The 110,936-nt window shown below is 33.7% G+C and overlaps 8 protein-coding genes, 1 long non-coding RNA gene and 2 pseudogenes across 12 annotated transcripts in view; 10 read left to right on the forward strand and 1 right to left on the reverse strand.

The window, feature by feature from the left end:
• LOC124912227 overlaps positions 1-3,347 on the forward strand; it is a 4,582-nt gene extending 1,235 nt beyond the window's left edge. The window contains exon 5 of the long non-coding RNA XR_007096646.1: positions 3,226-3,347. This is a non-coding gene — a long non-coding RNA (uncharacterized LOC124912227). The remainder of the gene's footprint in view (positions 1-3,225) is intronic.
• A 7,944-nt stretch (positions 3,348-11,291) lies between these two features.
• LOC124913034 (beta-D-glucosyl crocetin beta-1,6-glucosyltransferase-like) lies at positions 11,292-12,719 on the forward strand. The gene has a single exon (XM_047453659.1). It carries the CDS (start codon positions 11,295-11,297, stop codon positions 12,717-12,719), a length of 1,425 nt encoding a protein of 474 aa, XP_047309615.1. The 5' UTR covers positions 11,292-11,294.
• A 446-nt stretch (positions 12,720-13,165) lies between these two features.
• Positions 13,166-16,045, forward strand: LOC124913035 (60S ribosomal protein L35a-3-like). The gene is made up of 5 exons (XM_047453660.1): positions 13,166-13,171; positions 14,373-14,503; positions 14,581-14,809; positions 14,899-14,941; positions 15,873-16,045. Exons 1-4 carry the CDS (start codon positions 13,166-13,168, stop codon positions 14,938-14,940), a joined length of 408 nt encoding a protein of 135 aa, XP_047309616.1. The 3' UTR covers position 14,941; positions 15,873-16,045.
• Positions 16,046-22,494: 6,449 nt separating this feature from the next.
• Positions 22,495-31,355, forward strand: LOC124912582 (acetyl-coenzyme A carboxylase carboxyl transferase subunit alpha, chloroplastic-like). The gene is made up of 11 exons (XM_047453223.1): positions 22,495-23,167; positions 23,252-23,326; positions 24,011-24,118; positions 24,208-24,368; positions 24,480-24,594; positions 24,670-24,824; positions 28,341-28,392; positions 28,471-28,539; positions 29,126-29,203; positions 29,286-30,369; positions 30,961-31,355. The coding sequence occupies exons 1-10, from the start codon at positions 22,826-22,828 to the stop codon at positions 30,366-30,368; spliced, it is 2,238 nt and encodes a 745-aa protein (XP_047309179.1). The 5' UTR covers positions 22,495-22,825; the 3' UTR covers position 30,369; positions 30,961-31,355.
• Positions 31,356-32,217: 862 nt separating this feature from the next.
• On the reverse strand, positions 32,218-32,952 carry LOC124912568. The gene has a single exon (XM_047453207.1). The coding sequence runs from the start codon at positions 32,692-32,694 to the stop codon at positions 32,356-32,358; it is 339 nt and encodes a 112-aa protein (XP_047309163.1). The 5' UTR covers positions 32,695-32,952; the 3' UTR covers positions 32,218-32,355.
• Positions 32,953-40,026: 7,074 nt separating this feature from the next.
• On the forward strand, positions 40,027-43,816 carry LOC124911476 (pentatricopeptide repeat-containing protein At3g09060). Its single transcript, XM_047451964.1, has 3 exons — positions 40,027-42,246; positions 42,332-42,391; positions 43,486-43,816. The coding sequence occupies exon 1, from the start codon at positions 40,032-40,034 to the stop codon at positions 42,132-42,134; it is 2,103 nt and encodes a 700-aa protein (XP_047307920.1). The 5' UTR covers positions 40,027-40,031; the 3' UTR covers positions 42,135-42,246; positions 42,332-42,391; positions 43,486-43,816.
• LOC124911477 (laccase-4-like) lies at positions 43,528-47,470 on the forward strand. 3 transcript variants are annotated; one of them, XM_047451967.1, is made up of 5 exons: positions 43,528-43,646; positions 44,944-45,095; positions 45,226-45,599; positions 46,132-47,058; positions 47,147-47,470. In XM_047451967.1, the coding sequence occupies exons 1-5, from the start codon at positions 43,644-43,646 to the stop codon at positions 47,275-47,277; spliced, it is 1,587 nt and encodes a 528-aa protein (XP_047307923.1). In that variant the 5' UTR covers positions 43,528-43,643; the 3' UTR covers positions 47,278-47,470. The 3 variants fall into 3 exon arrangements, with proteins under 3 accessions (XP_047307923.1, XP_047307921.1, XP_047307922.1); XM_047451965.1 differs by lacking the exon at positions 43,528-43,646 and adding an exon at positions 44,690-44,821; XM_047451966.1 differs by lacking the exon at positions 43,528-43,646 and adding an exon at positions 44,690-44,821 and having other exon boundaries at positions 46,135-47,058.
• Positions 47,471-57,998: 10,528 nt separating this feature from the next.
• LOC124912477 (laccase-4-like) lies at positions 57,999-60,506 on the forward strand. Of its 2 annotated transcripts, XM_047453103.1 has the most exons (4): positions 57,999-58,153; positions 58,260-58,633; positions 59,294-60,217; positions 60,303-60,506. In XM_047453103.1, the coding sequence occupies exons 1-4, from the start codon at positions 58,008-58,010 to the stop codon at positions 60,431-60,433; spliced, it is 1,575 nt and encodes a 524-aa protein (XP_047309059.1). In that variant the 5' UTR covers positions 57,999-58,007; the 3' UTR covers positions 60,434-60,506. The 2 variants fall into 2 exon arrangements, with proteins under 2 accessions (XP_047309059.1, XP_047309060.1); XM_047453104.1 differs by lacking the exon at positions 60,303-60,506 and having other exon boundaries at positions 59,291-60,225.
• A 12,577-nt stretch (positions 60,507-73,083) lies between these two features.
• LOC124912478 lies at positions 73,084-75,633 on the forward strand (annotated as a pseudogene).
• Positions 75,634-88,651: 13,018 nt separating this feature from the next.
• LOC124911865 lies at positions 88,652-91,221 on the forward strand (annotated as a pseudogene).
• A 13,203-nt stretch (positions 91,222-104,424) lies between these two features.
• Positions 104,425-106,625, forward strand: LOC124911570 (laccase-4-like). The gene is made up of 3 exons (XM_047452073.1): positions 104,425-104,572; positions 104,692-105,065; positions 105,691-106,625. Exons 1-3 carry the CDS (start codon positions 104,427-104,429, stop codon positions 106,623-106,625), a joined length of 1,455 nt encoding a protein of 484 aa, XP_047308029.1. The 5' UTR covers positions 104,425-104,426.
• Positions 106,626-110,936: the final 4,311 nt, after the last annotated feature.

The raw sequence follows: 110,936 nt of genomic DNA on the forward strand, positions 1-110,936 counted from the left end.
TTCAACCTCTTCCTTGAAACATTCCCCACACGGTCCCTCGTATCTGTGCACAAGTCCCTTGAGCACAGATTACATAGACTTGCATTCTGGAATATCATGGAAGTACACCTCGTGGCTCGATGTTTGCACCCCATAAAATGGGACGTGACATACTCCCCCACCTAAGTCGTGGCCGTCCTCGGCACGACCCTAGACCGGTGCATGGTGATCTTCTTTCTGGCGTCCCCTGAGCGCTCTTCCTCCCCCTTTGCACGTCACGACATTGGGTGCACTTATGGTCGCCAGACATAACCGATATAAGATGTTTCCCACACATCTCTCGATTTAACACAGTCTCTTGAATCTGCGCACAAGCCCCTTGAGCACATACCGCATAGACTTCAACAGTTGCGGGGGAAACTTCCCTCTTTCCATCGTCCCCTTCCTTAACTGCACACCCTCTTAGATTTGCCCTTCTCTTCATATTCTTGGTGTCTCCCTCTGAATATGCCTGAGCACGATCTGCTTCTTTTCCCACAGACTTGGTGCGAGTGAAGGCAGACTGACTTTGGCCCACGTTGCCTGTGGCCAAACCTTGTGGTTCTAATGGTTGTGCGTTGTCTTTGGCCTTGAGCCCCTCGAAGGCTTCGACACACGCTATCTGGACTTCCTCGGGTACTTCCTCTTTTCCCTTGGACCCGTCCCCATCATCCATCTTGGCAAAAGTGGCAAATGTCTCTTTACCACGTTTGCGACCTCGAACGAATCGCATCGCTGAGAACCTGCTTATTCCCTCTGATTCTCTCCTTGTTGGAATCACGCTAGTCTTCCCGTGATCCAAAATGATTAAATAATCGGAATAAGGCATTATGCAAGCGCGTACCTGATCGCACCATTCTAGTCCCAACACTACGTCGTAGTCTTCCATTGGGACCAAGGTAAATGAGACTGTCCCATTCCAGCCTCCGATCCTGGTGTGCACTCTCCTAGCCTCCCCATTTACCGGCGTGGCTACATCGAAGGACTTCACCGTCCCTCTTGTTGGTCTGATCCGCAGACCCAACGCATTGGCTACTCCTTCTCGCATGAAGTTGTGCGTAGCCCCTGTGTCTACTAGTGCCTTGATGCGTTTTTCCCCGATCCAAACTTCCACAAACAAAGAGCCCCTCCTTGTCCTCTTGTCCGGCTTCGCAACACTAGTCTTCACAGCATTGAGCAGTCTTAAGGATCCTATTTGAGTCTCTTCTTCCTCATCAGATGACTCAGTTCCTTTAACTGCTGCAACCTTTTCCCCCTTAAACGGGCACATAAACTTTATGTGATTATGAGCACCACAAATATAACAGGTTATTGGCTTACCCGAGTCATCGGCTTGCCTCCCTGAGTTTTTATGTGCATGCCCCTTCTTAGATGGGCGGTCTCCCCCACCTTTCTCCTGGTCTTGTGGGCGGTCTCCCCCACCTTCTTCCTCATCATACCTGATGAACTTTGGCCTGTCCACAGACACTTTGAGCTCTATCAGTCTTTCTGCAACCGTTATTGCCTCGGAAACGTCCCGCACCTTGGCCCTTTGCAGCTCCAACTGTGCCCAAGTCTTTAGGCCGTTAACAAACGCGAACAGTGCCTCCTGTTCCGTTAGACTGGGTAACTCGAGCATCAACTCCTGGAATTCCTTCACATACTCCTTAATGGTCCCTTTGTGCACAAGTTGACTCAACCTTTTCCTAGCTTCGTACTCGGCATTCTCTGGGAAGAATTGGCGTTTGAACTCGGTCTTGAAGTCTTCCCATGTTTCCATCCTCAAGGTCCCTCGTTCAATATCTCCTTCTCGCCTCCTCCACCACAGCAATGCCATCTCTTGTAGGAAGAAAGGTGTTGTCTCCAACTTGTCACGATCATCAAGTATGCTTGATGCTCGAAAGTACCTCTCCATGTTCCAAAGGAAGTCATCCACTTCCCTTGCACTCCTCGATCCTTTGAATGGAGTTGGCTTAGGAACATCCATCCGTTGAGGTGCCGCACCTCTATGTTCCCCTCCATTCCTCGCAATCCGTCTTTCCATCGATTCTAGCCTCTCCAAGATCTCCCTCTTGAGAGTCTCAACCATTGCATGGACTTCTCCCCGGATTGGATCAAACACCTTCTGGCAGATGTCCTTAACCTCCCCTCGAACCAATCCTAGCACTTCGTCACGAATGCTACGATTCGAACCGTTAATGATCCCCATTAACTCATTCTCCAACTTTTCAGCACTCTCGTCCAACATCGTCACCTTCTCGGCCACCGCGCTAAACACTTCGAGAGCTTCTTGGTGATCGCTCATGCCTTCTTCAAGCCGGGTCACCCGCGCTTCCATGGCAGCACCTCTCTCGACGGACTTATCCCTCTTGGATCCCTTGTCCTTATGTTGGCCGGTCGGAACCTTAGTGACGGTAGTTCGTGAATCCATTTCTTGCAGCTTGAATGCGGAAATTCAACCTTGCTCTGATACCACTTGTCACGGGCTAAAATTCGACCCGTGCGGCACTAAGCTAAATCGACCCTGATTCTAGCTTAGAAAGCCTTTCTAAACACAATGCAAGAAGAACTCAAACGCAAGAAAGAACTTAGAGAGAGAAAACTCTTGAGAATAAGAATATATTGAAAGAATGTTTGATAATTACAATGAAATACCTTCAGAGTATTTATAGGACTTACATGTGTTAAATTAGGAATTACGTCTAATTACAATTTAATTACACTAATTTAGGATATTCCTTCCATAGCAAGAATATCCCTACCTAATTTAGAATATCTTTAATAATCTCTTCCTTAATTGGAATATATATTCTAATCCCTTTCTTGATTAGAATATATCTTCCAATTCCTTCCTTAATTAGATTATCTTCCAATCTCTTCCTTGATTAGAAGATTTGCTGGGCCCACGTAGGCAACTGGGCCTCCCCTTGGGCTAACAAGATTAGCGCACTATCAGGCCAAGACTCTAATGGGCCTCGACATCCCCTGGATTGGGTCGTGACTCTAATGGGCCGTGACATACTCCCCCACCTTAGTCGTGGCCGTCCTCGGTTCGACCTTGGCATGATACTCTTCAACCTCTTCCTTGAAACATTCCCCACACGGTCCCTCGTATCTGTGCACAAGTCCCTTGAGCACAGATTACATAGACTTGCATTCTGGAATATCATGGAAGTACACCTCGTGGCTCGATGTTTGCACCCCATAAAAATGGGACGTGACACTTAGGAGTAGTAGTATGTAGTAAACTTTTGGAATTTTGAGTTTCTTTCTATTATGGATTTGCCAAGCTTCTATTGATTATGTTCTTCTAGTTTCATTTTTTTGGTCAAATGACATAAATTTTGTTGGGTGTTGACTTAAAAGACTGTTGGATAACATTTAAAGATGTAATTTTAAAACATAAATAAATAGGGGGGCTAATTGAGCTAGAAATTAAAACTCATGGGTTACTAACTATTATTATGAGTTAAAAACATTTATCGTTCATGATCATATATAAATAAATAAAAAAGGTATTCATTGAATGCAGTCAATTCCTAAAAAAAAAAATACCTATTCATTAATCCAATTAACTTTTTTTCTCTCTAAGAGTGAAAAGTCATTTTTCTTAATCCATCTAATAACCTGCTTAACATGAGAGATCAATGCATTATTTCTCTTTACACGACCTTGATGGGAGTTGTATTGTAATATATTCGATTTGGTATACTATTTAGTCAAATCGAATTTGTTGTCTCGAGTTTTTATAATTTGAAAAATATTTCCGCTTTTGGTGGGTCGTATGGCTGCACAAATCCATCAATTGTTTTTTTAATTATTTTTGGAGTTATGTTCTCATTTTAACAACAAAGAATATTAAGTTGTCAAATATTAAAAAAAAAAAATTAATATAAAGCTATTGGAACTGATTTTCATTTGAAGTCTTTTATATCATCTTGTAAATTGTTAGTTATCAATTGTTTAAATTTTTTTTTAGCGTTCCTTACTAACCCACGAACAAGGACAAATTTACTACCACTCAGAATATTTGATAGACATTCTTCAAATACGCTTGATTGGTTTGTTTGATTTTCTCTAATTCACTACTTATCTTTATAAAATTATTCAAACGAGTCCGAATTTAGAGTCACCCTCAATAAATTTTAAGACGGTTAGATCTTTATTCGAAGTTTAATTTTTTAAAACTTTATCATACTACTTAATACATACATTCTCGTTTATTTATTTTGATTCTGTATATGTTATTTTGTATTATTTAAAAAAAAAATTATATGTAACACTTTATTTTAATCCATGAGAATTAATTTTTTATATTATATATATATATATATATATATTTGTATGAAGCTCAAAAAAAAACTCTTAGAATTGAAATAGCTAAAAATGAAAGCTAAAATAAGCATAAAATTAGAACTCAATGTGAATCCATTAAAAAAATGTAACACTTTTTACCGTTTTAACTCATATACGGCTATTTCTTTTCTACTCACAACTAAAATAAATTAATATAATCATAATGTCTTACCATATCTTAATATTAGTATGAAAATATTATTAACTCTAATATATATTATTATATAAGTTAACAAAACCATATTCATTTATAAAATAAGATAGAAAAAAACACACCAAAGGAATAAAAGGTTACACTTATATATATTAAGATAAATGAAAAAAAACATAGTATAGACTAGAATATAATTATCTTCCATTTTATTATTAATACTTTAAAATTATATCCCATTACAAAATGAAATTTATATATAACACGAAATTTTTATTCTCAACATTATTCATTCAATTAGATTTTGGGGGTATGAATCGCTGACCTTGGCAAGTACATGATCCATGACCTATACAAAATGGCTGAAATCCTTGGCACATAACACGACAATCTTCATTACTACCGCAAGTCCCGCAATTACAAACACCTTGAATGCATTTCGGCACCCAATGTTGACACCAATCAAAGCAATCACTAACAACTTTGCAAGAATGAAAACTTAATGGAAGTTTCTCTACAAGAAAATTATTATGAAATGTAATTCATTTACAAAAAAATATTCAAATAAACTATGCAAAGATAGAGGAATACCATAACCATAAGTAGAGATGATGAAAGACATAGCCAAGATGGTGATCAATAGTACTCCTCTTCTATCCATGTGTATTAGTTGAAATGTTTCTAAGGTTGTAATAATATTTTAAGCAAATTACTCATTTACCAATATTTATAAAGGTTCTTTTTAATTAATTAATTTGATTTGATATTATCAATATCTTTTACATTTAATTGCATTTAATAGACTTCATTTATTAAAAGCAACTGCATCAATTACTCTAAATCTGAATATCTAAAATACATTAAAACAACATAATCCTACTTTAGCATCTCAAATTTTAACGGGTCAATACATCATCTACTCTAAATTTTACAATTCTATCCTACAAAATTATAAAATATTCATTCTCTACAAAATCTATTATTATAATAAGAGAGAAATAAGAGAGATAAAGAATGATAGAGAAGAGAGAGGAGAGAGAAAGAATTATTAAAAAATTATAGAATTTGTATTTGGTATGCTAAATTTAAACTAGAAGAGTCAAAATTTTAGAATTTTCTATTTTAGAATTAATGTTTAGATTAACTGATGTATGATGTATGGTCTTTTTTAAAGATATTTTTGTTAAAAAAATCTAATATAGCATAGATGGTTGTGTTTAGAGTAACCGATGCACTTGCTCTAATAATCTTAATATTGCATAGTTTAAGCCATTTTTAGAAAGTTATATTTTTTTACCACTTATCATCACATAATGGTACTTAATTTGGATATATGTTAAATTAAGAAATTGAAATAAAATATATTTTTAGGTAAGAAAATAATTAGATTACAATTTTGACATAATATTTCTTTTTTAGTTTACTTTTATAAAAATAATACCAAAAAGCATTATATATATAATATTTGTATTTGTCACAATAAATCATAATATATTTAAAAAATTGTCAAAGTTAAAATTAATAGTTTTTTAATTATAAATCAAATTATAATGTAAGTTTTAATATAAATATTATTTTTCATCATGATTAAATCATGTATAAATGATTAATATTCACAATATTAGACTGTCCTGACCCAAATGAGTTTTTGATAGGGACATAGACTTAGGCTCATAATATAATAAAATAAAATCATAATTGTTTGATATTGGATTTACTGGACCCAATTATATGATTATAAATATATAGTCTTAATTAAAGTTTTATTTACTGTATTCACATACATAATATTTGTTATTATTTTTCTCTCTCTAAGTTGTAATCTTCTACTTTAATTATAGTGAAATTTTCTTTATCTGTCCATGATTTTCCCGTCTTGAGTTTCCACGTAAATCTTGGATTATTTATCGTACTTTCTTGATTGATACTTCATCTATTCTTTATCTTGATTTGTCTTATACTCATATCCTGTTTTTTAACAATTGGTTTCAGAGTCTTAAACTTTTTTTATTCTAAAACTATATTTATTTTCGAAGATGTCAAATATGAAGTACGGTATTCCGTTATTGGATCACAATACCAGATTTTTATGGAAGATAACGATGCGAGATTTGCTCACTCAGATTAATTTGGACGAAACTCTATTAAGGTTTAATAAGATGCCCAGTTCGTGGACAGTAGAAGAGAAAAGGAGGAAGAATCGCAAGACTATGTCTCATATATATCTACATCTACATCTACATCTACATCTATCAAACAATATTCTACAAGATGTTCTGAAGGAGACGAGTACTAATGGGTTATGGCTAAAGTTAGAAAAACTATGTTGCACAACGAATGATAAAAAATACAAATTAAAATAAATTCGTTAAAAAATAAATAGAAATAACTTAATCATAAAATATGAACAAAATGTATCTTAAGTATCAAGTTATCAACTTTATTTAAAAAATATTTTTGTACAGACATTAAGAATAGTTGTACGGGGAGCATGGCTTCGTCTGAATGGTTCAGAAACAACAAACATGATGCTGATATGTCTAGAAGGTATTCTATACTTCGATTCAATACCACAAATATAACAATTTAGTTTAATCATTTATCTCAAAAGTTTACTTTATACCTAATTTAAAGTAACAAACGCATGCATCATACATAACATGCAATACTTTTAGTTACTATATAGACACCACAATTGACCACATAACTCAAAAATATAGTACACGCTAGGGCTGCAAATGAGTCAAGCTACTCGTGAGTTGCTCGGTCAAAATTTGACTTGAGCTTGACTTTGACAAAGCTCAAGCCGACTCGTTTAATATTTAAGCTCGAGCTCATATAATTCTTACACGATAACTTCTCGAGCTTTTACGAACTTGATAATATATACTATATATTTTTTTCATTCTCTATGTCTTTGTTCAACCACTTTATGTCAAGCCCATTATTATATCATATTGCCCCAAAATTAAAAAATAGAAACTTTAATTACCCAATCTATCATCGTTATAATATAATATATTATAGAATATATGTACTAAATATGTTATATTTTAGCAATAATATCATATATATATTTTTCGTGTTCTTTCTTTTACACAATTTCTTTCACTTATTTACAATTATTTGTTTTTTTCCACAATTTTTATCACTTATTTACAAACACTTTTTTCTCTTCTGTCGCTTCATTTTTATATTATTTAATTCGAGAATTAGTAAACTCAAGTTACTTAACTATTTCTTTCGTTGAATAAATATAGAAATATGATATTTTCGTTTTGAAAATAAATTTTAGTTTAAGTTAAAGCTCAAGCTTGAAAATTTAATTTTAGTTCAAATTTTTCGAGTCGAGTCGAGTCGAGCTCAAACTCAAATTTATAAACTTATTTGAGTTTGAATCGAGCTAATAAATACTTAATCGAGTCGAACTCGAGCTCAAGCTGGTGTGAGCTCAGCTCGACTCATTTGCAATCCTAATTCTGGACATGTAACGATGATGTAAACATTCTTCAAACTTCAAACTTCAAACTTCAAACTTGGCTACGCCAAAAATCATAATTTTTCAAAAAAAATATCATCATCTCGCATTGCTTTAGAATAATGTATTATATAATTTACAATCAAGTGTACTTTCACAAAGTCTTAATCCCCAAAATTAAATTGCATCATGGATATCAAATTTGAGTTTCTACGCATCCTCATATGTATTTCTAAAACAATATCATTATTGAATATATTCTTCAATTTCAACACTTATTCACAAGGTTTTAAAATACGCGGTCGGACCGCCGGTCCAACCGATCCGACCGTGAAACGGGTGATTAACCGTACCGGTTGTTGGCTTCAATACGTGAACCTTACGAACCGGTCAAAATCCGGTTGAACCAGACGGTTTGAACGGAAAAATGATCCCGAAATTTCCGGTTAGAAAGGTTTTCTCTCTCCAAACACCAAAATTTTAATATGATCTCCTCTTATCAGATCTGTTCAAGATTGATCTCCTTCCTCTGTGTCCACCTTCGTTGATTAGATCTGTTCAGCTCAAATAAAAAGCATGGAGAATGAGCATTCCTTTTACCTTCGTCGGAAGAAGATAAGATGATACTTTGAGAAGATGATATTTCTTAGAGGAGAGAGAAGACAATACTTTTGGAGAAATGATAATGGGAGAGAGAAAATAAATTTAATGTTAAAAATTAATTATAGTTAGGTTAAAAATTAATCATAGTTAAATTAAAAATAAAAGTATATGATTTTGTTTATTTATTACTTTTAAATAATCTTTTTTATTTATTTATTTATTGGTTTCATCTTATAAAAATTAAATCGGTCCAACCAGCGGTTGAACCGATCGGACCGAAGTTCGCCTAAAAAACCGAGTTGATGAACGGAACGGTTTTCAAAACCTTGTTTATTCATATCATGGATTATGAGCTCATATCATATTTTTTTTTATTTTTTATTTTTTTAGAATTTTAACTAAAACTCACATTCTCATCATATTTTAAATTAATATAATAAATATTTAATAACTCTTACTAATATTTAAAAACTATATTTATGATAATATATATTTTTAAATGATCCATTATATTAAAAATTATAATAATAATAATTAAATATACCGATCAAAATTGACAATAAAATATATAATAATATAAAGAACGTTTAAAAAAGACTCGTACTCTCTCTCTCAATTCAAAGTAAAAACACATTGCCCTGTTCTTTTCTTTTTGGGTTGATTTTTGTTTTTCATTTGTCTAATATGTGCTCTCTCACGGGGAGATAGAAATGATTGTTTTATTATTATTATTTTAATCATTTCAATTTCTATGTGAGGGGCATAAGTCACTAGATGATATTGAGAGTAATCGAGATGATATATTGAGACAGTGGCGGAATCAAATCGGGGCCAGCATGGGTTTAAGCACTGACTCCTAAATTAGTAAGATAGAAAGAACATGATAAGTTTATATAGCATCAGTAGTTTTAGTATAGTGGTAATTAATTATATATACATGTCATCTGAGTAATCCAAGTTCGAGCCCCGACAAAGTCAGGGCGGATAGGCCTAATGAAATGACCCAACAAGACTGATAGTGCCTGCTTGAAAACTATTATTTTACCAATAAATTTTAGGTTTTTTCTTTCAAATTTGTACTTGATATAATTTTTTTAATCTAACATTATATATATTAATTGCAGAAACGAAGCGTTACCAGTATAGAAAACAGAAAAAAATTAAAATATGCACATCGATCTGGTAGCAAAACATTCACACAACTACAACGAGAAATTGTAAAAACTATTTTTTAACTTTGTTTTAAAATTGAACTTTCAATCTTAGAAGTGCAAGAAGGATCAGCTCCAAGTTATGAAGAATTCTTTTTGACTACTAGGACCAAATATGATAAATTTGTTGATCCGCACGTATTAGAGAAAATGATAAGTATAAAATATGTTTACTGTACATTTTATTTATTATTGCCATTGACATATTATTGACATATTTTGCTGTAAGATAAGCTAAGACATATGCGAGTTGAATGTCTCGACATTTCTAATGTCGATTTAGTTGAAGGAGTTTTGGCCCTCAAGACAAGGGAAAATTATTGGGATGAGATCAGTTTTACCTTCCCAAGTTCGAGGGTCAACACAGTCCAAAAAACAACTTCTCTGGGACAATTTGACAATGCAAAGAAGACTCGATGATATGGAAGAGAGGATGAGGGAGGAGAGGGCCGAGATGGAAAACATGTTGAGGGTTGATATGGGAAAAAAGGATGAGGGAGGAGAGGGCCGAAATGATGTGTCTTATGGCACAGTTTATGTGTGGCGGTGGTTTGTCAATCAATCATGCCTTGTTTGCGAAATTTACTAATGTCGATCAATATCGGGTCAAGGTTCATCAACGACAATTCCACCCGTGCAGCCCCAACAACAAGACGACGATGATTCTGGGAAAGAAGACGCAGATTAAATAAGAACATTTGTTATATATAATTAGAATTCAAATTTGGGTGTAGTACTACTTATTATTTTGTGTTTGTTTAAGAACATTTGTTATGATTTTTAATATGGTTTAATTTTGGTTCAATTTCATTTAGGGGTTTATGGTTTAATTTTGGTTCTATTTTAGGTTTTATAATATTATTAAAATATAATTTTTTTTATTACATCGGTGTTACCGATTGGATATTAAACCAATCGGTGTTACCCTGTTCGCTTTATAACGATTGGTTATTAAACCAATCGGTGTTATCGTGTTCGCCTTATACCGATTGGTTATTAAACCAATCAGTGTTACTCGATGTGTCTATACCGATTGGTTAGATACCAATCAGTGTTTCTCGATGTGCCTATATTAAGAGAGGTTCTAGCGATCAGTGACGATCAGATTACATCTAATCGGTATTACCATACACCGATTGGTAATCAAGGTATTACTGATCGGTTTAACGATTGATTATTTTTTTAGTTTTTTTTATGACGAAGAACAATTCTGAAGAAGAAAAAAGAATGCGTTCAATAGTAGTTCTGAATTGATAGACTTTAAATAAATGCAACTTTGTTACGTACTCTTAGTTTATAGTGAAATTCTTGCCAAATGAAATGAAACTCAAAGTGCCCTAGCCAATCGATAACTTTTCGGTTTTTCACAACTTTTCCGTAATAATAAATCTGACACTTCGGTCTAACTTTATAAATAAAATTGAGATTCTTCTTTTCTCATTAACAAATTCAATTCATCTCTGAATCTGATTAAAGAAAAAAGTGAGATCCAGATCAGATGGAGATGGAGACGAAGAAGCCACGTTTGAATGTTTTAATGTTTCCATGGCTGGCATATGGTCACATCTCTCCTTACTTAGAACTTGCCAAAAGACTTGCCGACAGAAACTTCAAAATCAATCTATGTTCAACACCCATCAATCTGAGCTTTATCAGGAAAAGGGTCACGGAGAAACACACTCAATCGATCAAACTCATCGAATTCCATCTCCCATCTCAACCTGACCTTCCTCCCAATTTCCACACCACAAATGGCCTCCCACTTCACCTCAACTCAGTTCTCAAAAGAGCCATGGACATGGCCGGCCCATCTTTCACCCAATCATTACAACCCTCAAACCAGATATACTTCATTTACGACTACCACCAGCCATGGGCCTCCGTTGCCGCTTCTTCACTCGGAATACCCGCCGTTCAGTTCTTCCCTGTGTGCGCTTCCATCATCTGTTATCTTCGCCATAAAATTCTGAAACAGGACTTTGACTTCCCTTATCCCGCCATGAATCTTCGGGGAACTTACTGGAACCTGAAATTTCAAGAAATGATGAAAGGGTTCACAAATACTCAAGGAGGCCAAAGTACTGCAAGTCATTCTTCATTGACTAAAACCTGTGACATTATATTCGTCAAGACTTTTGGAGAAATGGAAGGGAAATACATCGAATATGGATCCAAACTACTTGGCAAAAGGATAGTCCCCACAGGTCCTCTCCTTCAAGAACAGGCAAACACTGCTGCTGATGATAATGATGATGATAGCTGGATCATGGAGTGGCTTAACAATAAAGATACATCATCAACCATTCTTGTGTCGATTGGATCAGAGTCCTTTCTATCGAAGGAGGAAACAGAGGAAATAGCAAAAGGGTTGGAGTTAAGCATGATGAATTTCATTTGGGTAGTTAGATTTCCTTCTGAGGAGAAGATTTCAATTGAAGAACCATTCCCCAATGGCTTCCTTAAGAGGGTAGGAGATAGAGGACTTGTAATTGAGAAATGGGCACCACAAGCTAGAATCTTGGGGCACCCAAATGTTGGAGGATTTGTAAGCCATTGTGGGTGGGGTTCTATAATAGAGGCTATGTCATTTGGAATCCCAATTGTGGCTATACCAATGAACTATGAACAACCGGTGACTGCAAGGCTAGTGGAGGAGATTGGTGTGGGTTTGGAAGTAAATAGAGATGATAATGGAGGGCTTAATGGGGTAGAGATTGCAGATTTGATAAGGCAATTGATAGTAGGTGAAAAGGGGAAGCAAATGAGGGATAAAGCAAGAGAAATGAGAGAAAATATCAAAAGTAAAGGGGAAGAAGAGATTGATGGTGTTGTTGAAGAATTGTACAAGCAATTCACAAGAAGAATATTGAATTCTCAAAGCTTAATTAACCCTATCTTATGTAATATAAGATTTGTGTTCTAATTTTTTTTATGATTTAAGACAGAAGTAGAAAGAAGTAAAGGAGTAACATTTCAAAGGGTTGAAATCAAAGGTAAGAAGGTAAGGTAAGGTTTTATGTTTAATATCATTTGATTTACTGTTTGGTATTTCTTTTTTGTTTGGTGTGGTTTGCATGTCATGGTGTTTGAATGGTTTGTGAATGATTATTTTGTGTTAAACAATCGTGTGACTGGAATTTATTGTTTGGACAATTTTAGGGTTTTGGGGAGATTTTGATTCAAAGGTTTGAACATGTTTTTTTTTTTTTTTTTTTGTCTTTGATGTCAAACTCATATAAGTGAAAAGTTTACTCAATTTCAATTGTGAGGAAGCCCATGTTACAAAATAATTATATTTATTAAAAAAAATTAGAACTTGTAACTTAAAAGAAAGTAGAGATTTTAATACCTATGATTAAAAAAAAGAAAATGAAGGTAGGAAGGTCAAAGTGACTACCTTTTGATGTGATCTTGTATATATACTTCTCTGTATTAAAATGTCAAATAAAAAAATAGTAAAATAGTAAGTTTACAACAAAATAGAGAACTAAAATAAAAATAAGAAGGAAAACATTACAAAGGGAAGTAAAGGAAAACATAGTTTTCTTTAATGCATGTTTAAGGCATAAAATGGGTTTCTTAACAATTTTAATTCCGTGCAATTCTCTTTTTTACTAAAATAAAAAATAAAAAAATAGGATTATGGATAAAAAGTTATGAAAGATGCATGAATCATGATCCAACAAAATAAACTAAGGAGAGTCTTGCATACATCATTTTGTTATGTTGGCAATGATCAAAATACCAAAATAACCCACATTTTAGGCATATTCATAAACCTTTTTTTTTTCTTGGCACCTTGTTATAACACCTTTATTAATTTATATCGTTAATAATATTATAATTTAGCCCTTCTAAATTAGAACCAAAAGATCCCGAGGAACCGAACGAAAAACCGTATGCCATCAGGACGAACCGAAAATGAGCGCGCACAAGTATATTTAATAACGCATATTTATAATCGCTCTCTTTTATAAATTTAAAGTGAAAATAGGTTAAAATGTTAAAATATAAACTTATTTTAAAAGTATAAAAAAAAGAGTTAAATGCACCCCTAAAAAAAATCACCAAATATATTATTTTTTTAAATTTAATAAAATTAATGCTATATATAGTTATATTATTTTATTTTTCTATGAGTAAAACAAATTATCTTTTTTTATATTGATTATAATTCATTTGATTATTTTTAAAATATTATTTTCAAACATTATATATATAATCAGTATCTCTTATTTATATACATTTAATATAATTGAATATATTAATTAATATTTCTATATATAAAGTTGTATTAATTTTTATTTTTTTTATTTTCATTGTCCCAAAAGTATTTTTTTAATGGGTTGTGTGGGCCTCTATTTATTATAAATTATGGATCAAGTTATATAGCCCATATTTGGATGTACTAGGCCCAAACAGTTTCCACAGACGAGACCTTTATAGAGTAAACCCTACTTCAATTTGCACACTGATCACTTTTCTAGGGTTTCGGCCGAATCATTCTCTCCTCAGTCGCCGTCCGTCGCAGCAATACAATCGCAATGGTGAAAGGGCGTCAAGGAGAGAGCATTAGGTTTATACTTCTCCCTCTCAATTGAATTTGTTACTTCGATTTCTGCAACGAGTTTATCAAAATAATGTTATTAATCCTTTGTTCCATTGCTGCAGGCTTTACGTTCGAGGAACGATTCTCGGATACAAAAGGTATGTCTGTATATTATACTTTATATCTTTCTGTGAAATTGGAATTAGTTGTAGATTTAATTGTAGTTTCACTTTAGGTCGAAGTCGAATCAGTATCCCAGCACTTCGTTGATTCAGATTGAGGGAGTGAACACGAAGGAAGAGGTGACTTGGTACCAGGGAAAGAGAATGGCTTATATATATAAGGCGAAGGTGAAAAAGAATGGATCTCATTATCGTTGTATTTGGGGAAAAGTTAGCAGGCCTCATGGAAACAGTGGTGTTGTACGAGCTAAGTTCAAATCCAACCTTCCTCCCAAATCAATGGTAAATCGCACGAACAACCTCTTCTATGTAAAAAAATCATCTTTTTTTTCAATTATGATCTTATTTTCCTATTTCCTATTTCAATGTAGGGAGACAGAGTTAGGGTTTTCATGTACCCGAGTAATATCTAAGGTGCGTAAATGATAGTATTACAGCTCATTTTTGCTGAAATTTCACATAGTCTTTATGTTTCATTGATGAAAATTCAAAACTTTATTGATGGTTTATAGTTGGTTTTCAGTGCAAGTTTATGATGCATGAATGTATTGTTTATGCTTAGTTTTTTCTGTGTCAAGAATATGAAGAAATGAATTGATGATGAGTTCTTTCTGCTCTTATAGTACCAACATAAAACATTATTGTATGTTCATTCTTATTTCAATTATTTTTTAAATTTAAGAAGTTATCAACCTTCCAAAATCATGACCCTCATTTCAACCTCAAACTTGAAGCATTGTCTTTTAGGCAAAAAATCTTTCCCTTGATGGGTTATTCATATTACCAATTATATTTGTGATATTCACTCCTTTTAAATATTTCTTCCAGACTTAAGAAAATTTTCTTGTTCTTTTGCTTGTTAGCCAGAAGTTTATGTGTAAAAGGAGGTCTATATAGAATACTATATATAACCATTTTTTTTCTTTTAAAGATAAGTTGTGATTGTTTTCTCAAATCAATTAAAGTTTGTCTATTTCTTTTGGGATATATATTGTTTTTGTGTTTGGTTAAGCATGTTTGATTGAGTTAGATTTAAATTGCATTTTTTACTTAGATTATGATTCCAAATCTTATGAGGGAAGTCCAATTGATAAGAGTCTTAGTCAATTTTCGAACACTTTAAGTTTAAAGAAAAAATTGTTATTATCTCGTTTGAAATTGACTGGTAGAGTTGAAATTGACTATGGATCATATTTGTGAGTACTAAAACATCCCTATCTAAGAATTAGAGCCATTTTGTTTAATCATCCTTTCTGTGCATTCTTGTTAATTCTTCATTTATGAATCCATAACTATTACGAGTTTATTCAAATTATTTGTTAACAGAATTGTATTCTTGTTTCAGGTTTCTGCTTTAGGAGTTTGAATTGGTGCAAAATTAGTTTAGATTCGAGCATTCGGGTTGGTTCAACATATCGAGTGTTGATTTTGTTTCTCCACACTTTCTTGTTATATCAGATGCAAATTGAAATGTTTGATTTTATAATGGTTTAAATTTTTTGACATTTAGATCTTTAATACTTGCCTTGGCATCTCATATCAGAAGCTCTAAAAATCTTTTGTTAACTTCAATTTAAAGTTATGTAAAAGACTTTATTTATATTTAACATTTCTCTATTAAGTTAGATTATACAAATTTACTTTTAAAAGCATATTCACCCTTTATTTAAAAATAATAAAATTATGTTTGGCAAAAAAAAGGTTTAACAAAATAGTTTTGTAGAGTAACTAAGATTTGATATATTTTAAAATATTTCTCAATAAATGAAAATTAATTACATTTTGTAGATTTTTTTGTTAAAATAACTCATTTTTTGACAACCATTTTTAAAGATTGTGTTTGTATTTTCTGAAAATTCATTATATTTTGTTTAATAAAATAGATTAGTTGTATTGAATAGAGGAATTCATTTTGACATGAGTACATCATAATTTTTTTTTCTCTATAAATATAAGTTATTTATATTTTAACATATTTTTATGTGATGTGATATGTTGTATCTACGTTTTGATTTAATTAGAAAAAATTATGAATCTACATAAACAAATCCCACGACCAACTCATTACAATACGACGATTAAAGTATTTTGTGCTGAATTTTTGAAGAATTATTTCTCCACCAAGAAGCAACTATAGAACTTAGTGCGTTGGCCCAAAATTGCACTGGTATCTCAACCATGAAAGGAAGATGGTTGGCCCAAAATTGCACTGGTATCTCAACCATGAAAGGAAGATGGTCATAGCGAGTCCTGAGTGGTTAGATTGTTCTAATTAAAAATCAAATGAATCAAATCAGTGATAGTAAGGAAGAGGGTTTTCAAGGACTCACTATGATCATCTTACTTTCATGGTCCCATGAGATACAAGTGCTATTTTGGGCCTAACACACAAAGTTTTATAGCTGCTTTTTGTTGGAGAAATGGTTCTTCAATTGGGCCTTCAGGTGTGAATCTGAAATTCTTCCCAAAAAGTTTTAATCATTATATTGTAACGAGTGATCGTGGGTTTTTTCGTCTTTCCCTTTCCCTTTTCTGTTTTGTTACAATTCCAAGAAGAACGTTGACCGTTCTTGATGTACATTCTCGACGAGCGACATCATGATACCGAAACCCAACTGACCTATACGACATTTCTATCACCCTAATAACACCAAAATTTAAGTACATTTTGCTTGATTGAGCCGATTTAGTATCCTAAAAAAGGCATAAATCCCATCTTTTGTTTGGAATTAAGGCTTTCAAATGCAAGTCATGATTGATCCAACTAGAATCCAGTTTTTGATCTTATCCATCCACTATTCTATTTGACAAATCAAATTGTGATGTCACATTTTTTTTTTATCAAAACAGAAATCTTAAAGTCGATTTCCAGTGGCTCAATCGATTTTCAGATCCAGAGACAAAGAGAATCGGCGGAAAGTCGTAGGAAGCGTGAATCTGTTGAATCTTACCATTTCTTAACTGTGTGCATCCTGATTTGCGATATAGCGCGGAAACAAGCTTGGAGACGATCGATCTGAAGTTGAAGAAAGCGTCTTTAGAGAGAGAGAGGAGCGGGATAAATGGCTAAAGGAGCGAGCCTAATACTTTTTATCCAGTGACACGCTCCGAAATTTTTAACAATTGCGAACTTAAATGTCACTAAACCCGTTCTACCCAAATAAACTTAGCCATGTTTCATACTTTCGGACATGCCTTATATCTAATTTGTTTTCACTAAACCCGTCAAAAAAATATGAATTGGTCTCCAGCGCATTTAAAATTATGCGCTGGTCACTAACTCATTTACTCCCCTTTTTAGGATCATTTAGTCAAATTTTCTTTATAAATCACACTTCATTATTAAAATTTTAATTGAGCTCTATTTATATCTTATTTTTTTAACGAGAAATGATAAAGCCAACGAATGGCTAGCGAAAGCAAGGCCACGAATCCTACGTGGCCTTGCCAGCTAGGAGAGAGAAAAAAAAAAAAAAAAAAAAAAAAAAAAATTAAAACGTTTCTGCTCCTCTTTCTTCTTTCTTCTTCCCTCTCTTTCTTCTTTTAATTTATCACATCCGGCATCCCGACTTATCTGGCGATTTATCACTCCGGCATCCCGACTTCTCTGGCGATTTATCACTCCGGCATCCCGACTTCTACTTTCTTCTTTCGCTCGCTCGAAAATGGTAAGACACTTCTCATTCTTTAATATTTCAGTTTCAGATTCGTCCGCCTTCGTGTTCATTTCGAAATATTTTCTTTTCAGGCTGGTGTTTCAGGTAAATCTCCATGCAAGGCCCCAAGATCTCCAAGGACAAGGTAAATAAGACATCTTCTATTTTAGAATCGTAGGGTTAGCGTTTTGCGGTTAGGGTCAGGGTTTTGCAGTTAGGGTTAGGGTTTCAGAGTTTAGGGTTAGGGTATTGCTGCATTATGGTTCTCGAAACAAAGTTTTCTTTACCCGAAAGTCTGATTTAATTGTGTATGGTTGTATTATGGTTAGCCAAAACTAAATTTTTTGGGTATTTGCTGAATTTAGGGACCCGAAATAGGCTGTTATGGGTCCCGAAAGTGGGATAACTTCATGTTTGGCTGAATTTAGGGTCCCGAAAGTGTGATTTCGGGACCCGAAATAGGCTGTTATGGGTCCCGAAATTGGGATAACTTCATGTTTGGCTGAATTTAGGGTCCCGAAAGTCTGGTTTCGGGACCCGAAATAGGCTGTTTCTGGACCTGAAAGTTGGATTACTTAAAGTTTGGCTGAATTTAGGGTCCCGAAAGTGTGTTTCGGGACCCGAAATGGATGGTTTCGGGACCCGAAAGTAGGATTACTTAATGTTTGGCTGAATTTAGGGTCCCGAAAGTGTGTTTCGGGACCCGAAATGGATGGTTTCGGGACCCGAAAGTAGGATTAATTAATGTTTGGCTGAATTTAGGGTCCCGAAAGTGTGTTTCGGGACCCGAAACGGATGGTTTCGGGACCCGAAAGTAGGATTAATTAATGTTTGGCTGAATTTAGGGTCCCGAAAGTGTGTTTCGGGACCCGAAACGGATGGTTTCGGGACCCGAAAGGTGGTTTCGGGACCCGAAACGGGTGGTTTCGGGACCCGAAACGGGTGGTTTCGGGACCCGAAAGGTGGTTTCGGGACCCGAAAGGTGGTTTCGGGACCCGAAACGGGTGGTTTCGGGACCCGAAACGGGTGGTTTAGGGACCCGAATTGCTTCATTTAAGTGATTATTTGCTTCATGGCTTTTAAATGTTTATCATTTGTTGTTGTAGGGCAAATAAACGTAAAAGTATTGTCCAAGAATCAGCTCCCAATCCAGCTCCCAAAGCAGCTTCCAAACCAGTTCCCAAATCCCCTAGAGCAACAGCTCCCAATGCAGCTCCCAAATCAGTTCCAAAATCCCCTAGAGCAACAGCTCCCAAAGCAGCCCCCCACAACTTATTTTTAACTAGGACATCGTCTAGTGGCCTTTTCAATCTTCTTCAAATGCTGTCTAAGGAACAAAAAGATGCTGTGAAGTCAATAGGCTTTGGCGCTCTACTTTCATTATCGCTTTCAAAATGCCCCGGGGAAATCTCTCGTTATCTAGTCAGAAAGTTTGACTGCAATAAATGTTCATTCACCCTAGAGAATGGCGAGGAAGTGAAAATCGAAGAAGAGGATGTTCATATGGTATTGGGTCTCCCCAGAGGGGAGCTGGATATTTTAGAATATCAGAATAACGAGATTGATGACAAGTTGAGGGCATTTAGGACTCGATGGGGTAACCCCGATAATGGCGCTCCTTTAGCGACTGCTATGCCGATCAAAATCATTGAGAACAAAGCTGCTGACAACAATTTCAAGATAGACTTCGTATTATATGTTGTCAGTTGCTTTCTCTGGTGTGATCACCTAGGTAACCTATCCAGGTATATCTCATTTGTATTATTTTCAATTGCCTGACAACAAATTTGTATTGTTAAATAATCCTCAAATATGTTTTTTTCATTTGCAGGTATAGAATTCTGAAATCTATTTCAGATGTTGACAATATCAAGAAGTTCAATTGGTGCAAATTTGTACTTGAAGGATTAGTTCAATCATGCGCAAAAGTGAAGCAGAATGAAAAACGACATTTCCAAGGACCACATACGTTCTTTATCGTAAGTTATCACTCATTCATTTTCATGTTTTCAAAAATATTTAGTTTTAACATATGTATGTTTTCAGCTATGCTACGTGTATAGGGTGAGCAACCCTGTACTGGGAGGAGTTACTGAGCGACGATTTCCTATACTGTCATGTTGGAATGACACAACGTTGAAGTTTAGGCTGGATACAGAGTTGGATAATGGAGGATTCGGACGTGGAAGCGTTCTGGGACGCATTCCACTACCCGGGATGTGGGATGAGAGCGACGACGAGGATAATGATTTCAGAGAGAACGACGAGGAGGAGAACGAGGAGGGTGATATTGATGGGGTGTCTCAGACCCCAAAGGAGGCGGCGGCAGCAGCAACAGAACCTAGGAATAGGTCACCTCCTCTGAACACAGCTCCGGATGAGGTCGGAATTACATTTACAGAGAATTTGGTGTGCGTTACGAAATGTACAGTGATGCTTGAAAAAGCGATGAGAAAAATGGAATGTTTAAGTTCAGGCTGGGATGCAACACCATTGTATGACAACGCCATGCACATCATTTACAGAGCAATGGACAAGAATAAACTTTTCAGGGATGCCATGCATAAATACTTCAAGGATGAAGCACCTTCTGAAACACAATGTGACAAAGATGACGAGGAGGTGGGTCTTGATGAGGCCGGTGACAAGGAGCCTGCTCAAAATGACGGTGGTCTTGATGAGGCCGCTGACAAGGAGGTGGGTCTTGATGAGGCCGGTGACAAGGAGCCTGCTGCTCAAAATGTTGAGGGGAATCACACAGATGACGATGGAAAAGAGGTGCCTCCAAGAAAAAGAAGGAAAAATCCCGTGCGACAAATGAAAGTTCCAGCAAACCTTAAATCTCCATATATGACGCAGGACAAGCCAAAGAACTTCGAGTCTGCTTTACAATCTGTCTTCGTTATTGGTCTAGGCTGATGAAACTTATTTTTTGCCTTCGATTCTTTCATAAAACTCTTGGCACAACCAACGCTGAAATATTTCCTCTTACCACCTACATTTTTGCTCCCTAATTTGGTAATGCCGAATCCCGTTAAGTGGGCATATGATGTGTAGAATTCAAGAAGTTGTTCTTCGGAGGAAAATGTCATTCCAACACTAGGAATGTGACTGCAAAAATTATGTGAAACCGTAAGAAAAAGTCCATAAAACACCCATTTCGGGTCCCGAAACAACTCGTTTCGGGTCCCGAAACCACCTTTCGGGTCCCGAAACCACCTTTCGGGTCCCGAAACCACCAGTTTCGGGTCCCGAAACCACCCGTTTAGGGTCCCGAAACCACCCGTTTAGGGTCCCGAAACCACCCGTTTCGGGTCCCGAAACCACCTTTCGGGTCCCGAAACCACCATGTCGTCCCGAAACGACCTATTTCGGGTCCCGAAACAAAACAATGTTTGTCCCGAAATGGTTGATTTTGACCCTTTCTTGTCCCGAAACGACTCATTTCGGGTCCCGAAACACAAAATTTTTTTACCCAAAACACAGCATTTTCTTACAAGACACCACACATTTCGGGACAAGGAAGGACCCTTTCTTGTCCCGAAACCAACCATTTCGGGACAAGGAAGGACCCTTTCTTGTCCCGAAACCACTAGATCTGTTCAGGGTACCTTTGGGGTTCAACGGGGGTGGATCTGTTCAGGTTAAGTTCTTCATCTACTGGGTTGTGCAAGTTTGGTGCTTCTGTATCCTGAAAATTCAAACCGTTTAAATCCCATATATACATCTGTAAAATGTAAAACCCTAGATCTGTAAAATCTAAACCCTAGATCTATAAAATCTAAACTCTGGATCTATTAAAAAAATAATAAAGATCCTTAAAAAGGATACCATTGAGAAGTAAATGCAGCCGTGGAAAAGAAATAAATGCAGCCGGAGAAGAGAAATAAATGCTGCCGGAGCTGGAGAAGAGAAATAAATGAAGTTTTTCAGAGAGAGAAAGAAATGCAGAAATATGAAACCCTATTGGGTGAAAGAGGAGCAGAAACGTTTTAATTTTTTTTTTTTTTTTTTTTTCTTTCTCTCTCCTAGCTGGCAAGGCCACGTAGGATTCGTGGCCTTGCTTTCGCTAGCCATTCGTTGGCTTTATCATTCCTCTTTTTTAACATTTCAATCATTAAAACATTAAACATACTCACTAAAATTTTAAATATAAAAATTATTAAATTAAATAAATAAATTTAAAATTTATATATTTTATTATTTTATTATTTCAAAAACCCAACAAAACTCCCACATAACATCAAACAAACTCAAAACTTAGAATTTAAATGAATGAGGATTTTGTGATTGAATCAAAATTGTATTTAATTCTACAAATATGAACCCTAAAACCATTTCTCCTGTCATCTTCACCTGATGAAGATGAAGCTTGCTGACTCATTCCGATTACCACACCTCTCTCTCTATCTCTCTCACTTTCGCTCTCTAACATTCATTGCATAGAATTATCTCGTCCTTCGCCTCGATTGCTCCTCGAATTACCAGGTTTTCTTGTCTGCTTTCCTAATTCATGCATTCTTATTTTCCTGAAATGTCGGAAGGCTTGTCCTTTACTACTTCAGGTGGAGAGTATCCGTAGATAGCTTATTCGTTAGTTCACTTTAGAATTGAAATCTGTTTATGACACAGGAGAGGATAAATGGCTTCATTGTCTCATTCTCTGGTCACGTCTCGTGGGAATTTGGTATCGGGAGGTTCAGTTTCGGATCTTATTAGAAGTTCAAGTAATGGGTTATCTGGTGTTCCTTTGAAATCCCTTGGGAGGACACGTTTTGGAATAAAGACAAAGGATTTGAGAGTTTTTTCAAAGTTGGGGAAGGTGAAGAAACATGACTATCCATGGCCAGATAATGCTGATCCTAATGTGAAAGGAGGGGTCCTTAGTCATCTTTCTCATTTTAAGCTTTTGAAAGAGAAACAGAAGCCTGTTACTCTAGACTTTGAAAAACCATTGATGGATTTACGGAAGAAGATAATTGATGTGAGATGATGTCTTATATATGACTCAGTATATGTGTAACTTTTCAGAATCCTATGTTCTTAATTGTTCTTTTCTATTTCTCAGGTGCAAAAGATGGCAAATGAAACTGATTTAGATTTCAGTGATCAGATTATCTTACTTGAGACCAAATACCAGCAGGTTTCAATCCTCTTTTGTTATTGCTCAATATGACATAGACTGTGAATATGTTTGTTCTTTTGATAAAGTTGAGATTTAAGATGGTCCTAGCATATAAGGTTATTATTGATTGTTTTATTATTGGAGAAAGAATGCATTGGTTTTCCAAAAGAATCTTAGAAGGGCAAAATGCAGGATTTCAACATGTTGGAAGATATCTATGTCACATTCATAGAAATGGTCCTGGGGGGCAAACTCATGTTCATTAAGCCCTACCATAATTTATGATTTCATTTGTTATCTGTCCTAATATCCAACTTGTAATCCAGCTTAAAAGCCAACTACTTTTTTTATACCAAGTGAAAGCGAAATTGGATTGGAAAATTTCTTGTAGATATTTGTGGATCAAAATCCATCAAAAAGTTCATTTTCCAAATGAACTTTAATTTGATTTAGCCACACTTCTTTTACCAAACGAAAGATAATATGTTTACGAAAATAAATTAGCGAAACATAAATCCTACTTTCTAATAAGCTCAATTGTGATCTTTATTTTCCTATTTCTAAATTGTCAGTAATTGCATTACATGGAAATAATTTCTGTATGCTATATTCCATCTATAATGGTATTTTTTTTGGGTTATTTATCTCATGCCATCAGTTCCTGTTGAAGTCAGGTTATGAAGTTGATATTCTCAATTTCAGGCTCTCAAGGATCTGTATACACATCTAACACCAATACAACGAGTCAATATTGCCCGGCATCCAAACAGACCAACTTTTCTTGACCACGTGTTAAATATTACTGAAAGGGTACCGTTCTTGCAGTTTTCTGATGGATTTTTTTTATAACATACATGGTTTATTTAAAGCCTGTTCATTTTCATATTTCGCTTATCCAGTTTGTGGAACTTCATGGAGATCGTTCTGGTTATGATGATCCTGCCATTGTCACTGGTCTTGGGACCATCAATGATAAAAACTACATGTTCATAGGTCATCAAAAAGGTAGAAATACAAAGGAGAACATTCAACGCAATTTTGGAATGCCTACTCCTCAAGGGTATGTACCTTAATGTTGATAATTGGAAGTCGCATCCGCTACAATTCTCTTTATACAAACTTTAACATTTAAAAGAAGTTACAATATTATCTGTTGCCTTTATACATTCAGTTATCGGAAGGCATTGCGCATGATGTACTATGCGGATCACCACGGTTTCCCCATAGTCACATTTATCGACACTCCAGGTGCATATGCAGACCTTAAATCAGAAGAACTAGGCCAAGTATGTAATTACCATTCTCTACACTAAATTCTCCCAATGATAGTTTAATAGAACAAATGCTCTTTTTGGATGCAGGGTGAAGCCATAGCTCATAATTTGAGGACCATGTTTGGTCTAAAGGTACCAATTATTTCCATAGTAATCGGAGAAGGTGGCTCTGGCGGGGCTCTGGCAATTGGATGTTCTAATATAATGTTGATGCTGGAAAATTCAGTTTTTTATGTTGCCAGGTTAGTTGAAGTGTGTACCTTCCACTAGCTACAATTTTACTCTCAAAATTTGCAACAATTTGGTCTCTCCCATTTAGACATGATAATAGTTGCTCTTTATACAACTGCTATAATATCCAAAATACAAGTATCCTTCTAACAAATAGATATTTGTAGCAAAGGATGGGATTTTTGTTTTTTTGTGAATAGGAAGATACTTCTTATTAATAATGATTTTTTTAATAAATTTTTTATTGATTTGTTTAACATGCTCAGTTCTTATTTTTAAGAACAAAAATATACAATATAAATTTCATCAGTCGAATACAAAAGTATCAAAACTACATGTGCTGTGGACAACATCTGATCAAGATCCAATCCCATTCTTTACACAACGTCTAGTTGGTGAAACTGTTCGGATTCTGCTTTCACACTCTATTATGAATCAACACATTTTGAGTAGATTTTTTTTCATACTTCATTGTCTCGCCTTGTCTTGACGAATTGTCTAGAATTTCATTCATGCTATATCTCGTAGATCATTTCCCCAAAAGTGCATTTGTGGATCTTCGAGTAAAGGTTCTTCTTTTTTGTCTTCTTGATTACCCAATCCTTTAGGCCATGCCAATCTCTTGAAATTCTCTTGTTGTCCACACATTTATTGAGTTTCCTTCAGATATAAGTGTATGAGCAATCACATAATAGATGCTTCAGTGTCTCCTCACATCCTAAAAAATATGCAATGAACGTTTTCAACAATCATGAATCTTCGTAGTTTGTCCTTCGTCATGAGTCTTTTATGGAATACCAACCAAAGAGTGAATCGATGCATAGGAGCCACTTTTATGAAATTATAGTGAATCCATTTAACCTGCAACTGAGTCCTTAGATAACGCCTAAATTTGCTTCATGATTAAGATCGTGTTCCATTCTTCACAGTCTGTAATTCCAAGGCCACCTTCTTAATTGAGGACACAAATTGTGTCCCACAGTGGCCACCTAAATATTCTTCCCTCCCAAGGCCACCTTCTTGTTTGGGAGACAAGTTGTGAATATTCTTGCCTCCTTTTCGCTCATGCACCAAATTAATTTTCTCATCATTTATTCAAGTTCTTCATGACTTTCTTAACAGTGATTTTGAGGCATTATGAATGAATATTCTCTTGAGAAGAGGCTTATATGGAGGTTTACATGTTCCCAGTGTACTCTTGCTAGGGACGGATCTAGGTAGGGGTTGTACTAGTTGTTTAGTGGATTTTAAGATAAATTGCATATAAGTTTCTGGGTTTGACTCTCCCCAAGTGCGTGTTTTTTTACATTAAGATCAAGTCCACGCTAACTCTAATTTCTGACTCTATTCCTACTCTTGCCTCATATGTCAACTTTTAGGGGTTGTTATATTACTAAATTTAAATGATCAGATACTTATTTGAATTAAGTTCATTTGATAGCTATTATTTAAAAATCACTAAATTTATGGATTCAGCTCAAAGGTAAGGTATTGGGATAAATAATAAATTTAGTAATGTGGTTGGAGAGCTTTTTCAAATTTAGGACCCTCCTAATATTTTGTCAAAAAACTTTTTTTTCCCCTTATTTAATTATATTTAGAACTCACATTAACATCCGTTATTTATTTAACGTTAATTTGTTTTTTTTTTTCTTTCTTTATTATATTTCTAACCTAATTGATTTATTTCTTTCTTTTCTTCCTTCCATTGGCGTCCGCGCGCAATCTCAAACCAACAGGGTGACCGTTCGTTCTACTTCATCGATGGTTATTCTTCACCCTCTGTTTTCTTCATCGGCTGTTTTCTCCGTCCACTGTTTTCTTCATTGATTCTTCTTCGTCAACTGTTCTTCTTCGTCAACTGTTCTTCTTACAGGTATGGGTCATACTTAAGCATCTAGGAATATAAACGGCTAGGGAGGCCCATATTTGCATTTATAATCAGTTCTAATCAAATATAGGTTTAAACTTTAAGTTATGGTTTAAGTTCAGGTATGAGTCATCCTTGTCGCAAATATAAGTTTTCCATTTTTTAGGAATACGAGCTGATTCAAAGTTAGTGCATCAAATCCTCACAAACTTGAATGAATCCTCACAAACCATAACATAGAATCAGCTCCTTTCTAACCATAACTATAGGTTAGTTTGAATCAACAATATTCCTAAAAAATGGAAACCCTATATTTGCGATAAGGATGGCCCATACCTGAATTTAAACCATAACTTAAAGTTTAAACCTATACATGATGAAAACTGACTATAAATGCAAATATGGACCTCCCTAGCCGTTTATTTTCCTAGATGCTTAAGTATGACCCATACCTGTAAGAAGAACAATGGACGAATAAAGAACCGTCAATGAAGAAAACAGTGGACGAAGAAGAAGAACCGTCGATGAAGAGGAACGATCGGTTTGTTGCCCTGTGAGTTTGAGATCGCGCGCAGATGCCAATGGAAGAAAGAAATAAAGCAATTAGGTTAGAAATATAATAAAGAAAGAAAAAAAAACAAATTAACGTTAAATAAATAACTGACCGTCAGTTATTTATTTAACGTTAATTTGTTTTTTAAATATAATTAAATAAGGTTAGAAGAGTTTTTTAAATGACAAAATATTAGGAGAGTCCTAAATTTGACAAAGCTCTCCAACCACAATACTAAATTTATCATTTATCCCTACAAAATATGGTTTAATTCGGTAAGTTTTAATTTACTTAACTCGGTAATCTAACAACAACCAATAGACAACCTTAACCCTGAAAATTAATCAACTTAACATTAAAGTATTTTTTAATATTTTCCAGACATTAGTTTCAGCCTTTCAGGTTTTATAAAACCAACTTATATTAAGTACTTGAAATTTATTTATATATTGAGCCTATTTGGAAACTTCTTGCGCTCTTGTTATCTAATGAAAGTTGACCTTTTTAAAAATAAATATCGAGCCTATTTGGAAACTAGTATTTTTTTTCACAATATTTGTTGATCCAATTAGAAATGCGAAAGTTGAAATTGAAAGTGATGTTTCTTTGTTTGGTATAAGATTTTTGTATAGATAATGATCTAGATTATAGTGTGATTTGTCTTACTTCATTTGGTATACAAATGATTTTCAAAACGATGATCCAAACTATAATTTAATTCTTTTGCTTCATTTGATATTGGGATTTATTTTTCTAGATCATGATCCGAACTATATGATCAAATTAATTTTTGAAACATCATCCATATTATTTTATACATAATTGTGATTTTTGGCAAACAATCAAACATATCAAACATAACAGATGTATATTTTTTCGGACCACGAATTACATACAAAACAAATTGTATAACAAAACATCTCATTTTCATATAGTATATTTAGTATTTATTTTTCACATATTCAGTATTCAACCTTCAATACATAATTTCCAGTTCATCAAACGTACCCTAATTTTTTTCTTTTGAGAATGCCTACAGAAAACATTTACTGGTCCTTTAGATGATATGCTTATTTCTGGCTCATCTATTTTACTGTGGTGCAGCCCTGAAGCTTGTGCAGCTATTCTGTGGAAGAGTGCCAAAGCTGCTCCAAAGGTTTGCATCATCGATTGTTCTTAAGCATGCCGATGAAGAGATTAGTATCTTATGAAACTTGTGATTTCCTTCATGTAGGCTGCTGAGAAACTAAGGATAACTGCTGGAGAGCTGCTCAAGCTACAAATTGCAGACGGAATCATCCCTGTTAGTTCTTCACTCGCATGGCCAAATTCGTACATTTTCTTTTCTTTAATTCATTTTATTGCTTGCTTACATGATTTTTTTTAATATTTATCTAGCAATGGTTTTGTTATCTCATATGGTCAATTTTGTACTACTTGCTTGTGATTTGACTAGAATATTGATAGCTCACATTTTCCTTTTTGTTCTTTATCAGTAGTACATTCTGCTTTATTCAAAACAATATGGAACAATTGTTTTATTTTAGGATAGAAGTTCACGCTTCCTGAACTTGTATCAAATGCTTGTTTTGCTTCCTCAACTTGTGTCGGGCTTGTTTTGTTCTATGTACATTTTAAAAGGCATAATTTATTTCTCGTTGACATTGGTTAACTTTGTTAAGCTCTTAAATTATCTGTACACAATTTTTGCAGCTTCTAAATCTCAATTATTCTCTATAAAATGCATACGAAGACATCAACTGAGTTAACAAGGAAATGACAAACAAAAGTAGTTTGAGCAATTTGAAGTTTTATTGCAATTTCAGGAACTTCTTTCCTTCTAAATTGCTTTTGCGATCCTAGTGAAACAAATAAATTTTATTTTTCAGGAGCCACTTGGGGGTGCTCATGCCGATCCACACTGGACATCACAACAAATAAAAACCGCAATTCTTGATTCAATGGAGGTTAGTAACAATATTTGATCTTTGTATGAAATGAATCATATTTTTTTAGTAAAGGTTACAAATGTTTATACTTGGTGTAAAGGAGCTGAATAAGATGGATACAGAAAAGCTGCTTGAGCATCGAATGCTGAAGTTCCGCAAACTTGGTGGATTCCAAGAAGGAATCCCAGTGGATCCAATCAAGAAAGTCAACATGAAAAAGAAAGAAGAACCCATTATTAAACCCGGAATGAGTCCCGAGGAGTTAGAAGGCGAAGTTAAAGAGTTAAAGCAGAAAATCCTAAAAGCCAAGGAATCATCTAGCGAGCATCCTGAATCTGGTCTGAACGAAATGATAAAGAAACTGAAGATAGAAGTCGATTATGAATTATCCGAAGCGATGAAAGCCTTAGGATTGACTGACAGGTCGGTTGCACTTCAACAAGATTTCGAAAAATCGAGAAATTCAAAAGATCATGCCACAATTCTTGCTCTGAACGAACAAATCGAGAACCTAAAGAATGAATTCAAGCAGAATCTGCATACAGCTCCAAATTACAAAAGCTTGAAGTATAAGATTGATATGTTATCAGAATTATCTCGAGCCAAAGATCTATCTGAGAAGAATGGAAAAATCGGCTCATTGAAACAAGAAATTAATAAGAAATTCGAAGAAATCCTAGACCGACCAGATTTAAAGGGAAAGATAGAGTCCATAAGAAAGGAAATTGAAGGATCCGAAGTAGAATCAGCGACTGATTTAGATCAGGATCTGAAGGATAATATATTGAAGCTAAAAGAAGAGATCGAGATGGAATTTTCCAACATTCTAAAACAATTGGATTTGCACATTGAACCGCCTACATTATCCGCGATCAAGAACAAGGCAGATGAACTTAACCAACAAACAATGGAGGTTATAGAGGATATGATCAATTCATCTGATTTAAAAGACCAGATTGAGCAGTTGAAGGTAGAGAGGGCAAAAGCGGGACAAAATCCAAGTTTGGAAACAAAGAATAAGATCGAGGGCCTTGAACAAAATATAAGACAGGCCCTTGTAGATGCTATGGATTCTTCTGTCTTGAAAAAGAAATACGAGAGGCTGATGTCCGAATTTTCTGAGGCTGTGAATTCTTCTGAAACAAGTCAGGTCAATTTTGAAACAAACAGTAGCTTTTCTTAAGGTAAGTCTTCAAACATTTCCTTTCAACTATATATTTACTCAAATTAAATTAGTTCTTTTGTAATCCTTTTTGTTTATTATACATGGAAAAATTGCTCTTATTGAAAAAGTTTATGTGTAAATATGCCACAAAGTTCTTATTGTTTGATATATATATAAGATTAACTGTTTTTTGGAACAAATCTTGATTGATAAAAAAGTTTTTAGTATATTTTATAATGACAAAGAATGAATTAATTGGTGTTTTTTAGTTGATAATTTGAAGGTAGAAGTGATTGATGATTTAGTTGGCCTTGTTTGATTTGGAGTTATTTTTATGACTAGGTGAAATTTTCAAATAATCCTATTTGATTTACATTATGAAAAACCTGGTTGTTTGAGTAAAATGATGTTAAAGGTATAAATATATATGAAGAAGTTATTTTGGTTGTGATTTGAATTATGTGATTGCTGAGTAGATTGTGAATTGGACAATCCACATCAAACAAGGCCTTGGATTCCAATGCTAAAGTTTTAAAAACTCTATAATCAGACTTGTAAATGTTCTTTATTTGACATGCGGCTGTTTATTCATCTCTTTTGTTTTTTTAAGGTGCTTGGGGAAAGAAATCTTGAAGAGTAATGAAATTCCCAAACCATCACCCTTCATTTCAAAAGATCTCCAAATTCCTTTTGGGATATAGAGGGCGATTCACGATTTTCTCACCATTTAGGATACAATTGATTTAGCTCGGTTATTGATTAAATGAAAAGATATGTCGTTTCTCATGAGTTAGGTTCATACATTAGATCTAAATTCATGGTTGTGTTGTCCCCAAACCCCTTCCTTTTTAGATAGTTATGTCTGTTGATTAAAGACTTTGTATAAAATACAATGCCTAAGGAACACTTTTTTTAAGACTTTGTATAAAATAGAATGCCTAAGGAAAACATATATTTTTTAGTAAATTGCTTAATAATGTTTATATGGAAACACTTTTTGTATCTGATATTGATCTGGATAAGAAATTGTTAATAAATTTATGAAAAAAGTTTTTATTTTTAAATGTGGTCCCATTTGAGTTTGATTTATGCTATAAGAAAAAATTCAATAAACTGTGATGCTGTTTCCAATGAAAATAATATGTCAAATGGAGTTAGTGTATTTGTATTGATTAGAGTTCAAACTTAGGAATAACAAATTGAGAAGGAAAGACAATAGGTATTCATAAATCCAATATTTGTGGCTATCCGAGATGGGAAAAGAAGAAGGTTTCCGGTTGGGAATGAGGAGTGTGCAAAATCTAGGTCGGAAGTCGATAGCACAAGTCCATTTAGAGACCATATATGAAATTTGCCTCTAGCCCAAGTCAATTTAGAGACAATAATGAAATTTAACTTTAAGGAATTGGTTACCGTACGAGCACACAAGGCCATTGTATTTACCTTTCGTGATCAACGACACCTCCTTCCAGAGAGGCTTAGTCGACACGACCCTTCCTTCGTAGTCAAATCTGATGATACGCTTTGGCGATGTTAGCTACCAAATAAAAGGCCCGCTAGGTGAACCTATTGTGGTCATACAACGGCCCCAAGCGAGCAATCCAAAGCAGGTCCTGAATGCCAGCATAAGCTCTTCTCCTCCAGGGGATGGGTACGTCACTACCCAACGGGTGTAAGTATCTAAGAACGATTTTCTCCTACGGGTGTAAGTATCTAAGAACGATTTTCTGACATATCAACTAAGCAAAAACATATAATTTTACCAGGATTAACCCAATTTTATCCGGGTTATACCCGACTCAGACTTTTAACCTAACCCAAAAATCAAACATGATCTACTTTTGATCAAAAGCAATCACTCTTACCATTATTCAAATATGAAATCACTAAAATCCAACCCTTTTTTATTACATTTACAAACATACACTTGAGAAAGGAAGCTAAATAATCAAATGAAAAGACAACCAATCAATCAATCCAAATGTTATATACAATTGTGTAGTCATCAAAAGACAGGCAAAACAGGTCTCTTACCAAGTCTCTTAATTTCCCTATCCATTTGACCAGTAACCATCAAACCAAACATCTTCAAATCACACAAAAATGACCAAACCGGATGCCCAAAACTCGCCGGAACATTCCCCTCGACAAAGAAATGGCTGTAAAAAGCCAAACCATATCCAAACAACGGCACAAGAAACAGAAACCACCAGTTAAACCATAAAGAATATATCAAACAGATAATACTAGCTAAAGTCCCACCAAAATGCCAACGCCTTGTCGCCGGATTCGAGTGTTGACTCATGTAATATGGCCAGAATTCATCCATACTCCTGAAATTCATAGCTCAAGAAAATACCCAGATCGAGAATTCAGGTTTCAAGGTGGTGGGTTGTGGCTGTTTATAAGAAAATCAAACTGATTGTGTTTTTTTTTTTTTTTTTTTTTTTTGCTAAAACTGAGCTTTCGATATGAAATTATGGAGGCGTATAGTCTTGACTTACCTACTACATCTAGGAAAGAAATGATTAAATACTTTTGTTTTGGTGAAGGACTAAAATAATTGATTCTGAGAAGTTGATTGATGGCCGGAATCGGAGTTGGGTTTGAGGCCTTTTAGCATCGCCGTTTGAATTTTCTTTTCTTTTCTTTTCTTTTCTTTTCTTTTCTTTGATCTCCCCAATTGTTGTCAAATCGTCACTCGTCAGTCCGCCGTCAGCCTTCTCGGAAATGATATTTAATGCTGGTTTGATATTTTAAGATTATTTCTAAAATAATCTGGGCCTTATATTGTTTTAATATTATTATATCTAACAAAAGTTTGGAAGAAAAGTTGTAAATTCATTTTGTTTTTAGTTCGGTACAGTTTTTTATTAGTTAAATTTAATTTTTTATTTCAAATTTTTATAATTTGAATAATATTTACAATTATTGGTGCGTCGTTTTCTCCGGCAATGAGATTGAGGCCTTGTTCGGATTGAGGTTATTGTAATAACCTAGAGGGGGAAAATAAATAATGATGGGTAATGATTTTGAGGTAGTGAGAATATTTTTGATAAGATTACTTAAAAGGTATTGAAAATAATAATAAAATAATAAATAGTAATTTAAAATAGAGGGTATTTTAGTATTTGGGGTAATGAATTAAGTGATGTGATTAATAAGAGGGGAATGAAAAGATGTTTAAGTGAGTTAGATTATTTAAATAACCCCAATCGAACAAGGCCTAAGTTTTTTTTTTCTGTATTTATACCTTCCTATTGTTTTAGTAATCAATTTTCGAGTTTCTTATTTTTTTTAATTAAGAGTAACTGGAAAAATTTCAATTGAATATCTATAAGTATAATTTATTATTTTTTTTTTATGAGTTTATCCCTTTTTAAATTATATATAAGTAATTGATTAATTATACTTGATAATATATTATTTTTCTATTATTTACTAACATTGGTCAAATACAATTTTTATAACATTTTAAAATTTTAAATTTTTTTATTTTTTTTTAACACCGTTTGATTAGTTTGTTCGATTTGGTCTAATTTATTACTCTTTTGATACATAAGATATAGATTTTTAGAGTCAACTTAAACAAATTATAGGATTGTAGAATTTTTTTACATTAAAATTTTAATTAATATAAATTTCATATTATTTAGGGTTGCAATTCCAATGATTATCTCATTCTTCACAACTCTTAAAAAAAAATTCCCACTTCATAAAAAGTTATTCTCTATATAATTTTAAATTGTTTTAAAAAAGAGTCAGTCACATTGAGAAGTAGATTCCGCCCTATATTATTTAATAACTAGATTTTCATTCATTTGTTTTTTATTTTTTTTATAGTTATTTTATAATTTATTTATATATATATATATATTTATATATATAACTCTTTATTTGAATTAATGATATAAATTTTTATTTTTTATAAATATTAATTATTATTTTTATTTTTAAATAATGAGAGCTAGCATGACAACCCATAGTCATGACCTCCTGCTTCCATTCAAAGCGATTTCAGATGGAATCGAACCCGTTACATCTTGGTCTCCTAAGCCTAGGATGACAATGAGGCGGTTCAGGACGGAGAATACATTTATCATCCTTGTCTGTTCGGTTTCAGAGAATCCCCGCGAGACACCGTTTATAAAATATTTTTTAAAAACATAAAAAATTATATAATCGAATCTTGTACTATAATATATATTGAAAATTTATATTATTATAAAAAAATAAACTTATAACTCTTAAAAAATATAATGAATAAATAAATATATCGATGATTTTATGTATTTAATTGTGTTTATAGTTGTAACCCCGGGAGATCCCCATAGCTTAGCACATGTCAGATGACACATGATAATACAATATCTGAAGTGGTTCAAGGTTCGATGGCTTCAACCTTGGTTTACGTACCAGATAATTTTTTAAAGAAACATTATTTTTAAAAGTGTTTGATAGTACCTAGCCGCTTTTAAAATTAACTATGTAAAATAATTTATTTTATTCAAAATTTTAATAATATGAAGTTTTGTTATAATAAAATGAAAATTTGAAATCCGATTTTACACTAATTAATCATAATTAATTTAAGAAAATATTATTTATTTAAAAATAAAGTCGCCAATTGATTTTAGAAAAATCAATAAAAATGTATACGCGACAGTATTTTATACCAGAGTTTCCATAGAGGGCCGTTATTTAGTTACACTCGGAAAAGGGCTTACGCGCTATGTCCTCCACGCCCGTTGAAAACAGTTTTATTTTTTAAAAGTCTGGCTAGTAAAAGATTTATTTATAACGTTTATTATTAGTCTGGGGTCCTAAACAAGGATAAGTTTGTATTACGTAATTAATTGTACAAAATTATTTAGAGATGCGTTCTGCAATTGCGGTTAGAACAAAATGAGTAAAAGACCTAAAAATATAATAAAAAGGGTGTTAGAATTTAAAAATAAATCATAAATGGAGCCTTATTCAAAATATTTGTTTGGAAAATATTTTGAAATCATTTATCAACCTCTCGGGATCATTTGAAAAGGGATTGGGGTTCCAAAATTATAAAAATTAATTTTGGGTTTTGAAAAGTGGAACCAAACAAGCCTTATGATCAGAGTCCTAAGGGTCGAGTCCGTTTTTATTGGTCAGGGATCGAAGAGACTCAATCTAGAATGAGGGAGCTCTCGATCGGGGTTCAAGATACTCGGTCGGAGGACTAGAGTCTCTAAAGGTCAAAGTGTCAAAGACTCTTGGTCCTTGGCAGAAATTATCGGTTTAAGTGTAAAAGCCTATCGGTCATAGACTAGACTACGGCTAGGTTTCTCGATCGAGGTGTAGAAACCTCTCGGTCCGGGACTAGCTCTAGGCTGAGATCCTTGGTCATGGATTTGGGAAACTCGGTCTTAAGGTTGGACATTTCAGTCCTAAGACCTAGGAGTCTCGATCCGAAGTCAGTTTTCTCGGTCCTAGGTGAAAACCCTCGGTCGGATTTCTCGGTCCTAGCTCAATAACACCAATCTTAAGGCTCGGTTCTAACTCAAGAACATCGATTATTGGTCTCGATTAGGATCGAGGATTCTCGGTCCTACCTCTCGGTCTTCGGTCCTACATGACTCGGTCCAAGAACACCAAGTGTTCTTTATTTGGTTCAATGTTGTATAATTACAACTTTTGATACAAATCATGAAAACGTGATCTATAAGTTGCTATTAACTCAACTGGATGTAGGGATCACAACCCCTAATTCTAGAACTGATCAATCGAGCCCTAAGACAATCAATTTTTCAAAATGATTTCTAGGGCATGATTTGGGAACTTTCAAATTAGGCAATCTCATGGCTTAATTCTTGTTCCAACAGTTTCCAAATGGTGTTTATAATCAAACATGACCAAAACATGAACATTAATCAAGCCCTCTAACAAGTTTCAAAAATGAAATTTAAAATTTTATTTTGAAATTTTTTAGTTCGATCAAACATGATCGAGATGTTGTTATTTGATTTGAAATTCATCCCAACATGTTTACAAACATGTTAGGCAATTATTTGAATCAAATCCAAGCTCAAAATCTCAAGAACACGAAATTTCAAATTTCCAAATTTTCAAATCAAATTTAGGTTTTTTTGATTGGGGTTGAATTGATAAAATATCTTTCGATAGAAAGCTTGAAAATATATGATGATTGATTTCAACTATAAAAAGTACAAAATTGAACAAGAAATAGGTTCAACCCGATTGGAATTAAAAATTTTCAATTTTGAATCACAACATGAATCATAGGTGGTTTGAAAGCTTACTTGTGATTGGAGAACACTCCTATGATCTTAAGGAAGCTTTCCAAAGCTCTAGATTAAAGCTTAGAACACTAGAAAAGTGTTTTCATATGAAGATCCGATGAAGATCTTCGAGTAGGCTAGGATTGCTGGATTCTTTTCGATGGATTGAAAAAAGGAGACATGAGGAGTATTTATACCTAAGCTAGGTCGATTTCGAAGTCAAATTCATATTCAATTTTGCTTCTGAAGTTCATCTCATTCCTTTATGATCTATCCTCATGGGCCTAGTTCTAGGGTAGGATTTGAATTCAAACTTTAGGCGAAATGATGGCATTTGAGAGACGTGCATGTAGGCGAAGTTTGAAGGGATAATGATGAGAAACGATGAAGATAAGATTTATGAAATATCACCGACATCGAGCGCAATTCTCCGACATTCGCGAAGAAGACGACCAAAACGGCGTCGTTTCATTAAAATGAAACGCGTCATTGCGATCCATTGGCGGTCTGTCAAGCGTTCGGGTGTTTGGACATTTTCGGCTAGCGGGTTTGACGTCCCGTTAGTTGATCATGTTTGGTCCTGGGCGCGCATCTTCTCGGTTATAACCGGCTATGCGGAGCGTCCTGGTGTTTTGGATGAAGATCATGCACCCATTTGATGGATGAAATTCCTGCTACAACCGATTTCTTTAATTTCGGTCACACTAGATCATTAGTTTTATTTTTAATAAAATATTTATTTGAAATCAAATTTTTAACCATTTTCTTTCATTTTTCTTCACCAAATTAATACACAAAAATATTTTTGAAAACATAATAAAAATTATGTTTATTTTATTTTATTTTTGGGTATTTTTGGATATTTATTTAACTGTTTTAGGCTATAAATTACATATACCTTATGTCTAAAACTATAATTAAATTATTTCAACCCCTTTTTGGGGTTTAATTTGGATAAAATAAATATAACATTTTAATTCCAAATTATTTTTGGTTTTTAAATAATTTTTTTAATTATGATTTAATTATCACAATAACTAATTCTAATTTAATTTTGACCTCTCATTTGAACTATTTTGAATTAAAAATTCAAAATATTATTATAAATTGAGTTATGTCAAATTTTCATGCTTACAATAGTGTTCGATGCAGAATCGGGGTGAGATCGAGGCAGGTCAGTACGGGGAACACAAATATTATCCGCGTCTCATCCCCGTTTGGTTTCAGGGAAAAACCGCCCCAAACGGGACAATTCGATTTAGTTACCGCATGACAGTTTCAAATTGCCATCATTATTTAAGCCGACTCTTACGACTGAACTACTTTGGTGGAATTTAATTATATTTAAATAATTGAATTATTATTATTTCAACTTAAAACATCTTTTTAATTGAGAATTTAATGATAATCAACAATCAATTTTTTTTTTTATTTCATTACATTATATACATGAAACATAACCTTAAATATTTATATACATGCCCAATTAACATTTGATTCTCAAAGGCATGTTTTTACCATTTGAGACTTTTTTTAATAAGCAAATCTTTTTTTTATTCAAATTATATGTTAAAAATTAAAGAAAATGTCACGTCAAATAAAAAAAACGCCTTAAAAGAAAGGCCTTAAATGTTAATTAGTGAAAAGTTTTAGATAGCAAAAATAAAATTTTGATAGGTAGAGCCTATTTTATTGAAATCGCATAGTACAATAAAAACACACCAAATTTGATACTCAAATAGTAAGTGGGCATATATATATATATATATATATATATATATATATATATATATATATATATATATATATATTTTTTTTTTTTAATTAAAAATTAACCTTCTAAGTTTTTTATATAAATAATTAATTCTCAATAAATCAATTAATCAAATAAAGGGTTACAAGTAGATCATTAATTAACAAATAATAGAAAATAGTATTTAAAAATCAAATATAAACGTTACATATTATAAATTTAAAATTATTAAGATTTTAACCAAATTGATACACCAATTATAGATAAACTCATTTGAATTAAATAACAAGAGTAATGTAAAAAAGTAACCCTAGAAAACTAATTAAGTGTAAGAATCTCTACTTCAAATTTTTGAACGGTAAAATTTATCTTTATTTGAAGGTTGGTAACTAACACCGTAAGAAAATTCAGTGAAATAATAACTGACAATTTATAAATATGGTCTAGTGAGAACCCATAAAAATAATTAGAAGATACATATAAATAGGGGTGTTCATCGGTTCGGTTTTCGGGTTATTCGAGTTTTCGGTTCGGGTTCTTCGAATTTTTATTTTTTTTAAGCAATTTCGAAAACCGAACCGATTTGAATAAATTCAAATTCGGTTGATTCGAATTCGGTTGGATATTCGGTTTAGACCAAATATAGAACATCACCTACCCATAAGATATATTTTTTAAAACAGTTAACAAAATAAATAAGTTGTTAAAAAGATCTTATCTACTTAAATTATAAAAAAATATAAATCACGCAAACTTAGCTTAGTGACTAACGCTAATATATATCCGACAATTAAACGACGAAAGTAAAACAGTGTCGACGACGACAATATATGGCGGTTGAGAGGTGTTGACAACTAGAGAAAAGAGAAAATAAATTAGGGATTATGGATTTAATGTAGGGATCTAGTAGGAGACCCGTGATAATTTAATATATAATATATAATAAGTTATATAATATATAATAAAAATAAATTCGGTTTTCGGTTTAGTTTTCGAGTTAAAACATAAACTCGAAAACCAAACCGAAAAACGTATTTGAATTCGAATCGGTTTAAAATTCGATTCGAAAACCGAAAATGTAATTCAAATTCGATCGGATATTCGTTCAAACCAAATATTGCATGTAAAAAGGCTTCCAGATTAAAGATAAATTCTCAAAACTCCTTATAAACAAAATTAAAAAGAACTTCATATCCAACAACATGATCTCCTTTACTGAAAAAAAAGAGATGAATATAGACGTAAAATGATCACTAACACTATACCCACAAAAAATGAGAAGTATTATAAGGATTACAAGAATTCGAGATTATAAATTTGATCCGACTAATAGATGTCATATAAAACAAAACACAACATCAATTCAAATTTGAGTTTTACAAATAAAAACTATATTCTCCGATGTAAAAAAAAAATCACAGAAAGGGCCAAGATAATTTGAAGAAAATTGTTTAAGAAATATGTATTTTTCATTTAAGTCATCATATCAAAAGTGTACATTATAAATAAAATAAAAAATGAAACTGTAACCATTTATTTTTTTTTTCATATAAAAGCAAATGAAAAGAAAGTTTATTTGACTAAACAAAAATAAGGTATACATAAAAACCTTAACCATCAGAAAAGAAGCATATCACAAAACATATACGAGTGATGAAAAGTGCCAATTTCCAGCTTACTTCCAATGCCCGATTCCTGAATCATCTCTCTCCCAAGCAACTCCTTCAACTCCTAAAAGCAGAAAAGGATTCCCGGTCCGCCCTAGACCTATTCGACTCCATCTCTCGCCACCATCCAAAATACATATATTCCTCCGATGTCTTCCATCACATTCTCCGACGACTCATCGAGCCAAACCTCGTCTCTCACGTCGCTCGAATTCTCGATCTCATCCGAACCCAAACCTGCAAATGCTCCGAAGATGTTGCACTATCTGTCATTAAAGCTTACTCAAAGAACTCAATGCCTGATCAAGCACTTGATGTTTTCCAGAAAATGAATGAGTTCTTCGGTTGTGAGCCAGGTATAAGGTCGTATAATTGTGTATTGAATGCATTTGTTGTGGGTAATCGTTTGGATAAAGCGAATTTGTTTCTCAGATATTATAGAACTAAAGGGTTGTTGCCGAATGTGGAAACTTATAATGTTTTAATTAAGATTTCTTGTAAGAAGAAGCAATTTGATGAGGCGGAGGAGTTGTTAAAAAGGATGTGGATTGATGGTCTTAATCCTGATGTTCTTAGTTATAGTACTTTGGTTAATGGTTTAGTGAAAAATGGGAGAATATTGAAGGCATTGAAGGTGTTTGATGAAATGCTTGAAAAAGGGGTTGCTCCTGATATTGTGTGTTATAATATATTAATTGATGGGTGTCTTAAGTGTGGTGATTATACTCAGGCTGAGGATGTTTGGAAGAGGTTGATACGCGATCCATCTTTATGTCCAAATGTTGTCACGTATAATATTATGATTAGTGGTTTATGTAAGTGTAAAAAGTATGACGAAAGTTTGGAGTTTTGGGAGCGTATGAAGAGAAACGATGTGCAGCTTGATCTGCTTACTTATAGTAGTTTGATACATGGATTATGTGAGTATGGAAACATTGATGGAGCTTCGAGAGTGTATAAGGAGATGATTGATAACGGGTGTTGTCCTGACGTGGTGGTGTACAATACACTGCTTAATGGGTATTGTCAAGCTGGGAAGTTGAGTGATTGTTTTGAGTTGTGGGAGTTAATGGATAGGAAAGGTTGTCGAAATCTTATTAGCTTCAATATATTCATAAGAGGATTGTTTGATAATGGAAAAGTGGAAGAAGCAATTTCTGTATGGAAAGACTTACTGCTTCAAAAAGGTTTTGTTCCAGATTCCATGACTTATGCGGTTTTAGTAAATGGTTTTTGTAAGAATGGCTATTTAAGTAGGGTTTTATGTTTCTTAGAGGAGACAACTAAAGATAAAGGAGACATACTAAATGCTTCTGCATATTCCTCCATTATCAAAGCTTTATGTCAAGAAGGAAAGTTATATGAAGCAGTTATTATGCTGGGAAAAATGAATAAGCCTGATTCCCATGTCTACAATGCACTAATCAATGGTTTTGTACGAGCTTCAAAGCTCAAAGATGCAATTGCTATTTTCAAACAAATGACTGCTTCTGATTCCCCCCCAACAACGGTTACCTACAACATCCTCATAAATGGGTTTTGTAAAAAAGAGAGATTTGATGAAGCATATCATTTTGTGAAGGAGATGCTGGAGAAGGGACTGAAAGCCGACATGATTACATATAGCTTACTGATGAATGGTCTCTTTGCAAATAAGAAACTGGACATGGCGTTAAACTTGTGGGTTCATGTCATCAGCACGGGGATAAAGCCTGATGTGAAAATGTATAATATATTGATTCATGGGCTATGTTCAAATGGGAAAGTGGAAAATGCATTGTGTTTGTATTTTAAAATGGGAAGGAGTAGTTGTCCTCCAAATCTTGTGACTCATAATACAGTGATGGAGGGGCTCTATAAATTGGGAGATTGTCAAAAGGCTTTGATTATTTGGTCACGCATTTTGGAACAGGGGCTACAACCGGATATTATCTCGTATAATATTTCTCTAAAGGGGCTTTGCTCGTTTAATAGAATATCAGAAGCCCTTATGTTCTTGGATGATGCTTTAACAAGGGAAATTTCTCCTAGTGTTGTTACATGGAACATACTTGTCAGGGCAGTAACTTGTAAGACTTTACAAAACTAGGTTTAAATTCTGTTGGTTACAATTTATCAAGCCTCGGAAGATTCAATGTGAATCTTTTGAGTAAGAGAAGTTGGATCATCGGTTCATTGAACTGAAAGAATCAGTTTTCAAGGTATGACCTGATTTTTAACATTCGTTTATGTTTTGTATCTGAAGTTGAGTTGTCTTTTTGATAGATTAATTCTTCAAAATAACAGATCATTGCACGAGCATCAGTTCATTAGATTTGTTTGACCTCCGACTATCATGCAGGAATGGTAAGTACATTCTCCAGTCTTCATTTCTGTCGCTCCTTTACTTATACATTATTTTGAAAATGTGGCATCATTTCAAGGTCTGGGAAATTATACTAGTAGTATAGGAATGAAGAAGAAAAGCATCTATTAGTGATAACTTCACCTAGAATATTTCTCAAGGAGTATTTTTTGGACAGTCACATTTGAAATATTTTTGGGTAAAAAAGGATTCGAAAACTGTACTTGAGACTGCAGACTCAACCGAGTTGACTCAGGCCAACTTAAGCAGCTAATACGAAAAGCTGTTTTCTCGAAAAATCAGTTACATATTTTCATGAAATCAAATATATATTTAGATTGATATGCATCCCTAATTTTCATCATTCAGTTATTTATTAGAGTTTTTGATATTTATAAGCTATATATTATCACAATGGAAGAAGTATTCATCATCAGAAATAAAATTAGGGCAGAGGAATCTCTGCTCCTTCCAACTCTCTCTGAAAGTATGTGTACAATATTTGATTTCTGGAAGGTATGGTAACTGATTTCTGGGAAACAGTTTGTATTAGTTTTGCCCAAGCTGAACTGAGTCGACTCGGTTGAGTCTGCAGTCTTTTTTTTAAAATGGTCTAGGTGTGAAGATTCGAATCCATGACCTTAAAAACATGAGTTCTTTTGCTCTAACCACTGAGTTATGATCTTTACTTTGACATAAAATAGTGTAATAACTCAATCAAGTAACACAATAATCTAAGAGAAGGAGATGAGAAGATAGAATAAAAGAGAGGGATATGACAAAGGAAGACTTAGGGAGATAAGATTGATAAGGATGAGGATACAGAGTTCTTTCATCACAAAAGCATAAACCTTACATAAAATGGCTCAGCTCCTGGTCTCATGACACTTTTTTTTACTCATATACTTAAAGAAAATACATTTTGTTTGTCGAATGATACTCTAAATGCATCATGTAGAAGAAACAAATGCAAAAGAAATGTCAGTTTGATGTATCAGCCCCAGGTTGTAAAGATGTGGCTTGGGGTTACTTCTCATGCTATATATATCTTTCTCTTGGTTTTGGCCATTTTTACAATTGCTTTTCTCTTCTCCAGAAATTGGCTCAGTAAAGATGGATAAGAACTTTGGGCCGCGAGACTGGAGGACCTTATCTCTCGGGATTGTTCTTGCGCCTTCGAATTAAGGCGTCGTTTATGAATGGGTTTGGAAGATACAAAGATTGCTGACATTTCAAAGCCTTTTTACGAAGGAAATGGTACAGTCTAGTCCTTCAAATGTCGATAATTGAACACGCACTCGCCCCCTCACAACCTAATGCTCCCATGTGGTTTTAATTTTTTTGTCGAAATCTAAGGCTGTTGTAGATGTTCAGCAGGTCCTAATGGATAACTTTAGTGATGTTGGCAATTACAAATTTGACAAAAAGAATTCACATTTTTCATCTAATTTATTTGTTTATCTATTTCAATTAAACTTTTCATATCAAATACAAATAAAAAGAAGTGTACTATGAGAATATGAACCATGATCTGATCTTGAGAATATATGTGTAATGAGCCTATTAGACTACCCTAATCGACAGCCTATTTACCCGATCAATAGTTCATTGTGAATCAAACATATCGATAGTAAATCTCGTAGTTCATGAGTACTCTTATCATCGGCATATTGAGGTCCCGTGTTCTAAATACAGCTAACCAATTTTTATCTCTTTAAGGGACAGTGTAATTTGTATGGTGTTTAGTGGGTTATTATTGGTGGATGTGATTGTACCCACCGTTAGGCTAACCAACCTTAGGCTTGAAACAATTCATTATAATGATGGTGCTTCTCTTGTCTGTCACATATTCCCAATTATCTCTATAGCAAATAATTATAATAGAGATAAATTATTTAAACAATCATGCTAAACAATGAAAAATCGTTTAAAAATTTCAGGACATTTCGGTTTATGAAACAACCAATTTAACAATCAGAGTGCTACATTATATTCATAATAACAAAAGATAACATCAATAATCATTCACAAGTCATAGAATTTGCAAAAACAATGTCACAAAATTTGTAACTACATTAAACTTAAATAAATTCCATAAGAGAAAGAATGAACTTTATGTGAAAGGCAAGAAAAACTAGATAGGATAATTCTTAGATTTTGAATTAAGTCTCATTTCTATCCACCTAGTTATAATTACCAAACTGAGGAAAAGGACATGGCAGCAAATTAATGAACAGAAATCATAAATCATAACCACCATCTCTATAAGATCTCCATGGATGCTACACCTCCATAGTAACAAACCATCCACTTCAAGAACATCAATTTGCTAGAGGAAGATGGAGCTTAATTTGCTTCGATTATTCTTCTTCATTGCTTGCTTTTGCCCGACAATAATGGTCGAGGGTTTAGTTCGTCGCTATAAGTTTGATGTAAGATTACTATTATACATGTTATTTATGTTACTATAAGGAACAATATTAATAAACAAGTTATTCAAAAACATATCAATTCTCAATTGACGTTTTTTCTTCTTTATTGACGACTTTCGCAGGTGGTGATGAAGAACACAAGTCGATTATGCTCATCGAAGCCCATTGTCACTGTCAATGGTAAGTCTCCGGGGCCTACTCTTTATGCGAGGGAGGATGATACGGTTCTTATAAGGGTGGTAAACCATGTAAAGTACAATGTTTCCATCCATTGGTAAGTAACCCATGTAACTTATTTATTATAGTCAACAATTATACATGTAATAAATTTGAATTTGAATGTGAATTTGAAATAAATTAACTTGGTTTTACATAATCCTTAAGAATTTGTGCTCGGGGTGCAGGCATGGTATCCGACAACTTCGAACTGGATGGGCAGATGGTCCAGCATATATCACACAATGTCCAATTAGACCGGGGCATAACTATTTGTACAATTTTACTATTACTGGGCAAAGGGGAACCCTTCTTTGGCATGCACATATCTTGTGGTTGAGGGCCACGGTGCATGGTGCCATCGTCATTTTACCTAAGATTGGTGTGCCATACCCTTTCCCAAAACCTCACAAGGAAGTCGTCGTTGTATTAGGAGAATGGTGGAAATCGGATGTCGAAGCGGTTATTAACGAAGCGATTAAATCAGGGTTGGCACCTAATGTTTCGGATGCTCATACTATTAATGGTCATCCAGGACCATTGTCAAAATGTTCTTCACAAGGTTACTTTCCAAATTAACAGCTTAGTGAAATTATTCAAAAACGATTTCTTGATCTAAATTTAAACGAAAAATAGTAGATATACATTTGTGTCTCACCAAGTTCGGTTTCAAAACTTAATATCATTGAAATCCACGTGCAATGAGAATCATTTTTTATTTGTCTAAAACACATAGAACTCGTTTAATCGCGGTGTTTTGTTTTTCTCGAAATTATTTTTTCATCCAATCAAACATCATTCTTACCATCAAAATCACTCATTTTTTTGTTCATTAAATATTCTTAAAATTAGAACTAAAACTTAAATAACTTACTTTGTTTATCAAAAAAACATATCAAGTTGTGTTCTAAAACTCTCATTTAAATCTGAATCAGAATTTAACAAAAAAATATTTGGAAAGAAATTATCGATGTTTTCTCTTTCAAACACAAAACACGCGACACAAACTTGAGCTCAAGCTAGTGTTATTAAGTGTTTTCAAATTGGCAAATCTCATGCATGCTAAATTGTCTAACGTTAAAACTTTCTTATAGAAGGATTTAAACTAAGCGTGGAGGTAGGAAAAACATACATGCTTCGAATCATCAACGCTGCACTCAACGAAGAACTATTCTTCAAGATCGCCGGTCACCAACTAACCGTCGTCGAAGTCGACGCTACTTACGTAAAACCCTTCAAAACCGACACCATAGTCATTGCCCCAGGCCAAACAACCAACGTCCTTATCTCCGCCAATCAGGGCTCAGGAAAGTACATGGTCATAGCCTCCCCATTCATGGATGCTCCAATTGCGGTTGACAACACCACTGCCACCGCAACACTTCACTACTCCGGAACCCTAGCCACATCCTCCACCAGTTTCGTCTCATCACCACCCAAAAACGCCACCCCCGTAGCAAACAAATTTGTTGATTCTTTAAGAAGCCTAAACTCGCAAAAATATCCAGCTAAGGTTCCTTTGAGCGTTGATCAATCTTTGTTCTTCACTATCGGACTCGGGGTCAACCCATGCCCGAGTTGCAAAGCGGGTAATGGAAGTCGGGTCGTGGCGGATATCAACAATGTCACGTTTGTCATGCCAACTACTGCCCTTTTACAAGCACATTTTTTCAATATTAAAGGAGTTTTTACAACCGATTTTCCGGGGAGTCCTCTTGTAGTTTTCAATTACACGGGAAAACAACCGACGAATTTGCAAACCGTTAGTGGAACAAAACTATATAGACTTCCTTATAATGCGACGGTTCAATTGATTCTTCAAGACACTGGAATGATTTCCCCGGAGAACCATCCGATTCATCTTCACGGGTTCAATTTTTTCGTGGTGGGAAAGGGCATAGGAAACTTTGATTCGAAAAATGACCCGAATAAATTCAATTTAGTGGATCCGGTTGAGAGGAACACAATTAGTGTGCCTTCGGGTGGGTGGGTTGCTATAAGATTCAGAGCCGACAATCCGGGTAAATTAATAAATATGGTAAATAAGTTATAAGAAAACTATTTTTTTTGTTCTTCTCTTAATATATGTATTTGTGAACTTAATTGTAGGGGTATGGTTTCTACATTGTCATCTTGAAGTGCATACAACATGGGGATTAAAGATGGCTTTCTTGGTGGATAATGGGAAAGGACCAAATCAGTCTCTTCTTCCTCCTCCTAAAGATCTTCCCAAGTGTTAGTGATTGGGTTAAATTGGTCAAATCACAATTTTGGTTAAAGCCCAATTACAATCTCTAAGATTCACTCTTTTTTACTCTTTTTTTTTCAATGTATCCCCTATACAACTTTCCCTTATTTTTTGACTTTATGCAATGTAAGTGAAAGAAAGTGATATTATTTTTTTTAATGGAAAACAAGAAAAAGGTTTTATTATTATGTACCAATCAAGGAAGTCAAAATAAATAATAATTATCGATCTATCAATTTTTTCGGATTTTGATAACATTGTCTTAACTTGCAGAGAGGTAATGACGGTTGGATCATAACTAATTTTCTACATATTTAAAAAATAAATTAAATGGTCTACCAAAGATCTTGGTAAAAGACCATTTGTTGTACAAATCAAAGTTCAAATTCTTTGTTTTGAATACCTCATCATACTTAGTTCTCATATTGAACTTCCATATAAAAATAATTTAGCATTTATGTTTTCTCATCCAATAAAGGCAAAATGAAGTCAATTTGCAGCAATTATATATATATATATATATATATGTGTGAATTGGCTTTTACTATCTACCCTATTTGGGTTGAAAGAAACGGACCATCGACTCAACAGCCTCATAATCAAATGGAGAAAACTCAGCCGAATTAAAAACATCACGAGTCAAGAAGAAGGACAAAAAGAAGAAAACTAAAAGCAAAAAACGAGAGGTAGTCAGAAACTTGATTTACACAATTTTTAATGATTATTACAACTTGGAACATCAAAGGTCTCAACGACCTACTCAAGAGAAATGAAATTAGGGGAATCATTGAAAAGAACAAATCACAATTATTGGAATCCTCGAGACCAAAAGTCAAGCTGAGTAATGTTGAGAACATTGGTTCACGGTGCTTCGCGGACGACTGAAAATTTATTCACAGCTCTAACAATAGATCCGGTCGAATTCGAGTCGGCTGGGACTCCAACATGGTGGATGTCAAAGAAACCCATAACAGCTCAAATCCAACAATAGATCTGGTCGAAGTCAAGTGCAAGGAAAACACTCAGCCTTCTCAAAATTGCGATCGTATACGGTGACAACTCAGTTAGTAGCAAAAGGGCGCTCTGGAGCAACCTTAGAAACCACATTGATGACAACAAGCCTTGGACCATTTTGGGCGACTTCAATGTTACTAGACATGTCAATGAAAGACTCCCGATTTCTGAGATCTCTCAGGGTATGCTTGCCTTCAACAACTGTATCAGAGACTTGGGTTGCATCGAACCAGCCTGCTAGAAACTTCTTTACCTGGTCATCCATGCGTGGTAAAGACCACATGAGAAAAAGCCGAATCGACAAAGAGCTAATAAATGGAAACTGGGTCATCCAATTCCCGAAAACCCACATCAAACTCCTTAGTTCGAGAATCTCCTACCACTGCCCCATCATGATCCCAACCTGATCCCAAAGAAATCCTCCCCTGAAAGGATTCAAAATATTCGTCCCATTTCTTATTGCAATATCACTTATAAAATTATTTCAAAAATTATTACCAAAAGTTTCAAAACAGTTATCTCAAAACTTATTAGTCCCGAGCAATCAACTTTCATCCTTGGCAGGTCCATCTCATATAACATCTTACTCATGTAGGGTCTTTTTAAGGGATACGACAGGAAGTCCACCTCACATTGTGTGGCTTTTAATGTGGACATCCAAAAGGCTTTTGACTCCATTAATTGGAGCAATAATCACGATTTCTTAATTATCTCTGGTTTCCCTTTTATTTTTATTGATTGGATTATGCAGCGTGTCTTGATCCCCCACTTCATTGTGAGCATTAACGGTATCCATGACGGGGTTTTTTAAGGGGAAAACGGGATTAGGTAAGGGGATCCCCTCTCCTACATTTTCGTCCTTATTATAGAGGTTTTAAGTGCATTACTAAAATGCTCCTAAAGTATCTCATTTTTACTCACCACCCATACTACAAGCAAAAATCTATCACTCATTTTTTTCTAATGTTACTAGTCTCAACATTAATCAAGGTAAGAGACTTTCTTTATATGGCGGTGTCAAGGAGGAAACAAAGCCAGCATTTTCCGGATCATGGGAATCGATGAAAGATCGCTCCCTATCCGATACCTAGGCATCCCGTTCTCCTCTAAACAACTCCAGATCTCGTATTACCGACCTCTAATTGAAAAGGTAAAGGATGTTATTTTGGGATGGGCTACTAAAAGAATTTCTTGTGCATGTCGCATTGAGCTGGTCACTAGAGTCGCTATGGGTAATATCGGATACTAGGCTCAAATAATCATTCTCCCAAAGAAAGTCATGAAAGAACTAGATTAGTTGATGAAGAATTTTATATGGGGGACTCAATGACGCGGAGGAAAAAAGATCATATGGACGGAAACCTACAATCCCAAAGAAGAAGGCATAATCAACATCAAGGACAATATTTCCTAGGACAAAACTCTCACTTATAAGCACTTCTGGGCGTTAGAAAAGAAATAGGACTCGCTTTGGGTCAAATGGGTCCACTCTAGGTTCATCAGAAAAGACATCAGCATTTGGATATGCAAGAATAGAGATGGCGTGATCCCTTAAAAGATTCTGAAACTTAAAGACAGTGTGGGCAAGATGATCATCAATCAAACTGGCAATGATAATAGCACTATGTTTTAGCATGACCCCTGGTTCGAAAAGAAACATATCCTCCATAATAGTGTCTTCTCAATCACTTGAATCAGGCGGAAGTGTCAATTGACCACAGTTCACCAAGTCAATAGCGGCGATTGAAATAACTTTTCGAGGACTATTTCAGAAGGTGCGAGAGTCATCGACGCGCTTTCATCCTATCATCTGAATAATCATGAGGATTCTCGTGTTTAAAGTGTTGAAAATAATGGTAGGTTTGACTCGAGATTTTCTTGGGATTGCGTTCGTGACCGTGGAGACGTTGTCCCATGGTCCCACTTAGTGTGGTCTACCAATGTTATCCCATACACCAATTCATCTTATAGCTCGCCTTCCACGAGAGACTCAACACCTATGATCGAATCAAGAAGTACATGAGCATCCCGAATACTAATTTACTCCTTTGCATGGAAATGAGGAGTACATTGAACAACTCCTTGGGAACTACCCTTTTGCCTCCTTACTTTGGAGCAAATTCTCACATATGGATGGAGAGGAACGCTATAGCCTTTTCAAGAGTCTGCAATGATGCAAATACGGTTTAGAACAATATTATCGCTGACGACAACTCCTTCATCTGAACAAATTCCCATATGCGAGAATAATTGATTAATTTGTCAAAATTGGAATATCGCTTACGAGAAAGTCACCATCACCACTGATTTCATGGTGCTTTAATTCTCAATGTCATTTGTCGTTTGTCATTCATCATTTGTTTTGTTTATTCCACATTATTCTCCTTCATTTAGTTGTTTATTTCCGCTTTCTCTTGAACTCATGTAACTCCTTTGTCCTTTTATGACTTTTTATTTAATTAACACTACGTCGTCTTTCTAAAAAAAGAGTTAGAAGAAACGTGGATAAAGTGTGAAAGGATATCGAGTTTGATTGCAACTCCGAACGTGGATGCGTATTCCTCATGCGAACGTGGAGGTGTATTCCCGCAAGTGAACAAAATTGGAGCTTATGCCAAAGTTGAAAGATCTCATACGATGAAGTCACTCAATTAAAAAGTTTCAAGGCGAGATGAAAATTTAAAGTTTGTGTGTGTCTTGTAATAATGTCATGAATTGTTGTTTGTATGATTGTCCTTTAATTCTGTTTTTCTTTTGTATGATTGTCCTTTAATTCTGTTTTTCTTTAATTCTAGCTTGATACAACGACATTTTTTCCTATTTTCGGGTTTTTTTTATGAAATGGAAATAAGTTGTTTTACAAAAAAAAATATGTATAGAGGGTTTTAATAATTTATTTAAAATATTTAATTTAGGGTCATTGTGATAAAATATGATATTTTTTTATATAAAATAATTTTTTTTTAAATATCAATATTATAAGGATATAATTAGAAAAAAAAATAATATTTTGAGGAATGAATTTAGTGATTTGATTAATAAAAAAAAATAAATAAAAATTAAAACCGACCAAAATACGACAAAGATGAATAAGTGACTAAATTTATTTCAATATTTTTTTTTATTTTAATGGTCGGAGGTGAAACTATATATTTATTTTTAAGTAATTAATTTTATTATATATTGATACTATTTAATAATTTATGAGTTTTAGTAGGGAAAACGAAGTTATAACAAAAATAAGACCACAAATTCAACGTGGTTTATTCAATTTCCGCGCTCGTTGATCTCAAATCATTTATCTCTCTCGACCCTCGACGACAAAAATCGTCTTCAAACCCATAACCCTAGATTTATTCATTGCATTTATACAAAAACACAAACTTTTTCACCGAGATGGTATGTTTTTCAGCTTTAGTTATACAAAACATTTATTTTTATTTTGTATAGATAATAGAGTTTTTCAAGTTTAACAAACCCTAAACCATTTTTATGTTCAGGAATCCAGAAGATGAAACAATGAACAAATCGTCCGTTGAACCTGAAATGTATTATTACTTTTATTGTTCTGCATTCTACATAAAAAAAGTCTCGAACATAGCCATGTTCGGGACATTTTGTAGTTCAAATAAAACCTTTATAATGTCTGTTCTTAAAAAAACTTTTATAATGACATTTTCGAACTAATTTTGCAGCCAAATTCCCAATATTGGAATGACATTTTCCTCAAAAGAAAAAGTTTGTGAATTCTATAAATCATATGCCCAATTAACTGGATTCGACATTTGCAATGTAGGAACAATATGGTGTAGATAGTAAGCAGAAATACTTCACCATTGCTTGTTCCAAGAGTTGTATGAAAATATCGAGGTCCAAAAATCTTTTTAAACCTAGACCTACAACTAATACAAACTGTAAAGCTAAGATTAATGTAGTTATATATTCAGATAAAGGAGAATTTATGATAACAATTGTATGTCATGAGCACAACCATACATTAAGGAGATTGAAATTAAACGATGAATCTAGAATAACTTTGTCCAAAACTTTTCAATCGTTTGTAGTATGATAACCTGATTTTTTTTTGAGAGAACATGTAGAAATTACATTACAAAAGCTCGAAGGTTGATGTTAGGGAGTGGAGATGCTGAAGAAATTTGTAATTATTTCTTAAAAATGCAAAGTAAGAACTCTAATTGGACAAGGAATACCGAATTAAAAACGTGTTTTGGGCAGATAGAAGGTATATGGTTTTCCTATGAGTATTTCTCTAATGTTATCACTTATGATACAACCTATTTGACTAATCGCTATGACATGCATTTTGCTCCATTTATCGAGGTCAATCATCATGGTCAATTAATTTTACTTGAATGTGGCTTATTGTCAAATAAAGATTCAAAGTCTTTCACTTGGTTGTTCACAACATGGTTGACATGTATGCTTCATCGATCTAAAAATGTCATAATCACATACCAATGTCGATCCATGAAAATTACAATTGAGAAGTAATTTCTAAAGCTCTTCATCGTTTTTGTTTGTGACATATCATGAAGAAACTTCCTCCAAAATTTAGAAGCCATGCTGAATTCAAACTAATAAAGAAAATATTAAAAGACATTGTATACAACTCCATTACTATTCAACAATGCGAAAACAATTGGATGAGACTAACAAAATATTTTCAGCTGGAAGATAATGAATGGTTGCATTATTTATTTTTGAAAGATCTAAATAGATACCTATTTATGTGAAAGGCCACTTTTGGGCAGGGATTCTCACATTTCAATGGAGTGAAAGTATGAATGCCTTTTTTGATAGTTTTGTGCACACCAAAACATCCCTCAAACAATTCATTGAGGAATATGATAAGGCTTTGTTGAAGATTATTGAGAAATAAAAGAAATTGGATATTCAATCGTCTAATTCTCTAATACCAATTGTGAGTGGTTATGTTTTTGAAATTTTTTTTAAAGCTTCTACAATCAAAATATATTTAAGTTGTTCCAATAAGAAGTTAAAGGGTTGATGTTCTGTAATATCTTCGTATTAAAAAAGGAAAGGAGAACTTTTGTATTTGAAGTTGATGAGAACATTTTGAGGGTTAATGAAGAATACTTAAGAGATATTATTTACAAAGTGCACTATACCGAACTGGACTACAATGTTAAATATCAATATCGAATGTTTGAGTTCAGATATATTTTGTGTAGACATATCATGATTGTGTTGAGTAAAATAAAGGTGAATGAGGTACCAATGTATTTTATCATGGACTAGTGGCGTAAATATTTTAAGCATAGGTATCAAACTATCAACAACATTTACGATTCATATATGTTTGTAGAAGAAAAAAAATTACAACAGTCTAACCGCATTAATTCAAGATGTTCAACACCTTGGAGCAAAATTTAAAGAAAATTGTTCTGTTTTGCTCAACGACTTAAAACCTTTAAGGAACAATTTATGTTTATGGAACATAATCATGGAAGGTCAGACAAAGACATAGAAGTATCTCTAAATAAAGTCACATAAATATCTCCATCAACATTAATTTTGATACACTCTCAAATGGAAGTAAGAGCTCGAGATCGACCACCAATTAAGAGGAAATAATCTTTCATTGTGAAAATTGTGAGGAAATCGACCACCAACTCGAGATCCCCAAAGAAGGTTTGACTGCATTATTCTTTATCTTAATTATTTATCATGTTATGTTTAGTAAAAGTTTTTTAAATATTTTTTTTTTGTTTCAGCCTACAATTTCAATTCCAACATCAGCTCCATAACCCTGGAATGAAAGTTTGAGCATGCCTGATGTACACGATAAAAACCGCTCAACTTTGATCTAGATCTTACATCGTTTAAATTTTTATTATATTTATATTTTATGGGGAATTTATTTTTTTAATGATATCGAAAAAATTAAAGCGATGAAAATATAGACTTTATAGCCAATCCCAAAACTAATATTCCCGTCGAATCTTGTCTAAGATTGTGATTTTAATGGATGGTTGACATAGGTCTTTTTTAAAGTTTTTTCGATTAAGAATAATATCATGAATAGAGAGTCCTCACCTAAATTTTAAATTAGGAAAAATAATTTAGGTGTATGCACGCCATAATTAGAGATTTTTTTATGAGCTCGGTGCTTGATTACGTGTGGAAAATGACTAAAAAGCGCTATGTCCCACAACCCTGGTGTGTTTCAACTCGAAGCTCTATGACTTCTGCATGAGATATCATTGTGAAGTATTTGTGGAGGGCTTCCCAGAGAAATTCATTTGTTTCCATAGACTCGTATAAGACATGGATCGAGGTATCAAATAATACATCAGGGTTCATTTTCTATTGTTGTGATGATGTTGCTACATCTGCCAAGAATTGTGTGTCTTTTTCCATATTCTGTGTAAATATAGCAATAATCATTAATGCATTAGTAATAATAAAGGAGGTTAATACTGGCGCAGGTTGCTCTTTCTCAAGTTCCCGTTGCCCTTGACCATCCACATCATGCTTTGACAACTGAGGTTCATCCTCTACAATTTAAGGCGTCGCCTCTGCTATCTAAGGCGCCACCTCATCTGCCACTGTCTCAGGCTCATCCTGGTGGGTGCTTAGAATTGGAAGGAGTTCAACATCCCTTTAGAATCTGAATCATCTTCTTCTCAATTCCTTTTCCATCTTACTATTCAACTTATTGTCATTCCAACATGAAAATATCAGAAATAGTCGTTCGTAAGGTAGTTGGAGTTCAGGGTCCTCAACCCTATCCATGTAGCACAACTGAAAACAATATTCAATATGTTATAACATTTACATTTGAATAAATCACCGAATTAAAGTACTGCTATTTGACAATGATTACTTACAAAGAGAAATGTTTGCGGTCCATGAAAATGACTTTTCTCATTTATCTGCACTTCTTACACGCGTCAACTAATCCATTAACCGAGAATTATCACCAATTCAATTTTCGGATATTATTAACATCAAATAGAGATTTTAAGATTTTAAACATACAAGTACACAAATTGGGTAAGAGAAGTGTATATAAATTAATGATGCTTTGAAATGTAAGTTTTATAATTAACTCTATACCTGCATGATTGATTCTACGAGGTCTAGAGAAAGCTGCTGACAAAATAAACTACAAAGTCTATCTTAAAATAATTGTTAGTTGCTCGGTTCTTTAGAATCTTCTCTGACATTTATGTTGTTTTAGGATCACTGCTGTTTTCTATGATTTCCTCATCGTCTCCTCCACTCCCTAAACTTATCATCATATTTGGGATATATTGTCTCGTTTTCAATTGACTCTACAATTTCAATTTCCCCTATAGAGATGTCCAATACGCACTAAACATCCTCTTTATTTATTTTGACTTCCTCGCCATTCTGTAGGATGATTGCATACTTACTACAGCCGAATGACTTGACGAGGTGTTGAGAAAGTTCGCCCCGACATTTTGAAAAACCAAGTGATAGAAGTCCTCCAAATCCTATGGCTTTCACGGCCTCTTTTTTTCATACGATAATTATTGAATTAGATTGTAAAGGCACATTGACGAGGTCCTAGTCAAAAATATGTTGTGACTAAATTTTGGTCTTTGGGGGGAGCGAGCTGAGGGAGCTACACCCTTGATCTTCAGTTGTAGCTGTTGTGGGCAACCGTGATAATTCTGTTGTCGAGGGAGACAACTCTATTGTCAAGGGCCGACGGTTCCTTTTGTATACTCTACCAAAAAAAATACTTAATTACTTATTACTTAGTTTGATTGGTAAAATATAAAAGTTAAAAACAAGTTATGATGGACCAATATTACACTAGCACAAATATAATGATGGTTATAATTATTTTGAGATAATCATGAATGCAAGCAAATGTCATCTCTTAATGATGTTATATAGTCAATTTTATGAAATTTATATTTTTTATTTTTAAAAATTAGTAATTTTCATCATTAAATTATGAATTAATTATTACAAGAAATAATGTAATGACTTGTTAGAAAAATAACATAATATAGTTGTGAGTTATAAAAATTATCACCATCACATTTTGTTTATAAAAATAATGGAATTTCATGACTATAAAGATTATAATGAAAAATGGTTAAACAATGATAAATAATCAAATTTCACAATTGTCTCAAACTATTCGAACAAAATATCCTGAACATAGCCATGTTCGGAATAAAATATCCCGAATAAAAAAAAATCGGGTTACTGTTCTAGCTCAAGAATGACAACTCAAGCTAATATAGATAGTTTCTATATGTTCCTAGGAGTATTTTGAAATAATCATCAGACGATTTGATCAAGGTTTGAACAATTTCATAAAATTTGTGTAACTCTGGGGTTTGAGTTGATGATGATTGTTTAGGTAGGCTATATTGCATTTGGATGTTTGGTTTTTGTTCCTGTAGATTAGAGTGAGGTTTCCATAAATTTATAAATAAAATTCGGGTCGAAATAGACAAATTTCACTTTTTCGGCGAAAAACTGAAAATTTTTATTTTCCATACTTAATATAACTAAAAGCAGACCATGTTTAGGATAAACCTAACTAAAAAAAAATCATTTTCAGGAACTTACCTTTGAGTGTTTTCGACAAACTTGGATGTAGTTGCAAAAATTTTATTCTCTTAAAAAGTAAAATAAACGAAGAGACGATAAAAACATAGGGTTAGTGCCATGTTATGGTTACTCAAATTATGTTCGGAAACTTGAAAACTTACCATTTTCGAACTTGTAAACTGAAGAAGACGCGAAAGAAGGAAGAAATCGTCAAAGTCGCAAAAGTCGCGGAAGAATGAAGAAATCGCCGAAGTAAGAGATGAAGAAGCTGGAGAAGAGGCGCAGAGGGAAGAAAAATAATACAAAGGACAAAGAGAAACTAATAAATAAAAAAATTTAAATTTAAATGGGCAATGACGTGGAAGAGAACTCGAATTTGTGGCCTTAATTTCGTTATAACATCGTTGACTGTCACATATTCTCAATTATGTCTATATATATTAGATATATTATGTCTATATATATTAGATATATTAGTTAAACAATTGTTAACGTAGTTGAAACCGAAATTCAGCTTATGAATCAAACTTTAACCAACAGATCTATACTATATTCATAATAAAATAAGATGACATCCAAAATCTTCATATATAAGTTATAGAATTTGCAAAAAAAAATGTCACAGAATTTGTAACTAAATTAAACTTAAATAAATTCCATAAGAGAAAGAATGAACTTTATGTGAAAGGCAAGAAAAATTAGATAGAATAATTCTTAGATTTATAATTAAGTCTCATTTCTATCAACCAAGTTATAATTACCAAACTGAGGAAAAGGACATGGCAGCAAATTAATGAACAGAAATCATAAACCATAACCACCATCTCTATAAGATATCCATGGCTGCTGCACCTCCATAGTAACAAGCCATCCAGTTCAAGAACATCAATTTGCTAGAGGAAAATGGAGCTTAATTTGCTTCGACTCTTCTTCTTCATTGTTTGCTTTTGCCCGACAATAATGGTCGAGGGTTTAGTTCGTCGCTACAAGTTTGACGTAAGATTACGATTATACATGTTATTTATGTTGCTATAAGGAACAATATTAATAAACAAGTTATTCAAAAACATGTCAATTCTCAATTGATTTAACGTTTTTTCTTCTTATTGACGACTTTCGCAGGTGGTGATGAAGAACACAAGTAGACTATGTTCATCAAAGCCCATTGTCACTGTCAACGGCAAATCTCCGGGGCCTACTCTTTATGCGAGGGAGGATGATACGGTTCTTATAAGGGTGGTAAACCATGTAAAGTACAATGTTTCCATCCATTGGTAAGTAACCCATGTAACTTATTTATTATAGTCAACAATGTAATAAATTTGAATTTGAAATAAACTTGGTTTTACATAATCCTTAAGAATTTGTGCTTGGGTGCAGGCATGGTATCCGACAACTTCGAACTGGATGGGCAGATGGTCCAGCATATATCACACAATGTCCAATTAGACCGGGGCATAACTATTTGTACAATTTTACTATAACTGGCCAAAGAGGAACCCTTCTTTGGCATGCACATATCTTGTGGTTGAGGGCCACGGTGCATGGTGCCATCGTCATTTTACCTAAGATTGGTGTGCCATACCCTTTCCCGAAACCTCATAAGGAAGTTGTCGTTGTATTAGGAGAATGGTGGAAATCGGATGTCGAAGCGGTTATTAACGAAGCGATTAAATCAGGGTTGGCACCTAATGTTTCGGATGCTCATACTATTAATGGTCATCCAGGACCATTGTCAAAATGTTCTTCACAAGGTAACTTTCCAAATTAATAGCTTCGAAAACGATTTCTTGATCTAGATCAAAACAAAAAAGAGTACATATACTTTTAAAGTTGTGTTTCACTAAGGTCGGTTTCAAAATATAATATCATCGAGATCCACGTACAATGAGGAATTTTTTTCTGAAACATATGGAGCTTGTTTAATCAAGATGTTTTTGTTTTCTTAAATTTTTAACTAATTTTTTTAATTTTTATGAATTATTTTTTCAACACATCAATGTCATTTTAACCATGCACCCAATTATTCATTTTATCAATTAAAATATTTTTAAATATCTTTATTAGATATTTAACCAAAATAAAAAGTATTTCAAAAGAAATTATCAATGTTTTCTCTTTCAAACACAAAACACGACTCCAACTCGAGCTCAAGTGCAGAGGCGGAGCCACGCTTGGGCTAGGGTGGGCTCCAGCCCCACCTAAATTAAAAAAAATGCTTGGATTAGGGTGGGTTCCAACCCACCTATACTAAAAAAAAATGGGGCAAATTAAGTGAATAAACAGGATAAATGAGTCAGCCCTAGGTAATTTTTCTTTCTGACTCCGCCACTACTTAAGTGTTATTAAGTGTTTTCAAATTAGCCAATCTCATGCATGCTAAATTGTCTAACGTTGAAACTCAATTATAGAAGGATTTAAACTAAGCGTGGAGGTAGGAAAAACATACATGCTTCGAATCATCAACGCTGCGCTCAATGAAGAACTATTCTTCAAGATCGCCGGCCACCAACTAACTGTCGTCGAAGTCGACGCTACTTACGTAAAACCCTTCAAAACCGACACCATAGTCATTGCCCCAGGCCAAACAACCAACGTTCTTATCTCCGCCAATCAGGGCTCAGGAAAGTACATGGTCATAGCCTCCCCATTCATGGACGCTCCAATTGCGGTAGACAACACCACGGCCACCGCAACACTTCACTACTCCGGAACCCTAGCCACGTCCTCCACCAGTTTCGTCTCATCACCACCCAAAAACGCCACCCCTGTAGCAAACAAATTTGTCGATTCTTTAAGAAGTCTAAACTCGCGAAAATATCCAGCTAAGGTTCCTTTGAGCGTTGATCAATCTTTGTTCTTCACTATCGGACTCGGGGTCAACCCATGCCCGAGTTGCAAAGCGGGTAATGGAAGTCGGGTCGTGGCGGATATCAACAATGTCACGTTTGTCATGCCAACTACTGCCCTTTTACAAGCCCATTTTTTCAATATTAAAGGAGTTTTTACGACGGATTTTCCGGGGAATCCTCTTGTAGTTTTCAATTACACGGGAAAACAACCGACGAATTTGCGAACCGTTAGTGGAACGAAAGTATATAGACTTCCTTATAATGCGACGGTTCAATTGATTCTTCAAGACACTGGAATGATTTCCCCGGAGAACCATCCAATTCATCTTCATGGGTTCAATTTTTTCGTGGTGGGAAAGGGAATAGGAAACTTTGATTCGAAAAATGACCCAAATAAATTCAATTTAGTGGATCCGGTTGAGAGGAACACAATTAGTGTGCCTTCGGGTGGGTGGGTTGCTATAAGATTCAGAGCCGACAATCCGGGTAAATAAATAAATATGGTAAATAAGTTATAAGAAAATGATTTTTTTGTTCTTCTTTTAATATATGTATTGTGAACTTATTGTAGGTGTATGGTTTCTACATTGTCATCTTGAAGTGCATACAACATGGGGATTAAAGATGGCTTTCTTGGTGGATAATGGGAAAGGACCAAATCAGTCTCTTCTTCCTCTTCCTAAAGATCTTCCCAAGTGTTAGTGATTGGGGTTAAATTGGTCAAACCACAATTTTGGTTAAAGCCCAATTACAATCTCTAAGATTCACTCTTTTTTTCAATGTATCCCCTATACAACTTTCCCTTATTTTTGACTTTATGCAATGTAAGTGATATTATTTTTTTTAAAGGAAAACAAGATAAAGGTTTTATTATTATTTTTGGGATTTTGATAACATTGTCTTAACTTGCAGAGAGGTAATGACGGTTGGATCAATCAAAGTTCAAATTCTTCGTTTTGAATACCTCATCATACTTGAGTTCTCATATTGAACTTCCATATAAAAATAATTTAACATTTATGTTTTCTCATCCAATAAAGGCAAAAGGAAGTCAATTTGCATTTCTCATCCAATAAAGGCAAAAGGAAGTCAATTTGCAGCAATTGTATATATGTGTGAATTGGCTTTTACTATCTACCCTATTTGGGTTGAAAGGAACGGACCATCGACTCAACATCCTCAGCCGAATAAAAAACATCACGAGTCAAGAAGAAGGACAAAAAGAAGAAAACTAAAGGCAAAAAACGAAAAGTAGTCAGAAACTTGATTTAAACAACTTTTAATGATTATTACAACCTAGAACATCAGAGGTCTCAACGACCCGCTCAAGAGAAAGAAACCAGGAGAGTCATTGAAAAGAACAAATCACAATTATTGGAATCTTCGAGACCAAAAGTCAAGCTGAGTAATGTTGAGAACATTGGTTCAAGGTGCTTCGAGGGCGACTAAAAATTTATTCACAACTCCAACAATAGATAAGGTCGAATTCGGGTCGGCTGAGACTCTAACATGGTGGATGTCAAAGAAACCCATAACAGCTCAAATCCAACAATAGATCTGGTCGAAGTCAAGTGCAAGGAAAACACTCAGCCTTCTCAACATTGCGATCGTATACGGTGACAACTCAGTTAGTAGCAGAAGGGCGCACTGGAACAACCTTAGAAACCACATCGATGACAACAAGCCTTGGACTATTTTGGGCGACTTCAACGTTACAAGACATGTCAATGAAAGACTCCTGATTTCTGAGTTTTTCCAGGGTATGCTTGCCTTCAACAACTGTATCAGAGACTTGGGTTGCATCGAACCAGCCTGCAAGAAACTTCTTTACTTGGTCATCCATGCGTGGTAACGACCACATGAGAAAAAACCGAATCTACGAAGAGCTAATCAATGGAAACTGGGCCATCCAATTCCCGAAAACCCACATCCAAGTCCTTAGTTCAAGAATCTCCTACCACTGCCCCATCATGATCTCAACCTGATCCCAAAGAAGTCCTCCCCTGAAAGGATTCAAAATTTCCGTCCCATTTTATGTTGCAATATTACTTATAAAATTATTTCAAAAATTATTACCAAAAGTTTCAAAACGGTTATCTCAAAACTCATCAGTCCCGGGCAATCAGCTTTCATCCTTGGCAGGTCCATCTCCTATAACATCTTACTCATGTAGGGTCTTTTTAAGGGATACGATAGGAAGTCCACCTCACATCGTGTGGCTTTTAATGTGGACATCCAAAAGGCTTTTGACTCCATTAATTTGAGCGATATTCACGATTTCTTAATTATCTCTGGTTTCCCTTGTATTTTTATTGACTGGATTATACAACATGTCTTGATCCCCCACTTTACTGTGAGCGTTAACGGTATCCATGACGGGTTTTTCGAAGGGGAAAACGGGGTTAGGTAAGGGGATCCCCTCTCCTCCTACATTTTCAATTTTATCATGGAAGTCTTTAAGTGTATTACTAAAATGCTCCTAAAGTACCTCCCTTTCACTCACCACCCATACTACAAGCAAAAATCTATCACTCATATATGTTTTGTAGACAATCTCTTCATCCTGGTGCATGGTGACGCTGACTCCGTTACAACTATCAATGAGGCTCTCACCATTTTTTTTAATGTTACAGGTCTCAACATTAATCAAGGTGAAAGTCTTTCTTTATATGGCGGTGTCAAGAAGGAAACAAAGCCAACATTTTCAGGATCATGGGAATCGATGAAGGATCGTTCCCTATCCGATACCTGGGCATCCCGCTCTCCTCTAAAAAACTTCAGATCTCGTACTGCCGACCTCTAATTGAAAAGGTAAAGAATGTTATTTTGGGATGGGCTACTAAAAGACTTTCTTGTGCATGTCGTATTGAGCTGGTTACTAGAGTCGCTATGGGTATTATCGGATACTAGGCCCAAAAAATCATTCTCCTGAAAAAGTCATGAAAGAACTAGATCAGCTAATGAAGAATTTCATATGAGGGACTCAAGGACGCGGAGGAAAAAAGATCAAATGGACGGACACCTTCAAGCCCAAAAAAGAAGGCACAATCAACATCAAGGACAATATTTCATAGAACACAACTCTCACTTACAAGCACTAGTTCTGGGCGTTGGAAAAGAAACAAGACTCACTTTGGGTCAAATGGGTCCACTCTAGGTTCATCAGAAAAGACATCAGCATCTGGACATGCAAGATCCAAATGGAGATGGCGTGGTCCCTTAAAATATTCTAAAGCTTAGAGACAGTGTGGGCAAGATGATCAACATTTAAATTGGCAATGATAATGGCACTATGTTTTGGCATGACCCCTGGTTCGAAAACAAACATATCCTCCATAATAATGTTTTCTCAATCACTTGAATCAGGCGAAAGTGTCAATTGACCACAGTTCACGAAGTCAATAACGACGATTGAAACAAATTTCTAAGGACTATTCCAGAAGGTGCGAGAGTCATTAACGCGCTTTCATCCTATCATGTGAATAATCATGAGGATTGTCGTGTTTAGAGTGTTGAGAACAATGGTAGGTTTGACTCGAGATTTTCTTGGGATTGCATTTGTGATCGTGGAGACGTTGTCCCATGGTCCCACTTAGTGTGGTCTACCAAAGTTATCCTAGACACTAATTCATCTTATAGTTTACCTTTCGCGAGAGGCTCAACACTTGTGATTGAATCAAGAAGTACATCAACATCCCGAATACTAATTTCCTCCTTTGCTTGGGAAATGAGGAGTCCATTGAACAACTCCTTGGGAACTTCCCTTTTTCCTCCTTGCTTTGGAGCAAATTCTCACATATGGATGGAGATGAACGCTATAACCTTTCAAGAGTCCGCAACGATGTAGATACGGTCTAGAATGATATTATCACTGACGAAAACTTCTTCATCCGAACATATTTTCATATGCGAGAAGAATTGATTAATTTGTCAAAATTGGAATATCGCTTATGAGAAAGTCACCATCACCACTGATTGCATGGTGCTTTAATTCTCAATGTCATTTGTCGTTTGTCATTTGTCATTCATCATTTGTTTTGTTTATTCCTCATTATTGTCCTTCATTTAGTTGTTTATTTCCGCTTTCTCTTGAACTCATGTAACTCATTTTCCCTTGTGTGACTTTTTATTTAAATAACACTACGTCGTCTTTCTAAAATAAGAGTTAGAAGAAACGTGGATGAAGTGCGAAAGGATATCGAGTTTGATTGCAGCTCCCTCATGTGAATATGGAGGCGTATTCCTCTTGCGAATGTGGAGGCGTATTCCCACAAGTGAGCAAAATTGGAGCTTATTCCAAAGTTAAAAGATCTCATACGATGAAGTCACTCAATTAAAAAGTTTTAAGGCGAGATGAAAATTTAAAGTTTGTGTGTCTTGTAATAATGTCATGAATTATTGTTTGTATGTTTGTCCTTTAATTCTGTTTTTCTTTTGAAAATCAAGAGTAGGTGTGTCTAGCTAGCTTGATACAACGACATTTTTTCCTATTTTCAAGTTTTTTTTTTATGAAATGGAAATTTGTTGTTTTACAAAAAAAAATATGGATAGGGTGTTTTAATAATTTACTTAAAAATATTTAATTGAGGGTCATTGTGATGAAATATGATACTTTTTATATAAAATAAAAACTTTAAAAATATCAAAATATTATAAGGATATAATTAGAAAAAAATATTTTAATATTTTGAGTAATGAATTTAGTGATTTGATTAATAAAAATAAAAATAAAAATAAATAATAATTAAAACTGACCAAAATACGAAAAAGATGAATAAGTGACTAAATTTATGTCAATATTTTTATTTTATTTTAATGGTCGGAGGTGAAACTATATATTTATTTTTAAGTAATTAATTTTATTATATATTGATACTATTTAATAATTTATGAGTCTTAGTAGGGGAAACGAAGTTATAACGAAAATAAGTCCACAAATTCAACGTGGTTTGTCACATGTACAAGAGAGAGAAAAATGTCTAAATTCAATTCCCGCGCTCGTTGATCTCAAATCATTTATCTCTCTTGACTCTCGTCGACGAAAATCGTCTTCAAACCCATAACCCTAGATTTATTCATTGCATTTATACAAAACACAAATTTTTTCGCAGAGATGGTATATTTTTCAGCTTTAGTTATACAAAACATTTATTTTTTATTTTTATTTTGTATAGATAACGAAGTTTTTCAAGTTTAACAAACCCTAAACCATTTTTATGTTCAGGAACCCAGAAGATGAAGCAATGAACAAATCGTCCGTTGAACTAAAAATGTATTATTACTTTTGTTGTTCTGCATTCTACATAAAAAAGTCTCGAACATAGCCATGTTCGGGACATTTTGTAGTTCAAATAAAACCTTTATAATGTCTATATTTAAAAAAACTTTTATAATGACGTTTTCGAACTAATTTTTCAGCCAAATTCCCAATATTAATTGGAATGACATTTTCCTCCAAAGAAAAAGTTTGTGAATTCTATAAATCATATGCCCAATTAACTAGATTCGACATTTACAATGTATGGACAATATGGTGTAGATAATAAGCAGAAATACTTCACCATTGCTTGTTCCAAGAGTTGTATAAAAATATCGAGGTCCAAAAATCTTTTGAAACCTAGACCTACAACTAAGACAAACTGTAAAGCTAAGATTAATGTAGTTATTCAGATGAAGGGGAATTTATGATAACAATTGTATGTCATGAGCACAACCATACATTAAGCTCTGGAAATATACAACATATTAGATCCTGCAAAATAATAGACGTAAATACGAAAAGGAGATTGAAATTAAACGATGAATTTGGAATAACTTTGTCCAAAACTTTTCAATCGTTTGTAGCGGAAACTGGAGGGTATGATAACCTGATTTTTTTATGAGAGAACATGTAGAAATTATATTACAAAAGCTCTAAGGTTGATGTTAGGGAGTGGAGATACTGAAGAACTTTGTAATTATTTCTTAAGAATGCAAAGTAAGAACTCTAATTGGACAAAGAATCCCGAATTAAAAACGTGTTTTGGGCAAATAGAAGGTGTATGGGTTGCCTATGAGTATTTCTCTAATGTTATTACTTATGATACAACCTATTTGACTAATCGCTATGACATGCATTTTGCTCCATTTATCGAGTTCAATCATCATGGTCAATCAATTTTACTTGAATGTGGCTTATTGTAAAATAAAGATTCAAAGTCTTTCACTTGGTTATTCACAACTTGGTTGACATGTATGCTTGATCGATCTAAAAATGTCATAATCACATACCAATGTCGGTCCATGGAAATTACAATTGAGAAGGTAGTTTCTAAAGCTCATCATCGTTTTTGTTTGTGACATATCATGAAGAAATTTTCTCTAAAATTTAGAAGCCATGCTGAATTCAAACTAATAAAGAAAATATTGAAAGACATTGTATACAACTCCATTACTATTCAACAATGCGAAAACAATTGGTTGAGACTAATAAAAGATTTTTAGCTGAAAGATAATGAATGGTTGCATTCTTTATTTTTGAAAGATCTAAATAGATACCTATTTATGTGAAAGGCTACTTTTGGGCAGGGATTCTCACATTTCAACAGAGTGAAAGTATGAACGCCTTTTTTTGATAATTTTGTGCACTCCAAAACATCCCTCAAACAATTCATGGAGGAATATGATAAGGCTTTGTTGAAGAATATTGAGAAATAAAAGAAATTGGATATTCAATCGTCTAATTCTCTAATACCAATTGTGAGTGATTATGTTTTTGAAAAGAAATTTCAAAACTTCTACAATCAAAATATATTTAAGTTGTTCCAATAATAAGTTAAAGGGTTGATGTTCTGTAATATCTTCGTATTAAAAAAGGAAAGGAGAACTTTTATATTTGAAGTTGATGAGAACATTTTGAGGGTTAATGAAGAATATTTAAGAGATATTATTTACAAAGTGCACTATACCGAACTGGACTACAATGTTAAATATCAATATCAAATGTTCGAGTTCAGATATATTTTGTGTAGACATAGCATGATTGTGTTGAGTAAAATCAAGGTGAATGAGGTACCAATGTATTTTATCATGGACTAGTGGCGTAAATATTTTAAGCATAAGTATCAAACTATCAACAACATTTACGATTCATATATGTTTGTAGAAGAAAAAAACTTTACAACAGTCTAACCGCATTAATTCAAGAGGTTCAACACCTTGGAGCAAAATTTGAAGAAAATTGTTTTGTTTTGCTCAACTACTTAAAACCTTTAAGGAACAATTTATGTTTATGGAACATAATCATGGAATGTCAGACAAAGACATAGAAGTATCTTTAAACAAAGTCACATAAATATCTCCATCAACATTAATTTTGATACACTCTCAAATAGAAGTAAGAGCTCGAGGTCGACCACCAATTAAGAGGAAATAATCTTTCATTGAGAAAATTGTGAGGAAATCGACCACCAACTTGAGATCCCCAAAGAAGGTTTGACTGCATTATTCTTTATCTTTATTATTTATCATGTTATGTTTAGTTAAAGTTTTGTAAATACTTTTTTGTTTCAGCCTACAACTTCAATTCCAACATCAACTCCATAACCTTGGAATGAAAGTTTGAGCATGCCTGATGTACACGATAAAAACCGCTCAACTTTGATCTAGATCTTATATCGTTTAAATTTTTATTATATTTATATTTTATGGGGAATTTTTTTTAATGATATCCAAAAAATTAAAACGATGAAAATATAGACTTTATAGCCAATCCCATAACTAATATTCCCGTCGAATCTTGTCTAAGATTGTGGTTTTAATGGATGGTTGACATAGGTATTTTTTAAACTTTTTTCGATTAAGAATAATATCATGAATAGAGAGTCCTCACCTAAATTTTAAATTGGGAAAAATAATTTAGGTGTATGCACGCCATAATTAGAGATTTTTTTCCGAGCTCGGTGCTTGATTACGTGTGGAAAATGACTAAAAAACGTTATGTCCCACAACCCTGGTGTGTTTCAACTCGAAGCTCTACGACTTCTGCATGAGATATCTTTGTGAAGTATTTGTGGAGAGCTTCCCAGAGAAATTCATTTGTTTCCATAGACTTGTATAAGACATGGATCGAGGTATCAAATAATACATCAGGGTTCATTTTCTATTGTTGTTATGATGTTGCTACATCTGCCAAGACTTGTGTGGCTTTTGCCATATTCTGTGTAGATATAGCAATAATCATTAATGCATTAGTAATAATAAAGGAGGTTAATACCGGCGCAGGTTGCTCTTTCTCAAGTTCACGTGCCCTTGACCATCCACACCATGCTTTGACAACTGAGGTTCATCCTTTATAATTTAAGGCGTTGCTTCTGCTATCTAAGGCGACACCTCATCTGCCACTGTCTCAGGCTCATCCTGGTGGGTGCTTAGAATTGGAAGGCGTTCAACATCCCTTTAGAATCCGAACCATCTTCTTCTCAATTCCTTTTCCATCTTACTATTCAACGTATTGTCATCCCAACATAAAAATATCAGAAATAGTCGTTCGTAAGGTAGTTGGAGTTCAGGGTCCGCAACTAGGGATGTAAATGAACCGAGCTGCTCGCGAGCTATTCGAATCTCGGCTCGACAAAAAGCTCGTTCGAGCTCGTTCGTTAGTCTTAACGAGCCGAGCTTGAACTTCTCGATATTTGGCTCGTAAGCTCACGAACATGTTCGTTTATAGGCTCGCTTATAAGCTCGCGAACAAGTTCATTTATAGACTCACAAACACGTTCGATTATAATATTGTTTAAATATAATTTGTAAATTATTAAAAAAATAGTAATATATAAATATATATTATAATAATTAATATTATTACATGATTATATTTATATTAATATAATAATAACATATAAAGCTATAATTAAACTTAGGGTTAATAAATAGAGCTTTCTAAACGAGCTTTCTAAACGAGCTTTAAACGAGCTTTCTAAATGAGTTTTAAACGAGCTTTCTAAACGAGCTTTAAACGAGCCGAGCACGAGCGGCTCGTGAGCTCAAATAAATCCATACGAGCCGAGCTCGAGCCCAAATATATACTAGACGAGCCGAGCTCGAGCATGATACTGTTCGGCTCGGCTCGGCTCATTTACATCCCTATCCGTAACCCTATCCATGTAGCACAACTAAAAACAATATTCAATATGTTAGAACATTTACATTTGAATAAACCACCGAATTAAAGTACTGCTATTTGACAATGATTACTTACAAAGAGAAATGTTTGCGGTCCATGAAAATGACTTTTTCATTTATCTGCACTTCATACAAGCGTCAACTAATCCATTAATTGAGAATTATCACCAATTCAATTTTTGGATATTATTAACATCAAATAGAGATTTCAAGATTTTAAACATACAAGTACAAAAATTGGGTAAGAGAAGTGTATATAAATTAATGATGCTTTGAAATGTAAGTTTTAGAATTAACTTTATACCTGCATGATTGATTCTACGAGGTCTAGAGAAAGCTGCTGACAAAATAAACTACAAAGTCTATCTTAAAATAATTGTTAGTTGCTCGGTTCTTTAGAATCTTCTCTGACATTTAGGTTGTTTTAGGATCACTGTTGTTTTCTATGATTTCCTCATCGTCTCCTCCACTCCCTCAACTTATCATCATATTTGGGGTATATTGTCTCGTTTTCAATCGACTCTACAATTTCAATTTCCCCTATAGAGATGTCCAATACGCACTAAACATCCTCTTTATTTATTTTGACTTCCTCGCCATTCCGTAGGATGATTGCATACTTACTACAGCCGAATGACTTGACGAGGTGTTGAGAAAGTTCGCCCAGACATTTTGAAAGACCACGTGATAGAAGTCCTCCAAAGCCTATGGCTTTCACGGACTCTTTTTTTTCATACGATAATTATTGAATTAAATTGTAAAGGCACATTGACGAGGTCCTAGTCAAAAATATGTTGTGACTAAATTTTTGTCTTTTGGGGGAGCGAGTTGAGGGAGCTACACCCTTGATCTTCATGTGTAACTGTTGTGGGCAACCGTGATAATTCTGTTGTCGAGGGCGACAACTCTGTTGTCAAGGGCTGACGGTTCCTTTTGTATACTCTAAAAAAAGGATAAAAATACTTAATTACTTATTACTTAGTTTGATTGATAAAATATAAAAGTTAAAAACAAGTTATGATGGACCAATATTACACTGCCACAAATAAAAGGATGGTTATATTTATTTTGAGATAATCATGAATGCAAGCAAACTCCATCTCATAATGATGTTATATAGTCAATTTTATGAATTTTTATATATTTTATTTTTAAGAAACTAGCAATTTGCACCATTAAATTACGAATGGATTATTACATGAAATAATGTAATGACTTGTTAGAAAAATAACATAATATAATTGTGAGTTATAAAAATTATCACCACCACATTTTGTTTATAAAAATAATGGAATTTCATGACAATAAAGATTATAGTGAAAAATGGTTAAACAATAATAAATAATCAAATTTCATAATTGTCTCAAACTATTCGAAAAAAATATCCCGAATATTGTCATGTTCGGAACAAAATATCCTGATTAAAAACAAAAAACAAAATCGGGTTACTGTTTTAGCTCAAGAATGACAACTCGAGTCTAATGTAGATAGTTTCTATATGTTCCTAAGAGTATTTTGAAATAATCATCAGACGATTTAATCAAGGTTGGAACAATTCATAAAATTTGTGTAACTCTGGGGTTTGAGTTGATGATGGTTGTTTAGGTAGACTATATTGCATTTGGATGTTTGGTTTTCATTCCTGTAGATTAGAGTGAGGTTTCCATAAATTTAGAAATCAAATTCGGGTCGAAATAGACAAAATTCACTTTTTCGGCGAAAAATTGAAATTTTTCATTTTTCATACTTAATATAACTAAAAGAAAACCATGTTTAGGATAAACCTAACTAAAAGAAAATCATTTTCAAGAACTTACCTTTGAGTCTTTTCGACAGACTTGGATGTAGTTGCAGAAATCTTATTCTCCTAAAATGTAAAATAAACAAAGAGACGATAGAAACATAGGGTCAGTGACATGTTATTGTTACTCAAATCATGTTCGAGAACTTGAAGACTTACCATTTTCGAACTTGTAAACTGAAGAAGAGACGCGGAAGAAGGAAGAAATCGTCAAAGTCGTCGAAGTCGCGGAAGAAGGAAGAAATCGCCGAAGTAAGCGAAAAAGAAGCTGGAGAAGAGGCGGGGGGAAGAAAAATAATACAAAGGGACAAAAAGAAACTAATAAATAAATAAATTTAAATTTAAATGGGCAATGACGTGGAAGAGAACGTCGAATTTGTGGCCTTAATTTTGTTATAGCATCGTTTACTTTCACATATTCTCAATTATATATATATATATATATATATATATATATATATATATATATATATATATATATATATAAAAAAAATTCTAAGTGTTGGATGTGGGTCAATTGCGAAGGTTTTTACAAAAACCTTTGGTTTTGAAATCCCGGGGATTTTTAATTACGAAGGTTATTCAAAGAACCTTCGGTTTTACCTTTTTTGAAATTCTCTTTTCCAAAGGTTTTTGTAAAACCTTCGGTTTTGGCTCAATTAAAAATATGAAAACCGAAAGTTATATGAAAATTTGGCATCTACCTCTATAAACACAAACCCTAACCCTTCTCTTTTTTCATTCCACCCCCCCTTTCTCTCTCTCACGCGCCGCAGCCGCCTCTTCCACGCCGGTTCTTCTTTTTCGCGTTCAGGTTTGTTTCATTTGGTTTTTTTTTGTTTGTTTATTATTAGATTTAGATTTATTTTTTATTATTATCTAGATTTAGTAGTTTAAATTATTTGTTTGTTTCATTGATTTAGATTTGTCTATACGTTATTGTTTAGATTAGATTTAGGTTAGTTTGTTAAATATATGTTAGTTTTGTTATTTTGTTTGATTGAAGTTATATATAGATTTAGGTTATGGTTATTTTGTTTGATTAATATATATATTACATATATCTGAAATGCATTTAGGATGGGTGATTCATGGAATAGTCTTCGGCGTACACAGGAGAAACGGCCTCCGTGTTACCAGAATTTGCTAGCACAAGCAGAAATTGCGACATGTGAGGAAGAGGTGAGACAGATGACGCTGGAAATGGAGCAAATCCGATTGAGGGATGTGGAAAGAGGCCGATTGCTGAGTGAAATTAAAGCGGACAGGGCTGAAATGGCCCAGAGATTAGAGAATCTCGAACAGGAACTTGTATTGTTGAGGAGTCGACTGAATCAACCACCCCCCCTCCCACCCATCTAATAATTTCTAGATTAATTATGTGTTTATTAGTTTTTCCGTACGAACGATGACAATATTTTTATGTGTTTTGTTTTAATATTCATGAATTATTATTATTATGTTTGGTTTGGTTTTAATATGTTGTTAATGAATTATTTTATTTTTGTTTACTTTTCACCTTTTTTAAAAAAAAACACCATGGCCAAAATCGAAGGTTTATTTGAAAACCTTCGGTTTTGACCCTCGTTTAAAAAATCTAAAAATTTTCTAAAGGTAAAAACCGAAAGTTTTCAGATAAACCTTCGGTTTTGACCCCTACTTAAAAAAATCTAAATAATTTCTAAGTATGGGGAAGGGTAAAAACCGAGTGTTTTCAAAAAACTTCGGTTTTGACCCCTATTTAAAAAAATCTAAAACAATTCTAAGTATGGGGAAGGGTAAAAACCGAAGGTTTATTGAAAACCTTCGGTTTTGACCCCTGTTTAAAAAAATCTAAAAAATTTCTAAGTATGGGGAAGGGTAAAACCGAAGGTTTATTTGAAAACTTTCGGTTTTGACCCTCGGTTAAAAAAATTTAAAAATTTTCTAAGTATGTGGAAGGGTTAAACAATTGTTAACATAGTTGAAACCGAAATTCAGCTTAGCTTATGAATCAAACTTAACCAACAGAGCTATACTATATTCATAATAAAATAAGATGACAATCCAAAATCTTCATATATAAGTTATAGAATTTTGCAAAAAAAAAATGTCACAGAATTTGTAACCTAAATTAACTTAAATAAATTCCATAAGAGAAAGAATGAACTTTATGTGAAAGGCAAGAAAAATTAGATAGAATAATTCTTAGATTTTGAATTAAGTCTCATTTCTATCAACCAAGTTATAATTACCAAACTGAGGAAAAGGACATGGCAGCAAATTAATGAACAGAAATCATAAATCTTAACCACCATCTCTATAAGATATCCGTGGCTGCTGCACCTCCATAGTAACAACTAACAGCCATCCACTTTCAAGAACATCAATTTGCTAGAGGGAAATGGAGCTTAATTTGCTTCGATTCTTCTTCTTCATTGCTTGCTTTTGCCCGACAATAATGGTCGAGGGTTTAGTTCGTCGCTACAAGTTTGATGTAAGATTACTATTATACATGTTATTTATGTTACTATAAGGAAAAATATAATAAACAAGTTATTCAAAAACATATCAATTCTCAATTGACGTTTTTTCTTCTTTAATGACGACTTTCGCAGGTGGTGATGAAGAACACAAGTCGATTATGCTCATCGAAGCCCATTGTCACTGTCAATGGTAAGTCTCCGGGGCCTACTCTTTATGCGAGGGAGGATGATACGGTTCTTATAAGGGTGGTAAACCATGTAAGTACAATGTTTCCATCCATTGGTAAGTAACCATGTAACTTATTTATTATAGTCAACAATTATACATGTAATAAATTTGAATGTGAAAATTTGAAATGAACTTGGTTTTACATAATCCTTAAGAATTTGTGCTCGGGTGCAGGCATGGTATCCGACAACTTCGAACTGGATGGGCAGATGGTCCAGCATATATCACACAATGTCCAATTCGACCGGGCATAACTATTTGTACAATTTTACTATACTGGCCAAAGGGGAACCCTTCTTTGGCATGCACATATCTTGTGGTTGAGGGCCACGGTGCATGGTGCCATCGTCATTTTACCTAAGATTGGTGTGCCATACCCTTTCCCGAAACCTCATAAGGAAGTCGTCGTGTATTAGGGAGAATGGTGGAAATCGGATGTCGAAGCAGTTATTAACGAAGCGATTAAATCAGGGTTGGCACCTAATGTTTCGGCTGCTCATACTATAATGGTCATCCAGGACCATTGTCAAAATGTTCTTCACAAGGTAACTTTCCAAATTAATAGCTTAGTCAAATTAATTATTCAAAAAACGATTTCTTGATCAAGATTTAAACAAAAAATAGTAGATATACATTTGTGTCTCACCAAGGTCGGTTTCAAAACTTAATATCATTGAGATCCACATGCAATGAGAATAATTTTTTATTTGTCTGAAACACATAGAACTCGTTTAATCGCGGTGTTTTGTTTTTCTCGAAATTATTTTTTCATCCAATCAAACATCATTCTACCATCAAAATTACACATTTTTTTTTGTTCATTAAATATTCTTAAAGTTACAACTAAAACTTAAATAACTTACTTTGTTTATAAAAAAAATATATCAAGTTGTGTTCTAAAACTCTCTGTTTAAATCTGAATCAGAATTTAACACAAAAAAAACAAAAAATATTTCGACAGAAATTATCGATGTTTTCTCTTTCAAACACCAAAACACAAACACGCGATACAAACTCGAGCTCAAGCTAGTGTTATTAAGTGTTTTCAAATTGGCAAATCTCATGCATGCTAAATGCTAACGTTAAAATTCCTTATAGAAGGATTTAAACTAAGCGTGGAGGTAGGAAAAACATACATGCTTCGAATCATCAACGCTGCACTCAACGAAGAACTATTCTTCAGATCGCCGGTCACCAACTAACCGTCGTCGAAGTCGACGTACTTACGTAAAACCCTTCAAAACCGACACCATAGTCTATTGCCCCAGGCCAAACAACCAACGTCCTTATCCTCCGCCAATCAGGGCTCAGGAAAGTACATGGTCCATAGCCTCCCCATTCATGGACGCTCCAATTGCGGTAGACAACACCACGGCCACCGCAACACTTCACTACTCCGGAACCCTAGCCACTTCCTCCACCAGTTTCGTCTCATCACCACCCAAAAATGCCACCCCCGTAGCAAACAAATTTGTCGATTCTTTAAGAAGCCTAAACTCGCAAAAATATCCAGCTAAGGTTCCTTTGAGCGTTGATCAATCTTTGTTCTTCACGATCGGACTTGGTGTCAACCCATGCCCGAGTTGCAAAGCGGGTAATGGAAGTCGGGTCGTGGCGGATATCAACAATGTCACGTTTGTCATGCCAACTACTGCCCTTTTACAAGCCCATTTTTTCAATATTAAAGGAGTTTTTACAACGGATTTTCCGGGGAATCCTCTTGTAGTTTTTAATTACACGGGAAAACAACCGACGAATTTGCAAACCGTTAGTGGAACGAAACTATATAGACTTCCATATAATGCGACGGTTCAATTGATTCTTCAAGACCACTGGAATGATTTCCCCGGAGAACCATCCGATTCATCTTCACGGGTTCAATTTTTTTTCGTGGTGGGGAAGGAATAGGAAACTTTGATTCGAAAAATGACCCGAATAAATTCAATTTAGTGGATCCGGTTGAGAGGAACACAATTAGTGGCCTTCGGGGGGTGGGTTGCTATAAGCATTCAGAGCCGACAATCCGGGTAAATAAATAAATAAATATGGTAAATAAGTTATAAGAAAATGATTTTTTTGTTCTTCTTTTAATATATGTATTGTGACTTATTGTAGGTGTATGGTTTCTACATTGTCATCTTGAAGTGCATACAACATGGGGATTAACGATGGCTTTCTTGGTGGATATGGGCAAAGGATCAATCAGTCTCTTCTCCTCCTCCTAAAAGATCTTCCCAAGTGTTAGTGATTGGGGTTAAATTGGTCAAACCACAATTTTGGTTAAGCCAATTACAATCTCTAAGATTCACTCTTTTTTACTCTCTTTTTTCAATGTATCCCCTATCAACCTTTCCCTTATTTTTTGACTTTATGCAAGTAAGTGATATTCTTTTTTTTAAAGGAAAACAAGAAAAAGGTTTTATTATTGTGTACCAATCAAGGAAGTCAAAATAAATAATAATTATCGATCTATCAATTTTTTCGGTTTTTGATAACATTGTCTTAACTTGCAGAGAGGTAACGACGGTTGGATCATAACTAATTTTCTACGTATTTAAAAAATAAATTAATTGGTCTACCAAAGATCTTCGTACAAGACCATTTATGATACAAATCAAAGTTCAAATTCTTCGTTTTGAATACCTCATCATTCTTGAAGTCTCATATTGAACTTCCATATAAAAAAAATTTAATTTTTTTTTAACATTTATGTTTCTCATCCAATAAAGGCAAAAGGAAGTCAATTTGCAGCAATTGTATATACGTGTGAATTGGCTTTTACTATCTACCCTATTTGGGTTGAAAGGAACGGAAGAAGGACAAAGAGTCAGAAAAGGACAAAAGAAGAAAACTAAAGGAAAGAAACGAGAGATAGTCAGAAACTTGATTTAAACAACTTTTAATGATCATTACAACCTGAACATCAGAGGTCTCAACGACCCGCTCAAGAGAAAGAAACCAGGAGAGTCATTGAAAAGAACAAATCACAATTATTGGAATCTTCGAGACCAAAAGTCAAGCTGAGTAATGTTGAGAACATTGGTTCACGGTGCTTCGCGGACGACTGAAAATTTATTCACAACTCCAACAATAGATCAGGTCGAATTCGGGTCGGCTGGGACTCCAACATGGTGGATGTCAAAGAAACCCATAACAGCTCAAATCCAACAATAGATCTGGTCGAAGTCAAGTGCAAGGAAAACACTCAGCCTTCTCAACATTGCGATCGTATACGGTGACAACTCAGTTAGTAGCAGAAGGGCGCACTGGAACAACCTTAGAAACCACATCGATGACAACAAGCCTTGGACCATTTTGGGCGACTTCAACGTTACTAGACATGTCAATGAAAGACTCCTGATTTCTGATCTCTCCCAAGTATGCTTGCCTTCAAACAACTGTATCAGAGACTTGGGGTTGCATCGAACCAGCCTTTAAGAAACTTCTTTACTTGGTCATCCATGCGTGGTAACGACCACATGAGAAAAAAGCCGAATCTACAAAGAGCTAATCAATGGAAACTGGGCCATCCAATTCCCGAAAACCCACATCCAAGTCCTTAGTCCAAGAATCTCCTACCACTGCCCCATCATGATCTCAACCTGATCACAAAGAAGTCCTCCCTTGAAAGGATTCAAAATTTCCGTCTCATTTTTTTTGCAATATCACTTATAAAATTATTTCAAAAATTATTACCAAAAGTTTCAAAACGAGTTATCTCAAAACTCATCATTCCCGGGCAATCAGCTTTCATCCTTGGCAGGTCCATCTACTATAACATCTTAATAATGTAGGGACTTTTTAAGGGATACGACAAGAAGTCCACCTCACATCGTGTGGCTTTTAATGTGGACATCCAAAAGGCTTTTGACTCCATTAATTTGAGTGATATTCACGATTTCTTAATTATCTCTGTTTCCCTTGTACTTTTTATTGACTGGATTATACAACATGTCTTGATCCCCCACTTCATTGTGAGCGTTAACGGTATCCATGACGGGTTTTTCCGATGGGGAAAACGGGGTTAGGTAAGGGAATTCCCTCTCCTCCTACATTTTCGTCCTTATCATGAGGTCTTTAAGTGCATTACTAAAATGCTCCTAAAGTACCTCACTTTCACTCACCACCCATACTACAAACAAAAATCTATCACTCATATATGATTTGTAGACAATCTCTTCATCCTGGTGCATGCTGACGCTGACTCCGTAAAAACTATCAATGAGGCTCTCACCATTTTTTTTCTAATGTTACAGGTCTCAACATTAATCAAGGTGAAAGCCTTTCTTTATATGGCGATGTCAAGGAGGAAACAAAGCCAACATTTTCGGGATCATGGGAATCGATGAAGGATCGCTCCCTATCCGATACTTGGGCATCTCGCTGTCTTCTAAACAACTCCAGATCTCGTATTGCCGACCTCTAATTGAAAAGGTAAAGAATGTTATTTTGGGATGGGCTACTAAAAGACTTTCTTGTGCATGTCGCATTGAGCTGGTTACTAGAGTCGCTATGGGTATTATTGGATACTAGGCCCAAAAAATCATTCTCCCGAAAAAGTCATGAAAGAACTAGATCAGCTAATGAAGAATTTCATATGGGGGACTCAAGGACGCGGAGAAAAAAATATCAAATGGACGAACACCTACAAGCCCAAAGAAGAAGGCATAATCAACATCAAGGACAATATTTCATAGAACACAACTCTCACTTACAAGAACTTCTGGGTGTTGGAAAAGAAACAAGACTCACTTTGGGTCAAATGGGTCCACTCTAGGTTCATCAGAAAAGACATCAGCATCTGGACATGCAAGATCCAAATGGAGATGGCGTGGTTCCCTTAAAATATTCTAAAGCTTAGAGATAGTGTGGGCAAGATGATCAACATTCAAATTGGCAATGATAATGGCACTATGTTTTGGCATGACCCCTGGTTCGAAAACAAACATATCCTCCATAATAATGTTTCTCAATCACTTGAATCAGGCGAAAGTGTCAATTGACCACAGTTCACCAAGTCAATAATGACGATTGAAACAAATTTCTAAGGACTATTCCAGAAGGTGCGAGAGTCATCAACGCGCTTTCATCCTATCATCTGAATAATTACGAGGATTCTCGTGTTTAGAGTGTTGAGAACAATGGTAGGTTTGCCTCGAGATTTTCTTGGGATTGCATTTGTGATCGTGGAGACGTTGTCCCATGGTCCCACTTAGTGTGGTCTACCAAAGTTATCCCAGACACTAATTCATCTTATAGTTCGCCTTTCGCGAGAGGCTCAACACTTGTGATTGAATCAAGAAGTACATAGCATCCCGAATACTAATTTCCTCCTTTGCTTGGGAAATGAGGAGTCCATTGAACAACTCCTTGGGAACTTCCCTTTTGCCTCCTTGCTTTGGAGCAAATTCTCACATATGGATGGAGATGAACGCTATAACCTTTTCAAGAGTCCGCAACGATGTAGATACGGTCTAGAATGATATTATCACTGACGAAAACTTCTTCATCCGAACATATTTTCATATGCGAGAAGAATTGATTAATTTGTCAAAATTAGAATATCGCTTACGAGAAAGTCACCATCACCACTGATTGCATGGTGCTTTAATTCTCAATGTCATTTGTCGTTTTTCATTTGTCATTCATCATTTGTTTTGTTTATTCCTCATTATTGTCCTTCATTTAGTTGTTTATTTCCGCTTTCTCTTGAACTCATGTAACTCATTTTCCCTTGTGTGACTTTTTATTTAAATAACACTACGTCGTCTTTCTAAAATAAGAGTTAGAAGAAACGTGGATGAAGTGTGAAAGGATATCGAGTTTGATTGCAGCTCCCTCATGTGAATATGGAAGCGTATTCCTTTTGCGAATGTGGAGGCGTATTCCCACAAGTGAGCAAAATTGGAGCTTATTTCAAAGTTGAAAGATCTCATACGATGAAGTCACTCAATTGAAAAGTTTCAAGGCGAGATGAAAATTTAAAGTTTGTGTGTCTTGTAATAATGTCATGAATTATTGTTTGTATGTTTGTCCTTTAATTCTGTTTTTCTTTTGAAAATCAAGAGTAGGTGTGTCTAGCTAGCTTGATACAACGACATTTTTTCCTATTTTCAAGTTTTTTTTTTATGAAATGGAAATTTGTTGTTTTACAAAAAAAATTATGGATAGGGTGTTTTAATAATTTACTTAAAAATATTTAATTGAGGGTCATTGTGATGAAATATGATACTTTTTATATAAAATAAAAAACTTTAAAAATATCAAAATATTATAAGGATATAACTAGAAAAAAATATTTTAATATTTTGAGTAATGAATTTAGTGATTTGATTAATAAAAATAAAAATAAATAATAATTAAAACCGACCAAAATACGACAAAGATGAATAAGTGACTAAATTTATGTCAATATTTTTATTTTATTTTAATGGTCGGAGGTGAAATTATATATTTATTTTTAAGTAATTAATTTTATTATATATTGATACTATTTAATAATTTATGAGTCTTAGTAGGGGAAACGAAGTTATAACGAAAATAAGTCCACAAATTCAATGTGGTTTGTCACATGTACAAGAGAGAGAAAAATGTCTAAATTCAATTCCCGCGCTCGTTGATCTCAAATCATTTATCTCTCTTGACTCTCGTCGACGAAAATCGTCTTCAAATCCATAACCCTAGATTTATTCATTGCATTTATACAAAACACAAATTTTTTCGCAGAGATAGTATATTTTTCAGCTTTAGTTATACAAAACATTTATTTTTTATTTTTATTTTGTATAGATAACAAAGTTTTTCAAGTTTAACAAACCCTAAACCATTTTTATGTTCAGGAACCCAGAAGATGAAGCAATGAACAAATCGTCCGTTGAACTAAAAATGTATTATTACTTTTGTTGTTCTGCATTCTACATAAAAAAGTCTCGAACATAACCATGTTCGGGACATTTTGTAGTTCAAATAAAACCTTTATAATGTCTGTATTTAAAAAAACTTTTATAATGACATTTTCGAACTAATTTTTCAGCCAAATTCCCAATATTAATTGGAATGACATTTTCCTCCAAAGAAAAAGTTTGTGAATTCTATAAATCATATGCCCAATTAACTAGATTCGATATTTACAATGTATGGACAATATGGTGTAGATAATAAGCAGAAATACTTCACCATTGCTTGTTCCAAGAGTTGTATAAAAATATCGAGGTCTAAAAATCTTTTTAAACCTAGACCTACAACTAAGACAAACTGTAAAGCTAAGATTAATGTAGTTATTCAGATGAAGGGGAATTTATGATAACAATTGTATGTCATGAGCACAACCATACATTAAGCTATGGAAATATACAACATATTAGATCCTGCAAAATAATAGACGTAAATACGAAAAGGAGATTGAAATTAAACGATGAATCTGGAATAACTTTGTCCAAAACTTTTCAATCGTTTGTAGCGGAAACTGGAGGGTATGATAACCTGATTTTTTTATGAGAGAACATGTAGAAATTACATTACAAAAGCTCTAAGGTTGATGTTAAGGAGTGGAGATACTGAAGAACTTTGTAATTATTTCTTAAGAATGCAAAGTAAGAACTCTAATTAGACAAAGAATCCCGAATTAAAAACGTGTTTTGGGCAAATAGAAGGTGTATGGGTTGCCTATGAGTATTTCTCTAATGTTATTACTTATGATACAACCTATTTGACTAATCGCTATGACATGCATTTTGCTCCATTTATCGAGGTCAATCATCATGGTCAATCAATTTTACTTGAATGTGGCTTATTGTAAAATAAAGATTCAAAGTCTTTCACTTGGTTATTCACAACTTGGTTGACATGTATGCTTGATCGATCTAAAAATGTCATAATCACATACCAATGTCGATCCATGGAAATTATAATTGAGAAGGTAGTTTCTAAAGCTCATCATCGTTTTTGTTTGTGACATATCATGAAGAAATTTTATCTAAAATTTAGAAGCCATGCTGAATTCAAACTAATAAAGAAAATATTGAAAGACATTGTATACAACTCCATTACTATTCAACAATGCGAAAACAATTGGTTGAGACTAATAAAAGATTTTTAGCTGAAAGATAATGAATGGTTGCATTCTTTATTTTTGAAAGATCTAAATAGATACCTATTTATGTGAAAGGCCACTTTTGGGCAGGGATTCTCACATTTCAACAGAGTGAAAGTATGAACGCCTTTTTTTAATAGTTTTGTGCACTCCAAAACATCCCTCAAACAATTCATGGAGGAATATGATAAGGCTTTGTTGAAGAATATTGAGAAATAAAAGAAATTGGATATTCAATCGTCTAATTCTCTAATACCAATTGTGAGTGGTTATGTTTTTGAAAAGAAATTTCAAAGCTTCTACAATCAAAATATATTTAAGTTGTTCCAATAAGAAGTTAAAGGGTTGATGTTCTGTAATATCTTCGTATTAAAAAAGGAAAGGAGAACTTTTATATTTGAAGTTGATGAGAACATTTTGAGGGTTAATGAAGAATATTTAAGAGATATTATTTACAAAGTGCACTATACCGAACTGGACTACAATGTTAAATATCAATATCAAATGTTCGAGTTCAGATATATTTTGTGTAGACATAACATGATTGTGTTGAGTAAAATAAAGGTGAATGAGGTACCAATGTATTTTATCATGGACTAGTGGCGTAAATATTTTAAGCATAGGTATCAAACTATCAACAACATTTACGATTCATATATGTTTGTAGAAGAAAAAAACTTTACAACAGTCTAACCGCATTAATTCAAGAGGTTCAATACCTTGGAGCAAAATTTGAAGAAAATTGTTTTGTTTTGCTCAACGACTTAAAACCTTTAAGGAACAATTTATGTTTATGGAACATAATCATGGAAGGTCAGACAAAGACATAGAAGTATCTTTAAACAAAGTCACATAAATATCTCCATCAACATTAATTTTGATACACTCTCAAATAGAAGTAAGAGCTCGAGGTCAACCACCAATTAAGAGGAAATAATCTTTCATTGAGAAAATTGTGAGGAAATCGACCACCAACTCGAGATCCCCAAAGAAGGTTTGACTGCATTATTCTTTATCTTTATTATTTATCATGTTATGTTTAGTTAAAGTTTTGTAAATACTTTTTTTTGTTTCAGCCTACAACTTCAATTCCAACATCAACTCCATAACCCTGGAATGAAAGTTTGAGCATGCCTGATGTACACGATAAAAACCGCTCAACTTTGATCTAGATCTTACATCGTTTAAATTTTTATTATATTTATATTTTATGGGGAATTTTTTTTTAATGATATCCAAAAAATTAAAGCGATGAAAATATAGACTTTATAGCCAATCCCATAACTAATATTCCCGTCGAATCTTGTCTAAGATTGTGGTTTTAATGGATGGTTGACATAGGTCTTTTTTAAACTTTTTTCGATTAAGAATAATATCATGAATAGAGAGTCCTCACCTAAATTTTAAATTAGGAAAAATAATTTTGGTGTATGCACGCCATAATTAGAGATTTTTTTCTGAGCTCGGTGCTTGATTACGTGTGGAAAATGACTAAAAAGCGTTATGTCCCACAACCCTGATGTGTTTCAACTCGAAGCTCTACGACTTCTGCATGAGATATCTTTGTGAAGTATTTGTGGAGAGCTTCCCAGAGAAATTCATTTGTTTCCATAGACTTGTATAAGACATGGATCGAGGTATCAAATAATACATCAGGGTTCATTTTCTATTGTTGTTATGATGTTGCTACATCTGCCAAGACTTGTGTGGCTTTTGCCATATTCTGTGTAGATATAGCAATAATCATTAATGCATTAGTAATAATAAAGGAGGTTAATACCGGCGTAGGTTGCTCTTTCTCAAGTTCACGTGCCCTTGACCATCCACATCATGCTTTGACAACTGAGGTTCATCCTTTACAATTTAAGGCGTTGCTTCTGCTATCTAAGGCGACACCTCATCTTCCACTGTCTCAGGCTCATCCTAGTGGGTGCTTAGAATTGGAAGGCGTTCAACAGACTTGGGAAGAACCAGTCGCAAGGACAGGAACGAGCGTACTGTAAAGACAGTAAAATCCCTTTAGAATCCGAATCATCTTCTTCTCAATTCCTTTTCTATCTTACTATTCAACTTATTGTCATTCCAACATGAAAATATTAGAAATAGTCGTTCGTAAGGTAGTTGGAGTTCAGGGTCCGCAACTAGGGATGTAAATGAACCGAGCTGCTCGCGAGCTATTCGAATCTCGGCTCGACAAAAAGCTCATTCGAGCTTGTTCGTTAGTCTTAACGAGCCGAGCTCAAGCTCGTTTAAAAGCTCGAAAATTTAAACGAGCCGAGCTTGAACTTCTCGATATTCGGCTCGTAAGCTCACGAACATGTTCGTTTATAGGCTCGCTTATAAGATCGCGAACAAGTTCGTTTATAGGCTCACGAACACATTCGATTATAATATTGTTTAAATATAATTTGTTAATTATTAAAAAAAATAGTAATATATAAATATATATTATAATAACTAATATTATTACATGATTATATTTATATTAATATAATAATAACCTATAAAGCTATAATTAAACTTAGGGTTAATAAATAGAGTTTTCTAAACGAGCTCTTAACGAGCTTTCTAAATGAGCTTTAAACGAGCTTTCTAAATGAGCTTTAAACGAGCTTTCTAAACGAGCTTTAAACGAGCCGAGCACGAGCGGCTCGTGAGCTCAAATAAATCCATACGAGACGAGCTCGAGCTCGATTGTAAAAGCTCGAAACGAGCTCGAGCCCGAATATATACTAGACGAGCCGAGCTCGTGCATGATACTGTTCGGCTCGGCTCATTCACATCCCTATCTGCAACCCTATCCATGTAGCACAACTAAAAAAAATATTCAACATGTTAGAACATTTACATTTAAATAAACCACCGAATTAAAGTATTGCTATTTGACAATAATTACTTACAAAGAGAAATGTTTGCGATCCATGAAAATGATTTTTTTTCATTTATCTGCACTTCTTACATGCGTCAACTAATCCATTAATTGAGAATTATCACCAATTCAATTTTCGGATATTATTAACATCAAATAGAGATTTCAAGATTTTAAACATACAAGTACAAAAATTGGGTAAGAGAAGTGTATATAAATTAATGATGCTTTGAAATGTAAGTTTTAGAATTAACTCTATACCTGCATGATTGATTATACGAGGTCTAGAGAAAGTTGCTGACAAAATAAACTACAAAGTCTATCTTAAAATAATTGTTAGTTGCTCGGTTCTTTAGAATCTTCTCTGACATTTAGGTTGTTTTAGGATCACTACTGTTTTCTATGATTTCCTCATCGTCTCCTCCACTCCCTCAACTTATCATCATATTTGGGGTATATTGTCTCGTTTTCAATCGACTCTACAATTCAATTTCCCCTATAGAGATGTCCAATACGCACTAAACATCCTCTTTATTTATTTTGACTTCCTCGCCATTCCGTAGGATGATTGCATACTTACTACAGCCGAATGACTTGACGAGGTGTTGAGAAAGTTCGCCCAGACATTTTGAAAGACCAAGTGATAGAAGTCCTCCAAAGCCTATGGCTTTCACGACCTCTTTTTTTTCATACGATAATTATTGAATTAGATTGTAAAGACACATTGACGAGGTCCTAGTTAAAAATATGTTGTGACTAAATTTTGGTCTTTTGGGGGAGCGAGCTGAGGGAGCTACACCCTTGATCTTCAGTTGTAGCTGTTGTGGGCAACCTTGATAATTTTGTTGTCGAGGGAGACAACTCTGTTGTCAAGAGCCGACGGTTCCTTTTGAATACTCTACCAAAAAAATACTTAATTACTTGTTACTTAGTTTGATTGGTAAAATATAAAAGTTAAAAACAAGTTATGATGGACCAATATTACACTAGCACAAATATAATGATGGTTATAATTATTTGAGATAATCATGAATGCAAGCATATGTCATCTCTTAATGATGTTATATAGTTAATTTTATGAAATTTATATTTTTTATTTTTAAGAAATTAGTAATTTTCCTCCTTAAATTACGAATTGATTATTACAAGAAATAATGTAATGACTTGTTAGAAAAATAACATAATATAGTTGTGAGTTATAAAAATTATCACCACCACATTTTGTTTATAAAAATAATGGAATTTCATGACAATAAAGATTATAATAAAAAATGGTTAAACAATGATAAATAATTAAATTTCACAATTGTCTCAAACTATTCGAACAAAATATTCCGAACATAGCCATGTTTAGAACAAAATGTCCCGAATAAAAACAAAAAAATCGGGTTACTGTTCTAGCTCAAGAATGACAACTCAAGTCTAATATAGATAGTTTCTATATGTTCCTAGGAGTATTTGAAATAATCATCAGACGATTTGATCAAGGTTTGAACAATTTCATAAAATTTGTGTAACTCTGGGGTTTGAGTTGATGATGATTGTTTAGGTAGGCTATATTGTATTTGGATGTTTAGTTTTCGTTCCTATAGATTAGAGTGAGGTTTGCATAAATTTATAAATAAAATTCGGGTCAAAATAGACAAATTTCACTTTTTCGGCGAAAAACTGAATTTTTTTATTTTTCATACTTAATATAACTAAAAGCAGACCATGTTTAGAATAAACTTAACTAAAAGAAAAATCATTTTCAGGAACTTACCTTTGTGTGTTTTCGACAAACTTGAATGTAGTTACAGAAATCTTATTCTCTTAAAAAGTAAAATAAACGAAGAGACGATAGAAACATAGGGTTAGTGCCATGTTATGGTTACTCAAATTATGTTCGGGAACTTGAAGACATATCATTTTCGAACTTGTAAACTGAAGAAGAGACGCGAAAGAAGGAAGAAATCGTCAAAGTCGCAAAAGTCGCGAAAGAATGAAGAAATCGCCGAAGTAAGCGAAGAAGAAGCTGGAGAAGAGGCGCGGGGGAAGAAAAATAATACAAAGGACAAAGAGAAACTAATAAATAAAAGAAATTAAATTTAAATGGGAAATGACGTGGAAGAGAACGTCGAATTTGTGGCCTTAATTTCGTTATAACATCGTTGTCCGTCACATATTCTCAATTATCTCTATAGTAGATATATTAGTTCACTAGTAAAAAATCGACCTTCACCGACGGTTCTTTCCGAAAGTTTTATAAAACTCTCTTAAATACTCCCGAGAGGAACGAATCCTTCGGTATTAAAAATAGATTCCGAGAGGGGTGTAAAACCTTTGGGTTTACTAATTATTACCGAAAGTTCTTTGTAGAACTTTCGGTTTTTACCTTCCCAAAAAACCAAAAAAATTCTAAGTGTTGGATGTGGGTCAATTGCGAAGGTTTTTACAAAAACCTTTGGTTTTGAAATCCCGGGGATTTTTAATTACGAAGGTTATTCAAAGAACCTTCGGTTTTACCTTTTTTGAAATTCTCTTTTCCAAAGGTTTTTGTAAAACCTTCGGTTTTGGCTCAATTAAAAATATGAAAACCGAAAGTTATATGAAAACATTTGGCATCTACCTCTATAAACACAAACCCTAACCCTTCTCTTTTTCATTCCACCCTCCCCTTTCTCTCTCTCACGCGCCGCAGCCGCCTCTTCCACGCCGGTTCTTCTTTTTTCGCGTTCAGGTTTGTTTCATTTGGTTTTTTTTGTTTTGTTTATTATTAGATTTAGATTTATTAAGTTTATATATATTATCTAGATTTAGGCTAGTTTAAATTATTTGTTTGTTTCATTGATTTAGATTTGTCTATACGTTATTGTTTAGATTAGATTTAGGTTAGTTTGTTAAATATATGTTAGTTTTGTTATTTTGTTTGATTGAAGTTATATATATTAGATTTAGGTTATGGTTATTTTGTTTGATTAATATATATATATACATATATCTGAAATGCATTTAGGATGGGTGATTCATGGAATAGTCTTCGGCGTACACAGGAGAAACGGCCTCCGTGTTACCAGAATTTGCTAGCACAAGCAGAAATTGCGACATGTGAGGAAGAGGTGAGACAGATGACGCTGGAAATGGAGCAAATCCGATTGAGGGATGTGGAAAGAGGCCGATTGCTGAGTGAAATTAAAGCGGACAGGGCTGAAATGGCCCAGAGATTAGAGAATCTCGAACAGGAACTTGTATTGTTGAGGAGTCGACTGAATCAACCACCCCCTCCTCCCACCCCATCTAATAATTTCTAGATTAATTATGTGTTTATTAGTTTTTCCGTACGAACGATGACAATATTTTTATGTGTTTTGTTTTAATATTCATGAATTATTATTATTATGTTTGGTTTGGTTTTAATATGTTGTTAATGAATTATTTTATTTTTGTTTACTTTTCACCTTTTTTAAAAAAAAACACCATGGCCAAAATCGAAGGTTTATTTGAAAACCTTCGGTTTTGACCCTCGTTTAAAAAAATCTAAAAATTTTCTAAAGGTAAAAACCGAAAGTTTTCAGATAAACCTTCGGTTTTGACCCCTACTTAAAAAAATCTAAATAATTTCTAAGTATGGGGAAGGGTAAAAACCGAGTGTTTTCAAATAAACCTTCGGTTTTGACCCCTATTTAAAAAAATCTAAAACAATTCTAAGTATGGGGAAGGGTAAAAACCGAAGGTTTATTTGAAAACCTTCGGTTTTGACCCCTGTTTAAAAAAATCTAAAAAATTTCTAAGTATGGGGAAGGGTAAAACCGAAGGTTTATTTGAAAACTTTCGGTTTTGACCCTCGGTTAAAAAAATTTAAAAATTTTCTAAGTATGTGGAAGGGTTAAACAATTGTTAACATAGTTGAAACCGAAATTCAGCTTAGCTTATGAATCAAACTTTAACCAACAGAGCTATACTATATTCATAATAAAATAAGATGACATCCAAAATCTTCATATATAAGTTATAGAATTTGAAAAAAAAAATGTCACAGAATTTGTAACTAAATTAAACTTAAATAAATTCCATAAGAGAAAGAATGAACTTTATGTGAAAGGCAAGAAAAATTAGATAGAATAATTCTTAGATTTATAATTAAGTCTCATTTCTATCAACCAAGTTATAATTACCAAACTGAGGAAAAGGACATGGCAGCAAATAATGAACAGAAATCATAAATCATAACCACCATCTCTATAAGATATCCATGGCTGCTACACCTTCATAGTAACAACTAACAAGCCATCCACTTCAAGAACATCAATTTGCTGGAGGAAGATGGAGCTTAATTTGCTTCGATTATTATTCTTCATTGCTTGCTTTTGCCCGACAATAATGGTCGAGGGTCTAGTTCGACGCTACAAGTTTGACGTAAGATTACTATTATACATGTTATTTATGTTACTATAAGGAACAATATTAATAAACAATAGTTATTCAAAAACATATCAATTCTGACATTTTTTCTTCTTTATTGACTACTTTCGCAGGTGGTGATGAAGAACACAAGTCGATTATGCTCATCGAAGCCCATTGTTACTGTCAATGGCAAATCTCCGGGGCCTACTCTTTATGCGAGGGAGGATGATACGGTTCTCATAAGGGTGGTAAACCATGTAAAGTACAATGTTTCCATCCATTGGTAAGTAACCCATGTAACTTATTTATTATAGTCAACAATTATACATGTAATAAATTTGAATGTGAAAATTTGAAATGAATTTGGTTTTACATAATCCTTAAGAATTTGTGCTCGGGGTGCAGGCATGGTATCCGACAACTTCGAACTGGATGGGCAGATGGTCCAGCATATATCACACAATGTCCAATTAGACCGGGGCATAACTATTTGTACAATTTTACTATAACTGGCCAAAGGGGAACCCTTCTTTGGCATGCACATATCTTGTGGTTGAGGGCCACGGTGCATGGTGCCATCGTCATTTTACCTAAGATTGGTGTGCCATACCCTTTCCCAAAACCTCATAAAGAAGTTGTCGTTGTATTAGGAGAATGGTGGAAATCGGATGTCGAAGCGGTTATTAACGAAGCGATAAAATCAGGGTTGGCACCTAATGTTTCGGATGCTCATACTATTAATGGTCATCCAGGACCATTGTCAAAATGTTCTTCACAAGGTAACTTTCCAAATTAATAGCTTAGTGAAATTAATTATTCAAAAACGATTTCTTGATCTAGATTTAAACGAAAAATAGTAGATATACATTTGTGTCTCACCAAGGTCGGTTTCAAAACTTAATATCATTGAGATCTACATGCAATGATTAATAGCGGTGTTTTGTTTTTCTCGAAATTATTTTTTCATCCAATCAAACATCATTCTTACCATCAAAATCACTCATTTTTTTGTCCATTAAAATATTCTTAAAGTTAGAACTAAAATTTAAATAACTTACTTTGTTTATCAAAAAACATATCAAGTTGTGTTCTAAATCTCTCATTTAAATCTGAATCAGAATTTAAAAAAAAACAAAAAAATATTTCGAAAGAAATTATCGATGTTTTCTCTTTCAAACACAAAACATGCGACACAAACTCGAGCTCAAGCTAGTGTTATTAAGTGTTTTCAAATTGGCAAATCTCATGCATGCTAAATTGTCTAACGTTAAAACTTTCTTATAGAAGGATTTAAACTAAGCGTGGAGGTAGGAAAAACATACATGCTTCGAATCATTAACGCTGCACTCAACGAAGAACTATTCTTCAAGATCGCCGGTCACCAACTAACCGTCGTCGAAGTCGACGCTACTTACGTAAAACCCTTCAAAACCGACACCATAGTCATTGCCCCAGGCCAAACAACCAACGTCCTTATCTCCGCCAATCAGGGCTCAGGAAAGTACATGGTCATAGCCTCCCCATTCATGGACGCTCCAATCGCGGTAGACAACACCACGGCCACCGCAACACTTCACTACTCCGGAACCCTAGACACATCCTCCACCAGTTTCGTCTCATCACCACCCAAAAACGCCACCCCCGTAGCAAACAAATTTGTCGATTCTTTAAGAAGCCTAAACTCGCAAAAATATCCAGCCAAGGTTCCTTTGAGCGTTGATCAATCTTTGTTCTTCACCATCGGACTCGGTGTCAACCCATGTCCGAGTTGCAAAGCGGGTAATGGAAGTCGGGTCGTGGCGGATATCAACAATGTCACGTTTGTCATGCCAACTACTGCCCTTTTACAAGCCCATTTTTTCAATATTAAAGGAGTTTTTACGACGGATTTTCCTGGGAATCCTCTTGTAGTTTTCAATTACACGGGAAAACAACCGACGAATTTGCAAACCGATAGTGGAACGAAACTATATAGACTTCCATATAATGCGACAGTCCAATTGATTCTTCAAGACACTGGAATGATTTCCCCGGAGAACCATCCAATTCATCTTCATGGGTTCAATTTTTTCGTGGTGGGAAAGGGAATAGGAAACTTTGATTCGAAAAATGACCCGAATAAATTCAATTTAGTGGATCCGGTTGAGAGGAACACAATTAGTGTGTCTTCGGGTGGGTGGGTTGCTATAAGATTCAGAGCCGATAACCCGGGTAAATAAATAAATAAATATGGTAAATAAGTTATAAGAAAATGATTTTTTTTGTTCTTCTTTTAATATATGTATTTGTGAACTTATTGTAGGTGTATGGTTTCTACATTGTCATCTTGAAGTGCATACAACATGGGGATTAAAGATGGCTTTCTTGGTGGATAATGGGAAAGGACCAAATCAGTCTCTTCTTCCTCCTCCTAAAGATCTTCCCAAGTGTTAGTGATTGGGGTTAAATTGGTCAAATCACAATTTTGGTTAAAGCCCTATTAGAATCTTTAAGATTCACTCTTTTTTACTCTTTTTTTTTTCAATGTATCCCCTATACAACTTTCCCTTATTTTTTGACTTTATGCAATGTAAGTGATATTATTTTTTTTAAAGGAAAACAAGATAAAGGTTTTATTATTATTTTTGGGATTTTGATAACATTGTCTTAACTTGCAGAGAGGTAATGACGCTTGGATCATAACTAATTTTCTACATATTAAAAAAATAAATTAAATATCTACCAAAGATCTTCGTAAAAGACCATTTATTGTACAAATCAAAGTTCAAATTCTTCGTTTTGAATACCTCATCATACTTGAGTTCTCATATTGAACTTTCATATAAAAATAATTTAACATTTATGTTTTCTCATCCAATAAAGGCAAAAGGAAGTCAATTTGGAAGTCAATTTGCATTTCTCATCCAATAAAGGCAAAAGGAAGTCAATTTGCAGCAATTGTATATATGTGTGAATTGGCTTTTACTATCTATCCTATTTGGGTTGAAAGGAACGGACCATCGACTCAACATCCTCAGCCGAATCAAAAACATCACGAGTCAAGAAAAAGGACAAAAAGAAGAAAACTAAAGGAAAAAAACGAGAAGTAGTCAGAAACTTGATTTAAACAACTTTTAATGATTATTACAACCTAGAACATCAGAGGTCTCAACGACCCGCTCAAGAGAAAGAAACCAGGAGAGTCATTGAAAAGAACAAATCACAATTATTGGAATCTTCGAGACCAAAAGTCAAGCTGAGTAATGTTGAGAACATTGGTTCAAGGTGCTTCGAGGGCGACTAAAAATTTATTCACAACTCCAACAATAGATAAGGTCGAATTCGGGTCGGCTGAGACTCTAACATGGTGGATGTCAAAGAAACCCATAACAGCTCAAATCCAACAATAGATCTGGTCGAAGTCAAGTGCAAGGAAAACACTCAGCCTTCTCAACATTGCGATCGTATACGGTGACAACTCAGTTAGTAGCAGAAGGGCGCACTGGAACAACCTTAGAAACCACATCGATGACAACAAGCCTTGGACTATTTTGGGCGACTTCAACGTTACAAGACATTTCAATGAAAGACTCCTGATTTCTGAGTTTTCCCAGGGTATGCTTGCCTTCAACAACTGTATCAGAGACTTGGGTTGCATCGAACCAGCCTGCAAGAAACTTCTTTACTTGGTCATCCATGCGTGGTAACGACCACATGAGAAAAAACCGAATCTACGAAGAGCTAATCAATGGAAACTGGGTCGTCCAATTCCCGAAAACCCACATCCAAGTCCTTAGTCCAAGAATCTCCTACCACTGCCCCATCATGATCTCAACCTGATCCCAAAGAAGTCCTCCCCTGAAAGGATTCAAAATTTCCGTCCCATTTTATGTTGCAATATCACTTATAAAATTATTTCAAAAATTATTACCAAAAGTTTCAAAACGGTTATCTCAAAACTCATCAGTCCCGGGCAATCAGCTTTCATCCTTGGCAGGTCCATCTCCTATAACATCTTACTCATGTAGGGTCTTTTTAAGGGATACGATAGGAAGTCCACCTCACATCGTGTGGCTTTTAATGTGGACATCCAAAAGGCTTTTGACAACATTAATTTGAGCGATATTCACGATTTCTTAATTATCTCTAGTTTCCCTTGTATTTTTATTGACAGGATTATACAACATGTCTTGATCCCCCACTTTACTGTGAGCGTTAACGGTATCCATGACGGGTTTTTCGAAGGGGAAAACGGGGTTAGGTAAGGGGATCCCCTCTCCTCCTACATTTTCATCCTTATCATGGAGGTCTTTAAGTGCATTACTAAAATGCTCCTAAAGTACCTCCCTTTCACTCACCACCCATACTACAAGCAAAAATCTATCACTCATATATGTTTTGTAGACAATCTCTTCATCCTGGTGCATGGTGACGCTGACTCCGTTACAACTATCAATGAGGCTCTCACCATTTTTTTCTAATGTTACAGGTCTCAACATTAATCAAGGTGAAAGTCTTTCTTTATATGGCGGTGTCAAGAAGGAAACAAAGCCAACATTTTCAGGATCATGGGAATCGATGAAGGATCGTTCCCTATCCGATACCTGGGCATCCCGCTCTCCTCTAAAAAACTTCAGATCTCGTACTACCGACCTCTAATTGAAAAGGTAAAGAATGTTATTTTGGGATGGGCTACTAAAAGACTTTCTTGTGCATGTCGCATTGAGCTGGTTACTAGAGTCGCTATGGGTATTATCGGATACTAGGCCCAAAAAATCATTCTCCTGAAAAAGTCATGAAAGAACTAGATCAGCTAATGAAGAATTTCATATGGGGGACTCAAGGACGCGGAGGAAAAAAGATCAAATGGACGGACACCTACAAGCCCAAAAAAGAAGGCATAATCAACATCAAGGACAATATTTCATAGAACATAACTCTCACTTACAAGCATAGTTCTGGGCGTTGGAAAAGAAACAAGACTCACTTTGGGTCAAATGGGTCCACTCTAGGTTCATCAGAAAAGACATCAGCATCTGGACATGCTTCCAAATGGAGATGGCGTGGTTCCTTAAAATATTCTAAAGCTTAGAGATAGTGTGGGCAAGATGATCAACATTCAAATTGGCAATGATAATGGCACTATGTTTTGGCATGACCCCTGGTTCGAAAACAAACATATCCTCCATAATAATGTTTTCTCAATCACTTGAATCAGGCGAAAGTGTCAATTGACCACAGTTCACCAAGTCAATAATGACGATTGAAACAAATTTCTAAGGACTATTCCAGAAGGTGCGAGAGTCATCAACGCGCTTTCATCCTATCATCTGAATAATTACGAGGATTCTCGTGTTTAGAGTGTTGAGAACAATGGTAGGTTTGCCTCGAGATTTTCTTGGGATTGCATTTGTGATCGTGGAGACGTTGTCCCATGGTCCCACTTAGTGTGGTCTACCAAAGTTATCCCAGACACTAATTCATCTTATAGTTCGCCTTTCGCGAGAGGCTCAACACTTGTGATTGAATCAAGAAGTACATAGCATCCCGAATACTAATTTCCTCCTTTGCTTGGGAAATGAGGAGTCCATTGAACAACTCCTTGGGAACTTCCCTTTTGCCTCCTTGCTTTGGAGCAAATTCTCACATATGGATGGAGATGAACGCTATAACCTTTTCAAGAGTCCGCAACGATGTAGATACGGTCTAGAATGATATTATCACTGACGAAAACTTCTTCATCCGAACATATTTTCATATGCGAGAAGAATTGATTAATTTGTCAAAATTAGAATATCGCTTACGAGAAAGTCACCATCACCACTGATTGCATGGTGCTTTAATTCTCAATGTCATTTGTCGTTTTTCATTTGTCATTCATCATTTGTTTTGTTTATTCCTCATTATTGTCCTTCATTTAGTTGTTTATTTCCGCTTTCTCTTGAACTCATGTAACTCATTTTCCCTTGTGTGACTTTTTATTTAAATAACACTACGTCGTCTTTCTAAAATAAGAGTTAGAAGAAACGTGGATGAAGTGTGAAAGGATATCGAGTTTGATTGCAGCTCCCTCATGTGAATATGGAAGCGTATTCCTTTTGCGAATGTGGAGGCGTATTCCCACAAGTGAGCAAAATTGGAGCTTATTTCAAAGTTGAAAGATCTCATACGATGAAGTCACTCAATTGAAAAGTTTCAAGGCGAGATGAAAATTTAAAGTTTGTGTGTCTTGTAATAATGTCATGAATTATTGTTTGTATGTTTGTCCTTTAATTCTGTTTTTCTTTTGAAAATCAAGAGTAGGTGTGTCTAGCTAGCTTGATACAACGACATTTTTTCCTATTTTCAAGTTTTTTTTTATGAAATGGAAATTTGTTGTTTTACAAAAAAAATTATGGATAGGGTGTTTTAATAATTTACTTAAAAATATTTAATTGAGGGTCATTGTGATGAAATATGATACTTTTTATATAAAATAAAAAACTTTAAAAATATCAAAATATTATAAGGATATAATTAGAAAAAAATATTTTAATATTTTGAGTAATGAATTTAGTGATTTGATTAATAAAAATAAAAATAAATAATAATTAAAACCGACCAAAATACGACAAAGATGAATAAGTGACTAAATTTATGTCAATATTTTTATTTTATTTTAATGGTCGGAGGTGAAATTATATATTTATTTTTAAGTAATTAATTTTATTATATATTGATACTATTTAATAATTTATGAGTCTTAGTAGGGGAAACGAAGTTATAACGAAAATAAGTCCACAAATTCAATGTGGTTTGTCACATGTACAAGAGAGAGAAAAATGTCTAAATTCAATTCCCGCGCTCGTTGATCTCAAATCATTTATCTCTCTTGACTCTCGTCGACGAAAATCGTCTTCAAATCCATAACCCTAGATTTATTCATTGCATTTATACAAAACACAAATTTTTTCGCAGAGATAGTATATTTTTCAGCTTTAGTTATACAAAACATTTATTTTTTATTTTTATTTTGTATAGATAACAAAGTTTTTCAAGTTTAACAAACCCTAAACCATTTTTATGTTCAGGAACCCAGAAGATGAAGCAATGAACAAATCGTCCGTTGAACTAAAAATGTATTATTACTTTTGTTGTTCTGCATTCTACATAAAAAAGTCTCGAACATAACCATGTTCGGGACATTTTGTAGTTCAAATAAAACCTTTATAATGTCTGTATTTAAAAAAACTTTTATAATGACATTTTCGAACTAATTTTTCAGCCAAATTCCCAATATTAATTGGAATGACATTTTCCTCCAAAGAAAAAGTTTGTGAATTCTATAAATCATATGCCCAATTAACTAGATTCGATATTTACAATGTATGGACAATATGGTGTAGATAATAAGCAGAAATACTTCACCATTGCTTGTTCCAAGAGTTGTATAAAAATATCGAGGTCTAAAAATCTTTTTAAACCTAGACCTACAACTAAGACAAACTGTAAAGCTAAGATTAATGTAGTTATTCAGATGAAGGGGAATTTATGATAACAATTGTATGTCATGAGCACAACCATACATTAAGCTATGGAAATATACAACATATTAGATCCTGCAAAATAATAGACGTAAATACGAAAAGGAGATTGAAATTAAACGATGAATCTGGAATAACTTTGTCCAAAACTTTTCAATCGTTTGTAGCGGAAACTGGAGGGTATGATAACCTGATTTTTTTATGAGAGAACATGTAGAAATTACATTACAAAAGCTCTAAGGTTGATGTTAAGGAGTGGAGATACTGAAGAACTTTGTAATTATTTCTTAAGAATGCAAAGTAAGAACTCTAATTAGACAAAGAATCCCGAATTAAAAACGTGTTTTGGGCAAATAGAAGGTGTATGGGTTGCCTATGAGTATTTCTCTAATGTTATTACTTATGATACAACCTATTTGACTAATCGCTATGACATGCATTTTGCTCCATTTATCGAGGTCAATCATCATGGTCAATCAATTTTACTTGAATGTGGCTTATTGTAAAATAAAGATTCAAAGTCTTTCACTTGGTTATTCACAACTTGGTTGACATGTATGCTTGATCGATCTAAAAATGTCATAATCACATACCAATGTCGATCCATGGAAATTATAATTGAGAAGGTAGTTTCTAAAGCTCATCATCGTTTTTGTTTGTGACATATCATGAAGAAATTTTATCTAAAATTTAGAAGCCATGCTGAATTCAAACTAATAAAGAAAATATTGAAAGACATTGTATACAACTCCATTACTATTCAACAATGCGAAAACAATTGGTTGAGACTAATAAAAGATTTTTAGCTGAAAGATAATGAATGGTTGCATTCTTTATTTTTGAAAGATCTAAATAGATACCTATTTATGTGAAAGGCCACTTTTGGGCAGGGATTCTCACATTTCAACAGAGTGAAAGTATGAACGCCTTTTTTTAATAGTTTTGTGCACTCCAAAACATCCCTCAAACAATTCATGGAGGAATATGATAAGGCTTTGTTGAAGAATATTGAGAAATAAAAGAAATTGGATATTCAATCGTCTAATTCTCTAATACCAATTGTGAGTGGTTATGTTTTTGAAAAGAAATTTCAAAGCTTCTACAATCAAAATATATTTAAGTTGTTCCAATAAGAAGTTAAAGGGTTGATGTTCTGTAATATCTTCGTATTAAAAAAGGAAAGGAGAACTTTTATATTTGAAGTTGATGAGAACATTTTGAGGGTTAATGAAGAATATTTAAGAGATATTATTTACAAAGTGCACTATACCGAACTGGACTACAATGTTAAATATCAATATCAAATGTTCGAGTTCAGATATATTTTGTGTAGACATAACATGATTGTGTTGAGTAAAATAAAGGTGAATGAGGTACCAATGTATTTTATCATGGACTAGTGGCGTAAATATTTTAAGCATAGGTATCAAACTATCAACAACATTTACGATTCATATATGTTTGTAGAAGAAAAAAACTTTACAACAGTCTAACCGCATTAATTCAAGAGGTTCAATACCTTGGAGCAAAATTTGAAGAAAATTGTTTTGTTTTGCTCAACGACTTAAAACCTTTAAGGAACAATTTATGTTTATGGAACATAATCATGGAAGGTCAGACAAAGACATAGAAGTATCTTTAAACAAAGTCACATAAATATCTCCATCAACATTAATTTTGATACACTCTCAAATAGAAGTAAGAGCTCGAGGTCAACCACCAATTAAGAGGAAATAATCTTTCATTGAGAAAATTGTGAGGAAATCGACCACCAACTCGAGATCCCCAAAGAAGGTTTGACTGCATTATTCTTTATCTTTATTATTTATCATGTTATGTTTAGTTAAAGTTTTGTAAATACTTTTTTTTGTTTCAGCCTACAACTTCAATTCCAACATCAACTCCATAACCCTGGAATGAAAGTTTGAGCATGCCTGATGTACACGATAAAAACCGCTCAACTTTGATCTAGATCTTACATCGTTTAAATTTTTATTATATTTATATTTTATGGGGAATTTTTTTTTAATGATATCCAAAAAATTAAAGCGATGAAAATATAGACTTTATAGCCAATCCCATAACTAATATTCCCGTCGAATCTTGTCTAAGATTGTGGTTTTAATGGATGGTTGACATAGGTCTTTTTTAAACTTTTTTCGATTAAGAATAATATCATGAATAGAGAGTCCTCACCTAAATTTTAAATTAGGAAAAATAATTTTGGTGTATGCACGCCATAATTAGAGATTTTTTTCTGAGCTCGGTGCTTGATTACGTGTGGAAAATGACTAAAAAGCGTTATGTCCCACAACCCTGGTGTGTTTCAACTCGAAGCTCTACGACTTCTGCATGAGATATCTTTGTGAAGTATTTGTGGAGAGCTTCCCAGAGAAATTCATTTGTTTCCATAGACTTGTATAAGACATGGATCGAGGTATCAAATAATACATCAGGGTTCATTTTCTATTGTTGTTATGATGTTGCTACATCTGCCAAGACTTGTGTGGCTTTTGCCATATTCTGTGTAGATATAGCAATAATCATTAATGCATTAGTAATAATAAAGGAGGTTAATACCGGCGTAGGTTGCTCTTTCTCAAGTTCACGTGCCCTTGACCATCCACATCATGCTTTGACAACTGAGGTTCATCCTTTACAATTTAAGGCGTTGCTTCTGCTATCTAAGGCGACACCTCATCTTCCACTGTCTCAGGCTCATCCTAGTGGGTGCTTAGAATTGGAAGGCGTTCAACAGACTTGGGAAGAACCAGTCGCAAGGACAGGAACGAGCGTACTGTAAAGACAGTAAAATCCCTTTAGAATCCGAATCATCTTCTTCTCAATTCCTTTTCTATCTTACTATTCAACTTATTGTCATTCCAACATGAAAATATTAGAAATAGTCGTTCGTAAGGTAGTTGGAGTTCAGGGTCCGCAACTAGGGATGTAAATGAACCGAGCTGCTCGCGAGCTATTCGAATCTCGGCTCGACAAAAAGCTCATTCGAGCTTGTTCGTTAGTCTTAACGAGCCGAGCTCAAGCTCGTTTAAAAGCTCGAAAATTTAAACGAGCCGAGCTTGAACTTCTCGATATTCGGCTCGTAAGCTCACGAACATGTTCGTTTATAGGCTCGCTTATAAGATCGCGAACAAGTTCGTTTATAGGCTCACGAACACATTCGATTATAATATTGTTTAAATATAATTTGTTAATTATTAAAAAAAATAGTAATATATAAATATATATTATAATAACTAATATTATTACATGATTATATTTATATTAATATAATAATAACCTATAAAGCTATAATTAAACTTAGGGTTAATAAATAGAGTTTTCTAAACGAGCTCTTAACGAGCTTTCTAAATGAGCTTTAAACGAGCTTTCTAAATGAGCTTTAAACGAGCTTTCTAAACGAGCTTTAAACGAGCCGAGCACGAGCGGCTCGTGAGCTCAAATAAATCCATACGAGACGAGCTCGAGCTCGATTGTAAAAGCTCGAAACGAGCTCGAGCCCGAATATATACTAGACGAGCCGAGCTCGTGCATGATACTGTTCGGCTCGGCTCATTCACATCCCTATCTGCAACCCTATCCATGTAGCACAACTAAAAAAAATATTCAACATGTTAGAACATTTACATTTAAATAAACCACCGAATTAAAGTATTGCTATTTGACAATAATTACTTACAAAGAGAAATGTTTGCGATCCATGAAAATGATTTTTTTTCATTTATCTGCACTTCTTACATGCGTCAACTAATCCATTAATTGAGAATTATCACCAATTCAATTTTCGGATATTATTAACATCAAATAGAGATTTCAAGATTTTAAACATACAAGTACAAAAATTGGGTAAGAGAAGTGTATATAAATTAATGATGCTTTGAAATGTAAGTTTTAGAATTAACTCTATACCTGCATGATTGATTATACGAGGTCTAGAGAAAGTTGCTGACAAAATAAACTACAAAGTCTATCTTAAAATAATTGTTAGTTGCTCGGTTCTTTAGAATCTTCTCTGACATTTAGGTTGTTTTAGGATCACTACTGTTTTCTATGATTTCCTCATCGTCTCCTCCACTCCCTCAACTTATCATCATATTTGGGGTATATTGTCTCGTTTTCAATCGACTCTACAATTCAATTTCCCCTATAGAGATGTCCAATACGCACTAAACATCCTCTTTATTTATTTTGACTTCCTCGCCATTCCGTAGGATGATTGCATACTTACTACAGCCGAATGACTTGACGAGGTGTTGAGAAAGTTCGCCCAGACATTTTGAAAGACCAAGTGATAGAAGTCCTCCAAAGCCTATGGCTTTCACGACCTCTTTTTTTCATACGATAATTATTGAATTAGATTGTAAAGACACATTGACGAGGTCCTAGTTAAAAATATGTTGTGACTAAATTTTGGTCTTTTGGGGGGGCGAGCTGAGGGAGCTACACCCTTGATCTTCAGTTGTAGCTGTTGTGGGCAACCTTGATAATTTTGTTGTCGAGGGAGACAACTCTGTTGTCAAGAGCCGACGGTTCCTTTTGAATACTCTACCAAAAAAATACTTAATTACTTGTTACTTAGTTTGATTGGTAAAATATAAAAGTTAAAAACAAGTTATGATGGACCAATATTACACTAGCACAAATATAATGATGGTTATAATTATTTTGAGATAATCATGAATGCAAGCATATGTCATCTCTTAATGATGTTATATAGTTAATTTTATGAAATTTATATTTTTTATTTTTAAGAAATTAGTAATTTTCCTCCTTAAATTACGAATTGATTATTACAAGAAATAATGTAATGACTTGTTAGAAAAATAACATAATATAGTTGTGAGTTATAAAAATTATCACCACCACATTTTGTTTATAAAAATAATGGAATTTCATGACAATAAAGATTATAATAAAAAATGGTTAAACAATGATAAATAATTAAATTTCACAATTGTCTCAAACTATTCGAACAAAATATTCCGAACATAGCCATGTTTAGAACAAAATGTCCCGAATAAAAACAAAAAAATCGGGTTACTGTTCTAGCTCAAGAATGACAACTCAAGTCTAATATAGATAGTTTCTATATGTTCCTAGGAGTATTTTGAAATAATCATCAGACGATTTGATCAAGGTTTGAACAATTTCATAAAATTTGTGTAACTCTGGGGTTTGAGTTGATGATGATTGTTTAGGTAGGCTATATTGTATTTGGATGTTTAGTTTTCGTTCCTATAGATTAGAGTGAGGTTTGCATAAATTTATAAATAAAATTCGGGTCAAAATAGACAAATTTCACTTTTTCGGCGAAAAACTGAATTTTTTTATTTTTCATACTTAATATAACTAAAAGCAGACCATGTTTAGAATAAACTTAACTAAAAGAAAAATCATTTTCAGGAACTTACCTTTGTGTGTTTTCGACAAACTTGAATGTAGTTACAGAAATCTTATTCTCTTAAAAAGTAAAATAAACGAAGAGACGATAGAAACATAGGGTTAGTGCCATGTTATGGTTACTCAAATTATGTTCGGGAACTTGAAGACATATCATTTTCGAACTTGTAAACTGAAGAAGAGACGCGAAAGAAGGAAGAAATCGTCAAAGTCGCAAAAGTCGCGAAAGAATGAAGAAATCGCCGAAGTAAGCGAAGAAGAAGCTGGAGAAGAGGCGCGGGGGAAGAAAAATAATACAAAGGACAAAGAGAAACTAATAAATAAAAGAAATTAAATTTAAATGGGAAATGACGTGGAAGAGAACGTCGAATTTGTGGCCTTAATTTCGTTATAACATCGTTGTCCGTCACATATTCTCAATTATCTCTATAGTAGATATATTAGTTCACTAGTAAAAAATCGACCTTCACCGACGGTTCTTTCCGAAAGTTTTATAAAACTCTCTTAAATACTCCCGAGAGGAACGAATCCTTCGGTATTAAAAATAGATTCCGAGAGGGGTGTAAAACCTTTGGGTTTACTAATTATTACCGAAAGTTCTTTGTAGAACTTTCGGTTTTTACCTTCCCAAAAAACCAAAAAAATTCTAAGTGTTGGATGTGGGTCAATTGCGAAGGTTTTTACAAAAACCTTTGGTTTTGAAATCCCGGGGATTTTTAATTACGAAGGTTATTCAAAGAACCTTCGGTTTTACCTTTTTTGAAATTCTCTTTTCCAAAGGTTTTTGTAAAACCTTCGGTTTTGGCTCAATTAAAAATATGAAAACCGAAAGTTATATGAAAACATTTGGCATCTACCTCTATAAACACAAACCCTAACCCTTCTCTTTTTTCATTCCACCCTCCCCTTTCTCTCTCTCACGCGCCGCAGCCGCCTCTTCCACGCCGGTTCTTCTTTTCTCGCGTTCAGGTTTGTTTCATTTGGTTTTTTTTTGTTTTGTTTATTATTAGATTTAGATTTATTAAGTTTATATATATTATCTAGATTTAGGCTAGTTTAAATTATTTGTTTGTTTCATTGATTTAGATTTGTCTATACGTTATTGTTTAGATTAGATTTAGGTTAGTTTGTTAAATATATGTTAGTTTTGTTATTTTGTTTGATTGAAGTTATATATATTAGATTTAGGTTATGGTTATTTTGTTTGATTAATATATATATATACATATATCTGAAATGCATTTAGGATGGGTGATTCATGGAATAGTCTTCGGCGTACACAGGAGAAACGGCCTCCGTGTTACCAGAATTTGCTAGCACAAGCAGAAATTACGACATGTGAGGAAGAGGTGAGACAGATGACGCTGGAAATGGAGCAAATCCGATTGAGGGATGTGGAAAGAGGCCGATTGCTGAGTGAAATTAAAGCGGACAGGGCTGAAATGGCCCAGAGATTAGAGAATCTCGAACAGGAACTTGTATTGTTGAGGAGTCGACTGAATCAACCACCCCCTCCTCCCACCCCATCTAATAATTTCTAGATTAATTATGTGTTTATTAGTTTTTCCGTACGAACGATGACAATATTTTTATGTGTTTTGTTTTAATATTCATGAATTATTATTATTATGTTTGGTTTGGTTTTAATATGTTGTTAATGAATTATTTTATTTTTGTTTACTTTTCACCTTTTTTAAAAAAAAACACCATGGCCAAAATCGAAGGTTTATTTGAAAACCTTCGGTTTTGACCCTCGTTTAAAAAAATCTAAAAATTTTCTAAAGGTAAAAACCGAAAGTTTTCAGATAAACCTTCGGTTTTGACCCCTACTTAAAAAAATCTAAATAATTTCTAAGTATGGGGAAGGGTAAAAACCGAGTGTTTTCAAATAAACTTTCGGTTTTGACCCCTATTTAAAAAAATCTAAAACAATTCTAAGTATGGGGAAGGGTAAAAACCGAAGGTTTATTTGAAAACCTTCGGTTTTGACCCCTGTTTAAAAAAATCTAAAAAATTTCTAAGTATGGGGAAGGGTAAAACCGAAGGTTTATTTGAAAACTTTCGGTTTTGACCCTCGGTTAAAAAAATTTAAAAATTTTCTAAGTATGTGGAAGGGTTAAACAATTGTTAACATAGTTGAAACCGAAATTCAGCTTAGCTTATGAATCAAACTTTAACCAACAGAGCTATACTATATTCATAATAAAATAAGATGACATCCAAAATCTTCATATATAAGTTATAGAATTTGAAAAAAAAAATGTCACAGAATTTGTAACTAAATTAAACTTAAATAAATTCCATAAGAGAAAGAATGAACTTTATGTGAAAGGCAAGAAAAATTAGATAGAATAATTCTTAGATTTATAATTAAGTCTCATTTCTATCAACCAAGTTATAATTACCAAACTGAGGAAAAGGACATGGCAGCAAATAATGAACAGAAATCATAAATCATAACCACCATCTCTATAAGATATCCATGGCTGCTACACCTTCATAGTAACAACTAACAAGCCATCCACTTCAAGAACATCAATTTGCTGGAGGAAGATGGAGCTTAATTTGCTTCGATTATTATTCTTCATTGCTTGCTTTTGCCCGACAATAATGGTCGAGGGTCTAGTTCGACGCTACAAGTTTGACGTAAGATTACTATTATACATGTTATTTATGTTACTATAAGGAACAATATTAATAAACAATAGTTATTCAAAAACATATCAATTCTGACATTTTTTCTTCTTTATTGACTACTTTCGCAGGTGGTGATGAAGAACACAAGTCGATTATGCTCATCGAAGCCCATTGTTACTGTCAATGGCAAATCTCCGGGGCCTACTCTTTATGCGAGGGAGGATGATACGGTTCTTATAAGGGTGGTAAACCATGTAAAGTACAATGTTTCCATCCATTGGTAAGTAACCCAAGTAACTTATTTATTATAGTCAACAATTATACATGTAATAAATTTGAATGTGAATTTGAAATGAACTTGGTTTTACATAATCCTTAAGAATTTGTGTTCGGGTGCAGGCATGGTATCCGACAACTTCGAACTGGATGGGCAGATGGTCCAGCATATATCACACAATGTCCAATTAGACCGGGGCATAACTATTTGTACAATTTTACTATAACTGGCCAAAGGGGAACCCTTCTTTGGCATGCACATATCTTGTGGTTGAGGGCCACGGTGCATGGTGCCATAGTCATTTTACCTAAGATTGGTGTGCCATACCCTTTCCCGAAACCTCACAAGGAAGTCGTCGTTGTATTAGGAGAATGGTGGAAATCGGATGTCGAAGCGGTTATTAATGAAGCGATTAAATCAGGGTTGGCACCTAATGTTTCGGATGCTCATACTATTAATGGTCATCCAGGACCATTGTCAAAATGTTCTTCACAAGGTAACTTTCCAAATTAACAGCTTAGTGAAATTATTCAAAAACGATTTCTTGATCTAAATTTAAACGAAAAGTAGTAGATATACATTTGTGTCTCACCAAGGTCGGTTTCAAAACGTGATATCATCGAGATCCACGTACAATGAGACTCATTTTTTATTTGTCTGAAACACATAGAACTCGTTTAATGGGGTGTTTTGTTTTCTCTAAATTATTTTTTCAAGAATCAAACATCATTCTAATCATCAAATCACTCTTTCATCTATTAAATAATTTTATTTTATTTTATTAAATTTTAAATAAAAAACAACATTTCAATACAATAATTTTTTGAAAAAACATCTAAAGGAAAAAAAAATAAAAATCAAACTATATCATAACGTTAGAACTAGGTTTAAACGAATGTATATATAATTAAATTGTGTTCTAAAACTCTCATTTAAATCAACATCTGAATCAGATATTTAACAAAATAACAAAAAAGTATTTCAAAAGAAATTATCAATGTTTTCTCTTTCAAACACAAAACACGCGACAAAAACTCGAGCTCAAGCTAGTGTTATTAAGTGTTTTCAAATTGGCAAATCTCATGCATGCTAAATTGTCTAACGTTAAAACTTTCTTATAGAAGGATTTAAACTAAGCGCGGAGGTAGGAAAAACATACATGCTTCGAATCATCAACGCTGCACTCAATGAAGAACTATTCTTCAAGATCGCCGGCCACCAACTAACTGTCGTCGAAGTCGACGCTACTTACGTAAAACCCTTCAAAACCGACACCATAGTCATTGCCCCAGGCCAAACAACCAACGTTCTTATCTCCGCCAATCAGGGCTCAGGAAAGTACATGGTCATAGCCTCCCCATTCATGGACGCTCCAATTGCGGTAGACAACACCACGGCCACCGCAACACTTCACTACTCCGGAACCCTAGCCACATCCTCCACCAGTTTCGTCTCATCACCACCCAAAAACGCCACCCCCGTAGCAAACAAATTTGTCGATTCTTTAAGAAGCCTAAACTCGCAAAAATATCCAGCTAAGGTTCCTTTGAGCGTTGATCAATCTTTGTTCTTCACCATCGGACTCGGTGTCAACCCGTGCCCGAGTTGCAAAGCGGGTAATGGAAGTCGGGTCGTGGCGGATATCAACAATGTCACGTTTGTCATGCCAACTACTGCCCTTTTACAAGCCCATTTTTTCAATATTAAAGGAGTTTTTACGACGGATTTTCCGGGGAATCCTCTTATAGTTTTTAATTACACGGGAAAACAACCGACGAATTTGCAAACCGTTAGTGGAACGAAACTATATAGACTTCCATATAATGCGACGGTTCAATTGATTCTTCAAGACACTGGAATGATTTCCCCGGAGAACCACCCGATTCATCTTCACGGGTTCAATTTTTTCGTGGTGGGGAAGGGAATAGGAAACTTTGATTCGAAAAATGACCCGAATAAATTCAATTTAGTGGATCCGGTTGAGAGGAACACAATTAGTGTGCCTTCGGGTGGGTGGGTTGCTATAAGATTCAGAGCCGATAACCCGGGTAAATAAATAAATAAATATGGTAAATAAGTTATAAGAAAATGATTTTTTTGTTCTTCTTTTAATATATGTATTTGTGAACTTATTGTAGGTGTATGGTTTCTACATTGTCATCTTGAAGTGCACACAACATGGGGATTAAAGATGGCTTTCTTGGTGGATAATGGGAAAGGACCAAATCAGTCTCTTCTTCCTCCTCCTAAAGATCTTCCCAAGTGTTAGTGATTGGGGTTAAATTGGTCAAACCACAATTTTGGTTAAAGCCCAATTACAATCTCTAAGATTCACTCTTTTTTACTCTCTTTTTTTCTTTTTTTCAATGTATCCCCTATACAACTTTCCCTTATTTTTTGACTTTATGCAATGTAAGTGAAATAAAGTGATATTATTTTTTAAAGGAAATTGAAAGAAGAATTTAATATTATTGTGTACTAATCAAGCAAATGATACGATGAAATAACACCGAAAGAATTGCAAATAATAATAAATACTACTTATGATCTATCAATTTTCTCGAATTTTGAATAGTGGAGGTAACGACAGTTTGGATCATACTAAATTTCTACATATTTAAAAAAAAATGGTCAACGAGATCTTCATAGTAAAATTTAATTAAGATAATTTATTATTCAAATCAAAGTTCAAATTCATCTTTTCAAATATCTCATTATACTCAAGGTCTCATCTTGAACTTCCATATCAAAAACATTTCAAAATAATTTAGCATTTATGTTTTCTCATCTAATTAGGCCTTGATGGGTAAAAGGGTTTTAATAATTTATTTAAAAATATTTAATTGATAGTGATTTTTTGGAAATGTGATATTTTGATATTAAATAAAAAAAAACTTTAAATATCAATATATAAGGATCAAATAAATAAAAATTAAAACCAACGTCTAAAAGATGACAAAGATGAACAAGTGACCCAATTTATTTCAATTTTATTTTTATTTGTAAATGGTCAGGGTGAAACCACCTATTTATTTTTAAAGTAATTAATTTTATTATATATTGATACTATGTAATAATTTATATCTAGTGAAATAATTCCAAATAACATAAAGGAACAAATAATTCCAAAATCTGATATAAAGCCTGCAAAGAACGGTCAAAGCTTTTAGATTTTCTCCCTATGGACAGATTAGGGGGGGACGAAATAGTTGATTGTTTTGTACAAGAAGAAGATAGCAACAAAGAGAGTATATTCATTTATAGACACGAGAAAAAAATGTGTATGATGACTGACACAATTATTCTATCACTAGTAGTATTCATTATTACTTTTAATAAATTTCCATTTCAAATTAAAATACATATAGTACTTGAAATATGGGCGAAAACTGTGGGCAGATTCCAAATTTCTTTCAATTTTTTATTTCATGTTCTAACAAGGATGGAGTTTGTCTAATTTGATCGGAATTCATGGAGTTATGTTAGAAACGTGGTGATTATTGGGAAAATATGGATTGAGACGTCTAAAATAACCCGGATGAAAAGCATGAGCTTATATTTTATATTATTTTTTATTAATTATTTGTCTAAAAAATATAAACATATATTTAATAACTAAATTAATTTGTTACAGTTTATTCATAATGTCATTAATACGTGATATCAAAAAATTAGGATTAAAAAAAAGTCGTAAAAAAATTTAAGATAAGGTTTAAAATATTTTTAAAAAATTATGAATGAAACCAATAAATTATTGTAAACTTTGCCTATTTTAAGAATTAAAAAACAAATGATAATTATTCAATAAAATTAAAAAATCAAAGGGTTATAACTCATTTGAGCGTAAAGAAAATATTTATTTTGAAGTCGGGTTTGAGTCACCTCCTCAATTACCTTACGAACCAATTATCTTATATTTTTTCATTTTACTGAATAAGAATAAGATTTTTTTTTTTTTTAATTGTAAAAAAGTCTTAAGAAAAAACAATGATTAAGCAAGATCTAAGTCTATTTTATTTTTTTTATATAAACTATAATAATTTTTTTTAAAGATTTAGATTATAACTCAAGCACAATTTTATTTTTGTAAAGAAACTATGTTGACCATCATTCAACACACTTTTTTTACATCAAAAGAAGAGTAGTGGGGAAATTAAGGACACATATGGAAGATGACATAATCACAAAAAAGAAGTTAGAATAATTAAGACTAATACTAATTGTATATGTGATGTAACTTATAGTGGTCATTATAATATCTGTTTTTGAAATGAAGTTCTTATAATATAGAAGTTCTAGAATCTATCTTTCCTTGGTTAATTTCACTTTTTCAAAATAAATTAATAATAATGTAAGGCTTAGTTCATTTTAATGTTTGTTGCTCCTGTTTTAAAACTTTTTTACATGTATTATAAGATGTAGTTATAGGGATATAAAATACAAAGTAGATGAAAATGAATAAAATAGCAAAAATATATCAATATAGATGTAAAGCTCGTGGGGTATCTTGTATTAGTCTAACTATTTTAGCCTCACTTCGTTTTTGTTTTGCGCTTCTACGTGACAAATTTACGATATGTGCGGCATGTTATTACAATAGTTGTAACACCATTGAGTTGAAGGGGATATAACGTGAATTACAAACAAACAAACAAAATAAACTCTATTAAATCAATCACCCAAATATTTCAGAGAATATCTTGAATATAAATGGAATTACAAAACTCATACAAATTAAGCCCAAATTATAAGGTAGTATTAAATTTACATTTCAATTCAAATTACTATTTATTTTTAATTTTTTAATCATAAATCATTCATTCAATATAATGTTATTACACAGCCTACAATTATTTATTTTTCCTATAAAATTAAAGTTTCATTTAATTTAAAGGGATCTTTGTTTTGTTTTATTTGATATAAAAATGTTTTATGAAATATTTTTTAAAATAATGATATGAAGTTTAGTGTGTTTTTTTTCATCTTTATATATATAAATAAATAAGGAATAATGATTTAGATTAGATGATATATATTTAATTTTAATTAATTTATATATTTTAAGAGGAATAGATTATATAATAGTATATGATTTTCATTAAAAATTTGTTTTAAATTGAAGTTAAAGGTCATCATCGTGATCATATTACATTCTTAAAATAAATATAGTTATAAATATTTAAGAAATTACAATAGCATAAATATTTCAGGTTAAGTTCAAAAGAACAAAAACAGAATCTGTTTTGAAATTAACCACTCCACAAACTTTATGCTAATATATTATCCTCATATATTTACAAATTAAATATGAGAATCACAATTCACAACAACTACAACTAAAAGGTTTTGATATGTATATTTTTAAAATTTAGGACACTAGTATGAATCATTCACCACCAGGCTCCTAATAGTTTTATATTGGTTAATACATAATATAAAATATATTATATTACTCTGAATAAATTTAAAACCGAAAAAAAATATCGATCACCCAACAAAACTAGAAACATGTTAAAGTCGGAATTAATATCCATTATGTTGAAGTCATAAAAATAAAAATAAAATATAATGTAAAATGAAGACGGTTGAAATCTCGAGTTAACTCTTAAAATCTTACAATTTTACGATTTCAGATAAGGTTAATAAGTCTGATTTTAAGTATACTCTTACAATTTTAAATTTACGATAATAAGATTTTATTATTTTACGAGTTTATAAATATTTTCAATTTTACGATTTTATACGACTTTACATTAAAATAAATAAATTATATTTAAAAATTAAAAATTAAAGTTATTATTTATTCAAATAAATTAATTAATATAATTAATTTTTTAAGTATAATTTTTTTAGTGTTATTTTCTCATTATTATTTTTTAATTAATTTTATATTAAAATATATAAAATTTTAAAATTGATTAAATATAAAATACTTAGTTATATATATAAATAATAATATATGACTATTATTTTTTCAAATTAACCTTTTACGATTTCAAATAAACTCTTGACTTTACAGGTTTACAATTGACCAACGATTTTACGTAAAATCTCAATTTGAATAGTATTGTGCAAGACCGTTAAATTGACTTTATGTATTATTCTTAATTGACTTTTATGTATTATTCCTAACATTCAGTATAATTTTTGAATATATTTAGGTAAGTGTGTTTTTTTAAAGAAAATGATTAATATTTTTCTATTTTAGGGTACTTCTTAATGGTAAGAATTATATATACTTAATTAAAAAATTGAAATTTTAAAAATGTTATAAAAGTTAAAATAAATAATATTTTAATGTTTCCACTAAGAGCTAAAGTCTTAATTTAAGTTGTAATGGGTCAATAATTGTCCTTGTTAAATTAAA

The sequence above is a fragment of the Impatiens glandulifera genome, chromosome 8 (genome assembly GCF_907164915.1).
Source record: "Impatiens glandulifera chromosome 8, dImpGla2.1, whole genome shotgun sequence".
Classification (NCBI taxonomy): Eukaryota; Viridiplantae; Streptophyta; class Magnoliopsida; order Ericales; family Balsaminaceae; genus Impatiens; species Impatiens glandulifera.

Excerpts from the sequence above, each read along its gene's own strand:
- LOC124913034 (XM_047453659.1), top strand. The coding sequence starts at position 11,295 with ATGGAGATGGAGACGAAGAAGCCACGTTTGAATGTTTTAATGTTTCCA.
- LOC124913035 (XM_047453660.1), top strand. Across the intron at positions 14,504-14,580 it reads ACGATTCTCGGATACAAAAG|GTCGAAGTCGAATCAGTATC; the intron begins GTATGTCTGTAT and ends GTTTCACTTTAG. Across the intron at positions 14,810-14,898 it reads ACCTTCCTCCCAAATCAATG|GGAGACAGAGTTAGGGTTTT; the intron begins GTAAATCGCACG and ends ATTTCAATGTAG.
- LOC124912582 (XM_047453223.1), top strand. The coding sequence starts at position 22,826 with ATGGCTTCATTGTCTCATTCTCTGGTCACGTCTCGTGGGAATTTGGTA. Across the intron at positions 24,825-28,340 it reads TCAGTTTTTTATGTTGCCAG|CCCTGAAGCTTGTGCAGCTA; the intron begins GTTAGTTGAAGT and ends ACTGTGGTGCAG. Across the intron at positions 29,204-29,285 it reads CAATTCTTGATTCAATGGAG|GAGCTGAATAAGATGGATAC; the intron begins GTTAGTAACAAT and ends CTTGGTGTAAAG.
- LOC124912568 (XM_047453207.1), bottom strand. The coding sequence starts at position 32,694 with ATGAATTTCAGGAGTATGGATGAATTCTGGCCATATTACATGAGTCAA.
- LOC124911476 (XM_047451964.1), top strand. The coding sequence starts at position 40,032 with ATGAAAAGTGCCAATTTCCAGCTTACTTCCAATGCCCGATTCCTGAAT.
- LOC124911477 (XM_047451965.1), top strand. The coding sequence starts at position 44,729 with ATGGAGCTTAATTTGCTTCGATTATTCTTCTTCATTGCTTGCTTTTGC. Across the intron at positions 45,096-45,225 it reads TACAATGTTTCCATCCATTG|GCATGGTATCCGACAACTTC; the intron begins GTAAGTAACCCA and ends CTCGGGGTGCAG. Across the intron at positions 47,059-47,146 it reads ATTCAGAGCCGACAATCCGG|GGGTATGGTTTCTACATTGT; the intron begins GTAAATTAATAA and ends ACTTAATTGTAG.
- LOC124912477 (XM_047453103.1), top strand. The coding sequence starts at position 58,008 with ATGAAGAACACAAGTAGACTATGTTCATCAAAGCCCATTGTCACTGTC. Across the intron at positions 58,154-58,259 it reads TACAATGTTTCCATCCATTG|GCATGGTATCCGACAACTTC; the intron begins GTAAGTAACCCA and ends GCTTGGGTGCAG. Across the intron at positions 58,634-59,293 it reads GTCAAAATGTTCTTCACAAG|GATTTAAACTAAGCGTGGAG; the intron begins GTAACTTTCCAA and ends CAATTATAGAAG.
- LOC124911570 (XM_047452073.1), top strand. The coding sequence starts at position 104,427 with ATGAAGAACACAAGTCGATTATGCTCATCGAAGCCCATTGTTACTGTC. Across the intron at positions 104,573-104,691 it reads TACAATGTTTCCATCCATTG|GCATGGTATCCGACAACTTC; the intron begins GTAAGTAACCCA and ends GTTCGGGTGCAG. Across the intron at positions 105,066-105,690 it reads GTCAAAATGTTCTTCACAAG|AAGGATTTAAACTAAGCGCG; the intron begins GTAACTTTCCAA and ends ACTTTCTTATAG.